Source organism: Chelon labrosus, assembly GCF_963514085.1.
Source record: "Chelon labrosus genome assembly, chromosome: 18".
Taxonomy (NCBI): Eukaryota; Metazoa; Chordata; class Actinopteri; order Mugiliformes; family Mugilidae; genus Chelon; species Chelon labrosus.
The window spans coordinates 20,278,446-20,405,492 of record NC_140351.1 but is presented as its reverse complement, the minus strand read 5'-3'; the positions used below and the strand labels follow the sequence as shown (position 1 = coordinate 20,405,492).

Genomic DNA, 127,047 nt, shown 5'->3' with positions numbered 1-127,047 from the left:
TTACCTAAAAAAAGTTTATTTTCTGACTAATGCACTCATTTACAATTATAAACCCTCGCCGGATGCAAATTTCCTTTTTAGATGGCTGGAATTTCAAACGAATCTGCTAAATCACCTTGCAAAAATGAGTCTGCAAATTAAATCTTCTCCTCAGCTCTTCTGGTGAATTTTTTTTTTTGGTTAACCTTGGCAGTGCAGGGGGACTCTGACTCACTCCAATACTCATCTGCGACTGAAGGAAAAGGACCCTCTCGATTCGCGATTCACCTTCTGGAGAAGGACAGAGAGGCCCTCCAACCACTTTTACCTCCGTTATGGAGTAAATCACAAACATGTCATGGCTTGATCCTCTGGGACTACACATAACCTTTGCTGTCCTATGCTGTGCGACAAACCAGCGCCCTCCTCGCATGGCCAAGGACCCGCTGAGCTCAGAACATCCAACATCTCTTATTCTGAAGGATTATTTTTTCTATCTCTCTTTCTCCTTCCCTCACTCGCTTTTCTCCTCCAGGCATTGACATTTAATCAAACCCAAATCCCATTGTGCCTATTAACATATCAGGCTGATACGAGTTGCTGTAAAAAGCTTGAGCACAGGAACCCGGAGCAGAACATTACCATAACTCTGCCAGTGTGATGTCTATTTTCTCTCCTCCGCCTACATGGAAAAACGCTTACCTGGCAAGCGTAGGGGAGCGTTTCTCTCCCACTCTTCCACTCATTCACCCTCTGCTTATCTTTTTAGAACGTGTTAATTATTTAGCTGTTTGCGCTCGCGATTGTTTGCCAAGTAACACTGAGACACACTAAGCATTTAAGGAGGTTTTAATATTTCACCAGACCATCAAAAGCATCCTTACTTTCCCGTCTCGGCGGTGACTGAATAAACAATTCGGGGTATTATGATTATTTTTTTTTTAGGAGTGCTCAGTGCTTTAATGGATGGTGTTGTTTCTCTGAAAGCAGCTCAGTCTTCCCTCGTATTAATCATCACAGACGCGAAGGGACCCGGGTACGTGATGCGAAACGTGTATGAAAAATGGTGACGATCACCAGGTCAGGATAAGTTGCCATTTTTTATTTATTTTTTCTTTCCAGTCAAGAGTCGTTTTTTCACAGCTCAGCAAATATTGGCCGCGCTGCTCGTGACCTTGGTGAAGGTCTTTCTGCTCTTGAGCGAGCCTCAAAACATCTGACCCCATTGGCAGCCGTTCATGTATGTCAGGGCCATATGTTGGTTCGTGTGGCAGCCGGCACGCTGAGCATGCAGCCTCTCTACCTGAGACCCACACGGGGCCAAACAGGCTGCTGGTCTTGTATCGGGGCAGCCAATTACTTCCCCAAAACGAGGCCAGTCCTTGATAATGAGAGCGCAATATTTAGTGGGATGAAAAGAAATTGTTGCTGTCAGCATTGTTTTCTTAGAGAGAGGATGACACGGCAGCCGGAACGGAACAGGGCCGTGTTGTACAAAGAGGATTATGAAGACAAAACAGCTCTGACAAGTCTGAAATTTGAGGACACATCCGGGGAGATGCGAAGACTATCAAAGTGGAGCTGTTCGGCGGAGGGGTGGCACTTCGCTGTTCGGCGCGCCCTTGTGAACGCGGCGAACGCGACGCAAAATACAGAGTTTTTGCCTCTGGACTCAAAGGCTTGACACTTGACAGAATAGAGCTACTGAAAGTGGCAGCCATGAGTGCAGCGCTGAACAAAGCCTCACCCTCAGCGGAGGATGCTTTCTTGGTGTGATACACGACAAATAAATAAATTAGCAACAGGATAATTGTGCAGACACACAAAAGACAGGCTGCACTGCAACATTTGTGTCCTCATTTAGAAAATGAAATCTGTCCCAGTTTCACTTTTAGTCTGAAAAGGGTTAAACAAAGGAAGTAAAATACATTTTTTATGTATATATATAAAGTTTATATAACTGTGTTACATAAGCTATCTCTCTTCTTCACATGTTAAACAACATAAGTAATTTCAGCCCTTCATATCAATGTACCTGAGCCATCTGCTGTGTAATACCAAGGATTTTACTCTCTGCAATTGCACCACCCGAGCTACGCCTCTTACTACATCCCCGATCAGGATTATAGCTTTGGCAAGGATCAAAATCTGCTTCTGTGCTTTTTATTTTTTATTTTTTTTTGCTTTTTTTTTTTGCGATTGCCAGTCTGTTGCAGTAGGCTTAATACGGTCTGGTTTGTTTACAACGCACTTGATCCTATAATAGAGCACCGGACTATCTGGTTTTATTATTCACCAAATCAAACAACACCAATTTCAGAGCCACCCGAATTGATAATGACTAAACACAGTGGCGGCGCACTGGCAGCCTCACAGTGTATTTGCTTATTAGCGGAGCTGTCTGGTGAAAAATATGGAAATGATATTCACACTCAGACAGGTAATAACCAAAAGGCAAGGGACGAAGTGTGTTTGCCAATTAGTCCGAACACAAGCTCTGTTGTATATTTGCATATTTTCTTTGAACATATTGTTGAAGGGCTCCAGCCTGGAGTTACAGGCTCCAGTCCTGTAACAGGACAAGTAGTTACAGAAGATGAATGAATGAATGAATATTGTTGAAGTAGGGGTTAAGGTTATTTTAAAAGTTAGATCAGAATTCACTGAACAAGTAGTCCTACTAATTATATTATTATCAATGTAATCATCAAGGAGAGCATCTTGACCAATGTAGTGTTTAAAATAATGAATGAATGAACCAAACTTAACTAAACTAAACTTCTTATTAAGATCAAGAACACAGAAACAGTCGAAACCTAACATAAACAATACAATAAAACACAAATCTTTTCATTTTTAGTATTAGTCTGCAGATCTTTTTTTTTTTTTTTTTTTGCAATTAATCAACCAAACTCCAGGAAAATGCTGCTTTAGTGTGATCAGCTGCTCAAAACTCAGGTGAGAGGATGGACCTCATAGAAGCTAGTAGCAGCAATACTTGATGATAATACCCTGAATATTAATTGATTATTAAGTTAGGTGCAACTGTTATTTTTTTGTCATTCCACTAATCTTTTAACAAAGTTTCAGATTTAGAGAAATGATAGAGAGAAATAAAACAGAACATTAGATAAGATAATCCTTATCCCACAGTGGGGAGATTTGCAGTGCTGCAGCAGAAGGACAGTGCACGCAAGAGATAGAAAAGTAGAGAACATGAAAACTACTACTAAGATTAAAAACTACAATAATGCATTCTGGCAGATTTTCTTGTCTATCACGCCTGTATTTCCTGTATCCCGGTTTTGATGTACCTTTAAAGTGCTTCCTTTGGATCCAGGGTTGCTGGGTTATGAAGACTGTTGGCAGGGAAAGGGTACTGATATGACTCGAAAGCTCACATTTCTGTGAGCTGTTCTTCATTCATTCATTCATTCATTTTCCATCCGCTTATCCGAGGTCAGATCTGTTGCGGTGGCAACGGGCTGAGTAAGGAACTCCAGGCGTCCCTGTCCCCAGCAACACATTCCAGCTTGGAGGTGCTGATGGTCATTGCAGCCAAGTTCCCACCCACCGTCCCAATGCATGCTGGAGGTCACGGCTTGATGCAGGCAACAGAACCACATCATCTGCAAAAAGCAGGGATGCAATTCTGAGGCTCCCATACCGGACCCCCTGCTCACCCTGGCTGCGCCTTCAGATCCTGTCCATGAATACCATGAACAGGACTGGGGACAAGGGACAGCCTTGGCGGAGTCTAAAACCACTGGAAACGACTTTATGCCAAGGATACGGACACAGCTCTCTCTTTGGTTATACAGAGACCGGATGGCTCATAACACCCCATACTCCCTCACTACCCCCCACAAAGTTCTGTGGGGAACACGGTCGTAGGCCTTCTCCAAGTCCACAAAACACATGTAGACTGGATTGTCAAACTCCCATGACCTCCTAAGCAGCTCTGCAAGGGTAACGAGCTGGTCAATTGTTCCACGACCAGGACAGAATCACATTGCTCCTCCTGAATCCAAAGTTCAACTATTGGTCGGACTCTCCTTTCCCCGATAGGTGAAGCACACCCTCCGGTTCCCTTTTTTAAAAATGGGTACCACCACACCTGTCTGACACTCCACAGGTACTGTCCCAGACCTCCATGCAACATTGAATAGGCGGATCAACCAAGACAGCCCAACAATATCCAGCGCCTTTAGCATCTCAGGGCGAATCTCGTCTGGCGTTCCGGTGTGACCAGCACCTCCTCAGCACAGATGGGGAACTTCTTAACTACCGTCTTAACTACCTCAGTGACCTCTGCCAAGGATATGGATAAGACTTTGTCCGAGTTCTCGGACTCTGCCTCGTTCGAGTTGAGCTAGTTGTTCCCAGTTCACTCTCACTACCCGTTTGGGTTTCCCAGGTCTGACCGGCAGCCTTCCCCACCACATGATCCAGGTGGTGATCAGGTGGTAGCTCTGGTACCAAGTACACTTGTGAGCCACCTTATGCTCAAGCATGTTATGGACAATCCGTGACCGGCCCAGACGTCCAACAAAAAATCACCGCTTGTGTTAAGATCAGGAAGGCCGTTCCTCCCAATCACTCTCCTCCAAGTTACTCCATCATTGCCCACATGGGCGTTGAAATCTCCCAGAAGAACTACCAGCGTAGTGAAGTTCCACGTGCTTAGAACCAATCTGCGTCACCAGGTCACCTGCCCAGCTCACATCGTACCCGATCCCGATGCCTCTGGCAACAGATTGTTTACTTCTGTCTTTTGCGTGACTGCCCAGATCAGATCTTAATGCAAGGTCTGAACGGGACACACACTACACATTTGATTGGCTGCACATTTGATTAATACACTACAAAACATGCACTTTATTTAAGAAATGTAAGTGTGGTCTCCACATTTTGCCCCTCCTTGCTCCCTCTTTTCCACTTGTTCTCTGGAGGATTGTAGTTGTCACTGCAGCTCCATAGCTCTTTGTAGAAATGTAACGATGGCAAATAATAATAAAAAAAAAGAAAGAAAATGGAGGAATAAGAAATAAGTCCGAATACATTTTTTGAATGAAGTGGTGGGTTCTGATTTGAAAACAAAATAAAAAGTGGCGCCCTCCACCTCCACCTCCTCCCCGTCAGATATCCCCCACCCCTCCTCTGTGGCGGGGATGGTGTGGTCCAGGAAGCGCGCCTCCGCTCCCTCCGCTCTCCTCTCCGGCAGGAGGAGTGAATCAGCTGACGAATGGTATCTCCCTCCTCTCCCGGATGGATCGCGCCGCTGAAGCCGGCCAGCCTGAGCGCTAGCTGACACCGGAGCAGGCTGTGCGCACCGCTCGCTCTCCTCCTGCGGGACGAACCGAGCCTCGAGTGAAAGCCACCCGGGAAGAGCCTACTTTATTTCATCTCCCCCTCCATTTATTCCGGACTGGAAGCCGCCCGCTTCCCCTCAGCATGGCTTCCAACTTCAACGACATAGTCAAGCAGGGATACGTGAGGATACGGAGTAAGAAACTGGGGGTGAGTACTGTTGCACTTGCTGCCTGTCGTCGGCGGCGGAGGAGGAGGAGGAGGAGGAGAAGCGGAAAGAGGAGGTGGCGGTGTAGGAGGATGAGGAAGATGATGATGATCGGGAGGAGGGGTGGAGGGGTTCCAGTTGTTTGCATTGAAGGGCAGCTGGATTAAGAAAGAGGCTTTAATTGCTCCATAGGCAGCCGTCCTGCTGCGAGCGTTTCAAGAGGAAAAAACAGATTAGAGCAGCACCAGCAGCGGCCAAGTTCCACTCTGCTTGGTGCTCAAAGACTTCTGAGATGTTGTGGAAGTCTGGATGACTGACAACTGCTGTCATGTGCTTGTAAATCATAGCCTGCCTTTGTTTCCAGTCTCTGCGGCATGAAACTCTTTGAGAAAGTTTGGATGTAAATCCAAAATATACGTTGCAGATTTCATTCCATAACTGTATTTTTAAAAGAGAAAAGAAGGCAAACTACCTTCAAGAGATAGAGGTCTTACGCTAAAACCACCGATCATCTGTTAAAGTATTAGGACAAACGTTACTGAGCCTTTTGTCATGGTGCAAATTCACACTGACTGTCATTCATTCAACCCAGCCTCACTGTACCTCAGCTCTGTTTCAGCCTCAATCAATTATCACCAGTTTCCTCACCTACGTCCAGCTGATCCGGTGTGGCCAGCACCTCCTCAGCACCTTGATAATGACTATTCACTGAGATACAGCAGCGAGAAAAAGAAAAAAAAAAGAAAAACGCCCAGACTGCTTAAACTAAATCAGTGATATATGTTCAATTATGAGCGTCTTATTGTCTGACTCATAAAGCCATCTGCTTTTGTTCATACTTCCAGCTCATTACGCGAGCAGAGCGGGCACACTCCCTCTCCTCTGATGAAGGGTGATGACGGGGGCTAATGATGTCTGCCTCCTCACATCATCACCTGGCTTCATCAGCAGTGTTCCTCCATTGTTCCGCTATCGAGGATATCTGTCGTTACACCTCGAGAGTAGCGGTTTACGACCTGTAAAGGACTAGAACAAATCAAAGTGCAGGACAAAGGCAAGTTAGCTTGATCGTATGTGGTTTATTTACTCCTCGCATATGCTGGGAGCTTCAAAGAATGTGTGAATCCTGTGACTTTGCAAAGCAAGCGAGGACGCACGCTGCGTTGGCTGAGGTATGGATGCCCTATCGCTGCCAGCTCCGCGTCTCATCCTGCTGTTTGTGGAGAAAAAACTGTTTGTGTCCTGATCGCCCACTCCCTCAGCCCTCCACCGCTCGCTGCTGTTTCATCATAGAAAAGTCCTGCTGTGATAGCCTTGGAGGACTCCAGTGTGGGTAGAGAGCGCATATTTATCCGTCCATGCCATGGTTAGTTTTTTCCAGGACATTTCTTATTCTGAATTAGGCAGAGCAGAACAACAAGGCTGAGCAGGATCAGGCGTATGTGTGCCCGATTCAACAGGAACTGATACATCTCTGTGATTCTTCTTCTTTTTTTTTCTGAGCTGGAAATCATCATTAGTGTTGAATGGCTTCATTTCAAGTGTGTGACAGGCGAAAACACACTTACGCGTAGGCAGAGTGGAAAGACACACATCTGGGTGGCGGAGTGATTCACAGTAATCGAAACAAGTGTTATTTTGCAGCCCATTTGCACCACGGACGCAAACATCTCGTCAGCCTCTTTTTATTTCCGTGCTAATTTCTTCCTCTTATCGATGACTCAACAGCTCAGTGGTGTTTACGGCTGCGAAGCGAGACTTGGGGCATCATTATCCTCTGTGATTCAGACGAGAAGAGTAACTGAATACACTCATATTCGGTGACATAGGCGGGGAGATGGACTCCTTGGCTTCTTAGGATTCCAGATCAATAAACTGTAGGTAAAACTGCAACACAAACGTCCTTCCGGTGACCCATCCCGTCGCTGTGGTCCCATTTGAAACGTTTCGACATATCTGAAATGCAACCTGAGTTAAATTTCTTACATTAAAAATCCATTTCTCTGTACCTTCCTTTGATTATTCTCATAGTTTTTCTTAAAATCCATATTTTACTCTCAGATTCTTCCCTGATCTATCGAAAAATAGAAAACAAATGTCCATATCCAGTTCCCAGACTTTAATATCCTTATTTTATTTGAACAAAATTGCCCAAACTCACAGTTAAACAGCTTATTATCATAAAAGCTATAGGAAAACTGCAGTCTTCACTTTGGAAATCAAAAGTGGTGCAGATACATTCTTAATCTCATCATATGTAAATTCAAGTTTTTGAGAAGTAAATGCAAACAGAGGTTTGACAGTGTTGCTGAAATCAAAGACCGTATCGAGAACTTTTCGATTAAAGAATGAAGAAATAAGACCACAAAACTGACCGGAGGCTTGATGCAAGTTTCTGACAGCTTTTCATGCTCTTTGCTCCAGATAGATTTTGCTCTCGTCTGAAAGAGTGTGGAGGTCTGATGCCTGTCACAGCAGCTGAATTCCGTGTGAACTATCTCCGCTCAGCTGGAGTTTTAGGCCAGAAGGGTCTTGGCGTTTTTTCTTCCTCGTGTGATGCCTGTTTAAAATATATATTTGTCTAAAGGTCTCTCAAATATCACGTATCAAGACTTTGCATCACAGTTGACCTTCTAATGCTCCCCCATTGGTCTCTATTGTGATGCTGTGCCATTTAAAAAGTCCCATTATTTTTATTAGAAAGTGGTACAGTCCAACGGTTCTCCTTATTCGATATGTATTAAAGTGGCCGTGGCAAACAGCTCCGGCTGAACTCATCAGCATCACTCACTATGAATGGCTCATTTCCAAACCCCGTCATGTGTGAAGGTTGAGGCCACGAGGTCAGTCTTCAGAGTGATCAAAATTACCGGCCGGGGCACTTTCTCCTGTTTTTTTTTTTTTTCTTTTTTGGGAGGTGGGGGGGGCGTTTGTTTTTCCTACCAACTATTTCCCACATTAGCCATGCTCTCTGTCTTCGTGCTAGCCGAGGAGACGACGGCGGTGGCGCGCTGTTGAATGCGCAAGAAGTCTCTCCTTTCTTGTTTCACATTCGCCAACTCTTCCTCACCTCTAAACCCATTCTCTCACCTCTCGTCCCCCAGCAACTCACCTCTGCTCCCCGCACGTAACAGCGCCGCTCTCATCTCCTCTCCCCTGTTTTATCTCCCTTCCTCGTCTCTTCCCCTTTATCTGCCGATCTCCCTCACCTTACCTCCCCCTCTTCTCTCTCACCTTTCTCTCCTTCGCTGGTTTGTAGACAGCTGCGGGACCGAGCACAAAAGCATCCTATTCATCACCCCACGCTGCACCCTCCATAACCCCAACAGGCTATTCCCCCTGACACAGTGGAAAGGCACACACACACACAAATTGGCTTGGTTCAGCATTGAAGAATTGGCACACACATGCGCCGACAAACAAGTAAACAATCTGCTGCCAGAGAACAGTGTGTGGATTCTCAATTAATTTTAATCCCGTGGCTTTGTACCATACAGTATTTTTTTTTTGTTGCGACATGAAGACAAACTAAAGAGCCAAAGACAAAAGAAGTGTCTCTGAGCAAGGAAAACAGCGGCAGCAACGCAGGTTCTTTGTAGCCTTTCACCAAAAATGACTGATGCTATCAGAGGGATGGACTCCCCTTGAAAGGCTGAATAACATGACCTTTGAGAATTTTGTGTGTCAGTCTCAGCCCAGGTACATGTTTCCCAGGTTTAGGTTCGCCGTGGTAAATAGAAAAGGTCAGCTGCTGAATATTTTCTCTACGCCTGTCCAACTTTTCTTGGAGCCCTAGCAAAAAAAAAAAAAAAAAAAGGTCAATTTAGGTTTGTTGCAGGACAGGACGTGTGCCATTTTCTCTATTCGCCAACGTATTTTGACACTTCAGAGGAGCTGTAGATCAGATATTGTCTCACAGGTGGGTTTGTAATATTTTAAGAAGACACACACCTCTTCACACATAGACTTCCCACATGAATAGGCTCTTGTTAAAATAGAATTTCTCACCACAGAAGCAGTGGAATATTTTTACATTAACAAAAACACATCGCAATTTTACTTACAAACTACCGCTGCAACGATGTGACAATTACCTCAGTTACGTCAATTTGTGTGACGGCTTGTGTGGCGGCTTGTGTGGCGGCTTGTGTGGCGGCTTGTGTTACGGCGGCTCCTGCTGCCCCGCGTTCTGGAAAGTGACAGAAAAGGCCCAAACCCAATCATCAGATGTCTGGGAGTACTTTGAACAGAGACTCAATGAGATGCACGCTTTGTAAAAAGTGAACCTACCACAGCAGCACAATCACTGTGTGTGACCATGCCAACAGAGAAGATCTGCTAGCAGATTAATGGTAGATGGTTAATGGTTGTCATTCGGTGGTAAGTCAAACTACAGAATAATGGACTACTCAGAAAATAATCAATACATTAGTCAATTGAAAAAGTAATCCTGTGCAGCATCCCTATGTAAACTTAAAGCGAGAGATGGTTTCCCATGCTTAAAGTTCATCAGCATCAGATAAATCCCTCCATATTTTGCAGCAATGACTAGCAATGATTGCAGGTAGAGAGGGAGGAAATTGTTGCGAAGAAGATAGAGAACGGTACAAGAGCTGGGAGAATGAGGGAGCCTATTATGGAGAAATGAGGGTTACAATTGTAACCATGGTTCTATGAATTTACTGTCTCTGGTGTTCAGCAAGGTGTGGCCAAGAAATGTTTCTGAGAGTCCAGATAAACAAAAAAAAAATCTGCGCTCAGAGGAAGGGTTGCAGTCCAAAAAAGGAAGTGAGGACAAACACAAATGAGTCTGCTGTCAGTGCTGCTTTGTGTTGTGTAGTTACTCTCACTTCCAGAAGGGGACGACTGTGGATGAAGATGTGTGTAGTTATTTTATCTACATTTTAGATGAAAAACAGCTGCCTGCTATAGAAAAAATAAAATAAAATAGAATAATAAACAGTGATGGGAGCAAATCAAGTATGACATTTGTCATAATTCAGTGTGGATACGACATGAATTGATTCTTTTCACATTAAACACATTTATTTGATCTGTTGTTAATTGTACAAAAAATTATGGTTGCAGCTTCAGAAATTTGATCTTAGGCACATTTGAGGTTAAGACCACAGTCGCTTGGATGATCCCTCATAGTCAAGTTCACCTTTCTCCTTGCTGTTGATATTTTTTGAATTGTTCTTTTTTTCAAAATGTCAATCAGTGGGATGAAGGCACTATCGGATATCTTAAATTTCAGGGAGTGCCCTTACTACCGGTCTACCTTTTTTCTTTAAATTCAAGCTCAAATAAATTAAAACCAGCACACTAACTTGGATCTTAAAAATATACAAATTATATATTCCATATAATTTACTCCTAATGTGAGTCGCAAGAATAAAAATTGGGAGGGACAACTCTATTGCCGTCCAAGTGCGTTTTTGAGAACTCTGTGGTAAAACCATGACATTAAATGTCAAAGCAGAAAACACATTAAAAATGCATTACGTCCGGTCCGGAATGAGGAGGAGTGAAAATACAATCTGCCAAAAGTCTGGATGTAAACAAATAATCAGTAAACCAATAATCGGGGCTGCAAGTTATTCATCATCCTAACACAAGGATATGATTTGCAAGAATATGAGTACAGCCCTGTTTACGGAGGCGCAGAAGTGATTTGAGGTCCTAAAATTACTTTTTTATGAGTGAACTATTTTGCAGTCTTGTGTATGCACAATTTGTTTTGTTCCAAATGGCTCTTTGCAATAGAAGGACTTTAGAAAAAAAAAAAAAACAGCTAGTGTAGCTTAATGATTGTTTGGAGTGTGTATTAGTGAGTTTTAATGTTAGACAGAAAAAGTACAAGATGAGAAGTGCCCCATGCAATGATTGGGCCGAAAGTGACAGTAAGTAATAATTTTGTGGAACACTTCAAATTACATGGAGTAATATGTCTATCAACCAGACTGGCTCAGTGGGCAGATACTAATCATGAATATTTACTCATGAGATCAATGTAAGCTGCATGAATCCATCCATCTCTGTGCTATTGGTGAAGAAATGAAAGATAAAGAACTATTCCAGCTTCATTGATTAGTCATTCGACTGAAAAATAATAACCTGACTTGTCATTTTTCTTCAGATAACATGAAAAACGTTCTTTGGTCCGTAGTTCCGTAACATGAAATAACACAGTATCTCTGCATTTTGGACTATTGATGTCTTTTTTTTTCTTCTTTTAATGTTTCACAAAAAGATGAATTGATTATTTGAGACAAAAATCTCAGTTCAACTTTTCATGTGTCTGCGATAAAGGTGCGTTCACCTGTTTTTGCACAAGTTTTTGACGCGGTCCTCGATTACACAAAGAAATGTGAACACCTTCTGCTCTAACTTTAATGCATATTCACGGCCCGTTTCAAGCAATGCGGGCCATGTCCAAGTCATCTAATTTATTCATTAAATGCAATCCACCGCTGAACAAAAGAAATCCCTTTTCACAACAATCTACAGTCTTGAGGGAAATATATACACATTTACAGTAGGTTGCGTATCATTACCTACCGTTACATTCTTTGATGACCTTGCATCTTTAGAAAGCGATAATAAAGACTTCAAAAAGTAGCTTATGGAGACCTTTACTATCTGGGTCGGACACTTAGCTTGCAGCTTACACTGCATTAAGTTATTAACGGTGCAAATAAAGCAGGTTTTAAATAGAAAAGAGTCAAGAGTTATTACTCTTTAAGTACTTTTCTGGAACCAGTTCGCCTTTCTACCTGTGTATATTTGCAGTTACCAACAGTTTTATCCCTCTTTTGTCTCTCTCAGCTGTTCTAGGCTTACAAGTGGGCATTTGTGTCCGGCAACCAGTGGCCTTTACATGGACAGCATGTATTGTGATGGTGTGTGGGTACGTTCCCCCTTGTTGGCGCACAGGCAAGCACCAAAGCACAGGCAGAGGAGCGCAGAACAATGTGTCTATTGTCCAAGATGGCACGGCCATTTAAGATAGGATTTTGCCACTTCCATGCACTCACTATTAACAATGACAGGCTGTCCACAACGGTGGACGTCAGGAGATTTTTCATCCCAGGAACTGAACTTGTCAGTGGAGCGTAGAAAACACACAGTCAGCTGTGTTAGGCTTTTAGCCACTGAGACTTTCAAACAACATGGAAAAATGTGTTGTGCAGATTAAATCAGTTAGCAAATCATTAGTGTTCTCCATCCAGTGGCTGAAAAATTCCTCCTCGTCTTTAGTACTGGAGCAGATGGAGAGTTTTAATATGCCTGGTTTTGTTTATGGTTTATTTGTGGCTTGTGGCTGCGTGTAGCCTACACATAACTCCTCTTCATGTGATGAATGCTTTAGGACTCAGTGCATTAATTCACAGATATGCAGAACCGTACGTTGCGTGGTCATTTCCTCCGGTTTTCATCAGCTTCCTCCATCAGACAAAGACTTGAAGACAAATCACCAGCCCTTATTGGCCCTGATGAATTGCATCCCGTGCAGGATATGGGAACAACAGCCCAACCGTCGTTATTCAAGGTGAAAAATGTGCTTCTATTATATAGTCACTTTCATAAATAAATCTCTTCCAGGACTTCACTTGAACATTTCATGTCATTGATTCACGTCGCTCTTAATTATCAAAAGAGCTTTCAGTCGTAGACCTGGACAAGTCATGTTGTTAGTAGTTAGTAATGCCTAAAAGTCAATTGATTGAGTAATGCACCATGAAAGGCTTGCGGCTTATAATTCCCAATTGCATCAACACTCTCTTTTATTGACACTTGTAGTTTTTCAGTCCCATTAGCGTGGGGGAGTCCATTTTGTTGCTTCATACTCTATATGCAACTCTATATCTACTAGGGGTTGCATGAGTTCAGATTTTTTAAAGTCGACCTAAATACATATGCTGAGAACAGACAGCTCATGCGCTATATACAGTGAGCTGCAGATATGTATAGCCTGTATAAAAACAGGCAGCAACTCAGCACCATCAATAGCATTTAACAGTACACAGCGTGTAAGATAGGATGGTGTAGCTAAAGGGCTAATAACTTTGACAATGAAATTCACCAGTAATTTGTTGATGTGCAGCCTCCTTCTCTCTGTTACCTCAAGGTGTTTGGTGAAATTGTTAATTGACTTCCGTTGAGAGGATTTGGTTCCTCTACTACGTTAGTGAATGCCTTTTCAGATGAGTGTGCATTGCAGTAGTTTTTACTTACATATTTTGCATGTCACTGTAGTACGGGCTTCATCTTTAGTGAAGTGTTTCCACACACTTGATGAACCGCTGCTAGTTCACTGCAATGACCCACTGGACTCCTCACCTGTCTTCTTGGAGGCATCCGTGTTGTTATTGTCACGTGATCAGTGACTAGTCGACATGATGCTTAAAGCGTCATGGCACAGCAGTTGACAAACTGACTAGTCGACTAGTCTGTACAATCCCTAACCTCGAAAGCTATCCCCAACCTCCTTGCTAAGTATGCTAATAACCTTACTGTGAATATTATAAACATTGTATCTAAGGTGCCTTCAAATGGGGTTGTGTTTACCGTGTTCACAAGAAGAGTCCATGCAAGCGCACTCCTTTTGTGGTATCCACAACCTTGAAAGTGGACATTTCTGAAAGCTCTGAGTTCATGAGTTATCACATCTTGAGTTTTCTTCATTTCATTACATGTCTGACAGGGCTGGGTTTAAAAAAAACAACATGTTTTTCCGTTCAAATCAATCTTGATTTGAAAGATCTGACATCAATTCATAAAATGCTTGGACCTATCTTTTGGATATGTGCCATTTCCTGCATGAACAAATGGGATGTTCCAGCAGAGTCACTCAGAATCAGGAAGTCTCAGCAGTGTTTTTCAAGATTTTTTTTTTATCTTATGGCTGAAAATAGACCGGTAGTATTCTAAAAACGTTCTGTCAGAGTTTAATTAATTCCTTTAGTAATGAAAGTACTTTGCTCCACATTCACGTCCCTCTGATCCACATGTTTCGACTGGGTCTGGAGCTTCACAGTCCTCTGTAGCGCTGTATTGCTACATTGTGCAGATACACTGGAGACTCACCTAAAAAACAACAGGCCGAGAAGAATCTATCATAGTTCCATTAACACTTCTGCTTCATCCTCCTCTCCTTGCCTTCCTCCCTTCATTAATCAACAGACCAGCCCTCGGGACTGTGCAGCTAAACTCACTTTCAGTTTGTGTGTCCGTGTGCATACACTTACACATGTGTACGCGCGCGGGTGATTTTTATGCGTCTGTGTACGTCTTCTTCCTGCGTGCCTTTTAATTCTGCTCTTTGTCAGAGTACAAATCTGATCAAAAAACCCGAGCTTCCCTTAAAAGACGCCTGTCACCCCCGCCAAAGCGTTGCCAAATTCAATTCAGAAATTTCATCAAATCCCGTCTTCTGAGGCGAGTTGTCATCCTTAAAAGTCACATTTGTGCGTGCTGCTTCAAAGGGAAAACCGGATGAAGTTACTCTCGGAAAAAAAAAAGCTTTTATGTTTGAATCACAATCTATAATGAGTTTGTCTCCTGCAGTTACCTCTCATCGGCCCGCTTGCCAGGCACATTCAGTACAGTGCGCAGCCAAAGATAGCCTCAGCTGTGCGTGCGTGTGTACATGTGTTAAGGGGCTTGTCTTTGTGTCTGTGCATAGGTAAACATTATAATGGCCCTTGCTTGACAAATAATTAAATATTACGCCTGATGTGCTTTAAATGCAGGCAAATAGCCTAGTTGAATAATGTAAGTGCGTCCAAGCTTTGTTTTTTCTCTTTTTAATGCGGCGCTAATTGTTAAGTGCTCTATTATTAATGCGTTGTTAAGAAAGCTTTGACCTCAGAGTGTTGTGTAAGCGGAAAGAGAACGCAAGCGCTCCGTGTCACCTGTCAGAGTCGGGGCTCTGTTTGTTTCTGTTTGTTTGTGGCTGAGTTCGTTCACTCCACTCTCCTTCCCTCCCTCTTTATTTCTCAGGGGAGTTCTTTTAATAGTAAGGAGGTGACAGTTTTCCTCTCGCTGAGCACTGTTGTGACAGTTTTGGTACCTGCCCAGCTCGGCATGAAGCTGACTCGCTCACGTTGCCCTCAAAAGCTTTTTTCTTCTTTTCTTCTCCTTTCTAAATTCTCCCTTCTAATGAGCCAAAATGACCTCAAGTGTAGGCCAAGGCAATCTGATCCCCTTTCTATTAAACAGCTTTTAATATTTCCCCAAGAATTATTATTCGGGGAATGAATTTTGGATAAGGTCTGCCAAGGGAAATGGAGCACATGATAGTAGCCTTGGCAGTGGCACTTTGAGCAGATCATTTAAAGGTCATAATGTGGAAAATAATGGCTCTTAAGTGTCATAAAACAATAGAAAACACGAGGTTATTGGACAAAGTTTCAGAGTCAAAGAGAAGTTAATGTGATGAACTTTTGACCCACCATGAATTGCCAGCAGATTAAGACTTAGCTAATTTAACAAGAGGAAGTTCGGAGAAGGCACTGGGGTCAACATTAACTGCTGTTACCTCCCCTTCCCACTCGTACACATAACTCCCCCTCTCACTCCCCTCCTATGTTCCCAATTGTTCGCTCTCATTTCAGAGAAATGTCTGTTGGGCAAAGTGATAATTGCATTCCTCAATGATTTCATGCTGAGACACAGAGTGACACTGAATCACAGCCCACTTATTCCAAGGGAGTGTGTTCTTTGGGGGGAAATGAGACAAAAACAATATGACAAACTCCATCGGACCCCGTTCCTTGACATAAAACTCCGCGTTTCCCTCCCTCGCGCGGGCACACGCGTGTTTACTCCCCCAGCGCCCCCTTTGATTTGCACACTGAACGCGGCTGAGTTAAGTTAGTTCCAGCGAGCACAAACCTCCGCTCTCTGGTTGCGAGGGACACAGAGCCCGCCGCTTTCCCAGCTAACCGTATCAGAGAAGCAGCCTGAACATCAGTGAGCGAGTACCTCTTTAGAATTAATCCTCGGGGGGGCTGCACCAGTGCGGGAGGATTACTGCTTTTAGGGCTTCAGATGAAATTTGAACAACAAACGCTTGTGTCCTGGAAAACACTTTCGTAATATCCTGCGAAACATGCAAATATTTGCTGGAACACTGCACAATGTTCTGTGCTTCTTTCAATTTCACAGTCCTTATTGATATGATAATCAAGTGGTCATCTAATGGTAATTAAGTTCATCTATTGGAGGAGTTACATCATGGTTGTGAGCTAAAGCTCCTTTCATCCTCTTGCTTTATATTCTCTTCCCACAGAGGCTAGCCGGCTACTTCTGAGGAGCTGTATTGGGTTTCCATGAAACAGCCCCTCACCTGTTGGCCTAGATGCTAATTTTGCAGGTCTGGAAGCTGCTGGTGACACAACATATTAAATTGAAAAATAAAACTTTGCCTAGACTATAGCTGGACCTAAATAGAGTTTTTTTTGTGCATTCGCACAGTTCTCTCCTTCATTTATGGATTTAGTTAACATTCAGGCTGGCTGGAGGATACACAGTAGTGAACAACTCATTCCAGTCCTATAAAGAAAACAACACTGCACCGTATTGTTGCCCTCTTTCTATGGTGGTCTCCTTGTCAGTGAGGGCATTCTGCCGTAGTCAAATGCTCCTTTGTCTGTGTGTTATTGTCTGTGAAAGCTCCAGCCTTGTGCATGGATTAAATGGAAATTGCAGTGTGTACGGGTGTGTGTGTGCAGGGGATTGCTGACTGAAGCTGTAATACATGAAGAGGTTTGAATGAGGGATGGTTTAAAGAGCAGGTAATTGTCATAATGACGACTTAAACCAAAATTGTCTGAGCGCCAGTCCACAGCGGCCTCGCCTCGCTCGCTGTAGCCGGCCGAGCCTGCCAACCTCAGTGTCACTGGAATCGATAGTGGCTAAAATATACGATAGAATAACTTAACCACAGCGAAGTAAGCAACTTTATGAAGCTGCGCTGGTAGATTATTGGATTATGATTACGGTGTGATCCTTTGTCCTCTCCTTTCCCATGTTTCCTCCACTTGTCTCCATGTCCAGCACCCCAGGGTAAAAGCTGACGACATAAGCAGTGTGCAGTTTACTTGTCTTCAATCCCTCATACCTGAGAAAGAAACTTCAATATTGACCCACATCTTCAGAATAATTTGGCTGCTATTTCTGTGCCTTGCTTAAAGAATGACTTGCTACTGCGGCTGTGATGGCTGGATACACACAGTGTGTGACATTTTAACTAATGTTTTTTCTGCTCAAGGCTGCGCTGCTCAGCGTGGGTCAAACATCTCCCTTGTCTCCCCCGCAGTAATAAGAAACAACATTCTTTTCCCTGCACTCAACTGTGTTATTTGCATGAGAACTGAACGTGGTTTTATCAGGTTGTTTGAGAACGGTCGGCTTGTCGCTTTCCAGGATTTGGAAAACGTTAGCGTGTGCTGTGTATTGTTCCGTGGGAAACTTGGCAATTCCTTTGAACTAGATTGCAAAAAGGTAGTCATCACAATGCATTCTCAATGCTTTGACCAAGGGATGCAGAGGCAGTTTTAGGTATGGGCAACATGGGCAGGCACCTGATCCCGTCAGTTTGATATGATTTCACTTTGTGAGTTGATGTGGGTGCAACTTTCTGATGAGTAGGCAGACTTCTGCTTGGGCAGAAGATCTCAGTCACAGAAGTAGTGGGAGATGAGGATAAGGGCAGGCTGATTTCAAGTGGGGGAAGCGGGGATCTATCAAATGGTGGACCTCTGCTGTAGACTGCTATGTATCTAAAATGACACCACGAAATGAATTCATTCTACTGCTAATATCTACCCATCATGTCACGGACAGAATGTTCTGGTTTGTGTTAAATAATGAAGTGAATACTAAAGCAGCATATACACCATCAAGGTGAATTGGTTTAGTGGTGGGCTGCATTACGGAAGTTCACCCAGGGCATTCAACAAGCCACAACCGCCATCTGACAAATAACTCCCTATTAATTGGTGGATGTGTGTGCACCTCTCTTAATCCTGCTTTTGTTGAAAGATCTTTGTTTAAGCAATAGCACACATAACTACAGCCTGTAGTTTACTCTACTTCAGTTAAAGCTAACAAATCACCTTGAGATCTTTGATAATCCGTAAATTGCAAAGGCTGACTCAAAACCTCAGATGAAGGATGCCCAAACACAGTACTACAATAAACCAACCTGAAACAAAAGCATCCAGTGGAATGGGAGAAATATGCGTCTCTGCAAGGTACTCCAAAACCACAGCTAAAAAGCAACACATTTTTAGCTGCCTCATTTTCCTGCGCCAGTGCATGATAAGATAGGGCAAATTACAGAAGAGCTGGTGCTACATCAATAAAAACGTGGTTCTCATTTACACAATCCGAAAGCCTGGGTTTGTGAAGATGCTGAAAACAACCGACCCACCATCGAGCCTTAAATATTTAGCGCATCAAAACACAAGAGAAGATTGGGGCGCAGGTTGGAGGAGAGGATGTTTGACTCGACAACAACAAACTTCCGGACCAACAGAACCACGCAGACGTGAACCTATTGATTTGACTGACTGTAACTGATACCTACAGTCCTCATGTTGTTATTCTTCTACTCAGCAGCTACACTTTATTATGGAAGAAGAAGGATCACTTGAAGTGTTGCAGGGCAACATAACAACACTCTGTGGTGAAAGAGAGACTAGTGGAGACCTTTGCTGATCAAAATTTTAAAATACTGGCAAATAAATTAACAAATAATGCGCAATAATCACTTGCGTAAGTGCTGTATATTTGTTACTCTTGTGTGACATATAGTTTTACTACAGAAAACCATTTTAGTTTATGTACACTGAAGAATAAATGAATTGCCTATAACCTTGAGATTCATAAGACTGATTTTTTTTGCCTTATATATACACTATATACACAATTAAATTACCTAGCTGCACAACCGCTCATACAGTTTTTGTAAATCAGAGCAAGAACTATGTGCATCATATGGCCCAACTCCAGCTACCAGTTCCTGTCAGTGCACTTTTAGTTTTATACTCTACAGGTTAATTACTTACCTAGATGAATTCTCAAAGAGGCAGCCCATTAAATTAGCAACATAAAATTACAAAAAAACTCACAAAAAAAAAAAGAAATCCACCAGCAATGGACTCATCCAATCGTTGATAGCCAATACATTGGCAGAACCCTTCTCTGACCACAACTTCTATTTAAAAGCCTAATTTATCATGAATCCTAACGGAGGACTGCAGCCAGTTTCCTCTGTGGCTCTGGCTTGTCCTCTTAGAGCTGTTACTCTCAACACTTCAAGACGGAAACTTCTCAGTAATTTCTCTTAACAAACATGCTTCTTCTTCTCCTTGGCCTTCGCCCATTTTCTCCAGTGCCCTTTTTTGTCACGTTACATGTTCATTTAACGTCACCTGCCCTAGCTGTCTTCGTGAGATTGGGTAGACGGATCTGTTGCTTTTGGCTAGGAATCAGCTGGAACTTGTTGTCCATCGTACACTGCCTGGCCAAAAAAAAAAAGTCGCCACCAAAAAAAAAAAAGGTCACCCACTCTAATATTGCGTTGGACCGCCTTTAGCTTTGATTACAGCACACATTCGCTGTGGCATTGTTTTGATATTCTTCTGCAATGTCACAAGATTTATTTCCATCAAGTGTTGCGTTCATTTTTCACCAAGATCTTGTATTGATGATGGGAGAGTCTGACCACTGCGCAAAGCCTTCTCCAGCACATCCCAAAGATTCTCAATGGGGTTAAGGTCTGGACTCTGTGGTGGCCAATCCATTTGTGAAAATGATGTCTCATGCTCCCTGAACCACTCTTTCACAATTTGAGCCCCATGAATCCTGGCATTGTCGTCTTGGAATATGCCCGTGCCATCAGGGAAGAAAAAATCAATTGATGGAATAACCTGGTCATTCAGTATATTCAGGTAGTCAGCTGACCTAGCACATAATGTTGCTGAACCTAAGGCACTAAGGGTGATGGGTGCATCACTTCATCTTCTTATCCAGATGCACTGGTTCCCCACTATCCTTCCAGTTTTAAATAATGTGTTGAACAGTTCTTAACCCAGTTTTAGTAGTTTCTACAATCTCCTTAGATGTTTTCTCTGCTTGATGCTTGATGATTTGACCCTTCTCCAACAGACTAACATCTTTTCCACAACCACAGGATGTGTCTTTCAACATGGTTGTTTAAGAAATGACAAGCTACTCATTGCATCAGTTGGGGTTAAATAACTTGTTGCCAGCTGAAAGATAATCACCCATGCAGTAATTATCCAATAGGAGGCTCGTACCTATTTGCTTAGTTAAATCCAGGTGGCGACTTTTTTTTTTTTTTTTTGCCCAGGCAGTGTATTTCACGCCACATTGTGACTGGGATCCAGCTTTCAGCTATGAATACACTACTATGAATACTGCATGCAATGCCCCACAGTCACAGCCAAGGCCTTAACAAATGAAATAAAGGCTGCTAATGCTATGATATTACATTTTGGGACCAGTTTGGCTCATGAATGTTTGATGAGAATGTCCAATCATGCATAGACAGAAGAAAGGGATGAGGCATGGGAGAGGAGAAATTTAGAAGGGAGAGAAGACCAAGAGACAAATCAGGGTTGGGGATAAAGTGAGGAGGGGGAGTGTGTGTGTGTGTGTTTGGGATGAACTCTGTGTGTGGGGGGGAAGGAGGGGGGGGGGGGCTGCTGAGGTAGCACTGCATTACACATGAGGATTTGGAATGGCCCAGATAAAGTAATCTATGATTAACTGGGGCGCGGCTGGCTTGCCACCCCGCCAACAGCTGTAGTCAGGGGCGAATTACAAAATTATGGGATGTCCAAACATTTTAAATGCGACGGGGAATATATATCAGTGCAAGGAGGGAGGGGTATGGTGGACGCGTGGGATGGGAGTTATGTATGAAGTCAAAGGTGACAGCCGGCGGCTAGGGAAGAGAGTGACAGAGGGAGCGGCGGTGCAATTAAGACAAACTTTTTGTAGTCGTTGCATTTGGCGAGAATTGTTGAAATGGTGGAAGAGTCCTGGGAGGACTTGGGGAGGGGAGCCGCAGGCCGGGGTCGGGGTTGGAGGAGTGATCGCTGCAATGATTGCTGTAACAACTGTCCGACGGGATAACAAATCAAATTATAAAGATGGACACCCCAGCACAGACCCTGCCGCCGTCTGAAATTGATTGCTAGCACCAGAAGCTGATATTGCGAGGTCTGGTCTGTCATAGTCCATCAGGCGTCATTATCACCGGGGGAGCACTAAACCTTATGCAGAGCTGAATGAGGAGGAAGAGTTCATCCACACTACAGTTTGACGGAGAAGCACAACACCGATAGAACCGTGCTTTTCAGATGAGTCTAAATTGTTGTTTCAAGGTTAAAAAATAAAATAAAAATAGCTAAATGACCTACATCTTCATCGCTACCTGAATCCGGTCGGTTTCCATCCTGTCTGAGGGTTGCAGGACTACCTTGATTGAAGTGCTCTCATGTCTTGTATTGCCAGTAAGTACAGCAGCAATCATCGTTAAATCATAGTTTGTAGAACATGAATCATCGAGAGGTTACAAACCCTTCCCACATTTGCCCCTTCTTTTATCAAATATCTGAGGAATAATGAATGCACTTGCGCCTCAGAGGTATTACGATTGTGTTTCAATATTCACTAGTTCTCCCATTCTTGCAGACAGCTATTTTTATTCTGCCGTGTGATTAGTCATTTAGCTGAAGCGAGCTGTCATTGGAAATCATTTTCATGTCTTTAGACAGTTCCTCAGTTCATCCAAATGATGAGTGATTTTGCCTGTGAGGGGAATAGGGTCCATATTTTATTGAGAGGCCAGACAGTTCCTCAATAATGCCAGAAGTCTGATAATGTTCTGCAAAGTGAATGGACTTTGTGTTCGAGGCCACTTACAGAAAATGACTGTGGCTTCAAAGATGGCTCAACTACTTTGTTCCATGAGGTGTCTAAGCTCCCAGATTCTCTACCTAGACCTTTCAGTCATCATTTTATACACAAGTAGGACTTTGAGGTATTTACTGTCACATTAAATGTCACTGCATTATGATGAAAGTTTATTTCACGTGTAGACAGATCTGTTCTCAGCCTTCCTTTGAACCTTATATAAAAGCCCATTGAACAGTCTGCCTCTATTTGTCTGTCCGTGATTACACTTCTGAACATACTTGATTCTAATCCTTCTTCTGGTCTCGTACTCAAGCTGGTGTTAATTAACTCACTGCACCTTGCCAAGTACCTGCTGAAATGTTTTCCTTGCCACAGGTAGACCTCCCCAAATGTGAAGGGATTGCCCTTGAAATGTTCGATCCAGCTTGTTGCTCTTGCTGCTGCTTGTTTTACACGCCGAATTGCTCCACTACCTGGCTAAGTACTCATCGGTTTGATAGTTTAAAGATCCATAGAGTGAAAGTGTTGTCGCTTTCTATACCCAGTGTAGCACTTTGAGAGATTTATTACATATTTCGACTTTTCTCAATTTTTTGCAGTTTGAACTGTCCACCTAAAATGCCCCAAGGTCAATAAAAAAAAAAAGTTGTTGTTAGTGAAGAGTATTTTTCAAGCACTTCTGTAATTTCAGCGGAATTCATTTTAGGCTGAGCCACTGTGCAGCCCTTTCATTATTGATTTCGCCGTTTGCTGAGGGCCGTCCTAATCAAAGATCTTGAGCACTCTGAGGCAGGCCCTCATCAACAGTTAGCCTGATATGACTCAATTTATTCATTCTTGTGCAAAAGGAAAGACACGACTGATGTTGGCGCTGCCATTCTTCATGGAAGAAAGCCTACATGCATTAGGAGCTTAGTTTTCCTCTAGATACAGAGCATTGTAAGTGAGGAGTTTGGTCTTTTTTGTCATCTGACTTCACATTGCATCACATTGCCTTTGTTGGCATGCAGCATGATTCTGACTAGCGCTGCACTCACTGTTATTACCACCTGTTTCTAAGTTGGTCTACCACCAGCTTAGAAAAACAGGGCAAGGTCATTACTGATTAGTTGTTCTATTTGGCGGGACAAATACACATGGTAAAGTGTTAAAGTTTTAATATTTTTAAGTGGGTTCTAACGTCAAATCCATATGTCTGATAAATACACCGATCAGCCACAACATTAAAACCACTTGCAGGAGAATTAAATAACATTGACCATCTTGTGACAATTCAATGTTCTGCTGGGAACCTTTTGGACCTGGCATTCATGTGGATGTTACTTAGACATGTACCATCCACCTAGACCAGACCAGGCACCCCCACCCCACAGCCATCCCCAGCAGGATGCAGCCTGACACACACACACACACACACACACACACCCCAAAAAAGATTTGGGAACAACTCAAAAAACATGAAGAACAGCATAAGGTGTTGACCTGGCCTTCAAATTCACAAGATCCCAAACTGATCAAGTATCTGTGGGATGATTTACAGAGACCACTCTTCATAGGACCCAAAGGCCCACACTGACAACATCCTGTTGCCAGACATCACAGGACACCCTTAGAAGGGCCATGTCCATTCTCTGATGAGTCACAACTGTTTTGGAGGGAGACCTACACAATACTAGGATGGTGATCATAATGTTATGCCTGGTGTATATAGATTGTTGACTTATTTGTGTATCATAAAATTACCACCTGCCCTGATTTGTGATGGTTGATTAGGCTTGATTCAGTGGGATCATGGTAACCAAATGTTATCCATCATTTTAACCAGTTGCACCAAAGGCAACGTGAATTTGCAAAGCCCCTTTGGATGTACAGTGAATAAAAGTGAGATAATTTCTTTAAATGACCCTGAACTCTGGCTAAGTGTATATCACCTGTAGAACTCTTTTTGTAGTTGGTGGTGAGGGTGTAAATGAATTAGCTTTATTATATTATTGTTTATAATATTTTATCTTTGTTATCATATGCATGACCTTGGTATCTCGCTAGCTTCAGCCATGAGAGAGGCAATGAATATTGCTAATCCATTGTCGCAGAAGCTGAATGTCTGATATGTAATTGTGTTGGCAATGATAAACCAGATAAAAAAAGGATTGGTGTGCTAGAAGATGAAGCACAGGAAAGTAATACACAACCTATGCAATAAATATGAATCATCAACCCTTCATCATTTTTTTTCTATTGACAGCACAAATACATTTTATATGCCTTGACTCTTCACTCCTGAGACAGGTCAAAGCTCACACACATTTCAAGTAAATTCAGTGTTCTAATATTTAGTTGATCTGTTAAGTTTGTCATAGTTAACACAGAGTATGTTGTATTGTTTAGATTAGTGCATTACATTATTTAACATACAAATACACGTACACAAACCCATAAAAAAGTCGTCAAATCATTTTTATCCATGGTTTTGTTTGCTTAATGTGTGTTTTTAATGAACAGGGCACGTGCACTCATAAATTTTGCAAAATTGCGTCCAATGTGTGTCTACAAAATTCTTGTATAAATCGTTGTAAGATTGAGTTAGTGAAGTGTTGAATTTTAATAGCTTGTTCTTCTGGATCCCAGTGGCCTTGTGGGTTCATCTCATCTCTCAGGATTTAAATTAATACACAATAAAACCACTGCTTTAAATCTTCATGTAAGTCTTAATTTTTGCCTGACTTTAGCGACCTGCTGGATTTTGCCATTCACTGAAAACACTGTTTTGACCAGTGGATCATACAAATGATGAATAAATGACTTGATGATAAGAGACTTGAAGATCATGGCTATATTTGACCTGTCTATATTTCTCTAATTACCTTTTAATGACAGGCCCCTCGCTCATTAATCAGACTTTAAGACCGAGACCTCCCAGTCAGGTCATCTGAGTTCAGATGTTTAGTTTAGTCTTCATGGAAAAGTAGAAGAGGTGTGTGATGAACTGACCTGCTGGTATATGTAAGGATGGTACATTCTCTGAATACAAGACAAAACTTAGTAGTAGTTTCACCACGACTTGATCAAATGCTGCTTTGAAAACTGCTGTTAATTCAAATAGTCAAATATTTTCAAATAACAGAGATGAGCCTCAGAGAAGTTCCTCAAGAACATATTTTGGGACATTTCAGTCTGAAGACTTTCACTTTACCAGGAGGCATGGCGCCACTCTCCATATGCTGATAACACACTTCTTTATGTGGCAGTCCTCTTCAGGCCTATTGATGCTATTTATGCATGTATTTAGTGTACTTACTAAGGGTCTGGATCTAGAATGACTCTCAGGTTTACAGAATAAAGTAAATCAAGGCTTAGGATTCTTGCTGCAGTTCTTTTCTGATTATCCAGAGCAAATTGACAAAGCAGAGAAGTTTATAGTTTAAGAAGTTTAACTCTTGTAAGGCTTCCCTGACAGTGGATTCAGTTTATCTGAGTGACGAGGTAAAGCCAGTCTTTGCATGAAATAATTCATTGTTCATGCTCAGTTGTGGTGTTTTTCCCGATTTAAGTCAAATTTGAGGCTCAAAGGACCTTAAAGGAGAACAAACAACTAATCATGTGACTGGTATTCTGTGAGTTTCCACAGAGATCAGAATTACTGAGGCTGTGGACCAAAGGTCAACTGGCCAGCCTTTTGGATACAGCAGTGCTCAGAGTCCCTGCTTTTTGATCACAAGCTTGCTATTTTGCCAAAAATCTGTGTAACAAAAGTTTTGTCCATTTTGTGCAATTAACCACAGGTATACCACAGAGTGTGTGAATGTGGCACTGTTTTCACATTATAGTGATCAAAGTAAAACCGTGGATGATTTATTTTCACCAGAACCTTTCTCTTCATCATTGTGTTGCTGTTGTTTTTTTTCCTGGAACTGGTGGATTGGTTTTCTAGTGCCAGTGTATTCAGTGTTCTGGCATTAAATGAGTCACACCAAACCATGGGAGAGTCTCATTCACGTCTGTGTAATTACAATCAGTGTAAGAGTGTCTCTGAATAAGACCCACCAGCGGCCCGAGAATCGGAGTGCCTTGACAAAGCGTTGACAACTGTGGAACAGGCAAAATTAAGCCCTCTCCATTCATACCCCCTAGTTCTTATTATGCAGAAGCTATCTCACTGAGCTTGCTTTTGTGCTGGTATAATTACTTAATCTGAGCACTCCTAGGGTGAATTACTTTGTGTGCAGCAAGCAAGCAGGCAGCATTGCTTTGACTGGCGCTCCCAAAGGGGAATTGAGGCTTGCTTTAATTGTCCTGTTTTAAAGTTGCAAACGTCTCAACGGCCTTTGTCAAAAGGGATCCACATCTATGTGCGTGTTTCCGTCAAAGCTGCATTTACAATGGAAATAAATACAGTGTGTTCAATTTGGAGTAAAATGTTATCACCCGTTTGTTTCCGTACTTCCTTAAAGCGCTTTATGGACGGTGTAGAGAATGATCCACGGCGCATTAGAGAGTGTGTAGTGCACTTTTTTTTCCTGTTGTTTGCTGCTTATAATGGGCCTGTGCAACACTTAACTAGAATGGAGGCCCATCAAGGCAGACCGATAAGGACCTAGGGATCCACTCTAGTCAATTATCGCAAAGTGCCAAGTTCAACTCAGTGGGCCTTTTATGAAGTACACCAGCTGAGTAAACAAATTAATTGTACAGCCGTGGTTCCCCGACGCGACCGCGCGGCTCAGGGCAATCATACGTCAGACAGAGTAATAGCATGTCTCCACCAGGAAATAGAAGGGACCTACCATTAAAGATAGGCAACCACAAAGGAGTCATCGGCTCTTGGCCATCAAACTCATTCTGCCTCTTACTGTGCTGTTTTGCCTCTATTAGCCTTTCACACCCTGACGTTGGGTTATATTTTAAAATTCTTTTCCGTTATAAAACACCTCTCAAGTATAAAATGAAGCCAGTAGCTTGATCAACTAAACATGTCACTGAGTCCATAAAGATAGAATAAGAATGAAGTTGAGAGCTTTGTATTGATTATTCAAAAGAGACAGAGTGATAATAGATTCATGACTTGAAGCAGGTGTATGCCTGCGCTGTGCGTTATGTCTACAATCAAAAAGGGAAAGACAGTTGCACAGATAGGTCTCATGCATCCAATGTAATAGTTCAGTATGCACCAGCCTGCACTAGTGTCATCATCATCTGGTTGATGGGCTGGGCCAGGTCCAGTAATCACCTTAATGTACAGCAATCTGCATGTGTGTGTCTGTGTGCACATCGTGTCAGAAGAGAGAGAGACGGCGTTTGTTCCGCGGCGTCTAAATATGGAATCGCATTACTCTCGGTTCAAACTGAGTTATAAAGTTGATGAGCCCGCGCGGCTCTCAGGAAAGCACGTTATTTGTTGATTTTGAAATGGTCTGAATTTAGGTCTAATTTCAGTCCCCTGGAACGATGTTTGTTTGTGCGCGCACAAAGTCTGAAATGCAGTTTTAATGCTGGCAGTTTCAGGCCATATTCGCCTTAGTCGCGATGAATAAATAAACGCTGCACTGTGCCACAGGGGAAGCTACATTGAATAAATACATAATTGAATTAAGTTAGAAGATATGCAGAATTTGGGATATGAATTAATAACTAAAAGAAATCTGTAAATAAATCAGAAGGGTTTTTTTTATTTGCCTGATTTCCTTTCTAGCAAAATATTTTGATTTTGAATTTTTTAAATATATATTTCCCTGATGTACTATTCCCTTTAGCTTATGCTGTGTGACATATATTGTTGGCCATGAGTTTAAGATTTAAAATCCAAAACACACACTTCTGGTGAAGATTTACACTTTCAGGGATTTATTCAAATTATTACACAATAATATTTACTTGTGTAGAAGCAAGCTTCTGCTTTCTTTGGATTCACTTTAAGGAACAATGGCTGGCTTGACGCAATTGATGTATCCTACAGTGAGAAATGTATTTGCCCCACTGTCAAATATAAAAGCTGTATAAAAATGCAGTAACAAAAAGTGGACAAAAAAGACTTGACTATCTTGCAACAATTACAGCAACCTTAACCCCGATTAAAGACGAGTAGAGTTGGAACTTTTATTTCACATGAGTGATTCCTATCTGTTCTGTTTTTTGTATGTTCTTTTATCACAGTGTTGACAAGGTATTTGCACAGCCGGGAGAAGGTTATGTCACATCCGTGCACTGAGCAGGATTTAGCAATGTTTTAATCTCAATCTGATGACAGCTGGGGGTTGTTGTCTTCCGCTGGCAGCCATCAGCAATTACATTTGATTAAAACCACACCTTCACAATCCCGCTGAAGCAGGTTAGCTGGGGTTTGCAGTGCTTAAATGGAGACTCTAAACGCACTCCTTTTCCTTTAATACTTACGCAACAAATAACACCTTATCTTAATTAAACAGACTGAAGGGATTGGATGCTACAGCCTTACTTATTCTGGTATTAACAGCAGCTAGAGGTGGCTAATGTTGAAATCTTGACGTTTACCATTATCTCATAATTGTCAGAATTTAGTTCCATAGACTTGCTCTAAGTCAAAATTCTGTAGATGATACGCATTGACTGTGCTGTATGTAAAAATGTTTTTTGAGGCTCAAAGTGGGCAGCTCCGGTTGCCGCCATCTTGGCAGTGGCTAACTCCCCCCAACTCCTGGCTAGTTCAAAAAGAGGCAAAAAGGTGGAGCACAAGAATTTAATGTTAATGTTATTACAGTTCTCTTGGTAAAAAGTGCTTTAGAACTCAGTCTTCCACTTTTGAAATCCTTAAAATAAAATACTAAATATATGAAAATATGTAAATTGTTGTGTATTTGTTTGTCAAAAAAGAATCAGGTGAGTTAGATTTTCTTAAAGCAAAATCTGCTTTGGAAAATACTTGATCATGGCCATGAAATTTGATTATGCCTGTAATTTTGTAAATCCATACAGGCAGATCTGTTAGTGTCTGTCTGTAATAGCCTACTTTTTGCACTAGCATATTAAGTCATTCAAAATATTCATGCCAGAACTCTAATTTTAGCATTAACACTGAATCAGTTGGATGTTTCCTAACGCTGCACCTCATCAAAGTAATTTGTTAGAGGACTGAGAATAACAGGTTCTTTAATGTTGCAGGTGCGCTTTCTGAATGTGCTCGGAGCCCGTGAAACGTTAGAATTACAAATCCCATACCTGCGATCAAAGGAAGAGTAATTGGATTTACTGCTGGCCTAAATGAAAGCTCAATTTACTTCAGCTCTAATAATGCACAGCAGCTATCATATTATCTAAATTTGCGAGTGGTGAGATTTGAACGAGATGTGTTGGTTTTAATTTCCTTCCCCAGGTCTTGTGTTTGCTCCCGCATAAAATGATGTTCCCTAGAAATCAGTTCAAGTGTTCAGTCAGTGTTAGAATCAGCGTCATCAGCTTTATGCCAGGGCTTTCCAATAATAAACTACATGAATGAGCCCTGAGGCCAATCAATATCCTGATCAATCTAAATGCACACAAAGCTGCCTTAATGCGTTTGTTTGCTTTGACGTTTGGAAGGTGGATTTAGGTGGTTAATGGTATGCTTGGATTCTAGAGCTCTTGCGTAGCAAAGTATGTATATTGGTTATATATTGTATAGCTACGGAGGTTAAACTCTCTGGACGGTCTGTTTGTGTTTTGCCATAGTTTATATCTCCGGTTACCTTTGTGTATTTCTCCACTCCAAGGGAGTTTCTCTAACGGGACTGCCATCCTTCTCTGTTGTCAGATCTTCCGGAGGTGTTGGCTGGTGTTCAAGAAGGCCTCCAGTAAAGGACCCCGACGGTTAGAGAAGTACCCAGACGAGAAGGCAGCTTACTTCAGGAGCTTCCACAAGGTAAATATATTCATCAGTATCTTCATTATTTTTCCGTCTGCTGTTTAATTTCTTTACTGATGAATTTGCCTATTACTTTTCAGGTGGATAATTTTGACCAATCTATATAACCTATAGGTATATATTATTATATCATAGTATACATGATATATCTGTATAATATACACCGATCAGGCACAACATTATGACCATCCTAATATTGTGTAGGTCTCCCTTGTGCCTCCAAAACAGTTGTGACTCAGCAGAGAATGGACATGGATCTCACAGATACTAGATCAGTTTGGGATCTAGTGAATAAGGAGGCCAGGTCAACACCTTGTGCTGTTCCTCATGTTTTTGAGTTAAACCGTTTTTGTGTGTTTGTCTGTGTCAGGCTGCATCCTTCTGGGGATGGCTGCTGCCATCAAGGAGTGTCATTGCTATGGGGTGGGGGTGCCTGGTCTGGTCTAGGTGGGTGCTACATGTCTAAGTAACATCCACATGAATGCCAGGTCTAAAAGATTCCCAGCAGAACATTGAATTGTCACAAGATGGTCAATGTTATTTACTTCTACTGTCAGTGGTTATAATGTTATGCCTGATCGGTGTATCTTATAATTCTATCTACAGTATATGCCTATAGAATTTTTCAGAAGTAGAGGTAATGTCTTAACTGTGTTGTGACAGCTATGTGGAATGTGTGGAAGACTAACACTAAGTTCACACTATGAGTGGCAAAGTTACCAAACAGCGTGTCAGCTACATTTTAAAGTGTTGTTCAAACTCTTTTAGATGAAGCTATATCATCAGCCATTTAAAAATAAATTGGTCAAACAAACTAGTCTGTTGTAGGCAGACTCAATTCTTACCAGAAATTGGTAATGTTATGGGATGTGATGTCTGTATCTGATACAGAAACAAAACAAAACTCTGCATGCATTCGGACAGTCATTCAACCAAGAAGAGCCATTTAGTTGTAAATGAATTTAACTCCACAGTGCTGAGATCACATATATGATTGTCTATTAAAGGATTAAGCCCATCCAAACTATCTAATTGGTCTGGCAGACTCATAATACTGGAGCTTCTAATCTCCAACTTTCTGCCACAAACATTTTGTGGCTCTGGGAAGTTGGGCTGGCTTCCAGGCTAGAATAAGACATGGGATTGGCTGTACTATTGGCGTGTCACACAGTAACAAGTGTCATGCATCAGTTTTATGCTTCATATTGTCATTTTCCATCAAAGAGTACTTGACGCCTGTTGCTTTTGTATGTGAACACAGCACAATGTGCCACATGTGCACAGGTTTTGGTGTGTCGTCCACACTCAAAGTTTTAGGGCTTTCAGAACGCGACACAGAGGTCGCTGCTTTATAACCCAACACTAAACTAGGCTAGAGAACTAGTGAACGTTCACTTTTAAGATGCCATGCGCCGTGACTTTCTAATCACAAATAATCCATTTCTTTGGCTGTGAGGATTGATTACTTTTCCTATCGTTCATGCTCATATTGTTGACCTTTGAACTGCTGGCTATACCTGGCTTGAGGCACATGTGATTGTGTGATTAATCAGTCACATTATTAGTCACAGTAAGTACAGGTACACAGTGCTGTACTGTAACAGAAAATGAAAACACAAGATGTATGAAGATTGTAGATCTTGTATGTCTTTAATTATTGTGTTCTGTACAAGCCATGCGTCAGTAAGCCAGGTGTGTATGTGAACATTTTTGTCGTGAGTACAAAAATACAAGGAAGCCAATATCGGTCAGTCTATTGATCAATCAGGATAATGCAGCATGTGGTGACCACATTGCCATGAAATTAAGAATCAATATTCATGAACTCCAAAACATAATTCCTAATGATTTGGTAACACTTTGACCTTTTGTCAAGCATCACTGTCAGACAACCATTTCTCGAGTCTACAATGTGACCAGTGTGTACAGTAAATCCCTGATGTGTTATCTTGTACATAGTCGTGGTTCTAAAAGGAACTTTAATCTTAAAGTCTGTACAATCTCTGTCTTTGGATAACAAAAGGAGATTAAACCCTCTGCGTCACTCTCCAGGGAGTAGCCTCTGGCCGAGTCTATCGACATGCACAGCACAATCACCAGGCAAGAGTTTTATTTTGCAATTTGGCCAACTGGTGGAATTAATTAGCTTCAGATGATAAAATCTGACGCCAGTGGTCGCCCACTAAAAACAAAAAGCCAAGACTTTGGCCTGAAATGTTTTCTTTTCAAAATACAGAAACAAATATATATGGAATATTTGTGATATTGATTATAAAAAAGTAGAAAGTATGCTTTCTTAAAAGCTTTGACTTAAGGTTTAAGATTCAGTTCCGCATGGGGTGTTTTTCACACTACATTAAAAAGGAGAGAGCATTAAACCTATGGGATAAATGACACCATTGAGCTCTAAGCTGTTTTAAACGCATGATAAGAACCTTGTTTTCATCTTCAAGTAATAGGTTCTGTGCATTGGCCACAGATGATGGAGTTAAAGATCTATTAAGACACATTTTGCAACTTTATCTTGTCCTCCAGGGCCTTTTTCTCCCTTTTGAAAGTAATAATCCAGAGTATAATATCTCTCTCCCCGCCTCTTAAGCCCTTTGAAATACCCCAATTATGGCTCATTATCATGGTGAGTGGAGATGATGTTAAAGGAGTAGCACCATGAACAATGTTTTATCTTAATGAGAGGAGATAACTGCAGATAATAGGGGACTGTGACATCAGGTTTCTTACGTGTCTGGAGCTTGAGAGACAATTTAATACTATCTCTACTACCTGGTGATTATGGGTCAGGTTGGGAATTTCTCCTTTCGGGTGGAACTGTATAATTTCTTTCTAGTTTTTTCCATAATCTATCAACACAAGCTGAGCAGATGTTTTGATCCACTTTGTTAGCATCCCTTGTCGCTACAGTATCAGCCATGCATTGTGAATGAAGCGCCTCTCGGGCCACTACATCATGCTGTCACGCAGTCCTATGTGGCTGTAGCCCCCTCCCAGAGGCGTATCATACGCCTGGCGCAGGAGTGAGCGATGAGTGCACATATGCACCAGTGCACCTGGTAATGCATCGCCACAAAGATCAAGAAAGGTCCCGTCTGAGGGCTTCATTCAACGCTGCAGTGCTTTGGGGGGGAAATAGGCTGCACTGGTGGCTGATTTACACAATCAACACAAAAGGGATTGGGTTTTTTTTGCCTTACGTTTTTTTTTTTTCCTTCTCTCTCCAGTTCCTCTTTCTCTCCCTCTTTCTCCTTGTTCAGTTTTCCATGTCTGCGGAACAGTGGTCCACACTGTAAAGCTGTGCCTGAATATTTTTAGCATTGTTGCTCTCGGAAAACTTGAGCTCTATTGAGCTCCTGAGACAGGCAGCCAACGTAGAAAGACAAAACTTTATTTAAATGCCCAAATGCAGTTTGTGCAAACGGAAGTGGAAATGAATTGTAATGGAGGAAGAATGACTAGTTGGAGCCACGCTAGTTCACTTTGATCTGTAGTGAAATGTACACTGATCAGGTATGACCACCTTTCTAATATTGTGTAGGTCACCCTTGTGATTCCAAAACAATTGTGACTCATCAGAAAGTGGACATGGGCCTTCTGAGGGTGTCCTGTGGTGTCTGGCAACACAATGTTATTAGTGGGGGCCTTTTGGTCCTATGGGTTTAGGGTAGGGGCCTCTGTAGATCATCCCACAGATATTTAAAAGTTTGGGATCTAGTGAATTTGGAGGCCAGGTCAACACCTTGTGCTGTTCTTCATGTTGTTTTTAGTTGTTCCTAAAGCGTTTTTGTGTTTGTGCCTGTGTCAGGCTGCATCCTGCTGGGGATGGCTGCTGCCATCAAGGAGTGTCATTGCTATGGGGTGGGGGTGCCTGGTCTGGTCTAGGTGGGTGGTACATGTCTAAGTAACATCCACATGAATGCCAGGTCCAAAAGTTTCCCAGCAGAACACTGGATTGTCACAAGGTGGTCAATGTTATTTACTCCTGTCAATGATCATAATGTTGTGGCTGATCAGTGTATAATGCCCCTAGAGGATAAAGCCAACTGAACATTAGTGATGTCCTCAGTTTTCATCCAGCACGCCATGATTTTGACATTTAGTGGCATGTCAACAACTACTAGAGGACGTTTTGTAAATTTTTTTCTCCAGTACCTACAAAACGAATTAATTATCATCAGCCTTCGTCACACTTTGTTTTCAGTCAATATGTAGATTTGTTGTAGCAGCAATAGAAAACGGGGGCTGCTCTGGATCCTAAACTGTTCTATTTTTGTTTCTTAGCCCAGCCTTCTTTTATTTCCACTGCACCGGAGACCGTGTGTTCGTGTCTAGCATTGCTTGACAGAGTGACAGCACCGAAATCATCTTACAAACATGATAAGCTAAGTGACCTTGGCTTGCTGGCCTAGGTCTGGGCCTCCATGTCCGGGTGTCACCTGTTTTCTTTGTCTGGGGTAGGGGACATTGTAAGTGGTGTGAGAGGAAGCAGAAGTGCAGAAGTGCAGCAGATATAGTCCATACTTGGCTAGAAACTAGCCCTAGCCTGCTGACTCTCACATCCATTCTGCTCTTTAAACATTGCTTACAAGGAGCTTCAGCTGTTAACTGTTTTATTCACTGATGGCCAGCCCTTTAACATAATTGACAAGAGCGATGACAAGACAACTATTAATGACTGTAGCAAGCTTGTTAGCTTGCTAACATTAGTAGATATCCTTGCAATAGAATAGACAAATGTTTAATCTAACATCATAGCTATTATTTCTTCACATTCATATGAGAAATTACTTTTAGAAAATATGTTTTGCCCTTACAAATTTCCCCTTTAACCTTTACATTTTTGAAAAAATTGAGAAAGACTAGGAGAGGAGTTGTGGAGTAAGTCTCATCACAAATGATTCCCTTTGTTCAGACTCTAGCGCCTTAGGCTGGAAATGCACCAAAATCACTCCCTTCACACACACACCACACGTATAAAGATTAAAACATGCACAGTTTCACACTAAACACAAACACAGAAAGAGGATGAAAGGCTGCCGGAATCCACGGCTCAGAAAATCCCACTGCTGGCGTTCACTTTGTGTCACTTATATGTATGAATCACCTGCCTGAGGACAAATACATGTCTCATATGAAATATGTAAATGCAGTCTTTGAGGGGGATAATAAATGAAAAGTATCTGATATCACTTTTAACCTTTTTTTTTTTTATTTCCTTGGATCGTCATTGAAACGCTTTTAAAAGTCTACTGAGCTTGGACACGAAACAGAGGCTATTTGACAGTAAAGGGGGAATTCATTACATGTTATGTAATCGAGCCAAGGAATCTGTAGTCCACATATGATGTGTGTGTTATAAGGTCTGGTCTTTTAACCTTTAACAGTCAAGCTTTACTATACGGGCAGTGAGCCCAGCTAATTCATTCCCAACAGCTCTGGCAGAGGGCCCACAGTTAGCACACAATGGACTACAATAATGTAATGGGCCTTATCTACTAGGCAGAGCACAAAGAGAAGACTGCTGAACAAAATGGCCTGTAAATGCAGGTGATATTCAATTAAATGTAATCTTCTCTTTTTTTCATTCACAATCAATCCCCTGGTAAAGTGATTTAGATGCTTACGATCGCACTGCTACCTACTGACTGGAGATTTCAGGGAGATGCACTTAAACAATGGATGTATAGCTTACACAGAAAGAGTGTCAGGTCATATTTATTTATAAGGGTGTTTTTAAAATAAATCACATGACATTATTAGACATCACACTGCAGCAGGCTTCACACCGCAACAAGGCTGTGATTTCTTACTGTTTCAAACTTCTTTTTCATCATCCGGAATATAAACCTTAACATCACCCCCGCATCTGCCTTACTTTGCTTTTCTTTATATGCTAAGCCTCTAACTGCTATTGCACTTTCAGCAAAGCCGTGCAAAGATGGCAATTAAGCCTTACTGCTGCTGCAGCGTTGGATGTGTTCATTCAGGGTAATGTGCTGCTGCAACTCTCTCCTTGCTCTTTAGATCACAGAGCTCCATAACATCAGGAACATTACCCGGATGCCACGGGAGACAAAAAAGCATGCTGTGGCGATCATCTTCTGTGACGACACGTCCAAGACATTTGCCTGTGAATCAGGTGAGTTCTTTTCCCTCCATTACAAGAGACTAATAGCAGCAGCAATAGTGCAGTGGAGCAGATTGGAAGAAAGCAAGTCTGTTGGAAACTGTTGGATGGACCGTATTTTTTTAAAAGTTTGGACAGAACCAGAGGAAGAATGAAAAGTGAGGTGCCAAATAAGAAGAAGAAATAGACAGATAGGGTGAAGGACTGCAGTGGAGAACTGGAGTTTAGCCAAGTGATGCTCATTTGCCGCTATATTAAGAAGTGGGAGGATCTGTTCCGAAATATTGATTTTCATAGAGCAGGTATGAAAACCAATATTGGGCATAATTTGCAGTGTGTTTCAACCCAATTATAGACTGTAACAATAAAGATTGCTTCTAATACGTGGATGGGAAGCCAAAGAGGCGAGGTGCAAGTGTCTTTAAGTGGAGATACAAGTGGAGGTGGATGCACATTAGTGTGCTACTGCGCTTAAAGTGGTAAACTCTCTGTTGCTTTTACTCTGTTTCCTATGATCGCTCTCATTCCCACCACACCTAAAAGTTGCTGGAAACTCCTCTCATATTCAGCCTTAAGCCTCATCTTCATATAAAGCGATTTGGTCGTAACCCATCTTTCTTCCAGAAGTTGATCGCTTCTGGACGTTCCAAGCATTGCCTGCAACCCTCTTGTATTTTTCAAAACCCAAATGTGAGTGAAACAAACAGCCTATAAAGCATTGTTCTTCTTGCCGTCACTGCTCTGTATTTGAAAAGAAAATACGGCCGGTGCCAAAGACGCTCCATCTGGATTCACCCGACGCCAAGCCCGCTATCGGCCTGGTGAATATGTTGCTAGAAACCAAAGTCATGGATATTGTTTCGTTGCGGTAATCCTTAGAGAAAAACTGGCCATCCCCCTGCATTGCCTTAAAGCTGAGATTAGTTTAGCACATCCTCTCCATCAGTTTATTTTTTTGCCTGCAATTGCCACAACTCACTGGTCGCTTCTTGTGTGTATACATACTAATATCTCATGTGGACATTGACATGATGGCCACACTATAAAGATTTTTAAATTATTATTTTTTTTTTCTCATTTCAGTTTTTTAGAATCCAAGAAGGAATCAAAAACATATATTTTTTCTGCTTTTTAAGGGATTATAGTAAAAAAAGTAAAAGTGCTTATGTTGCCAGCTGGGTCAGGTAGCATTAAAACTCTCTTACACTGTATCTAATTCTAATCTGGCATGCAGCCTTTCCACTACGGAGCAATATCAATGGGAACTGTAAAGCAAACTGCATGCTTATTTGAAGTCATTTATACTGAGAGAAATCTGAAATTGAAGTTGACTGTTTTTGGAGCAAGAAAGAAAAAGGTAATTAGGCCTCATGAAGATCTCGTATTTTATTTTTAAAAATAACATTTTGATGCCTCCGCCCAAGAAGTGCCGTGAAGTGTGCTGTCAGTGGAACAAGGGGTGGAACAAACGGAAAATAATCTTACGTTTCTGACAGATTTGGGTGCGTCTGACAAACACGCACATAAAGGGAGACGAGAGCGTGAACTGAAGATTTGTATGAGATACTATCATGTGTATAAATTCCTTGGATTCTACAGTTGAATTGGGTCAGAGAAAATGTAAATACATGGTTTGCATTTGTTTGTTTAATGACACACAGCGCTGAAAAGACAATGGATGTGCTTCATCTTTTTTTTTTTCTTGCATCCTCACACACTCTTTGCCAACACAAAACAGTACTCCATCCTTTTCCATCACACACACATGCACAGACATCGTCCTGCCACATCTCATCATGCATGGCACACGGAGTAGCCAGGCTGCCTCTGTGCTGATGAAGTGTTTGTTTAGCCGATTTTCCACTCAGTGGCCTTAAAAAGTGTGGGAGTTTAGAGGCTCTTAAAGGCCAGAGTAACTCCAAACGAGAAAAGCTGAATCCGGGGAGGCATGAGGAAAGAGCTAAAGTGCAGAGCTGCTGCTGCTGCTGCCTATAAATGTGTGTGTGTGTGTGTGTGTGTGTGTGTGTGTGTGTTTTTTGAATTTTCTCCTGTGGGTGAATGAAGTGCTTCAGGCAGCAGCAGACCTTTCCTTCACCCTGCAAAGTAGTGTAGATCTGTCCCATCTACAATGTTTGTCAGAGGTTGTTTTACTGTGCCAGCGATTACACAAGATGGTTTAAAATGAGAATACCTCTCCAGACACATAAAACACAAGCAATGGTATTTTTTTTAGACAGAGACACGGTGGCATCCCCACACTGTGGACGAGTGGCCATAGTCGCTTATCTTAGAAGTCTACAGCGCCAGGAAGCTTCACAAAGCTAAACAACTCTGGAGTTTACTTCATTTCGCACTTCAGTGACTTTCACAAAAAGCTCACATAAGACAATTGGAAATCTTCTGCATTGTAAACACAATTTTTTCCTGACTTAACAGGAAGGAAACTATCACAAATATCAGACTGCCAAACAGATTTGCAGATTTAATTCATGAAATAATTAGCCACCAATTTTAAAAATCTGTCTCAGAATGAATTCTCTCCTTTCTTTAAATGATACACAGAGACCATGCTGCCTTCAAACTTGAGTTTATGATTACGCTATGGAGAGTCATTTAAGTTCATGTTTCATTTGAGTTGTGAGACCACCTCTGCTAGACAACAGTCGGCACACACTTTATGCTAAAGGTTAACACTTTAGCTAGCTAACCAGCAGGTAGTGCAATGCAGGAAATGCAAAGACATAATTGTCCTGATTTAGTCCAGAATTTCTCGATTTTACTACTTTTTAAAAGAGTATACTTTATAGCTGGGACTTCTGTGAGAATAGCCTATGTACTTTAAATATGAAACAACAGCTAACAGCTAGTTACCCTAGCAGGAATTGTTCTTTTTATTTAACTTTAAGCTAGCTTTTTCTTAGCCAAGCAGCTGCTAGCTGTAGAAAACTAAACTGATGCTTTCAATAAATGTTTAAAGGATTGTATTTACTTTCTAGCTAAGACTTTAGTGAGAATACCCCTTGCTTGTGTGAACTTTAAATATGAAGCCACAGCTTACAGCTGGTTACCATAGCTGTTTCTAGTTATAGCTGTTTCTAGTATTTGTTCAAAACTTAGCCAACCAGCTGTGAACTGTAGCTGTAGTAAACTAAAATTATGATATCACCTTTTTAAATACCCCTCTTGCGTGTGTACTTCAGATATTAAGCAGCTGCTGGCTTGTTTGTTACATACGACACTAAATGTGACACTACCGCCAGTACATAGATAGCTTAGCTTAGCATGAAGACTGCAAGTAGGGGGAAACATCCTGGCTCTGTCCAAAGGTTATAAAAAAAAAAAACTATTCAGTGTAAAGTTCAATTAAATACATTATAAATAAATGAGAGAAACAAAATAAATAATAAATGTTTTTAAGTTTGGGGTTAGCTGTTTCCAGTCTTTGATCTAAACTTAGCCAACTAGCTCCAGCTGCAAATTTAGCTAAGAGAGCATTATTAGCAAGAAAACAAACAAAAAAAAAACCCTATTATTTGGACTGGCCATTATTATTTAGCTTCATGCATCCATTTCCTTTCTAATTAACAAGCTAACACCCATCTTCAATTTAGAAAATAGCTTATTGATTGTCTGAATAGATGATCCTTGTTTCAGATGTGACTCTGGGCATATTGTTCTAGGAAAGCAACTCATATTGTACAGCCTTTCATCTGAGTATTGGCAAAGGAGGGAGGAGAGGCCCAGCCTTCATCTGTCGCTGGCTGTTGCTGAGCCGACTGCCTTTTTTAATCTGCACCAAATCGATCAGATGGATTTTTCTCCCCCCTGGTTACTGTTAGCTGTATTCATGTCCTGTACACGCAACATTTTATCTTGAAATTCCTTGGGTGATTTATGTGCATATGTATTTGTAAACATACCATTGGCAGCGCCCTTTAGGTAGTATAATCTGGACAGTATGTTTAATTATGTATGCAGTGTTGGGTATAAGGAGGTGGTGTGTGTGTGTTTGTTGGTGGACATGGTGTAACGCTGTGCCGCTGTGTGGCTGTGTGCAGAGCTGGATGCAGAGGAATGGTGTAAGCTGCTGTGCGTGGAGTGCCTCGGCAGCCGTCTCAACGACATCAGCCTGGGAGAGCCAGACCTGTTAGCAGCGGGGGTGCAGCGGGAGCAGAACGGTGAGTGCCCAATTAGTCCCTGCTAACACAGCCAGCCATTCAGGGTCAATCTCTCTCACTCAGCCCACCACCAAGCAGTTAGCAGTTGCAGTCTGTACCCATATGTGTTAAAGCAGCTGAGACCTAGAAGGGTTAGGGGAGTGGAACAGACACTGTCCAATTAGGCCTGGCTAATAAGGGCCATTTATTGTCAATATCTGATCCGAAGTCCCCAGCTGAAGTCTTTAGATACATTAGCACGTGATGTTCAACTTCAGAAGTATGTTTGGAGGAAACCTGTGTGTGTGTGAGCACAGGTCACAGGCTGTGGCTGGGGCTGTGTTCCAGGCCTAATGAGAAGTGCTGTGCATCACTGGCTTCCCTCATAATGAAGCTTGTCATAGAGATGGATGAGATTATGGCTCCTAAAGCCATGTGAAATAAATGTGCCTCCCCACATATTCTACTCACAGGAAATGGAAAAGGAAAAGAGAGGAGACAACGGGTCCCTGCTCTCACGGTGAAGCTCATTCTCTGTGTAATTTGTAAACTCGCGGAGGAAATCGAAAAGGCAACAGGCAAAAAAGAAGAAGCAGTTTAAAATTGTAAAAGGGCGAATAATTGAAAAGAATCTGCCGTCTTTCCAACCCTTTTCATTTTACTGCCACCGTGAAGTGCCACCCTCAACGTAACTTGGCCTCATTTATTTAAGATGTAAATATCCGAGTTTTTGACTGTGCTGGGGTGAACCAATTGAACTGTAGCAACACAATCCCTCTCCCTTCTGTCGAGGCTGAAATCCTGCTGTTCGGCAGTGTGCAGTGGAGACGAATGTGTACCTCTCCGCTGCGTCTTTGAGTGGATGAAAAAAAATTTCTTCTTCCTGTGATTTCAATTAGAGTCTCCCTCCCTAAACGGCAGGGCCCGATAATTAGATCAGAGTTCATTTTCACTATCCCTAAAAATACGCTGCACCGTGACATTGCCATTTTCTATCCACTGCAGACACAAGGCTTATTTTGAATCATTAAGCGTAATTAGTAAGAACTAATTTAGATTATGGAGAACCCTCTCTCTCTCTTTCTCTCTCCGTCTGTCTGCCTCAGAGAGATAGTTAAATGTGAACAGGCAGATTTGGCTTCTTGATCCCAGTCCAACTCACCGGTCGGCTAGTTAGACTCATTATAGTTGAAGACAGGTAAAGTACTATTCTAAATAACATTTGCACGGGTTGTTGTGTTTAATTAAAAGTGAGTTAAGTACAGCAGCTACAAAAAAAGGTGACACATTGTAGTAAGAATATGTTTCGTTCTCTAGAGTTTGGCAGCGTGTTGATATTTTACAACCAGCCATTGCTGGTGTTTGTAAGGCTTGCTTTGTGGTATTTCTGTCCACCGTAAAAACAGCATTAATATTTCTTGTTTATAGATTTTCATTTAAACAGTATCCTTTATTGTGAGCGGCTGCAGCCTTGGCATTGTTGCGTAAATTTTTATAGGAAAAAATATTTATTCTGCTCCGTTTAATTTTGTCTGCACCTTATCCCCTGGCGTTCGCATATCTAAATGTGAAAGTTACCGAAACACTCCACTCAACGGATCAGTTGAACGTAATAAATCTCCATGCAATAAGGTATAAAGACAACGACACTATTTGAAAAAGAGTCTGATGGCCTCATACGAAGTTTGCAGGCTCTAAATTAACAAACAGGTGGGGATAACTTATGCTACTGCGTGATAAGGGTGCACAACCGCACATACTATATTCAGCATAGTTGTCTTTAATCCCTGAGAGAGAAATCAGTACAAGAACGTGCATCAGTTGGCCCAACACCAACTGCCAGTTCCTGTTAGTGCACAGATACAAATAACCAAACATAAATCAACCAGCAATCGACTCCCCCGTGCTCCGAGCCGCAAAAGCAAAATCCAACCTCTCTTACAGCCAATTGTTATTAACACGGCAGTGAGTGAGAAATAAGTGCAGTGCATTTTCAGATATAAACAAAACTAGACCAAAACATGTTCACTTTATGTGGCTAACTCTTTATCTGCCTCTTTACTTTGCTGCAAATATGAATGAAAGGTCTGGAGAACAATTCGTAAAGCTGTTGTGAAAATTTGCAGCTGGAAGTGCAGGAACTGTCTGCATGAATGCATTTGTTATAAATCCAGGGTGCTAAAAGAAGTCTGTGCTGAGTCTTAATGGTATTCTTGACTGTGAGTGTACATTGAATCCTTCCAGAACGTTTCAACGTGTACCTAATGCCCACCCCTAACCTGGACATCTACGGGGAGTGCACCATGCAGATCACCCATGAAAACATCTACCTGTGGGACATTCACAACGCCCGCCTCAAACTCATCATGTGGCCTCTCAGCTCCCTGCGCAGATACGGAAGAGACTCCACCTGGTTCACCTTTGAGTCCGGCAGGTGGGCGTGCGTGCAGATTTTGAGCTCTTTGTGTTGTCTTGTGAGATTGAAGTCTTAGCAGTGGGAGGGGGAGGAAGTTAGTTTTGGAAATGCTATAAAAACTTTTCACAAAGCAACTTCGGATTTCCAAAAGATCCCAGGATATCAACATTTACCACAGAGTCCTTCAGGCGATGATGTGACAGGTGCGAATGCGCGTCTTTGTTTGCGTTCTGTATCTCCTTCCCGCATCTGTGTGTTTGACTTCGGCGGGCTATTATAGCAACGTGCCTCTCCCCTAACTGAACATTCAAGCATGCATATTTGTAAAGCAGCGATCCAAGAGTGAGCGCGATCAAAGTGTGTCTCTGTGTGTGTGTTCCTGGCGCAGGATGTGTGACACAGGAGAGGGTTTGTTCACGTTCCAGACGCGGGAGGGGGAGATGATCTACCAGCGGGTCCACTCGGCCACGCTGGCCATTGCCCAGCAGCATGAGAGGATGATGGAGGAGATGGAGAAGAGCTCCCAGGTACGTTTGTACATTTTTTTTTTTTTTTGGTTGTTTATCTCCTCTCCACAGCCGCACTTGATAAACTTCCACCAGTACAAACAGCTAAAAGAGATGAGTGTATGTGTCAACATGGCATCGTTTTAGGAATATGTCCTTAATACTCTCATTGTGCTGCATTCACAGGATTGCTAAAATATCCTAATGCCGGAAGACACACTGAGAAATATTTGCAAAAACTCCACAAATAGCAGTTTAATTTCAATCCCCTTGTTTTTCAATGGCTTCTTCCCTGCCTGTTTGATTTAAGCTGATCAAACAAGCAATTCATTGAGGCTGTTGGCAGAATTATTTTTAGAAACCAGAGAACACAAAGGCAATAAATCATGATTTTCACACAAGATGTCCAAACACACATTACTCTCAGGGTATTTGCTGCTTGGTCTTTCCCTCTGAAGCACTGCTTTGGCCCAGGAGCCCTCAGACACCCCACCGTCTTGGCCTCCGTTCCCTCCTTCCATCACAACAGCCATCCATCCCTTCCTTCCTTCCTTCCTCTCCTCCTCCCCGCTATCATCTGTATTTTTTATTTATGTAGGCCTGCCTAGTGTTTGATGAGCCTTGACCATATGGCCAATGCTCCTGGACCCCACCACTTGGGAACGTTTCCAAATGCTGCTACCCTCAGCTCTTTAAATTGCATGAATGGCTCCACAAAATGGTCAAGCAGAATGTTTCCTACAGAGGAAATACATATATTTTCCACTTTCTGCTAATGTATTGATATATTTCACATATTTCAAGCTGTTTTCTGGCTTTACATCTGAAGCACAAGTGGCAGAACAACATCAAGATCCCAAATGAATCCTCATCTCACCCATCAAACAGCCTCTCAGAGTGGAAACAACCTGCAGTACGCCGTACTGTTCGCGCTATTTGTTTACTGACATAAGCGCAGACATTTCCCCTGTTGTGAGAGAGCGACTGAGAGTGACAGAGAAGTGAGAGACACTAGAAGCTGCCTTTGTCTCTTTCAGATCCACTCCAGAGAGACGTTAACCAAGTCCATCTCCCTGCCACGCAGCGCCTACTGGCAGCACATCACGCGTCAGACCAGCGTGGGGGATCTCTACAGTTACCAAGGTACAAAACGTACTAATTACCATATGCACCATGTTGCTATTGCTTTCTGTTGTCAAGGAAAAACACCAGTTGACCAGCACATTTCAACACCATGCATGGACTTATTTTCCATTGCTAACTCCATTGCTAATTTATACATTTATTGTCCTCATTAAAACAGACATACTTATATATTTCTTTCATTAGCAAGTAATATGAAAGATATCTTAATCTCCAGCTAATAGTTGCAATTTTTGCATGTTAACATACATTTCTTGTGTACAAATGTAGACTCCAACCATAACAGACAAGCACAGATTATTGTTGAGTTTACACCATAGACTGTATATAAATATGTCCCCACTTCCTTGCATTGGCCAAACTGACGCTATTTTCCTGGGGATAAGGGCCATGCCATCTTGCGAGTTTGGAGCCACGGATGACCCGCCACTCGCTTGCACTAGACACCCTTGCATTTCCGATTGATTAATACTGCGTCTGCTCTACCTTCACCAGCTACAAAGAAATGTTGGAGTATTGGAGTATACACAGTATTTCCCCTACTCTCATGGTCTTACAGGACCACTTTACGGAGCGGTTGACATGGTAACTGGTAGTCGCCATGAGGTCGTATCCTGTTTCAATAGCTAAAACGAAACTTTGACTCTTGAGTATGCATCAGTATTACATTAACTACTTAAAATGAGATAAACTATCCTCGGAAAATAGTGTATTTTAGTGTTTTAGTTTGGCCTTTTAGTTTGGGGCTTCCTCTAAGTTACAGTTATGAATAAACTGGGTGTATTTTTAGTAACGATGAATCACCGTATTCCTCTTGCTCTTGTTTTTTTGTTGGCGTACCCCGAGGCTAATGGCATCAACAAAAGCTAATTGGAGTCTAGAGTATGAAAATCTGGAGTTCAGTCAATTTAACATGATCAGAGGTGGATTAAAGCTGTCACAGACTAAGAATCGAGAATAGTTGATCTGCATGAAGCTGAAATTCAAAGTTATCTACAAGAGTTCAGATATTCATCAGTCCAAAAACAGACTGAGTATAAATGGAAACACATTAGTTTAGCAACCTTTCTCTTTAGTGGTTTCATTGTTTCAGAATAACACATAGCTAAATGTGTGGCATGTAAAAAGGCACCGGAACGTAAAAAGATCAACTCAAAGGTAAAGTACGGTGGAGGCAGCATCATGGGCAACATCATGATTTGGGGCTGCCTAGCTTCCAGGATATTGTAAGGGTGGTTGTCCAGCTGAGGCTCGGGAGAAGCCGTGTGATGCAGCAGGGCAACAACCATAAACATCCAAGAAAATCTACTACAGGTTAGCAAACAACAAAAACCTGCCACCCAGCCAGAATCCAGACCAAACTCAAGAGATGACCTGAAAATGCCTGAATCCATTACCTGAAGACATTTTTTCTTTGATAAGCAAAGGCAGAGACAAACACAGACAGACCTATAAGCTAAATTAGCTTATATAATTGAAAATGGTCTGTAGCATCCGAGCTTTACACAATCTGTCCTTTCCGTGCACTTAATGTACACGCAAGAAATAGGAAGTGTGTGTTAATGTCTAGATGAGGACCAGAGGCAGAAAGGTGATTAGTGAGCTGATGCGATTATGCTCCGTCCATGGTATTAGTTGATTAGTAGACTTATCTCAGGATTATGGGCCTTTTGGCTTTCACTGATAGAGCAAAACAGAAAGCCAGGCAAAGATGAAAGGCGCTCCGACGTCACAACTTTCTTTTGAAAAGCTAAGGCTGTTTTCTTTTTTTTTTCATTATCATTTAATTGTCTCCTGATAAGCTTAAAAGCAAAATGCAAGTCTTCCATTCCAAACATCAACACGTTTTTTTTTTTTTTTCTTACTCATATACATTAAACGGAGAAGCTCCCACCTCGAGGTCATTACTTATAAGCCCGGCCTCTGTGAAGTCTCCTTTTTAAACTCTTGCTCTCCAAACTCTGGTGAGCAGAGGAGCTTCTCTCTCATCCATCACCTTGGCATCTCCACTGGTCCTCCCACACATCCTCTGTGTGCCTGTCCGGTTCAGAACCACCCTCCACCTTCTTCTGCTCATGCACTTTCAGCCCTGCCATTATCTCCCCTCCTTTTCCCATGAATAAATTGAACGCGTCAGTGTGTTTGAGGACACGGCGATAGGTCTCGTCAAACAAGGGGGACGACGAGATGATACCGGGGAGTGACGGAAGTCCTGTTGCGACACGAGATGTTTGGACTGTGAAAGGCATGTCAGGGCCTGGTGCTGCTTTCAACGTGGCAGGCCATTGTTGTTGATGAGCACAGCCATATTCAGTAATTGCATTGATTCCTTATTGGCAGAAGGTCTCCACCTCTCTAGAGATATAATTTATGTGCAGAGACCTTCAGCTCTGTATTTTTCAGCCTTTGTTTGGTGGAGTACACTTTCATCAACCCACCTAGACAAATGGGTTAAGTCAATTTAAACCTAAAACCAGTGATAAGTTACAGGATTGTCGATATTGTTTCAATGTTTGTTCAGTCAGTTTTATATAACACGCATTACTTTTGCTAACTTTATTTTGAGTAATCTATTTTCAACCATTTATCCATTAGCTGAAAGGGTTAGGGTTAGTTAGATGAGTTTTAGTCATTGTCTGTCACAAAGGGTATCGGGGAACGGGAGTTCGGACCCAAATGCAGGACTTCAAGAGGCAGGAGTAGGCGAAAAAGATATTTAATTAACAAAAAAAATAAATAAATTACAAAAACCAAGGACGCTGCTGATAAGGCAGGAAATCCAAAAAGACAAAAATCAAAAACACTATCAAAACTATGGCATGAAAATACTATGGCATGGAAACCCTTGACATGAAATACATGGCGTGGAAAACGTGAAAAAACTGACATGGAACGTGGCTGACAAACAGTATGACGCGGCAGGGAACAAAGGGGAAGGCAGGGCTATATATACACACATGAGGAACAGAGGGGTGACGAGACACAGGTGAAACAAATCAAGAATTAACGCAAGGTGAAACCAATGACCTAATCAAAAGGAAAACACAGAAGTGACACAAACAGGAAATCAAGAACATAACAAAATAAAACAGGAAACAGGAAACAGAAAACTGAAAAACTAAACACTAAACCATGACTATGGAAAAATGCAAGAACTTAAAATACAATAAACAGAAAACCCAAGAAACTAAACCCTGACAGAAAACGTGACAGACAACATGACAGACAACATGACATGGAACAACACAAACAGGAAAACCAGAACTTAGCAAAATAAAACAGGAAACAGAAAACTGAAAAACTAAACACTAAACCATGACTATGGAAAAATGCAAGAACTTAAAATACAATAAACAGAAACACAAGAAACTAAACCATGACGGAAAACATGACATTGTCTATCGCTGGCTGAGGTAACACAATAGTATAATATTTATGTATTTGCGTTATTATGAGCTGGATGTTCGTGGCAACGTTCCCAGAAAAAATGCGCATGTGACATTACTGCAGCTGTAATCTCATAAACAGATACCTTGATGCGAACACAGAAATAATAAACCATCATCAGACAATAGCTGATCGGTTCCGAGATTTCTGCTTATACAGAGAGGCATTACAAGGCAAAACACAAGATGACTCTTATTATGAAGTAATCACAGTAAATTTTATAATTTCATCAGATGGCTTGGCACATCCTTCATATCGTTGAACGAAAACAAGACAACTGCCACAGTGATCTGGCAGATGAAGAGCTGCACACCTCCAGCTCCTTTCACTATGCCTTGCTGTTCACAGACTCGTGCCGTGTAAAGCATAAAATCAGATCAGAACTAATTATGGAAAACAGGCCGATTAATGCCAGCCCACTTTATTAAAAGGACAACAGTTTGTTCTGCTGCTCCCTGAATTCTGTTCCCATCAGTAACTACTCGTGTCACCAAATCAGCCGAAAAAGAAATGTCAGTGATCGCCAGTTTAAGTTTTTAAATTAGATGAGCTATTCTACAATCTTTCCCAGTGAACTCTGGGATTTCTACAAGTAGCTCTCACTGGGTAGCACTTGGAAAACCGTGAAATCCGTCTTTAGATTAATGTGCTTATTTAGACGCACATTCAGCTGATATAGCTGCAAATTAGTTGTTAAAAAAAAATGTTTTAGTAATAGTGATACTTTTATTTCCTGGAATAATAATTTGGATCCAAACTGAGGTAAGGAATAGTGTTTTTGGAGCGAGCTTTTTGGCTGCCTGTGTTTGCTCCCTGGCTGTATCGCTGTGTGCATGATGAATATCCAATCAGCACAGTCAATTTGCTGAGTCATGCTCGGGTTGCTTTCAAATACCCTGCGGGTTGGGGGGAATAATTAAGGAACATAGTTTCTTCTCCCTATAGAGATTTATTCACCTATTTGTTTAGGTTTTTTTTTTTTGTTTTGGGACCTGACAGTGAAGTAGCATAACTCTTTTAATTCAGTATGTTTCACATCTGCTTTGTATTTAAGCTGGTAAAGTCTCCACTATACCTCCCAGAAGCGTGGCTTTCTTGGAGGGGAAAATGATAATTGTCGTTATGTTTAAAAGAAAGTAGATGTGGCATAAAAAGAAAAACTGAATATATAGTGTGTATTAGACAAAATTCAGCCAACCGAGAATGTGTTTTTTTTGTTTTTTTTAAAGAAACCCAAGATAGATGTTTTAATCTCCAGAAACCACGGCATACACTAAAACAATGTCTCTACTCTCCACTATCTTCCACCTCTATTCTTAATGTTATTCACTTCTTTTGCATTTCAGAGAAACTGCTGTGTTCTCAGAGGTTGCTGAGGCATAGAAATAAGTGCACTTTAAAGTTTTGAAAAAGGTCAGAGAAGGTTCAATTACCGACTCTAATATTGGAATGGAAAAAAAGGACGAGAACGCTGGTATTTTTCTGCATTTTTATATTTTTTTTTCACACGCACACTCTGTCTTGCATCACCCTGCGTTTTATTGTGCTCCGCAGTTTAGTGCCGTGGCATTAGCAATTCTAATGAAACAGCGCTGTTCTTAGTTTGATCGGCTGGAGTGATACGGGGTGTGGGGGGTTACTGAGAGGCAGCGGGTATCAAAGGCACGGGGACAAGATGATAGAAGAGCAGGATGATAGCGCTATCTTATCTGCAACAGGCGACATGGAAGACTGTAGATGGGGAAACAGGAGCACATGAAAAATTCATCACAGCCAGGTGGAAGTGTTCGGCTGGGAAAGTTTTCTGATTTCAGTCATCACTTATTATTTGAATCCAAATTGGAATGAACTGACCCCGGTGCACTGGATTGATGTTTTATTACTTAGCGTCTGTGGCTTCACAACAGTCTTTTCGCAGTACATTCAACCTCTGTTCCTGTGGTTACAGCTGTTACTAGGATGCCATCTGGGTCGTGGCACTTTGAAAGGTGCAGACAGGTGTGTGTGTGTGTGTGTGTGTGTGTGCGCGTCAACATGCATGCATGAATAGCTGCCTGTGTGTCCGGGCCCTGTGTTCTCCCTGTCAGTGTATGCTAGTGCCCTCCCTGCCTGTCCCGTGTGCTCCAGCCCAGCAGCTGCCACCCCGGGCCAGATAGGATGACATGACCTTCCCTGGTAATGAAAAGGCACTGACAAATCACTGTCTGCTTCTCATAGGGATAGAAGGAGGAGGAGGGCTGCTGACACCATCATCTCTCTCTCTCTCTCTGTGTTTGTATTTATTTTTATATTTTTGTATTTGTGCAAGCGCTACTGCGTTTGCGTCCAAGAGCGCGGCTCCCGCCATGGGCTCTGGCACCGCGCGACGAACGCCGCAGTTTATGCCCGAGGAGATGATGAGATCCGCTTCGCCCTCTGTGTCTGCACTCGGCTCCCTGCCTCCTTCTGTTTTTACTTCTCCCCCAGCCTAAATTGGCCTTGGTTGAGGAAAGGGATTGTCTTGGCAAAGATGTGAAAAGGATATGCCTGGTTGCGCACCAGTGGTTTCAGCAATCTATTAAGCACAACGCAGAGGGAGGAAGAGAAAGAATCCCTGTTTTTATAACCTGCAGTGATTTTATTATTTTTTTTTTTTGTTCTAGGACTTAGGCTCAGCTGCATTTAAATCCTTAAACTACAGCCTCATGTTCCGTTTTGTTTTAATTTCAGGGAGTGGTGGAAAGGAAAGAGTAGCGGACAGAGGTGTGTATGCATGACTCACCTGTTATGGCTGATGCTGTTATGGTCTCATCCTCACACCCACGCCGGCCCCACTCCGCTTCTTCCGGCAAGCTGTTCCCTCAACTCACATGGCAAAATGCCTTTTCTATGTTTTTCTTTCTCAGTGTCTTTCCTTACATCATCCCTCTTCACACCTTTTTTTTTTTTTTCAAGTAGTCTTCTCCCTCTGTGGCTCTGACACGCACTCACCCAGCCACTTGACATTGATTGCCAGGCTGACTGGGTCATGTTTTATATTTCACGTCGTGGTGAGTTGGCAGCGCGTCTCGCGGCCCGATTCCCTTTGGTGGCATCATGACTGACGCCGCGCGCGCACACACACAACCTCTGCTCTGCGTGTGTGTTTGCTGTGTGTGTCGTGAACTCTTGCACAGCTTAAAAACATGCTCGCTAATGGGCATTTCAGCTCCAACACTACTCAAGAAAATGATGCCTTTGTCAATTTTGCCTGCGTGGCCTTGGAAAAAAAGAGAATTTTAATTTGTTAATCAAATTTCAATTAACCTCTGCAGCTGAATTGATCTGAGGCGTCCATATACATATCGACGTGCAGCAACCTGCACCCAGCCAGCGATATAAGCAGGGCCCCGTGCGTGCTGTAGGTTAGAGTTGATTACAGTGTTGTGCTAGGTTTTGCACCCCCTGAAATATTGATCACTGGCCACTTCCTCCTAGTTTGGTGCATGATCAGCAGCTTGCCAGCCACTTTATCCAGAGCCCACCTCCACGCGCCCCTCCTAATGTATTATTAATGGTACGAGAACCGCCCTCCGGCCCCAAGCATCTATTGCTCCCTCTCGGTGCATTTAACCAACATGAACTGCAGGACAAATTGGTCCAATTAATTTGAATTAAGGTGGATAGGGAAGGAGCAGGGGAAAAAAAAATAGAAGACGAGAGTGGAATTAAGTTGTTTATCTGAAATGAAAGGCTGCTTGTTGCCCTTGTTACCATTTATATTTTTGTATTACACATATGTAAGAGGGCTTAAAAATATATTTTACCTAAATGAAGCAGGCCAGATTTATTCTTGTCATCATCAATTCTGCTAGTTACTGGCCAGTAACTAAGCAACAGTTGTGCCGTGCACATTGTCTAAGAAACAATGCTGAATAGTTTGAGTGTCAAGTTCAGTCAAATCATTATTTTATTCCCCTAAAAATGTCTCTTTCTCCATTTTTCTTCCCCCCAGGAACCGGCCTGGCGATGACGTTCATCCCTCGAGCACAGACTTTCCCCAGCTTTCTGTCTGATGAGCCTGAACAGGGGGACAGCCAGCGCCAGGAAGAGGCACCGTCGCCCTCTAGTGGCTGTGAATCTAGTTGCAGCCTGAGACCCCTCCAATGACAGAGAGCTGCTCAAGCAACACTGGACACTTTACCCACCACTGTAGAGAGGATGTAGAAATATGTATAGCGACATGTGTAATATATAATTTCCGGGTTATACTTTACAGACAATAGTGTGAACTGTAGAGGGACGTGAAAAGGATCCTGAGGAGGGTTGTATCCTTTCTTGTATGAAGTATGACAGCAGAAGTAGCTTCAAAGATTGCACCAAAAAATCATTTCAAGTGTAGTTTTATGTTGTCAGTATCCTCTTAAAGCCAGCATGATCCCTATTTTTTATTTTTTTTTTAAAGAAGAAGTCAAAGGCACTAAAGGTTCAGTCTTAAAAAAAAAATAAAAATAAAAAGTTTTGTCCGGGTTCCTTCTGACAATGTGCGGCCTCAGCAACCAATTCAAGAGAAACTTCACCAGTTCTGACAGATATTCCTCCCACTCTAGATTCTTCCTCTCAAAAAAATGTGAAATAGATCAATGCCTCGCGCAGAAAACGAGTTGATGGTGATTACAGGCTTTAAATGGCTGCAGCCGGCAAAGAGGAAAGAAAAGTCATTCAGAAATGTGCTTCAAGGATATGGGAACGGACTGTCATGTCAGAAATGATAAAGTGCAACCTTCTCACAGCCTCTGCTTTAAACTGCCAACCTTTTCTCCAGAGCTATTTGATTTTAATAGCCCCTCTCCAGCCTCATATATACAGTGGCTCATATCTGATAACTGGTTCATTAGCAAAAGGTGGAAGGAGAGTGGTTTGATTAGATGAGTTATGCAAAGTAGAGGTGAATTTGGCAATATGGGCAGATGTGAACTGTTCATATCTTTTCTTCCAGTACAGTTCATGAAGCATTAACATGTGAACACATGCTGAAGAAAACATAAACTCCATAAACTTACGAAATGGGCAGAAACTAATTTAAAAAATGTAACCTTTTGGGGAATCTCTTATCTCTTGCTGAGATAAGGTGATAAGATCGACACCACTCAGTTTTTGTAATAAATATGGGTTACAGCTAGCCTAGCTGTTTATCTGTGTAAATATAACAAAATCTTTAAATTAGCACCTGTAAAACCACAACTTGCCCATTTCCTTAGCATGTTTTTTGTTGTTGTTGTTTTAGCTAAGATGTGACATGTTCATTTCGGAATTTTAGAGGTACCGTTTGTAGACTTTGTTACAAACACTGCCAGGCTAGCTGTTTCTCCCCATTTCCTGCATTTGTTGGCACGAAGCTAGCTAAGCTAGCTGTTAGCGTTGCCTTCATGGTTAGCATACAGATGTGGTATTGACCTACTCTTGACAAGAAAACAAAATAAATTGTAATTTAGCTTTAAAAAAAATAAAAATAAGAATAATAAGAAAACACTTCATTTTTGACCGAGTAAGCCCGAAAAACCTAGCCTGGCAGCTAGCCAGCAGTTCCCCATTTCAGTCTGGAGTTGCTCCATTTGGAAATGTATTTTATTTATTTATTTTTATTAGCAAAGATCTGCCAGGCCCTTCAAAACATTTGGATGGACTTTATGCGCTGATAAAAAGAAAGCAACAGCAACATAGACATACACATGTAATGAGCGCTGTTGAATTGGTTGTATTTATAACAAAATGGCTGCCATCGGTGAACCGAGATGTTTAGATTCTGCTATGGCATCTGTTGTAAAAAATATTGATAGTGATTAAGGCATTTGTCGAGAAGCATTCGTCACATAATGTGTTGACTGGTTGTTGGACTGTTCAATTGCTAGATATTATTCTCTCTGTATCATTCAAAACATGCCCCATACTGAAATCCACATGGTGTGTTAAGGCAGGCTATGGCAAACCTACAAAAACAACTTATTTATAAAAGCATCACATCTATAGTTTTGTTTTGCATCCAGTGGAAATAGTCACTAAAACAGCAAGAGTAAACAAAGAAAACATTTTCATTAGATCCTTTCTGTAGCATGAGTATCTCTGAATATATGATTTGAATGTTTTCTCCATTGTCCTCCTCCAGTAAGAAGTGCCTTTTGACGCAGACCGCGGTGTGAGATCCAATCAAAGCGACGGCTTTGGGCTTTTGAGTTTACCGGTTTGTTGACAGAATAGTTAAAACTGCTTTGGAAAGTCTTATGTTTTCTTAAAATATTGTAGAGCCAGCTGTGAAATGCCATGTGACACCTAAGAATACTGACTATAACACTTGTTGCCTGTCGGTCACCAGATACATCATCATCTCGTTGAATATTTGTGGTATATTTGCAGTAGTTCTTTTTGGATTGTTTTGTTTTAATCCAGAAATTACAGCAACAACAGTGCGATGAAAAGGTATTCCAATGACAATCAGTTTTTAGGCAGCAGTCAATGTTAAACCTAACCCCTTATTTGAATGTGTCTCTGTCTTGTTGTTCCTGATGTTTTGGGTTTCTGTATAGAGCTATGTTAAATACTAGATTTGTGGAGAACTGGAACAGTACAAGCACTTATTTTGTGTTAAGGTCTGCAGTAGTCACTTTATTTTGTGTTCGTTATTTAAAAGAACCCAATCCTCGTATTAATTTGAGCCTCAAAGTGCCCATCCACAGAAGGTTGTTAGTCCACACCAGAGCCCACTGAGATGTCTGTTGACTTATCTAGCCACATTTATGCCCTAGTTGTCTTGAGTCTTAGCTCAAGTGTGGTTAATAAATGTATGTATGATAGTTCCACTACAATGGGAGCAGTACTCACCGAGATGACTGGAGAAAATTCTAGGCAATTGTGTTCATCATTTGCAGGTTTTGTCTTTTTTTTTTTAATTTGATTTATTTTTTTTGTAGCCATTCACTTGTTTGTAGACGTGTCATGAAGATTTCCGTTACTATGAGATTGTGTTTGTGACCACCATGTTTTGTGTTTTGTTAGATGTTAATAGCACTTTGAATACATGAGTGTAGGACTACAGTTTTCACTAAATGTACATATGTAATGATTTTGTTGATTAATAAAATGTAATAAACTGAATGTTCTATCATGTAGCAGCCTTTTTAATTTTAATGTACAACTGGAATTATTATTAAATAACTGACACAGGCCCACAGCTAAGTGGTTAGCTTAGCTTTAGCACAAAGCTTGGAGAAGGAAGTAAATACAGATGATACAGTACATACAGTCAGGCAAGATTATTATTTTTTTTGTTTGTGGTCCAAGAATGAATGACCATGTTTGAGCAGACGCTGGTAGCATGCAGGTAAAGAAACAGGCAGAATACCTTGCTGTACGCGTTAGTTAGCAAGCTAACACATTACGTTTGTCACGCGTATATCTCAAACAAAACCTCTATATTGGTTTTGACTGTTTACATAGTGTGAACTCTCTGGCCATAGGCTTTATCTTTCAATTTTAATTCTTTTTGCATCTCAAATTGCTTATGGTATCATCAACATGAAGCCTTGACCTCGATATTAGCTTGATTTTGTCCCCACAGGCTAAGTCAACAGACAATTACCTATGGGTGATAAAGTTATGCAAACACCTGGGGAAAAGAAGTTTGGAAATGAGTTCGAAACGCAAAAACAAAGGCAACTGGACCTGGTCTGGACTCAAGAAGCCACTAATATGACCTGGATAATTGAGAAACTTCTCAGACTTATGGCAGGTAATGTGCATGACTTATTGTTGGTCCTGCAAAGCAACCTCCTTTTTTTTGTTTTTTTTACATGAATGCTACACAATGTCAGATCGATTACAGAAGTTAAGAAGGCACAAGGTCCTCTAAAACCACACATGGTCATTTTTAGTCCCCAGTGTTTGGTTGACACCATCTTTCCATCTGTGGCCACGCGATTCTACTGTATATAAGCAGTGCATTGTATTATACTGCATACAGCAAGAGGCGTACACATGGGCAAGGACTGTAGTCAAAGAAGCTCTAAAACCCAGAGACAGCAAATTTGGTCAAAACTTTTTAAATTTTTCAGTCCAGACCATACTTATGGACCGTTGTTACTGTGTATTTATAGTAAGTAAGTAGAGTGGTTGACTCAGAAGTCAGAATGTGGAGTCACTCTCTCTAGAACCTCTTGAAGTTTCCTTGTCCCCAGTCTTAATGCTAAGGTAACTGACTGTTGGAAAATGTAACTCCTACTCCTCACAGAATTTAATAGGTTACTCAAAGGATTTCCAGGGAATTAAAATTTTCAGTAAATTGACTGGTTTCGTAGAGATTGCATTCACTCTGTAGCGATCATTTCCATTTAACATCCTCTTACCCCCCCCCCACCCCCATCACAACCACAGGAAATTCAACAAGATAGAGGCTATGACACTGTGTTTTATTTATCATTAACAACCACATGAATCAGTTTCAGTATTACTATTTCGCACAGCATCACAAGTGTCATCACAGTCAAATGTACAAGTCTTCCACCAGAAGAGCAGGGTGGGAAAAAAACAGAAGGCCAAAGCTTGTGTCTCCAAACTATATTGTCCCTTTACGTTCCACATTTCTACCATGTCCACATTTGCCTTGTTTCCTAGCGGAATAGCCCGCATATCCATTACTGCCTCTGCCACTGCCTCCATTTCTATGGAGATAAATGAATTAGATTACACAAACAGCACATGGCTTGATGGCACCATTAACCTTAAATATAGATTCACAAAAAGAAGCTCAGAGAAAAACGTAATAAATAATACAACATGTAAAACTTTAGACAACTTTTCACAAAAATCACTTTCTTTTTCACATCTTATAAAGAAAAAGGAAGACAGATCTTCATTAATAAACAGCAGGCAGACGGGGTAAGGAGGTATAAACTAGAGCACAGATTAGCTAATTAGAGTTTAGCTTTCATACTAACTAGAATGCAACCATCCTAGACAGAAAGCCCGCGGGGTAAAGCAGCGGTCTCAAGTGATGGTACAGTGCTGAGTGACTGCTTTTCCATTCTGTTAGTTGATTAGACAGCATTGTCAAGCTCTGAATGGAAACCAGGAGGGATGAAAGTAAAAGGGGGGCAATTACACGGGCTTTTGTCAGTCGTTTTACTCGGGGGTTAGAGGAGTGAAAAGAATGATTATGCAGGCTTTTGTCTGTTCTTCTGCGTGGCGGTTACTGTCAAATATTGTTTTGCCTGAAACAAATATTTCCTCAACAATAATTATGCATTACATTTAATTAGTGGCAGCAAGACCGGACCCAAACAAACCCTGACGGCTTTCTGACTCTTAAACGAGCACCAGTGACTCATTTCAAACCACACACGCACGAATCAGTGTCGGCATGATCGCTGAATCTAATTAGAAAATTCAAATAAATAAGTGTAATCTGCCACTGTGTGTTTTTGTGAAAAAAGGCGACTGGGGCACGCCGACAGATGAAAAGTTAACGTATTTAAATCGTTAATGACGAGGCAGACGATTAGCAGTGGGCGGTCTGACAGTCTGTAGGTTGGCATAGACCGGACAGGTTTTTATCTGCCTGGACTTCTTGGAAATCCTGGGACACACAGGCATGTTCTCATAGAAGTTTGGCTGTGAGGATGAGGTATACGTTAGTCGTGTTAAAGCTGTTAGACAAACACCAACATAGCAGCAACTTGACAAAACATAATAGTAAAGCTATCAGAGGGGGGTAAAATAATCTAACACTACATGATTATGTGCACAGCTGTTATTACATCATAAAATTTGTAAAAAAATACCCGCAGTATAATTAAAGTGATCTAAATTTGCTATGAATCAGTTATATTGCCTTAATTTATTTTTAATATTCAAATGATTTCTGTAATTCCAATCATGAATAATATCATACATATTATAACACATCTGACATCTGATACTTGCTTTCTGTATTATCTACATCACTGTCAGTTATTGTGAAGCAGCATTCGTTAGTCAGCATGCACAGATTATGTATCAGGTTACCCGTGGATGGGACGTGATGTATCAAGCGGGATTAACAGTAAAGTGCAACGGCGTTGTAATTAAGCGCATGTCTGAGGAGGAGGTAAGGGAGCGCTGTAAAAGTATCCAAGGTAAAGACAAGAGTGGATATAATCAATGACGCAACGCGTACCTGTCTCTGAGACGGGTGCAGTTTGACTCTGTACTCCTCTCTCTTGTTCTTCCTTCTGTGGAGATGATCAGACAAAAGGTTTTATAGAACCAGCGATAGATACTGATACACATCCAGTACATATAACTGCTCGTCCTACTGTCTCTCCTACCCAGGCAGAGAGGCAGTGATTAAGAAATCCCACACACCAAGCACATCCCACACAGAGAGGCCCTCAGCAGATCAGAACCTAGTTGATTCCTGTTGTGTGTCACCGGTGCCAACCACTGCACCAACATCCCACCTTTGAAACCACCAGTTTTCAGTGAAGAGGGTCTGGGTTGTTACCCTTACATTTGGTTTGTGGTTTTACCAGTGGAAATTCTGATCAGTTTGCTACATTTGTCTGTTCGTCTAAACCGCGTTCCAAATTATTATGCAAATTGTATTTAACTGTCATAAAGATACACTTTTTTTGTTTTTCAATTAAACTCATGGATGTTATTGTGTCTCAGGACTCTTTGACACCTGTGATAATTAGTTTGGCAGGTGAGCCCAAATAAAGGAAAAGCCACTTGAAGAAGGACGTTCCACATTATTAAGCGGACCACCATGTTCAAGCAATATGAGAAAGAAAAAGGATGACGCTGCTGCCAAAAAGCTTGAAATAGTTGAATGCCTTGGACAAGGTATGAAAACTTTAAGTATTTCATGAAAACTTAAGCGTGATCATCGTACTGTTAAGAGATCTGTGGCTAATTCAGAGCACACATGGGTTCGTGCAGATAAAGGCACAGTGAGGAAGGTTTCTGCCAGACAAATATATCAGATTAAGAGAGCAGCTGCTAAAATGCCATTACAAAGCAGAAAACAGGTATTTGAAGCTGCTGGTGCCTCTGGAGTCATGCGAACATCAAGGTGTAGGATCCTCCAGAGGCTTGCAGTTACGCATAAGCCTTCTATTCGGCCACCCCTAACCAATGCTCACGAGCAGAAACCTGCAAAGAAATTCAAGCAGAAACTCTCCAAAAACTCACAAGTTCAACTGAATTGTGAAGCTGTTATTAAATAAGGGATCCTATGTTAAAATGTAACTTGACCTGTTGAGATGTTTTTGATTGAAATAGCTTTTGATTTCAGTAAATATGACCTCCTAATGCTGCAAATTCAAAAATGAGCATTTTCAGTTCTTTACAATCTATAAAATGTTTTGAAACTCTGTTGTGCGTAATAATTTGGAACAGTGCATTTTAAGTTTTTTATTTTTGAAAAAAATACTGTTATCATTGGAAGGTTTGTTCAATAACCTTCAAGTTATACTCGTTACGTTTGATGACTTGAAAATGATGCTGTCATATGCATTGACTATTTAGGAAAATCAGAGAAAAATATCATTTGCATAATAATTTGGAACGCAGTGTAAGTATGAAATAGATTTATTGTGAAAGTTTGTCGAGATACTAACTGACATTAATTCTGCCTCATCTTGGTTTGCAGATGTTACCGTGCAGCCAAAGTGGGGCAACTGGCGTCATCAGTGACTGCGCAGGTCTATGTTTGACAGTGAGGTTGAGCGGTTTGCTGAAATCTTACCTGCGCCTCATTGCCAGTATGATGATGGCAGTGAGTAGTGCGACTCCAGCAGCTCCAGCTCCGATGTAAATATACATCATGTATAAAGAGAGGCTGATTCCACCTGGTTATAGAGAAAAACAAGGAGACAGGGACCATTCAGTTTAGCAGTGGTTCAGTGTGGTTTTAGCAACGTGACTGACTCACAGCTCGCTTGGAAGAGAATTCAGAAAACTAACACAGGAACTTGTGGTTATAGCACTTCTAAGCCTTGAAGATGATATCTTAAGCATTGTCTTGTTACTGAGTATTAATTGTGTGACATACACTGTGAGGCATGTTTGCAATATTTTGAGAAACTGTTCATTATTTAGTCAACTACTACAGGATTTCTGTTTCAGTACCTGACTCACTAACAGTGAGCTGCACAGTGGTGGTCTGCACCCCTGCATCTGTGTTAAAGGTACAGCGGTAGAAACCCCCGTCTTCCTGTGTCACGTCCGTGAGAAGCAGGCTGATATCCAGGCTGTCTGCGCAGCTGACCCTGCCCCTGATGCTGTAGTCCTCGCTCACCAGGCCCGCTTCCACCTTCTTGCACACTCCGATAATACTCCAAGGCTCGTCGCGCAGCATCCGCTCCAGAATGACCTGGTGAACGGTGACATTGTCCTGACGGTTACACGTGATGGTTAGGTTGTTGCTCTCCTCCGCCACCAACTCAGAGTCTGCTACGATCTCCTCCTGGGGCGGGAGCTCTGTGATGTCATCTTCTTCAGGCGGCACGTCTGTAAGCAAATATATAAACAAAATAATGCTGCTCAGTTAAGTTTCATTCCCAAAATCAGTTCACTCAAGTGCCTTTTTTTTTTTTTTTTTACTGCTGTGATATTTACCTAAATCCTCCACCTGAATGTTCCTGGTCCAGGGTCCCTGAGGGAAGGTCTGAACAGAGCAGTGATAAAGCCCGATATCCTGATGAGTGACGTTTCTTATGGAAATGCTTCCATCCATAGGCGAGGTCCTCAAAAACTCTACCCTCTCCTTGTATTGGCGAGAAAATGACACTCCTAACTCTGGATGGAAAACAGCCACAGGAGTCTTGTCTGGCACTTTGGTCCAGGACACCATGCTGAGGTTCCCATCCCAGGGGCACAAGCAGTGGAGGACCATCCCCTCCTCTAGTCGAACTACAATAGCCTCTTTCTGCTGGGCAGCAACTGGACGGAAGAATTTTAGCAGTTAACGTCATAACTCAACAATTTGAACAATTTGAAATGAGAAACATTACATCATTCATTATATTTTAATAGTTATCTACACAGCATTTAGGTGTAATTGTGTTTTCGCAATACCACTGTGGCAAGTTTTCCCCCTAAATCTCCCCTACTCAAAGACTACCACAGCCATTCACAGCTTTCAGGCCGTCCCTTGGGTAATGGTAATTAGGCTAATTTGAGCCAAAACACATAAACACAATAGACAATCGCCTGTGATCAAGCTTCCAAGCTTTCACGGGCTTTTATCTGAGCTGAATGACAACTGATTTCAAGTCCAGTGAGGCGCTGGGAAGCGGATCAGAACAATGAAGTTTTGCAAAATCACAACGAGCATCAAGTTTAACTAAAAGGGATGTTCGTTTTAATTACTGATTGAGAGTAAAACCTCACAAAGCTAAACGGAGTAAATTGATTTAGGCGAATCACTGTGCTCACAATACCCTGAGACAGTAAACATCACTTTCAAAACTGTCGCTGAAAGTGTAGCCACAGGAAACAATGCCATTTATGAAAAAACTTTTAAAATATTAAAAAAAACATAACTAATTTCCGTACCTTTAAGAAAAGGGAGAAAGATGAGTACCACGAAGTACCAGTAGTCCTTTTGTACTGCTTCCATCTTGCCCCACTGAGGGAGAATGAAAGCTGCATTGATAGGAGAGGAGTGGAGAGGCACCCGAGCAGCACTTCCTGCTAGCTCTCTGGGTACAGAGAGAAACACTTGAGCGACTGGTGCACACTTCAAGGTAGCCCACAGCTCACACATGCGGGTGCTTCATCACCACGGCGAGAAATGCGACCTACAGCGACCTAATTACTTAATACGTGATGTTGGGTTTTATAATGACGCTTTCTAAATGTGAACTGAAAACTGAGATATATTAGAAGTTGATCATCTGAAAACAGTATAAAGTCACACTTTAAAAAACTGAATTGTGAGCTTACTAAAAGCTGATAGAGAACACAAAAATGTCAAGATAAGAACAAAAAATAAATAAATAAATGGAAAAGAACAGAAGGTAAATCATCTCAGAGCTTATTAGACTAACTGGTGACAGATAAGAAACATAGATCATCAGAGATCCATGCATCTATAACCTTTGCATGGAAGTTAAATGTCTATCCAAAAAAGGTTTAAAAAAGGCAACTGGACTTGTAGAGTTTCTTGAGAATTTTCCACTTCTCCATCTGAGTAGCTTCTTCAGTTCTAGGGGACAAAAAGGGTTTAAAAAAGGGAACTGGACTTGTAGAGTTTCTTGAGAATTTACCACTTCTCCATCTGAGTAGCTTCTTCAGTTCTAGGGGACTGGTGGGAAGTTTGAGGTTTAAATAGGAAACTCCTACCGACACTCGCAACAAGAAACTGGTGCAGTTAAAAGTCTTTCATGCAAAGAATAAAACATAAAAACCATAAACTCTGGCCACGAGTTCAGTTAGTGAAAAACGGTCCTGAATCAAAACTATATTGTATTTAACAAAATAATGCTGCTCAGTTAAGTTTCATTCCCAAAATCAGTTCACTCAAGTGCCTTTTTTTTTTTTTTTTTACTGCTGTGATATTTACCTAAATCCTCCACCTGAATGTTCCTGGTCCAGGGTCCCTGAGGGAAGGTCTGAACAGAGCAGTGATAAAGCCCGATATCCTGATGAGTGACGTTTCTTATGGAAATGCTTCCATCCATAGGCGAGGTCCTCAAAAACTCTACCCTCTCCTTGTATTGGCGAGAAAATGACACTCCTAACTCTGGATGGAAAACAGCCACAGGAGTCTTGTCTGGCACTTTGGTCCAGGACACCATGCTGAGGTTCCCATCCCAGGGGCACAAGCAGTGGAGGACCATCCCCTCCTCTAGTCGAACTACAATAGCCTCTTTCTGCTGGGCAGCAACTGGACGGAAGAATTTTAGCAGTTAACGTCATAACTCAACAATTTGACAAAAGGGTTTAAAAAAGGGAACTGGACTTGTAGAGTTTCTTGAGAATTTACCACTTCTCCATCTGAGTAGCTTCTTCAGTTCTAGGGGACTGGTGGGAAGTTTGAGGTTTAAATAGGAAACTCCTACCGACACTCGCAACAAGAAACTGGTGCAGTTAAAAGTCTTTCATGCAAAGAATAAAACATAAAAACCATAAACTCTGGCCACGAGTTCAGTTAGTGAAAAACGGTCCTGAATCAAAACTATATTGTATTTAGAGAAAGCATGGACGCTGCTTCCTCCAGTCTTAAGGTTTTGGAGCTACATGGGGGGACAATGCCAAACCACGTTCTGCACGTATTACAACAGCAGGGCCCTGCGTAGTGAAAGAGACCTGCCTACAGTCCAGACCTACAGCCCAACGGAGACACTCGGTGCAATATGAAACAAAAAAATACAACAAAACAGGCCCCGAACTGTTGAGCTCCTCAAGTCTTTTCTCAAGCCACAGCAGGATTCAGTTTAGCTTTAAAACTAAAGGCAGTTTGTGTTTTGTGAAAAGAAGAGGTGACGCAACACGGTGGTAAACATGCTTCCGTCCTTTTAGAAACACAACGCTGGAATCAAATTCAAAATGTGTGTTCTCTCTGTACATAAAGGGTTGTGTGTTATTGTATTCTGTTTTGATTTGCATTTAAGAAACAGGGCTGTAAAAAACCCACTGTGGAAACAAAATCAAACTATTCACTGTGATGAGAAGGTTTATTTCCTGTTAATGCAGCGCTCTCACTCTGCGCGAGGGTCGAAATGACCCTGTGGTTTTCCGGCAACAAGCCAAATATGCCGTGTTGTAGCTTAAGACCACCATCACCGCAACAGCTGTGTTGAAAGCCACAACAGGCAAAGTCGTGAAAGATAACACTGATCAATACAAAACAATCTAAATAATGCTACATTTAGCTATTTAACAGCTGGGAAAGGTTTTCGAGGCACTTCAGCAGGTAGGTGTTGGTAGGTTCCTGCTTCTTCTCTGCGTCTGTGTTGTAGACAAAAACAAACGTTAAGGGCGTGAGAATGGAAAAACCGTCCGATCAGATTTAACACCAGGATGGATGCTGATGTGTTTTTTTTTTTTATTCAGGGAATGAATGCATACCCTTCTTAGAGACGGTTTGCGCCTCCTCAACTCTCAGTCGAACAGAGGGACACTTCAAAGTAGTCTTTGCCTTTGAGAGGAAGTCAGACACACAGATAAGAAAGACAAGATAAGAGAGACACTGGTTGTCTGTGCTGTGTGTGAGACCAAAGCAGGGAGATTGAAGACACCGAGGATTTTATTTGACATGTATCACCCAATAAACTAGTCAATAAAAAAAGCACAGCCACTAAAATAAAGGTTTTAGTGTGTGTGTGTGTGTGTGTGTGTGTGTGTGTACCCTTTGATTGTTATGGAGCAAAGCCCAAAGTGCAGAAGCTCCCATACAGCGGGTTTCCATCTCTTTGTTTTCCAAGCAGCCCAGCAAAACCTTAACGGCTTTGTCTGTAAGAAAGACAAAGAGATAATCATTTGATCATCAGTCGTTAGGAAAAAAAGTAAACAAGAGTAATATATACTTCTTGAAATTCAAAATGTCACAAGCAAAAGACTATAAAAGGTCGTCATACTGATTAAATATGTGCTTTTACAACAAAAAGGTAATAAATTAGTGTAAAATGTGCACATGAACGCAACACGATTATATTTTTAGGTGCAAATGAACTGAACATGTTTCATCATCATCCTGGTTCATATTCTAATCTCACAGAGACAGTTTTGCAATGGGACTTAACCTTTCTAACACTGGATAAGGCACTGAGCACTGAGGTTACGGCACACATTTCTTGTAAGCTGATTGATTATCTGAAATTATACTGTATGCACCACATACACAGGAAATGTGATCTTTCCACAGGAAACTGAAATGCTTTTCACACACCTGGTCTACAACTCCCACCTGCAGCTTGCAGTGCACAGGGGTACGCAAACGGTCTCGGAGTCTCAGTGGCTTCCTCTACTTTCTTCTTCTTCTTCTACACATCTGAGAGTCATACTTACCTGCAGCCTTTGTCCAACAATACAACTGCACTCTGAATTATGTGAAATCTCTTAGTCAATCTGGACTTTCCATTTCCTGTTCTGAAACTGAATGCTCCTCCATCAGATAGGAAAAACATACTACTACGCGCATATGACGTGGAATATTCACAATTTCCTCGCTCTTTGCCGCAACAAAATAAATCTGTAACTCCTAGATTCGATAAGCACCGATAGGCAAATAGCCTGCTGTGGCTCCAGGTCAACTAAACTGTGGAAATGACCGCCTGCAGTTTTATATGGGAGGCTAGATGAGAACCACTGGGAGGGAACCACACAATATGTTTATGAACAACAGATTCAAAACTGATTCAGATTCATAAAAAATGGTTGAAAGCTCTGGCTGTTGTTTTTCCAGTGGACTGGTGCTACTGGGGCAGGATTACTTTGATATTTTGGTAAATAAATTTATTAGAATAATGTCCAAGATTTACAGTAGAGAAAAGAGATGGATAAAACTTATGAAATTTAGGCCACACTAGGAATAATCACTTCCTGGTTTAAGATCCAAAGTCAAAGCACACACATAAGATCAATACTGATCTTCTCATTTAACTCAGAGCAAATGTTTTATCTCATTTTTCACTTGTTTAATTTTTCTCCTTAACTAACTGTTAAAATAACATTTACAAAAGATGAAATTGCCAACTAGATATAAGGCTTGTTTCTGACACTACACTGTCCTCCTACTGTCCTCCAGCGTTCTGTGAGTTCATCAAAAGCAAAGGCCTAAATATTCAGTGGGAAAACTTTGCTGCACAGAATCTCACCCTAATTACTGGTTTACGCTGTACACACAGGAAGCGCTTTCCTTCTTTTGTACTCTGCGGTCTTGACATTTTCATATCCTAGAGTGAGATTATTGAATGTAACCCCTGCTCCCCTTCCGTACCACTGGCAATGATGTGTGACTTGTTGGCGGGACAGAAGCAGAGGTTGTGAAGGGTGTGCAGCGCGTGTCGTCGATGTGGTGCCAAGTCTGCCAGCAGTTCCAGGACTCCGGTCACCCTGAGGATACTCTGCTGGCCGTCCTCCGCCAACGACAGACTGACCAGCAATCTCAGCCACAGGCCCAGTAGACTCGCTCCACCTCCCACAGACGTAGTTTTAACACTGGCCACCTTGGACATTGGCACTGACACGAAGGCCTGAAGAAAATTATTCTGAGAATCACAGGAAATGAATCAGACAGAACAGCAAAAGTTTTATCAGCCACTGCTCATTAGGTGCTGCGTCTGAGTTACCACAGTGTAGGTGTGAAGGGAGATTTTGCTTCTGTCATTTATAGCTGCGCATCTCTGACACCTTGTTTCTCACAAAGATTATTTTTACTTGACTTGTGAATTAGCTCTTCACAGCCAGTTAAATCTAAAATATCACTTTTACTGGTTATTAATATCCTACAGAAGAAAAACAAACAAAAAAAAAACAATTCCAACACCACGCTACACACGACTGCTTTTATCCAAGTTTTGTCATCGTGTACCTTCTGCAAGAGGCATCTGCAGTCGCGGGACATGGCCAGGTTAGCCAAGAGAGAGAAAGCCACTTTCTGGATGGGGCTGTTTTCGGCAGCGAGCCCTGACGTCAGCTTCATGACAGAGTGCATCAGAGAGCTACTTGAGGAGCCTTTAGATCCTGGTACCACACCAGGGCCACTGCCACAAAGAGAACTGCATGCTGGGAAACAAACGAACAAAAAAAAAAAAACTGTCAAATTTTGATTAACCTGTTCTGTACATTAGATAACAGAGGGTTCAGTGATTTCACCCCCGCCCCCATACCAAATATATAGTCATACACACAGCATCACCCTAAAATATAAGTGTTAATCTCAGAACTATAAACAGTGCAGCAGATCATGGTTAAACTTCTATTTTAAACCAATATGCTATTGTTTTCCATCTTTTCACTTGTATATTTAAAGGTGTACCAGTTTTTACCATTAGTCTATTTTTATTCATAGTTATATTAAGCCTTTTGTGGTTCTGGGGAGGCTATGATGTTACGTTGGGGGCTGAAGAATATGAAATGTGAAACTGACAACATCTGGGGGTTGAACCAAAGTCGCCAGACTTCTGCAACTCACTCTTCATCTCTACTTGAGGCCAGCAGATGCTAAATGAGCTGTTACCATAGACTGTAAATAAAGAAGAATGAACACACCATGTCGTCCTTTACAGGAATCCTGGGGAGCGGTTCCGAAGCTCAGCTAAGCAAAAGTCAGCAAAGCTTGACACTACCTAACGGCAGCCTATTCAAAAATGTGCACAGCAATTCACCTCCACTATATACCTTGTACCAGTAAACAAAAATCCTTATAGTTTATGTGATAGTTAAAGTATGTAGTGTATTGTCCTCTTAAATAATCGTAGACACTTTTGGCATTAAAAAAGTCACAAAACAAAAAACTGTGAAACACTATTTTGCTTGTTGGAACTGTTTGCCTCTGTGTTTATCTTAGCATTGGCTAGCTTACCAACCAGCACCACCACTAGCTGCAAAAATAAAGACTGACCCGTTGGGCTGCACGGCTGTCTGCCCACTGCGCCAAAACATCTCTGCAGGGCAGCCTGCGGAGCATGTTTTGATGTAAAACTGTCTACCCAAATGACCACGACGATGAAGAGAAGTGGAACTCTTGTATAAAGACAGAATATATACTGTATTTTTGGTGGTACAATTCAGACTTAACTTCTGAAGGGGGACAAGCTAATTGCAAAAAAAAAGTGTTCGCAAAGAATGCAAAGTTTATTAGCCAGAAAAATCCAAGAGCTTTAAAGTAAGGAAAGTTTTTCATCTTTCAACTGTCTTTTAGTTTTATTCACGGAGAAAGGACTCTGACTGATGATGACAACCGTCTGAATCTGAGAGGGAGGGATGGGAATTATTTAGCCTTAGGCTGTGGCTACAAATTATTCTACTACAAGGCCCTTCACAAACATAAACACTAATACATATCACAAAAATAAATAGAAGCAAATAAAACATCTCTGGCGCAGCACTCCCACCAGTATAACTGACATGACTAATTGCAGATTACATACAAAACACAGAAATGAACAAGCTTAAGTCAGAGAGCACTGACACAACATAGCCTGACACTGATTGATGTTACTTACTGGAGAGCATGACAGCTTGTTGGTTATGCTAATCCTAAAATGGTAACATGCAGCAACAGGCGTATGCTGATTTTAGCCTGAGGTTATCTCAATACCTGTCAAGAAACCTGGTGTATCATGAAATTGACTAGGGAGGCCTGTCTGCTTCATAATGGATCCATTTCACTGACATGAATAAAAACGTCCCGCCTGCCGCCTCAGATCTGATTATTTCGCACCATCTTACATACAGCGCCAATCATTGCATATGCTATGTGTAGAAAAAATAAATAAATAAAGATTTTGATTTGCTTTACTTTTGATTTATTTTACTTTCTGTGAGTCTGCATGAACAAGGGCTGGGGCTGCTAACAAAAATATCAGTGTGAAAATATGTGTGGCACAGATGAAATCAACAATCTGACTAACAGTGCTAACAAAGACTCGGATGATGGAGGTAGACTGGAGATGAAAGATGCAGGAGAAATGTAGCAGTCTCAGGAGACTTAATGATAGCCCGAGGCTGGATGGTGTAATACTAAGCCTGGCTGCATGCAGCCCGAACACAACCTGCTGTTCAGTTAACCTTTAGGGAAATACTGTGCCCGCCTTCACTGATTTCTGGTGCTTCACAGCTTGAGCTTATGGGGGGGGTCTAAAGCGAGTGAGTTTAGATCAGAGTGTGCACACGCACCCACCGAGGAACCGGTGCCAATCAAATCAGATACACACATGCACAGAAACGTTGCACACAAAACTTGCTTTCCTGGACTGATGAAACTGATTTCAATTGCACAAATACACCAGTCTGACAGATCAAAGGGACCATGAGTTGTTTATCAAAGTAAAATTTCCCCACTGTTTCCTCCACACGAATCTTGCCCTCTGTCTTCTTAGAAACATTTATTTTGAACCAATTTCCACATAGATGCGTCCTACATTTGCATGATGAAATACCAATATCTCAGGCAACACAGTGTTGCTCTGTTTATTCCCCGCATCGTCTCCCACTGGACTGAAATTGGTTGTCATACATACAGTGAGGCAGCCACGCAGCCTGATCTGTGGATCCTGACACTGTGCCCATTGTGGCTGGAAAGGCAAGCAGGCACTGGTCTTATACAGTAAGTCACAATGTTGTTCAGTGGTGATTGGAGAGGACAAAGGGACTCTTAGTGAGAAGTGTGTGTGACTCAGTCAGATTGCTAACCGCAGACAGAGGCGAAGGGCAGGCACGGGCCAGGCACAATGCCTGCACAAACACATACTGCCTGACAAGAAGGACACACACATACAGACCTGTTGTGCACTCGGCTGTGTAGACACACAGAAGCTCCAGCACCGCCTCCATGGTGGGGTCGTCCAATAGGAGCCATGGCCAAAGAGCAGAGAGTGCTGGTGTTAGGCGAGCATCTGTGGCCACCGCCTACACAGAGACATACAAATCGTACACACACAGCTCATGCACTTGCAAAGGAAAAGAGACAAATGCAGCCAAGTACAGGATTACAACTGCAGGCTTGGTAATATACCATAGATATGACCTGATTTATGCAACAGCACCAACACAGATGGCAGTAATCAACATAAAATGCCTAAATATTTTCCTAAGAGGGAAGGAAAAACACACCGGGAGGAGAATAATGGCAGAGTAAACGCTGCAGTACAGCCTTCCTGGCTGTTTAGTCCGAGGTAACCACCGGTGACTGAAAGGCCACTTAGAAAATGAAAACCAGCTAATATACTCCATAAGTAATGCCATTACAAGGTTTAAGAAGCTAAACTTGCTGAGATGTAAGCGCACATTTAGGTGAATCTCATTTACAGGCACAGCACAGCTACTCTGAGGCTCCATTAAAAATCAATTAGCAGTGGGAAATTAAAAAGCAGGCACTGAGGCTCACTTTGCATTCATCGTTGCGGTAAAGAGCGCTCCGCAGGATCTCCACAGTCATCTTGACTTCCTTTAAATAGGTCTCTTCCTGACAACACAGAAAAACAAAACAAAGATCAGCATGTTTAATTGTCCCGAAGTCAAAACAATCTTTACTGCACTCACTAAAGACTTGAAGAAACAGTTACACTAACACATCGTCAAAATATTTATCCCAAAACTCATTCATGTTGAATTCAGTTTGTTATTCTATTCAATGGGAAAAACGCAGCCAAGAAAAAATGATGAGATTGGAATTTTCCAGCCTGTCTCGGCTCACCTTTTTGCGGCGAGAAGCCTTGCCGGGTCGGACTGACTCCAGGTGGAGCTGGGAATAGGTTTGCTTCATTTGCTCCACACAGCTGTCAATTAAACCAGCTGGAACATAAAAGACAGACAGAGGGATTATTCAATACACTGGCAGAAACTGCCTTCAATAGTGTAGTTTGTTTGAAAGAGAATAAGTTATTTTGCAAAACAGATACAACGTGGTCCATATGGAGGTCTGTAGATGCCATAATTAAAAATAAGTAAAGAAAAAAAATAAGAAATGATTTAATAAATTAAAATGTAGTTATAATTTTAAATTCAAATACAGAAAAATATAAATAAACAAATAAATGTAAAAATTTAGCAGTTAAGCAGATAATAAAATGGTAAAATAACTTAAAAAAGGGGAATTAAAACTACATTAAAAAAATACAGAAGCTAATTATTAACAGAAATATCAAATTGCATTATTATTCTTCAATATTACGTTTGGTGTTTTGGACGGCGTAAATTTTTTTTTCGGAAGTTACGGTCCTCCATACCACAGGGTTTGAAAAGTTCAGTAGGTTAACCCAAAGAAACCACTACAAATGGCAAGAGCACCGTCTAACTAATCCCCTAAGTTTGGGGAATTACCTTTGGCAGCGTAGTTTTGAGCTATGGGACTGCAGGCGAGGAGTGTCATCAGAGCTCTGGCTGTGAGCTTCTTTAAAGGGTCCTGAAGGGTCCTCTTCTCAAAACTCTGATATTAATAATCAAAGAAGTAGATAGTGATTGCTCCATTTACACTCTCAAAAGAGACTTGATAAGCATTTAATTATGTTTTGACATTAGCAATTCTCACTAAGTAGCAGCGATTCAGGGGTAAACAACATGACTTTGGAAAGACTTTCATTTAATTTGTAACCGCCCCCACCTACCTGCAGTAAAAGTTCACAAAGCTGGCTGGCTGAGGGACTGTTTAGGATGTCTGACAGAGAGGTGGCATGTTTAAAGTTTGAGATTGAATCCTCTTCACGCCGACTCTTTGTCTCCTCTGTGAAAATGGTGGAGAGAAACTGCAGAGCGGCCGTGTGAAGAAGAGCATTTGAAGACTTCTCATTGACACACACGGATAACGTTCCTGCAGACATAAACAGAAAATAAAAGAGCGATTTGACAGGGGAATAACAGATTTTTAAAGAATGACACTGAAATACATGCTGAATCACGGCAAGACAAAATGGCAAATCCATAGTTTAAACTTCTTGACAGCCAGACATTTGTCCATGCACTGGTGGAGAACACACTATTCATCTGAAAGCATCCAGACACCAAGATGCCATAAACTTGCACTCGCAGATGAAAATATACACACAAAGGCTCAGCATTCATCTTTTACTGGACTCATCAGACTTCCCTGCTGCGTCATTAATCACAGAGGAAGATGAGTAGGAGGAGTAGAGGTAGCATAAGGACAGCATGCAATTATCTTATCCTAGCATCTGCTCAGGAAAGTTAACACAAATTGTAATTTTCTGTTCCAGAATTAAGGATGCACAATTACGTGGCCTAAAATCCTGATTATTTCGTCAACAATCAGCATAGTTACCCTATTATGATTATCTGTCTTCTATAATGTATTGCCTTATTTCAGCAAGTAAAGTCTCCCAAACCTCAGTGTGCGATAAGATAAAATATTATCCTGAACAGGCAGAAGCGTTCCATAATAGATGATTAAACAACTAATTCTGCCATCCAAACAACAATGATCACTTTTGTCACTTTTACTCCCTCACAGAGGAGAGTATCCGTGTACCTGCAAAAGTCCGCCAGCGTCTCCCCAGCGCAGCAGAGACAGATGGGTGCGCTGCTGAGCTGTCCCTCTTCAACAGAGTAGCCAGGAGCATAAACACGTCTGCCCAGCACACGCATACCACATCCTGGGTACCTGCATCTGAGGAGGGGAAAGAGTGAGTCACCAGTTTTATGACATGAAGGCACACACAGATCACACTGTAGGGCATACTCCAGAGAGAGTAGCACAGATGTCTAAACCACATAAGTTAGAATGACAAACCCACATAGAGTATGTTAATTGTAACATTATTCAGATACTGTTTACAAAATGTACTTTTATCACCATTTGAATTCATGGTGCATATCTGACCTAATCCTTTGGTATCCAGCATGAGCACAGACACCAGAGTGGACAACAGCTGCTTCAAGAAGTCCATCTGGCCAATCAGCTCATGGCTCGCTGTGACACATGCCTGCAGCAGTTTGGAGAAGCCGGACAGGAACTGAAGTAAGGTCATAAGCTGGAAACAAACACATACACACTGATATAACCACAATACAGGAGGAACGATTGATTTATTGAGCGGTGAAGGAAAATATGCAAAAAACTATGGTATGCTTTAGTATATGATAGTTGAGTATTCCACCCACACTGAAATGTGGGGGCGCCCTGAAGTAATTCAGCGCTGCGCAGAAACTGAAACTGGCACTGTACTGTACCAGCCCACGTTTTATGTGCTTAGTCACAATAACAAGTTGATGTGCTCTTCAGAAATGTCTGTTACAGTGTTCCACACCTGACTCTTGATGTCTTCTCTCTCTGCCAGAAGCGTGTCAGGAGTCTTCAGCTGAGTCAGACATTTTTCGATCGGCCCAATATCCACAAGACTGAGGAAAGAAGAAAACGATGGGAAAAATTGTCTGATTGCAAGATAACAGCTGGACAGGATTAGGATTCAAATCTAATTCTCTACACATTTATTTATACTTATTATAGATCTTTCACTTTTATAAAAACGAGTGACAAACGTATTGGCGCAGTGGCTCAAAGTGTTGATTGACGATTGTGTGTTCACACTGACAGAAACTACAGCGATTAATTGGTAATCAGGTCTACGAATAATTACTATTTGCAACTGAGTTTTATTCATGATAACACATTAAAAGGGGAGGTGGTGGTGTGGTGTTCGTGTGGACTGAACACGTGGTCTACTACCTGGCAAAGACCTGTAAGAGCTGGTTATTTTGGACGGCAGTGAGGGTGAAATCTGGCAGGATGGCCAGCAGGTTGGTCAGCAGGCCACAGTGGGCCGTCAGGAGGTCAGGAGTTACCATGACGACGGGTTCCACGGCCGAAGGTTCGCCCTGTCGGGAGTCCTGCGAGGTAGCCGAGTTGCTTGTGTCTGTATCACTCTGGCCTGAGAGAGACATCAATAGAGAGCTAATAGAGTTGCCTCCCCAATGGTTCACACAGCCAGTAAATCACATCTCTGTGACTAGTGATACTCTGACCACATAATCAAAAGCATCAGACTGAGGGAAAAAAGAAAGGGTTGTATATTATAGGATACTAATGCAAATGGTTTTAGAATGGTTTAGTTTAGTCACTGATCACACAGACGTTGACTCTTTCTATAGTAAAATAATGTGAGATCTGATGTGGTGTGAACGAGCAAACAAGCCCTGTTACTCTGATTGTGAATGCACATGTGCACACAGACATTCCTCTCTGAAGTACCTTGAGCCATCAGTCTGCTGGCAGGGGTATCTTCTGCAACGCTCAGAGGGGAGGGAGCCTTGGGGGTGTGAAGCCCTGAACCTCTTATCTATAATGGACACCATGAAGAGGGGAAGAATCCATTTAACTTAATGCAGTGTTTATTTGCTGGGGTGCATATCAGAATATGCAAAACCACTGGCACTGACCACAGTGCTAGAGGTGGAGAGGGAGCTGGAAGGCCTGCTGGAGCCGACGGTGGATGCTGGTGGCTCACATCTCCACCACAGAGAACTCTCAGAATCTAGACAGAAAGATTAAACATAAAGAACACAATAGCATGACATATGAGCGGCAAAATATGATGAAAAATTCAGAATACAACTCACTGTGGATATGTACCACATTAAAATTTCACATTATGAAAGCTATAATGGATGTCTCTTTCTGTACCATGGTCATGGTTAATTAAACATAGATGAAAGACTATGAGTGCTTACCCACTGAAGTGCTCTCCTGAGGACAGGGGCCACTGCTAACACCAGCATGAGGTTGGAGGTGGAAAGTGTACCTGCCACGATAACAACTGGAGGCAGAGAGAGCCACGTGCTGGAAATACTGACAGTGGTAGAGCAGCGCCTGCAGTGCTGGAAGACCCACCAAAGACACACCAGACGCCTCATCATGGACACATGGATGCTGGGAGAGGAGAGGGTAAATGGAGGACAGCTACGGACAGATGTTTAAACATCACATTTGTATTTTTCCCAAACTGATAAAAATCAAGCGAAGGGAGATGAAAATAGGACAAACGAGAAAAAGGTTAAGGGTATTAGTTAAGTCGCTGCAGCGATATAAGATTCATTCATTTCACAAATGTCACTTCATATCTAAGGGATGACATTTTGTGTCCTAGTTTTTTTTTTTTTTCCTTTTCAAAATAGCCTCCGCAAATAAACATTTTTTTTTAAACTTCTTTGTCTGTATCACATTTAGTCAACAACAAGCCCTGCTTTCATAAGATAAGAACAAACTGTTGTGACCTTGTTCCACTTCTAATAAACAGCTGCATTCACAAGTAACGTCGTCTTAAATCAAGATGCTTTTAGTGCCTTGACAAAGATTTAAACTTAATTATTTTGGACATGACTGCTAGCGACACCCCCGGCCTGAACCCTGCAGGGCTCAACAAGAGAGACGAGGATGGTTAGGAATGGAAAAGAGGTAGTATAAACAAAGACGAAACAGCGAGAGAGGGAGAGAGAAAACAGTTTGTGGTCTATAAAAGCTTTTTAACTAGCTGGCAGATCTGCTGACCTGCCAGTGGGAGTCCTTGGCCTCTTCTGCATTGGCAGGCATGGGCATCACCAGCAAGTTCTGCAGGATAAATGCAGCCTGGACACGCAAACCAAAATAATATGAGACAAAAGCACACACACCGGGCCAAGACTACATCAGCAACAGTGCCATCTGCCTGTCTGTGGCAGGTACTACAGTGCAAGTCATAATTTACTGTCCACCGATTATGTGAATGTAAGATCAAAGTAAAAGATAAACAGTCTAAGGTAAGTTACTTATTTCCTGTGTAATAATAAGATAAATAATTAAACATATTTCTGGGTTTTAAGAGACAATTCTACAGCAGAGTCGCAGTTGTGACATCGCACCTCTCTGCGGACCATGCTGCTCTCCTGCTGATCCAGGAGGATGTTGAGCAAGGTGCCCCACAGACCCCCGCTGATGTTCTGACAGCTGGCACACAGAGCCTGGCACCCGCTGGGCATCGAGGAAAGAGCCGCACCTAAACCCAAACTGGCAAATCTCACCTGACACGAGGGAGACAAACAATGTTGGAAAAGAGAGAGAAATTAAATGACAAAGACAAAGGAGATTTTTCTCCAAGATGTGCAGTATTAGCATATGCAGGCTTTATGTCAAAGGAGCCTCTCAGACTGACTTGTGTAAGAAGCTATTTTTGGAAACAGACAGAGAATTTGGTATGAGTAACTGTCATGTTCTTTTTTTTTTTTTTGTCTGTGCGTTTTTGTGCAGCTGTTGTGGGTTTAATTTAGTCCCAAAGGCCAAACATATAAAACTTCATCTTATGAAGGAAAGAGTTTTTGAAGTGAAGCTGCAGAAGGAACAGAAAACTCCCAAATATCCAGGACTGTATTGTCTCATGCTGTGTCTATACCATGAAGTCTGAGTACTAATTCACAAATTCAAGGAAATTAGAAGCTTGTGGTTTTCTGTACCTCTTGATCTCGATCCACCCACAGCGGGATGAGCCAGGCCAAACACAGTTGCGAGGCACTTGCCTCCTCAGCTGCTGCCTCATTCCCCAAGGACCACTGGGAAATCAAATCCTGGTGCAGGAAAAACATGTTTGTGGTTTAATTGCAAAATGTTTAATACTGTGAAATACTGTGCTGACTTTCTATCAAAACAGTGGACTCTGAATATTGGAACATATTGACTTCTATATTGTTTCTGCGTACATTCTGTAGATTTCGTGCCCCCAAATCTGCAAAAGCATGATTACACTTGCCTTGTCCTTGTTTTCAGACATCATCTCATGGGACAGGTGGAGCAAGCAGATGACAGCATTCTTTGTCACACCTTTCCCCATGAAAGACAACGAGTGTCCTCCCCACTCAACATAAAATGATGAGATCACCTGTGTAAAGGACATAGGATGTATTGGAAATGTTGCATTACAGAATACTGCAGTTACTGTACTCAGCTGTATCAGGATGTATTCAATTAGGATTTTTCTGCTTGTTATTTGGTAAGTAGATGTTATCCCATGTCGATCTAGATTTCTGTGCTTTTGTCGACTGAACAGCAAAGACAGTTGACTGAACAAAGAGTGTTTGTTTCTGAGTTAATGCTAACTGCATGCTTGTCATGTAGCACACTGCATCCAAATGGAAGTTAAATACAGCAGAGACTAATTATCTAGCTTTGTTGTGCCATCACAATATGAGACTGCACAGAGGAGCAGATGAAGAGAGAGGAGCCCAAGGCCTGCTGAGCTTCAGAGCACTACATTGCCAAGAGTATCAGGTGAGAGGTGGGTCATACGGTTTAAAAGGCTCAGGTGAAAGAGTCAGGTATCAGATGGTTACCAATAGATGCAAGTAGCCACCAGAAACCCTGACTGAAAGGGAAATTAACCTTCAATTTTTATTATTATTTTTATTATATTCAGGTCAATGAAAGCTGCCCAATACAACGGACAAAATGAACCGATATGTGTTGTGTAAACACAACAGCCTATTCCACAGGGTTCTTCAGTTTGGACACCTCTGTGCAGAGGACTGCTGTGCAAGCTGGTCTACACTGTGTTACGCTATTGTTTTATGGACTGTTGAACATCCGAACAGATGGAAAAGGCAAGGTTGATTAATCTCATCAGCATCTTCACAGTGTGGCATATCCAATCAATGAGATTGTTACCCATTGCCATTCATGTCCTGCAACCATATTTTGGTTCATTTTAATTAATTCCTCAGAAACTACTCAGTTTTTTCTTTTATCCGTTTCTGTAGGCATTCTCATATCTGAGGAGAGGGTAGGAGGCTTGTATGTGTCCGTGTAAAACATGAACATATGCACACATACTGTGCAGACACAGAATGCACACACATGCCAGATACAAACATAGGCTGACGCACAAACACACCTCTAATAACCCACTGAGATACTTGGAGCAGAGGGAGCTGGGCTCCAGGTCAGGGCAGTGGGAGCTCCAGCCAGGCTGGGCAGTCAGAAAGACCATGCCCTGCAGTGTCCTCTCAAGGCTGGGAAGGCCATAGAAACGCGGGGCATCAGACACCCGCAGGCTCTGAAGCAAGCGGACTGCCAGCTGGCTCTTGAAGGGACCCGCTAATGCCAAACATAGCCTGGACAGACAGGAAAGGAGAGAGCAGAGAGAGCAGGAAGGGCCGAGAAACAAGCAAATCAGACAGACAGAAGGCAACAAGAAAAAAAAAAAAAAGAGAGAAGGAAAAACAAGAAGATTAAGAACTGATATTAATCAATTTTCTAACCCTCAGGCAGGCTGTGAAGCAATACGAGAGTGTACATTGTCCCACATGTCCCATACATTAACAAGTAATAATCACAGTAGTTCTTTCATTTATTTTTCATGCCACAAAAATTATTCATTAGATGTGTAGAAAGAATTTTATCACACTGCTTGTAGAAGAGGTCCTGGAGGACAAATCTTAACTCTGTGGCCCTGAGTTATAGTCAAGTATTTATTTTAGAGAAGCAGATAAGACAAAATTCTTAACCGTTAAGTCTTAAGAACATTTAAGATAAAATAAAAACATGCTACCTGTCAGTGGTGTGTGTTAGACGGAGTAGTAAGGTGTTAAAGAAGCTGATGAGCTCTTTCTGCAGTCTCTGGCTCACATGGTTCTTCAGTTCCTCTGGCTCAGCTGGGCTGTGAGTTGAGGTCTGGGTCTCCACACCGAGAAGCAAACTAAGGAGAGACACCGTCTCCTGGAAGATTGATGGATAAATGGTTACCAGTGATTTCCTGAATATGTCACTACTTTAGATTTATTGTTTCCAATGCTTCCTTTCTTTTTACACAAGTTACGTACTTGATCATCAGTTCAAATACACCCTTTTGTTCAAATTGTTTATTAACGTTAATGATAGGATTATACGGTTAAAGATGGAGTAGAAGCTCAGTAATTTATCTGCAAAACCTTTCTAAATTTAAACAAGCTGACCCCAGGAGTTAAGATGCAGAGAAGGGAGAGAAGTGTGTGTGAGCAAGCACCACCATCTCTCCCTGAGAAACTCTGCCCAAAGACAAGCAGCAGAATTTATTACCGAGCAGTGCGCATACAGTGGGTAGTAAATGCAACTGTATGAAGCGACAGATGTTCCAGAAACAGCTCAGTAATTACAGAGATTTTGGAGCAGAGCAGCGCTGTTCACCCCTACCAGGCTTTCAGTCTGAGTCTACTTTAGCTGCCAGGGGAAGACTTATTGTTTACACACACATTAATGAGAAAGCCAAGGTGAGACTGATTAAATCCTAAAAGCAGTCCTCCCTGCTAAAACAGTATGGTGATTCTTCTCCTCGGGCAAAGAAATATGAATCCAACTTTGTTTTAAGAGCTCAGGAAATAATCTCTGCCACAAGTCTGAGGTGGAAAGCAGTGATACTATTTTTCTGCTGTCATGACAGAGTAATATTTTCAGCTTGTCTGACAGCTTATGTGATTTATTCACGCTTTGATTCTAGGTATATAAGTCTCTGTGTTGGAGAGGAGAGCGCCTAACCAGATTACTAGTTAATGGAGATGCATATACACATTCCACTGCTGCGAACACACATAAATGACAAGGCACAGCTGTGCACATTTATGAGAGAACTATAGTAATTACTGATAACAAGGCCACTAGCGTGCTGCTTAACCAGTATGTAACACAAAAGTATCAAAGACTACTGCTCTGACGCGCTGGGGATTTACTTGCATGCATGTCTAGAAAGTGTAAGTGATGTGTACCTGGTTGAGAAGCAGCTCCAGTATCCAGCGTAGGTCCTTGTCCTCTGGGTCAGACACAGACTCTGTGTACGTCTGTTTGAAGTAGGCATTCAAAAATGCAACAATGCCCACCAGCAACCTTTCATCCTCAACAGAGGCTGGACGCACCTGGAGAAACCTGCAGGGAGGAAGAGACAGAGGCAGTGTCAACATAACGAGGAGAATACGTCTGAGAAGAACAACATATTCTAAGAATCAACATGCGACTAAATAGGGAAGATGAGAGGAGTTTTTTTTTTTAATAATAATTATTCTTTGATTCAAAAAACTAAGAAAATCTTTATCCGAAAACGATCATCAAAGTCTGGGAATTCTAAAAAAAAAAAACTGGGACCTTATCCCAATCGCTAAGCATGTATGTGAGCATCCCAACAGAAAACATCCTCTGGTTCTCAGACCACCAAAAAACAGTGGAATCACTTTTTGGACTACTACAGTGAGTTTTGTGTGACTGACTGCGAGTCATTCATCCATTATTTTTCATATCACCATACTCTATAGACCAGATGCTAGATGCTAGCATGGCAGTGCGGCTTGCCAGTGCATTTGCAAGCTGTAAGCAGTTTATTTCCTCACATACGAACCTATAAAACTAAACACTGATTTACATTACACTCCAAGTCATTCCAAGCAACCATTAGCCGATTAATAATACATATTCAATTACAATTACAATGAGCACAAGTCATCATACTCAACACTATCTTTGAACATTTCCAGTGAATAAAGCAAAGAACAGTTTCCTCTACACTGCATCAAGTTGTTTGATTAATAGTATCATTAGGGGAGGCACAGTGGTGCAGCACTGGGTTCTCTGCAAACTCTGCACCTTTGTGCAGAGCATGTTCTCCCTCTGACTGCCCCGGCTTCCTCCTACATTCCAAAGACGGTGTCGGTTAGGTTTTTTTCTTTTTTTGGCGATTCAGACTCGGCTGTAGGTGCGCTCTCTGTCTCTCTCTACGTTAGCCCTGTCATAAACTGGCAGCCTGTCCAGGGTGTACCCGACCTCTCGCCCAGTGCCAGCTGGGATAGGCTCCAGACACTGTAGAGGATAAGCCATAATAGGTGATGGCTTGATAGTATCGTTAAATCAAAGTCAAAGTTAAAGGTGAAAGTTAAAGTTTGAAATGGATTCGTAGATTTTATGTTTAATATATATATTAATAGTGCTTGGGAAAAAAGGTTGAAAGACTAAAGGTACAAGTTGTGTTATGGTATTTAGTATTCATTCATTCATTCATTCATTCATTCATCTTCTGTAACCGCTTAGTCCTGTTAAGGATCGCTGGGTCTGCTGGAGCCAATCCCAGCTGTCATCGGGCGAGAGGCGGGGTACATCCTGGACAGGTCTCCAGTCTATCGCAGGGCTAACACAGAGAGACAGACAACAATTCACACTCACACTCACACCTACGGCCAATTTAGAATCACCAATTAACCAAACCAGCATGTCTTTGGATGGTGGGAGGAAGCCGGAGTACCCGGAGAGAACCCACGCGGACACAGGGAGAACATGCAAACTCCACACAGAAAGGCCCAGTCGGCCCATGGATTCGAACCCGGGACCCTTAAACAATACAATACAATTAGAGACCCCCTAACGAAACAACTACTATTTGAACCTGAAGAAATAGAAAGGGTTTTTAAATATTACTATGAAAACTTATATACCCAACCCACAGCAAAAGGAGAGTGTGAAATGAAGCAACAAAATAGAAAACTAATTTCCAGTATCACTAAAAAGGAATTAGATGCCACAATTAGTAGATTAAAATCAAACAAAAGACCAGGTAGTGACGGATTGCCCAGCAAGTGGTATAAAACATTTGGGGAGGAATTAACCCCGCTACTCCTGAATTCTTTCAGTCTGACTCTGACTCTTTAAAACTGCCCCCCTCATGGAAAGAGGCTATAATTTCAGTTATACCAAAGGAAGAAAAAAAAAATAAGAAATCTGTGAATCCTACAGACCCATTTCAAATCTAAATGTGGACTTTTAGATCTTTACTTCAATAATATCCAACAGATTTGAAAATTTTATGTCTGACTTGATAGATGAAGATCAGTCAGGTTTTATAACAGGCAGGCAGACTCAGGATAACATTAGATGTATCCTTCACATAATAGATCAAATCCAAAGGCAGGGCCTGAGAGCAGTACCAGTGAGCCTTGATGCAGAAAAGGCTTTTGATTGTGTCAACTGGAGATTTCTGTATTGGATTTTGTGGAAACTAGGGATTCAAGGGCAGTTAATACAATGTATCCAAGGCCTCTACCAAGAACTTAGAGCGAGGATAAAAATGAATGGACATCTAACTAATAGATTTATCTTATAGCGAGGAACTCATCAAGGATGTTGTCTTAGCCCTACCTTGTTTGCTGTATTTATTGAACCGCTGGCACAAATGATCAAGCAAAGTAACAACCTAAAAGAAATCCATATAGAAAAGCAGGAGCATCTCATAGGACTCTTTGCAGATGATGTTATTGTGGCTCTCCAAGACCCAGACAGGACCTTTCCTAATCTGTTGTCGATATTAGAAGACTATGGTAAATACTCAGGCTATAAATTAAACGTAGCAAAAACACAAATGCTTACACAATTATTTCCTAGGCCAAGAAATTAGAGAAAAATATGACGTCAAATGGAATTCCAAGGTAATTAAATGTCTGGGGGTGGTACTGGCAAAAGATCTCACCAAAACATTTGAAATAAATTATAATAACATTAATAATAATAATATTCAAACGGATATCGGGCAGTGGTCAGCCTTTAACATGGACTTTGAGACACAAATTCAGGTAATAAAAATGAATGTGTTACACAGACTGTTATACCTTTTCCAATCCATCCCACAGATGATTCCAGAAACACAATTCAGACACTGGACAAACTTAAATCTATATTCGTCTGGGCCGGAAAGAGGCCAAGGTCAGGTATAGGACACTTCAACTACAAAAAGAAGAGGGAGGGTTGTTCTTGCCTAATCTGAAATAATACTTTTACGCAGCTCAAGTAAAGTTCCTGGTTCCTACATGTTGCCCTTTATATCAGGCAAGACAGAAAGACATAGAGGCCAAGATGGAAACTTTCCAGATTCATGCAACATTAGGGGACATAGGAAATAAATTGACCCAACAAAGCAAAAATGAAATTATTACACAAACACTGACTATCTGGAGCAAGATGGTAAAAGAATACGATATCCCAGAGTTGAACCAGGAATCAGTGATGCTGCATTCAGACAATGGTGAGACAGGGGCATTAGAAAATAAAGACTTCTTCTGATACCAGCAAATAACCCGTGGTAAAAGAATCATCCCAACTGAAGCCTATAAAAAGAAGAATAGAAAAATAATTTCTAAAATCCGTGTCAGTGCTGGATGTATGACTCTGGGAATGATTCTGGGATACGCAATTCCTAACAATGTGACGGTCCTTTATTTTTGTGTCTTAAACGAGAATGTGATTATTAAAAAAGACTGGTATCTATGTAAAATACTGTTGATCGCTTGTAAAAACTAGCTATAACAAAGTGCTGGTATAGAACTGAATCTCCAAGCCTTAACCAATGGATGGGCAGAGCGAAGGAAATGTCTTCCCTTAAACTGAAAATACTAAATAAAAAGAAACACACTGTAAACTGCCATGGGGGAAAAAAAAATACGGCAAGTGCTGTTGTTCACTGAGATGTAGCAGAAGTAAAAGTAATGGCCATATGCTGAGTTCAACTCAATTTGCGTAATTCATAAACCTAAGAAGACACATTTACTGCAGTACACGTCTCATTCCTAAATATGTTTGCAGTATACCTGGTCACTGCTGCCTGCCAACTGAGGGAGTCAAGGGTGTTTCTGTAGCTGTGGGTGGGAACGTGAGGGAGAACCAGTCTGTCAATCAACAAGTAGAGTCTGAGCCTGGAGAGGGCAGAGGCCACAGAACTGTGTCCCGCCGCAGTGACGATGGTCTGGATGCAGTCCTGCAGCGCAGTGGGGAGGTGAACTGCCTGCAGCGACAGAACCTGGGCTTCTGACAGCTTTAAGTCAGGATGAAATCTGTGGGGGGGGGGACAGAATGTAAGTGCCTAAAAAAACTGTATTCGAAACCACATTACATGATTATTGATGCGCTGTCAACAAGTGTGTTGCATAAGCAGCTCCCTCAGGAGCACACTAATGACTGCATTTACAAACATATTTGATCACCAGCCCAGAGGGATGAGACATTTATGAGTCATCAGAAGAGAGAAGTTTTCTGAGAATTTCTTGCAATTCAATCAACTCAATCGAGCAGAGACAGCAACAGTCATACCAGCCACAATCAATGGCAATGTTAAAGGGAAAAAAAATGAATTATGTCATGACAATAGGTAATGAAAGAGACAGCTGTGTAGTGAGAAAACAATATTTGCATAAATGCTAAGTACAAAGAAGATACCCTTCAATTTTCATTGACTAATCCATCTTAAACAAGTACTCTTCTCCCAATCAAAGCACTGTACGAAATTTAGTTTCAGATGGATTGATCCATCCCATGGTGTGCTTCAAACGTCTTTGGTGTAATCAAGCTGGTTAAAACTGTGAGAGACATTCTCATTTGTTTGAATTAGGGCACATTAGAAGTAAATGAAGACAGATGAAACACAAGATGCCAAGACTCTGAATCTAATCCTTCACTACAACTTCCCACTATAGAGAACGTTGTAAAAAGAGTGATATGTAGCTGGCTTTGTGAAAGCGAAAAAAATCTGCCACAGAATAATCATTCTGGACAGTTTCATCTGACATGAAATCAAACCAATATATTGCACAGTAAACTACACATAATGCCAACTACTAAAGTGTTGAAACTTTAATAGATCAATAGTTTGCTTCAGCAAATTGTCAGCAATGCTAACATCATAAGTTCATAACAGTAAAGCCTGGTTTATATCCCTGCAAGGGATCTATACAGAGTCAATACTGTAACATCATTCTGCAGTTACACTGGTAAAGTGCTACTCAGATGCTTGTTACCCATGTTGACTTTCTACATGTGCTTCAAACAATGGAATGAGCTGGAGTTGAAATTAATAAATGCTGCACAGAAGAGACAAGATGTCCAAGTAGATGTTGTGTAGAAGAAAGAAGGAGGGAAAATTTCTGTGCTTGTCTGGCCACTGAGAGACGTGAAGAAGGAAATGCATTCTGAGCTGGTCACATGTTTGCAGTTTCCGTCAGGCGCAGGTCAGGCTACAGCGTACAGTACGGACATACGCCACAGATGTGACGAGCAACCCTGAGTCACACTAAAGAAACTCACTCGACAGCATCACTGGCAGCGCCACGCAGCGTCTCAAGGAGGTTATCGATCCCAGAATGCCATGCAGTGTTCCAGGCCACCTGCAGAGCTTGGCGGGCAGGGTTAAATGTCTGCAGGTCGGAACAAGGAGCCAAGACGCAGCAGTACGGGCTGACGGCGTGATGAGTCGCTGCTTGCAATGGAAGATTGAACCTTAAAGAGACATTAGATCAAAAATCTAGGGGAAAGGAAAAACGTGTAACAAAATAACTGGTCTTAATAACTTTATGGATGGCCTTACCTGCGTATTACTGTCAGTGGTAGGGAGAAGGGTGTGGCGGTGACGGTGTTGGATTTGTCCGACCTGATGACAAAAAAAAACAAGCGGAATGTTGATTGGATGAACGTTGATAATACAGTCATGGAGAGAAGGGAAAGATAAACTCACCATATCTCAATGCTGGCGATCTCATCAAACAACAGTAAACTCATCAGGACAGCAATCTCACTTCCATTGCATTTGTTCTCCTTTAGTATCAAGGATGCTGTAATAAGGACACAACAGAGACAATTTACATAATATCCTCAACTTTACTGGAAAGTGAAATTCCATTAGAGTGACAAACACTTAAAAGCTCATTTCAAACCTTACATTTGTAACGTAATGTCTAAATCACATAAATAACAAATATATACAAATACACAATAGCATTTAAAGCCTCCTAATTTAAAACGTGTCACTGCAAATCTAGCTACAAATTATGCAACAAATAGTGGAGTTGTTGTATATATTGCAACCAAAGATAAAGCTCTTCGCAGCGCACTGGTGCTGAGCTGAGCTCCACGGCAACAAGTTGCATCACACTAACATGCCATTTATTACAGTATGACAACATGGTTAAAAGCAGCATTTGCAGCAGTGGCTGACTTGAGAATGCGGCCCCCGGGCTGCACAACACAACGTGTATAGCTGTTACTTAATGAGTTGTCTTGTGAACGTACCCCTGAGCAGAGTGAGGAGCAGGAGGTTGCGCTGCGCCAGGCTGTGCCTCAGAGATGGATCAGCATACACCAGCTTTCTCAGGATACATACACAGGGCTCCAGCAGACAATCCAAGCTCTGGGGGGAACAACAACATAGTGACTCTGTGTTTAATTGCAGGGAGAACACAAACACACACATTCTCTTTCTGTCTCCTCTTGCTTGGTGACTCATACAGATACACAGATGTCTTTACTGTCAACTCTCAAACCCAAATGTTTTGACTGTGCAGGTTGACGGCAGCGTATAGTTGGGACAAACACGACCTGCAGACATTGCTTTTACAGACACATTTGTAGCCGAGTAAAGTAGCCCTGTTCCTTCACCTCCATGCATCTAAACAAGTTGGGACATTTACCCCTGGCAGTGAGTCTGATTCAAGGCCTGGGAATGATCAGCAGACTGCAATAACTAGAGGGCAAACATCACTGCTGACCAGGGCCTGTCTGACACTATTAACGCAGGCCACTTCATCCTTCTATCATCCACGCCTCAGTGGCTTTCCTCCACAACCACTGGCAACACATGTACTCACATAACCACATGTAAACAAGGGCATTTACACAAACGGGAGCACTCGCAGTTCAATCTACGAAGTTACAGGGTTTGTTTTGTTCACAGCGAATCCTTCAGCACACATCTAAAGCTGATCGTTTTTACCTCGTTGCCATTCACGCTCTCCGTAATGAAAGAAATGACTTTATCCGTTATTCCAAGATTCTTCAGAACTGGGTGCATTGATGTGTCTGAAGCGAAGAGAGGGAACAAGTGAATATACAATGGTAAACATTTGCATAATTGTTGACTATTTTCTTTGTTTGTCGAAAACATATGGTAGTGGGAAGGCACAAGCTCTGCTGCACTTGCTGCAAATTGTAGTTTTCTCCAGTGGAAAACTTAACACACAAACTTTTAAAAGTATTTTTTTTAATTAACTCTGGCTGGGATCAATTAAGGTTCTCAAATGAAATTAAGACACATGTGAACTAAATTCCTCATGTAGATTTCTAGTGGTACTATCCCACTCTTAGATTAGCTTGTTATATCTCATCTATAGCGTGAAAGTATTAGTCCACTCTCAGAAACATATTATGACACCACAACAGATGAGTTCACATTACTGCTCTTGACCATCATTAGCTTTTACAGACAACTCACCTTGAAGCACGACAGACAGCTGTTCAGCAGCTGATCTTCTCAGGGAAATGTCAACAGTGTCTGAGTGCAAGATGCAAAACAGCTTCTCCACCGACTCCACCTAGCCAAAACACACTGTTAATATTTATGTCTGTGGACAAGTATATCGGTTTTCTTCTTTCTGATGTATGTGAGTTGATTTATACCTTTAGGACGGACCTGCTGCTGGTGTCAAGTGAAATGTCTAAAGGGTTTCTGAGGCAGTAGAGGTTGGGGAGTGAGGAAATCATAGGTTGATCCAGAGCCGGTCTGGCTGTGTTTGCCCCCTCACTGCTGGTCAGATGGGGCAGGATTTGTTGCACTGCTGCTATTCTTACACTGTTAATAATGAGTCATGAGAGAAATTAAGCCAAAAATTGTAACTGATAATTACACAAGTTAAAACATTTATCCAGGTTTAAAGCACTGCCACATGGGTGAAAATATTTGTATTTTATGTTTCTTTCTGGGCTTTTTAAACATGTAAATAGCAATTGGTTGTCAAAAAAAATAGCTGGCACTGCAGATAAATCTATTAGCTGCTGCTGAAATCTTCCAGGCCTTCTCTGGTGTTAATTTCCATCTCTATCAATATTCATGGACTGGGACTGGGTGGGAAGCTGCTTTTCACAGGCCTCAAAGAGCATTCAGATGTCTCGATGAGCACATCACCTGACAGCAACATACAATGGAAATATGTCCACCACAAGTGTTATGGAGGTAAATATTCAGGATCGCAGGATTTTGTCTCGTTAACAAAAAAAATTAAATTAAAATTAAATTAAAAAAAACGCCAAACTCATCAAAGTACTTCACGCAAGGAACAAAATGCACACATGTCTAATATGCAAGCACATCTGGGCAGACAAATAATAGCCAAAACAAACCCAGAGGAGCACAATCACAAACACGGACAATACAAAGACCCAGAGCTCAGACTCACGTGGGCTGTTTGGTGAAAAGAAGTCGCAGGGCTGCTTTTAGCTTGGCTGTACTTGGGAACACGTTGTCTCTTGCCACGTCTGACATGTCACTTATCAGCAGGACACAGTTTCCCAGTGACTCTTCAGTGCTGGCGTAACCCTGCCACACACACACAGACACACACACAATTCCCAGACTGTGTTGGCAGACAATGGAGCGAACAACAGGGAATTCCAGCTAAGCAGAGCAACGGTAAATAAAATATGCATCGCTTTGATTACGGGTGGTTTCATTTCGTCTCTTGTTGACATGGTGGGCTCATCTCTGAATGGCCTCCTTGAATTAAATCATACTTGACAGCCTAGTCAAAATCTCATGTATATTCATGAAGAGTTTCCTGGCTTTCTGTTGCCGGAATCTGAACAATTAATAAAAGTTTGTTTTTTCCACCCAGAAAGGAAACCATATTACACAGAATATGAAAATGGGAGAATAACTAAATTTTTTTCCACTGGCAGCTCAATATGCAGTTGTTGTGGACCTAATATTACACTTTTGTTCGTGAATGTTTTGATTGTAGCAAACATTCACCACTTCCTCCACTCCATAAATATAATGTAATAAGTTCCGAACATGATGGCGCTTTATGAGCTCTGCAGTGTAATTACTAAGCAGCCTTTACAGAGAGTACAACACCTGTAATATGGGCATGACCGGGTAAAGTGCCTCGTTGAATCTGTCCCAGGTTGACGCTGTCATCATCAATCGTCCCTTGAGCAGAAATAGCAGGACATCCTTGGCAGGAGCGTTCACCTATAGATCACAGGTAAATTGCTGAATTCACAAAGGCAGTGCTGACAAAACATCTACAAGCAAGTACTCTGACAGATTTTTAAACATCTAAATTATAAGACAGTTTAGCCTGATTTAGAGTAATGTAGAATAAAAAAAAACACAAAGAAATGCCTGTGATTTTAAGTCTCATGAGTACCTGTGTGTGACTGTAGTTATTCCTTGTAACACTGAACTGACAAGTAAAAGAAATGGCCAGAAAGACTTCCTAACAAGCCTTATTTCCACTTCTTGTTATAGTTCGACTCTGTTCTATATCCATTACAGACAGTACCTGGTATTTATTTTGGTTTGCTGATACTAAAAGGTGACTTGACAACACTGCAGCCCACTAACTGGCTGGACAGAACCAAGAGGGTTGCTATGGCAAACCAACCAAGTAGAGAAAAGTACTAAGAAAACCTAAAAGGGTATACATACAGGAAGGGACTAGAAGCAATGTGGTGACAAACGACAATGGAGTTTGAATAATATTCAGTGAGTTGTAGCGATGTTAGGTTAAAAAAAACCTTTGGCAACACAAAACGGGTGGGTTGGAATAATTTTAACTTTGAGGACATTCACTAATGAAAGTGACCAATAGTTGACATATAACGCAAACACAGAGCTGCTCAAACGTTTACAGTTCTAGTTCACTATCAAGAAAGAGGGCTTGGAGTATCAGGTAAACCCAGATGGAGTGCTGCTCCTACAAGGAGAGCTAGTTCTTGACATTGAATAATGTACAAAAACACTGTATAAGCCCAAATGTTTTGTTTGTATCTGCCTAAACACTTGGGCTGGGAAATATACAAGAGAACCAGAACCTGGAACGTCCACTAGCCACCAACTGGGAGGCGATGGGTCATGATATATTGTATACATATTGTATAGTACATAAAGTCAAGCGGCATTGGAACTGAGGTCTATTACATCTATTTATACTGTATAAGTGCAAGACGTACACCAAGTGCATCTACCTTTTCTGAAGAGTCTTGGAGACCAAAAGTAATTATTTCATAGAGCACTCGGTGGTGGAGAAGGAAGTTGACTCCAGCGCACGCTGCTGGATCCTGTCGTGACACATTCTGGATGCCAAGGCAGTCCTAGGGGTATATGTAATCACACCAGAGAACACCATAAATTATTGCTATCGTCTCACTTGTACTTTCAATCCACTTTAAATGTAGCTCTGCACTCTAGACAGTGATTGGTAAAATGAAAAGAATGACTGATCTCAAATGTCAAGTGGGGATTTCACAGCACACCGTCAAAGAGCTCTGACTCATCCATCTTGATCCTACTTATTTACATATGGATGCCCCACCAAACAGACCCACATTACGGCTGCATGTGACTGGTATTTATATGACCCTTTACACTCAGTTAAACAATGACTGTCCGTATAAGATATCTTGCTATGACCTTGACCAGGTTTAAAGTGCATTTATATGTTTCCGTCTTGACAGGCAGTGAAGGATGGGACAGCAGCTTGAGGAAGAGTTTTTGGCTTTCAGTCTGGAGGAGGGGACTGGGCTGATCAAACTTCCACCTGATCAGGAACAAATAATTATTCATATTTAAATGCAGCAGAATGTGCGAATGCTTTTATACTGCAATAAACTGATCAGAGTTTTATCTCACAGGTAAGAGCAAATGTGGACACATTCTTTAACGACAGGCAAGTGCTGATGAAACGGAAGTCCGTCTATGGCTTGGTCTGCCAGCTCCAGTAGCTCCAACCAGTTCTTTTCACCCTTGAGAGAGGAAGACATCAGTGAATGAAAAATACGGTTTGAATGCATATCTTTCTAAGATGACTGCTGTCTCTATTTTAGCTGTGACCTGCAGCTTATACCTCAGCTTGGGCATCTTTGAGAAAATTACAAGTGGATTCCATCCAGAGGGCAGCACGGGTCACCCTCCTGTAGAGCTCATGGCTGTCTGGGTTCACCTGCTCCAAATACGCCACTGCTGTCTCTTGCATGCTGGGCAATAAGCTTCCCAATGATGTGTCCAAGCATAAGTGGAAAATAGCTGTTGCTGTGTTTTCTGGGAGGTTGTCACTAGCCTGTGTGAGAATTATAGGAACATTAACTTTCAAATGGGAAAAATAATAATAAATTTATGCTATTTGGCCACACAGGCACACACACACACACCTTCTCTGGAGGGAGGATGGTTTGTAGGAGTTTAATGGTGAATATGGCAGTGCCAGCGTAGGCCATTCTGTGGTGAGCCTGGGAACTGTGGGGAATATCTGCTGAACAGCTCTGATGATAGCTCAGGATATCTCCCAGTAGTTCCATGCAGGCTTGCAGCTTCTCCTTCTAAAACACACGCAGACAGAAATATAAACAAAGGCACACATGCCAGACACACACACCAGCACAAGCACAAGTTCTCACACTGCGTGCATGTTCACACACTCTGACACAGCTGCTGGCTGGGCGCCAAGAGAAAAATTGTTCGTTCCAGGGGTTAGGAATGGAACGTAATCAGATTTCAGGGTTATTTTGGGACGAGATACAGATCCACCCCATCTCACTGTGAATAAATTGGAACAATCTATTCTGAGCCACTTTGTTCTGGGTGTAGGAACTGAACAATAGGAGACGAACACCAGCAGGGGGCAGTGCATGCCTTGTGCATTGCTGGAGCTGGCGTGAACAGTTCGGCCCATTCCCATAGGAAAAACCTAGAGGTCTGGCACACAAAAGCTGCTCTCCACATAAAGATGACAAAATAGTTCTCAGGCTGCAAGGATATGGGCATGTATTAAACAGCAGAGGGCCACAGGGGCCTGGGCTTGACAAGTGTGTAAATCCCCCTGCAGAGGAACATACTCTTTAAACAGCCAGGGTGGATAACAAATGATTCTGCGTGGTAAAAAAAGCACACCTGTTTAACACAATCTATTGTGTGGACTTAATACACATAATAAATGAAGACATATACTAACCCAGCAATTCAGTGCTTGGAAAAACCCAGGGGTAGAAACGAAGGGTGTTTGCATGTATGTGCAAGAAGCTCTTTGTAACCAACAGAAAGCCTTTGTAACCTTATATAATTCATTTCACTCAATCACATGCTCGCAGTTCTCCTTGACAGGTGAGCACCGCATGCCTGCGTATTTGTGGCAAATTGTCTTGTGGCCAACCCAGTTCCCCTTTTCAGTGAAGTGTATCCATTCATCTACATAAGAGGCTGTCATGAGTTGTGTTGACTTGCCAGCTCCATCCCCACCAGGCTGCGCTCGTCCCAGACCAGCTCACAAACGCTGTCCCCAAGCAGGAGGACGGCGTCGCACAGCAGCTCCAGAACACGATGGAACACATGCAGACCTTCTGAGAAGCGGGAGAGCGAGAGAGAAACAGAACAAGAGTGGGAGAGATTTTTTTTTAACAAGATCAAAAAAAACAACAACTGACAGATTCTAGTAAATAAAAGGAAACAGGTGAGGAGGCATTTACAATATCCTTTCACAAAAGAAAAAAAGGAACAGAAACAGACTGAAATAACTGATTTAGTATTTAAAAACACCGACTGACTCCTACCTGTTTTAAGCAGGGGTATGGCATGCTCCATGGTGGCAACAGTAAACTGAGCCACAGTCAGCTGCCGTAACTGCATCTCCAGGACATCTTCTACGCCCAGGTCAGGGAGATCCACGGGGGCCACATCTGCAGGTGATTGCAGCGTCTGTGTGGGGGCCTGGTCTGCTGCTCCACCTCTGTGTGAGCTTCCACTGGAAGCATTACAGACAAGATAGGAGCACAACTGTAAATTCAAGATCGGACCATTCAAACACAAGGAGTGACGCATCAGCTGTATAGGGATGCATCATAAAACTGAATATGCCATCACAGGAATCAAAACTGCCTTTTAAACAGTGCAGACCAGCCGCTAGAGGGCTCCTGGTGTTGTTCATATTTAACAAGAAAATCCCTCAGTCTTCCTTTCTTTACACCGTTTTATCCTCTTGTGTGGGTTGCTGGTGTCACTAGCAATTTTATCATTATCAAAGCCACAGAAAGCCCTACTGTGCACAAATTCACAAAAAGCCAAAAGGACTCACTTTTCAGGTCAGATGAACAGAACTGACTACAACGCTGAGTCATATCACAATGTTACTTCTACAAGCAAGGTAGACAGACATAACATAATACCACGTAAGTCTCAGGAGTGTGAGAGATGCCAAACTGAGAGAATCTCTGCTCTCATCGCCAAAATAAATACAACCTCATCCAAGGAAATAATACATAGACACTACACCAGATAGACAAAGAAGAAGATGCCTTTTTTTTTTTTTTTTTAATATAATCTCCTTCTGTCTTTATTTAAAATCTACTGTTATGAAAATTTGCCTACATTCACACACCTGTTAGAAGCTGCATCTCCGTCCTGGCCGTCTCCCCTGGGCCTCTGGCCGGTGCGTCCCACCACGGAAGGTCGGGGAGAGCACTCTGCCCCAGGAGAGGAGGCCTGAGAACGCTGGTTCCCCAGAACCTCGTGGGTGTAAGAGAAGGACGAGTTCTGGGACACTGGATCTACACGGACACAAAACACGAATGAAAAATGACATACTCGCATATTTGTTGCACGCCGCCCTAATTACTTCCTTTGAAAGTAATCAGCCAGTACGATTAGACATACATAGTTAAATTTCTTGTGTCAGAGTGAATTACAAGAAAAACATAGCTAAAGATTTAGATTTAGTGACAGACATGAAATGGTAACAGGGGACCACAAATGAGACACGCATGAAAAAATACTTTCTGCTTTTAAAAGTCTGTAAAACAGTTGATGAATGAGGCCAACAGACGAGGCATGCTACCTTGTTTTGCAGAGTAGAAGCTTGGATCTTGATGAAAGCGCAGTCTCTTCCTTAACCCCACACAAAGCTGCTGCAGGCAGGAAAGAGCCGGCAAGTGGAGGTAGCTGGCCTCACCTTTACCCAAACCCAGTCTCAACAGGGACAGCAGGTTCTGGAGGCAGAAGCGGATATCGGAGGTGTTATTTTGCTTTGAAGCTGCGTTACGGATGAACAACTATTCAATTAGGATTTTATTGCAAGTGGGCAAATACCTAAATTGGCCAATATACAGAGGTAAACTGAGGCAAACAATCTACAAAGACTGCTTTTAAACAGGACTTCATTGCAGACAGTGACAGAAAAGTCGTAATAAAGTCTGCAAAATAAAAAAGGCCCAGAGGAATTGAATTATTGAAACAGCAATTTGTTCCAAGTTCAGATGACCTACCCTCTGTGGTTAATGTCATGTCTTTAAATTCAAGTCTTTTATTCATTCATTCACTCTTTTAACATTGCTTAACAGCTCTTGTAACTCAAAGGAGGAACAAGTAAAGCCACACTACACTGGAAGAAAAGAACTTACCCACAATGATTTCTTTTTGAGTGACACTATGCTAATGCTACCCTGAGACAGATGTAATTTAATACACCAATTTATTAACCAAATAGTAATGTTCTCAGTGGCTCAGCAGGGCAAAATGATGTCTCCTCCAACACCCTTGTCTACGCCAGTAAAATCACAACATCATATCACACATGCACTTTCTTGCTGGCAGATGCATAATAACGTGTAGCTCACTTCTACAGAGATGGATGGCGGGCATGCATATCTGTTGAATATATGAAATGCGTTGGCTGTTGACATTCCTCAAAAGCCAGCAAGACAAGGTTAATGTTTTTACAAAGCCTGTGGATGACTGTGTCCAGTTATAAAGAAACTGTGAAAGGAGGCCTTAGAGGAAAGAGGCAAAACGCACCACCAAGGACTTTCACGCCATGCAAGAGCTACATCATGACTGAACTCTATCCTCACTGCGATCTAGAACCTGCTCAAGCAAAGTAAGCCTCCACGGGCTTCCACAACCTCCTGCAAGATCAGGGACACAGAATTATAAATTGATGTTTTGTCCAAGGCCACTGTTTTGACAGGTTATTATTTTGACAGTGGTTTGAGTGACCATCCTGTAAATCCATTATGAGCTGGCCATGCCAGCAACTCAAAACAGTACACTGAATAAAGAATATTCAAGAAATGAGGAAAAAAAATAAACAAGCCTTCAACAATTTTCTTACCAGTCAGTGACTGCTAGGGCATTGTGACTGCATCAAGCATTTTTAAGTCAAGACATTTCAGATTTTCCATTAAATACAGGGATTTGTCTGGAACATTAGCACCACATTTGATGGCAGTAGCAGAAATGTAGACTGATAAAAAAAATCAGAGAGCCTTTGAATGTAAAAATGAAAGCACTGACTAATACCCTGTTTCAAGATGCTGAAAAACACATATCTGCGATCAGTATTGTCTCAGAGTTACAAAAACATTCAGAAGAAACCTGAAAATTATTACAAATATAGGAGTCGTTCTATTACCTGTTGTAACATAATAATGGAAACCGCTACCACTTCTGAACCCTTTCTGTCTGGTGGAATGGTGTATGCACATTTACAATATTACCACTGCCTGTGCAAGAACACAATAACGTAACGGTACCTTTACAATGCTTGGCCTCTGCAGAAAGATCTCAGCAGGAAAGTCTTGCATAATTACATCGCACAGAAGTTCACACGTCGTCCGCACCAAGTTGGGATTGCTGCTGCCTAGAGAGCTGGTTCAAGAGTATTAAAGAGTTTAATGGTCAGTAATTTAACATCAAACACTCTTGTGAAGTTGATTAAAACCAAAAGGTTTAGTGAAAAATCAGATAATATCAGGTAAATAGGACTGGCTATCAAACCACAACATTTGTTTTAACTAAGAAACTGTTGAGTGCCAAGCGTTGAATCATAATTTTGTTTTACTCCTAATTTAACAAGGCATATAATATTATTTACAGGCATTCTTACTTCTCATTCGATAAAAGTATGTGTCTGTCTGTATTTGTCAAAGTCAGCCACGGAAACACAGAAAACTTCAGACATCTCACAGAATTGTGTACTGCAAAACAAAGATAAAATGTGTAAACCACAAGATATTTATAAGCAACAAAAATATCATCCATATCCTTAAGGCAAACGTTAGGTGGGGCACCTGCTATCTTCTGAGGCACTACGTCTGCACCGCTTGGCGTGCTCTTGTGGAAATAACCCATCTTAGGCAAACTCTCTTCAGGTGAAACAACTGTTGGATCTGCAGCAAAAACACTAGTAAGAAGGCAACACACGGCATTGCATCACGAACATTTTTTTTTTAAGAGACTCTAAACAGAAACAAATATTTGGCTTAACACCTGTTGGAGTTGTCTGATGTAGTCCATGTGAATAGACAACTGCATGACTAGGGAGTAGCTCAGGTAGCTGGAACAGCTGGTCCAGGGTCCCATCAATGACAGCTCGCAGTCTGGGCTCCACATTAGGAGATAGTTGGGTGAGAAAGTCTACCGCGTTGACGTCTCTCAGCATCTGTGCTGCGCTAGGATGCTTTGAGGACAGCATTACAAAAGACAAAAAAGAAAAAGGAAAAGTTTGGTATAATGTCTGCACCACTGTGTTTGTGAGATGAAGGAAACCTAAAATGAAACAAATGTTGATCCTACCATTTGATTAAAGTGGATTCTCAGTGGAATGCTCATTTGGGGGACTGCTCTTCTCTAGCCACTGTGATCTACATCTGATCACCTAATATTGTATGTACTGTCTGCATGCTGTATATTTACCTTTGATAGAGTTAAAAGAAGTTCAAGGACCTCCTCCTTCATTGGCACGTCGGGGAAATTGAACCACTCCAGAAGATACACAAACAGCATCTTTTCTTGGACAATGTCACAGACGGATATCAGGGAATGGTCCAGCTTACACAAGATGCTCTTCAATGCACGAACTCTTATCTCGACCAAAGAGTGACCTAAGATTTGTAAAAGACAAAGTATTAACACTATAACAGACATTACAACAGACTTAGCTAAGTATTGTTTTAGCTAATAAACAGCTAGCTAATGAAGTAGAAGTTAGCTACGTTTATTGTCTTCGGTTCGTAAGCTAAAGTTAGCCACTTTAGTCAGCCTTAATAACGTTACTTGGAATAAAAACAACTATAAATATAAGTGATTTAATTCAACTTAGAGAGAGTTACTGCTGTTAGCTACTGTGTAAGCGGCTAATGAGTCCAAGTAAACTCAACTTCCTTCGTTACATTTGCATAGCTAACAGTTCAGCTCACCTATTTTCCTTATAATGGAAGATAACTCCATGTCCAGCAAATATTTTAGAAACTTTCCTCTGTGTAAAAGCGAAGTAATACAAGCTTAACAATGGACCGAGGCGGCTCCTCAGTCTGCTGAGTGGTTGTCTGCCAGTGTCATGCCAACACAACGTCTGCTCGGGTTTGTTTTCAACAACCGCGCCAGCGTCACACCACTTCCGGTACAGGTCCTAACCAGGGTGCGTTCAAGAAGACCACCTCTGTAGGAAAATTGAGACATCATTGAGTCAACATAGTATTTAAACTATGACATTCAGTAGTCTACGACGTATGCAATGCCATAAACACCTGAATTAAAATGATTATTATGTAAATGTATTTTAAAATAATATAGGATCAAAACGATCAGCTGTTAAAAACTGTGCTATGCAACAATACATTTTAAAACATACCACACATTATCTGTGCCTGAATGCATCTGTTTATGTGGACATAAGACCAAACCAAAAGTCACACAGAAGTCTAAACTGCAGCAAAATGGATTGTCACAATTGATGGTCAGCAACTGGCATTCATCAGTTCCTTTGTAGCAATGCAAGATAAAACCTCCCACATCTACCCCTTGTCCTTAAGGACCCTCTAATACAATATGTTCAGTAAATCACAGCTGCTTAGACTATGTCCCATGAAATCATGTCACTAGCTGATGTTTCTCTCAACAGTGTTAGTCAAATGACCCAGAAGACATACCATTTTGCTGCATACCACTCCAGGCTGATTTTCGGAATGAAAATGAAGCAACTTTTCTTTCCAGTATCATCAGTCTTTCAAGGCATGTTTCAAAATCGCTGAAAGCCTCGGCATTGCTGACATATTGAATAAGGTTCTGACAGCAGCCACATTAAACTCTCATTATTAATCTTTTCAAACATTGATGTTCTCAAAAATCAAAGTCGATGTGCCTTGCCTCTTAACACGACTTCCATGCTCTATGTGTAATTTAATCCAGTTGCACGAGAGGTGCTGCGCTGAGGTGTGACATGGATGTGATGGGCAGACAGGGTGATAATTAACAAACTTTGCAAATGATAATTTGATATCCTAATAATATAACCAAACAGCTTTTGAGAATTCCAGAGGGATTTAAGCCGGTAATTAATTTGGCCACATACTACTGTATATTCTCTACTGTCACCTTGATGCTTAAAGAGGTTGAGGTGGTGGAAAGAAAATTACGATTTGCTCACATAATCCTTGACTGCAGGTACATTTTACCTGAATTTCTCTCCAGGTTCTCCTAAGTGACTCCAAATTTAGATGTAACATTTTGTTTATAATCATGCTCATGTTCCAGAGCTTTATACAAAGCCAGATATTCAAATCCAAGTTGCTGTATTTTTATTACTGCTCCAGTACAAAATCATTCTTTACACACATCCCTTCAATTTTGTAGGACCTGTTTGTTGTTTTGGGAGAAACTTTGCATCTTGACTGGAATTTAGAACAAAGGTTCGTGGGCTGGAACAGAGCTTGTCTGCACAACATGAGTCTTATTGATGGACCTGCCAGAGGGTCCATTGACCTGTGGAGGTTAAAAATTTTATTCCAGTTCTCTCTGCCTCTGATTCACTGCATAGGACAGAGCTTCTGTGAATCTTCTTGGCATTCTACAGACGCACAGTGAGAATACAGAGGGAGATTTCTTACATCCAAACAGCTGAGGAGGTCTTCTTTACTTGGGAGGAAAAATACACCGCCCTGGGTTAGACTGAGTTGTCTGTAGCTGCTGAGTTTACTCCTAGTAGTGCATCACATCGCTGTTTGGCAACCGCTGTGTGTCCTGGATTATTTGTTAGCACTGGGTGCAGACAGGAAGCAAAACTTTAAATTGATGAAAACATGCAGTCAGGTGTATGTTGTTCAAATCTGTGTATACATATATCCTATTTATGTTAATTCCTTTCCTCTTCTAAAAAACACAGGTTGCAGAAATTTTGCGACTATTTGCTACGTAAGTACACATTTGGTTTGAAGGTATACTTTGTGTTTTGTCCTTACAGCCTTTAATAAACATTTTTTTCACAATTTTAATATTGTAAACCCACATACACTGTATTGCCAAAAATACTGGCTCATCTGCCTTTACCTGCATGTGAACTTAAGTGACATCCCATTCTTAATCCATAGGGTTTAATATGATGTCGGCCCACCCTTTGCAGCTTAACAGCTTCAACTCTTCTGGACTTTCCACAAGGTTTAGGAGTGTGTTTATGGGAATTTTTGACCATTCATCCAGAAGTGCATTTGTGAGATCAGACACTGATGTTGGACAAGAAGGCCTGGCTCTCAGTCTTTGCTCCAATTCATCCCAAAGGTTTTCTGTCGGGTTGAGGTCAGGATTTTATGGACCTTACTTTGTGCTCTGGAGCGCAGTCATGTTGGAACAGGAAGAGGCCATCCCCAAACTGTTCCCACAAAGTTAGGAGCATGGAATTGTCCAAAATCTCTTTGTATGCTGAAGCATTCAAAGTTCCTTTCCCTGGAACTAAGGGGCCAAGCCCAGCTCCTGAAAAACACAATGCAGTCAGACAAGTACCGTTTTCCTGGAAACTGCCAAACCCAGATTCGTCCATCAGATTGCCAGATGGAGAAGCATGACTCCAGAGAACATGTCTCCACAGCAGTGTGCTTTACATCACTGCATCCAATGCTTTGCATTGCACTTGGTGATGTATGACTTGGATGCTGCTGCTCGGCCATGGAAATCCATTCCATGAAGCTCTCTACGCACTGTTGTTGAGCTAAACTGAAGGCCACATTAAGTTTGGAGATCTGTAGCAATTGACTCAGCATCTGTTGACCCCACTCTGTCATTTTACGTGGCCTGACACTTCATGGCTGAGTTGCTGTCATTCCCAATCGCTTCCACTTTGTTATAATACCACTGACAGTTGACTGTGGAATATTTAGTGGCAAGGAAATGTCACCACTGGACTTGTTGCACAGGTGGCATCCTATCACAGTACCACGCTGGAATTCACTGAGCTTCTGAGAGCGACCCATTCTTTCACAAATGTTAGTAGAAGCAGTCTGCATGCCTAGGTGCTTGATTTTATACACCTGTGGCCATGGAAGTGATTGGAACACCTGAATTCAATTATTTGGATGGGTGAGTGAATACTTTTGGCAATATAGTGTACTTGTCAGTTATTTCACATCAGGCTAAATTACTCATATTCCAAAAAACACCTCAGGCTGTCCATGAATGTAAGCCTGATCTCTGCCAATTTAAATACTTTGAAGCCAGATTTACTCTCAGAGCATCTCAGTGCTTGGACCGGTTAAAGCCCAGCATGAGTCATTATCATGTGCCTGACCACCACACTGGCCAACACGGACAGCTGAAGTCCAGTTCATTTTTAGGATAACTTGCATTCTGTGTAGATCTGTGAAAAGTACCTGTAAAGATGATATAAATATATAAAAACTGTCTTAAATCAAAACACATTATGGGGCTGCAGGCTTTTGGTGTGAGGAGGAGGTGGTTGAATCTTATATTTCCCTTGGTAAATAAGCAAGATACACCACTGCATATATATATAATATTTTATTTGGATGTTTTCCCTGACTTAAAATTGAACATCCTCCCAATATCTCAAATACAGTAGTTATTTCAATAATAAAACATTAAAAGAAGCTTAAAGAATACGTGGTAAAACACCATCACATATTAACGGAATCAGTTTTACAATAGCTAAAATGAACTATTTGCTAATATAAGGCAACCAAAATACAAGTATTACTCCAGCTACTCTCTATTTTAGAAGAAATATATATGCAATTAAATGCTAAACTTAAATTACAATAAACTGGCCAACTTTATCCCATATATAGCATTTTAAACTCTCTTTTATAATGCTGGAGGAAGGTGATTATGGGTAGAGATAATGTTTAATCCCTAATATCTGTACAGATCCACATGTATTTAAGGTTTCTTATGATGGACACAGACTGTAAATGGAAAATTAAGCCACTAAAAAGTCAAGGAATTTTTCTCCTCTCACAGACAAAGGCTGAAATATAAGTTTAGGCTGCTCAAAAAATATTCAAACCACCCCTTTAGCCAGAGGAAAAAGAAATAACCATCCCGTTTTGTAACCTCCCGTCTGCCCCTGATCATTTGCGACGAAGCTGAAATGCAATGAAATGTGTAAATGCATCTCCAAATGTTTCATATGAGCATGCTTGGCAATGCAAAAACATTGCCATTATAGGCTTCCATGCATAAAACAAGGTCAGCTCAGCTAATTATCCATATCATTGTTATAATTGTCCAAAATTCAGCACCCCATATGGCCACATAACGAAAAGAGAATTAGGAATGTAAATTCATGGGTGAAGTTATAACAGCATGGACACTATATTTATGGTTTGTTTCGTTTTTTACCAGGCAGTTATTTAGAATGAGCTCTATGGATGAGTCATTACACTGTATATGAACACAGCTGGTAGAACAGTAATTAAGACACATCTTTGACGATCTCTTAAAACCTCTAAGTTGGAAAAGTGGAAATAATAGACTCATTTAGCTGTAGCAAAGGTAGAAAAAAAGAAATGTCTTTAAATCACAGTAAGACACCAAAATAATGAGGCTGGGCTGTGGACATCACCCGCACCATAAACGTTCACATCGTATTTTGAGGCAACAACTTCCTGTGTTATTCCACTCCTGAACCAAAACCCAAGTGGTCCCACTGGTCCTGCCACGGTTTGACATGCCTGCTGTACCCGTCTTCCGCTCCGCTGCAAGTGTTGAGGATATGAAGGTGGGCACCGAGGGGGCCCTAAGACAATCCCCCGACGGCAAAGGAGTCAAGTCTAAGGTCTGAGTCGAACTGAAGCGAGCGAGTGCAGACGTATTGTGCAAATAATTTATGGCTGATACAGCGTTCATTTGAAATTAAGATGAAACAGCTTCCCCACATGTAAGGGTACCTCATTAAACAGCGCGGCCTACTCCATGTGTACAACGTTCCATCCCGCCTCAGTGTTTTGAGTTGTGCTTATACATAAATTGAATTTCTTTTGGAGAGAATCTTCAGTTCGATATCATCTTGCAGATATTCTCATCCAACTAAAGAGCAAGGATTCTTCTCATTCTAAACAGCTTGCTATTAGTAACTATTTGATCTGTCTATCTGTGACAAAACAGACTGGGTTATTCCCACAGCTTAGAATTTACTTGTTTTTGCTGTCTGGCTACAAACATCAACCACGCTAAAGTTTGTTTGTCAGGTCTAATTTAGCTTGTAGAAACACTGCAACCTTACTTCCCTGCGTCCTTGGCGTTATACCTAAGAGCTGGCACCCCTCCTTCCTCCCCCTCCAATAGCCCTCCCCTCCTGTGCCAGCACATCAAGTGAAGGCAGCCTGATCAACCCTAATAGGGCCTGGTAATTAGAGTCTTTGCATACAGCCTGTCTGCACGCAGCTGCCCTAAGCAGGTTGGGGAAGGACTGCCATACACTTGACAGTGTGGAAAAAACAATGTAATGTTCAGTATATGGACCAAATTAGTCTGGCAGTGGTAAACACAATCCACTTTAAAACAATACTGACACTAATTAGGCAACCAATGTATCATTTCAGAGTTCAAGTTTTACTTGCTGTTATCAAACACTCAAAAGTACTTTTGAGAGCCAACTTGATGTTCCACGAATACAAATTAGAAAGACCTTCCTGCATAAAGGCTAAGCACAGAGGGCTTTAGGGAAAGAAAGAGTAGCGCCTGGTATTTGTGCTTGAGTGGAGAGGGGAATCTAGATCATTGCATGGGAGGATACTGTATATACTGTACGATATAACTCATGTAAACCAGCAAGAAACCCTTAAAAAGAAGAATGTAAATGTTTTGCTTCTCCCTACATTAGAAGATGCTGTATCTTAATTAGTAGCTGCCTTCTATGCCCACACACCGTTAATGCAATCACAGTCATATTTCCAGTTTCTCCACAAGACAAGACAACGCTTTAGCTGAAAGATTGGACTACATTTTGACTTAAGAAAAAAAACATTTTTTTTTTCATTATGGATGCAGCCCTTGTCACAGTTTATTTTCCCATGCTCTTATTGTGAAAATCCCAAAAGCCTGGTTCATGCATTTTAAAACCACCATCTGAGGGAGTGTAGTGACCATAATCTTCTGCCATTTGTTAAAGTGCAATAGCTAATCATTTCAAAGCTGGTTTATGTACCTGCTATTACGAGTGAGCTGAATAGGCAACCACTCCCTAATCACAGTTGTGCAAATCCTCCAGTATGACAGTTCAACGTTTATTTTTACCTTACCATTTTGGATCGAGTGTTTCTTTGAATGCTGGCATCATGTGAAATGCAAAGAAATTCCTTTAGATTGATCTAATGTTAGTGGATAATTTGCTACAATATCGATAAAGACATCCTTACCATATCTTTATTATATCTAAAGTATTTTTATTGAGGCATTTAGTACCTCCTTGTATGTGTGATTGAACATATCTGACTATAATAAAAGAGGGCCATGTTCTTTAGAGCAGTTAAATATTAATCCAGAAATCATTCAGCATTCGGTTATTTACGGAAACCAAAAGTTTGTTTTTTGTTTAAATTATATTAATTCCTCAGAAGTCAATAATGTCCATGATTTATCATTTTTGAAAAAAAAAAATAGGCTATTAGAAATATATTTATTTTCCTGGGGACTCATAATTTACAAGAAATAGGTCAAATTGTTTTGAATCCTTTGTTAATCAATTAATCAATTATTTTTTTGTCTCTTTTTGGTCTAATTATGAACATGATTGCAGGGTGAGGGGTTAGTGTCAGGGTCGCGGTCTGCCTCTGGGATGTAGAAACTTGCTGCTGGAGCCCTGTGTCCGATCCGCTGCATCTGAATGCACTGAATCTGCTCCCACAATTCAACAGGCAACAAAGGAAGAAAGGAAGAGGCCGTGAGCTACAAAGTGTTAGCCAACCTAGGCAGGGAGATGTCACCTTATTGCGTTATTCTCGCCTCTAATTTAAACCCGCACGTTTAGAGAAGTGCCAGCTCCGGCCATATAAACGCGTTATACGCTCGTCTAGGTGCAGAAGGCGACTAAAGGAAGAGAAAGGGTAATGTTTTCGACAGAAAACGCTAACAAAGCTAGCTGACTGGCTCAGGTAGTAAGCTAGCATTAGCCAGGCTAGCATTAGCCAACAATCGTCAAGGAGCGACTCTTTCATTAACGTGTTGTACAAGACAGCGTCTCTCGGCTATTTTGCGAAGTAAAACCAGAAGAAGTGACCAGGTAAGAGGCGACACATGCACATTTTTAATAATCTTTACAGATTACAGTTTTACTTTTAAAGTAAATATGCTAACAGACTGACTGGTTGCTAGTAGAATCATATTAGCATACAATCAAACTAACAGTCTCTTAAATTGGCAAGCCGCATCGCATTTTTTATTTCTTATTCGTGTAACATTTAAATTGTATCAACGACATGTTAGCTGCAGCGTTGCGTTTTACATGTTGCATTTAAAGTGAATTAAAGTGAAACGCTAACAAGCAAAGCTAAGCTAAAGGCATGATGTTGTGTCCGCAGGCCCAGGACAAACCTGGCTAAGTTTTTTTTTTAAATTTATTTACACATCGTTTTAAGTAATTATATAAGTGCGTGCTATGTATTTTTTCCACTCTAAAGTCACGTTTTAACCAGAAGTGTACAGCTTTTCAAACGAGCTTGCTTTGTTTTTCACAGCATCAAATGAAAGGTGGTGGAGGTGGAACTTGACCCAACCAACTGAGTCACCATTTTCCTGCACATAATGGTGAGTAATCAGATTGCAGCTGTCTTGATCATCAAGCAGCTTTATTTAGGTTTTACTTGAAGTGGCACATGTCTCTAGATACTGACATCTTGATTTACCAGAAGTGCCATAGCTTTAAATGTCAGACAATGCTAGTTATTCATTTCCTAAAATCACAACTGTCATAGCATGTGGTTACTGTATATCTGAACAGCGTTTGTTTGGCTTGGTGGGCACAATTTAAAATGAAAGCATAAGTGCTTGATTTTAAGGTGCTCCCATCCACACTCACTGGCCAGTTCATTAGGTACACTGGTGGAAACAAATGCATTCCAATTAACAGTCCTGCAGTAGAGCTTTTCTTTATAAAGATAATGAGCTGTTGAGCTGGTATTTTGTGGTGCTATGGAATTGTATTACGTGGCATCGACACGTTTCTATTATTCTGACAAACACATTTCAGTCAGTGGGCTAGGCTAAATAACAGAAACACTTTTAATTCAATGCACCACAAACTACATCCTCCAAAACGATCACACTGTGGAATTAACACCTACAGTGTTTCAACAATGAGTGAAGATTTTGGCGAAGATTATATGCAGAGCAGGGGTGTAATATTGGAATGCATTAATTTTCACTAGTGTACCTAATGAACTAGCAAGTGAGTGCATATTGTGGCAGCAGTGTTGGAGCTATTCCTTCAATATCGTGGAGTTTTACGAGCCAATCTGTGCTGAAATTAGTAAATAATTGTGAAGAGTTTGCCAAGAGGGGTTAAAACTACTTTTATCTCTCTAATGCATCTCATAGGATCTGTACTCTTAAGAATAGGGACTGATTGTAAAGGGCTACAAGTCGTATTGGTACTCATCAGTTAACATGTAACGCTTGGTGTACAACTTCTTACTTTTATTAAGCAAAAATGCCAAACATGTGACAAACATATCCATATACACAAGCACTTAGCTGTCATGTAGCGTGCTGTTAATAGATTAAATCTTTTCAGTGTACTGTTTATGTGTGTGTTACTGTCTTTGTAACAAGTGTTTTGTGACCAAGTAAAGAATACCTTGTGTCATTTTCTTTCTGCAGGGTCTGATGGCTACACTGTATGCATGACTTGTTTCGTGTGGCCTGATGGGAGGACACTGTGGATAGTACTTTCATCGGGATACCAGGAGGGCCATCCCATGCCCCCACTTCGGAGGGCCTGTCAGAATGAAGAAGATAAGCCTTAAGACCATCCGCAAGTCCCTCAGCATAAAGGGCAAAGAGGAGGGTGACTTTGTCATGCTCCAGCAGCCCTCGGTGACTACAGAGTTTTCAAAGGAAGAGTCACTTTTTGGGGGCTGCTACACCAAAGAGCTTTCTGGCTGTGACCTCGGTGGTGAAGAGGAGAAAGCGAGCCAGAACAAGGGCCGCTCAAAGACTGAGAGCCTGATGGGATCACTAAAGAGAAGGCTGTCTGCCAAGCAGAAGGCAAAAGGGAAAGGTGGTTCTTCCGCCATTGGCTCAGTGGATGATGATGACACCTTTTCATCCTCTTCTGTGCCTATCAGCTTCAATGAGGTGAAAGCCCAGAGACCTCTTAGATCTGCATCCTTACGGAGTCACCATTATAGCCCGTCACCGTGGCCGTTGCGGTCAGTCAACTCTGATGATGCGTGTATAAAGATGGAGGTAAAAGTTAAAGCCATGGTTCACTCTCCAAGCCCAAGTCCCAACTTAAATGGTGTCCGTAAAGAATTTCACGATTACCCGATGGAAGGGCTCTTTCAGGACCAAGCCGAGTCCTTAAAGAATCTCCAGCAACCTCAAAATGGTGAGCTGCATCTAAATATTGATGAAAATGACGTGCCTGTGGTGCTAGGGTTGACGCCCCAGGACTACATTCAATATACAATGCCTTTAGATGAGGGAATGTACCCGGAAGGGTCCCACTCCTTCTGCCTGGACAGCTCCTCTCCTATGGAGGTGGTGACGGAGGCAGACAGTAGGTCTCTCCACACAGACCAGGGACAGGAGGAGCATGATCTGGTTAGTGGATTGCCTCCAGATCTGTTCATGGAAACCTCAGTTAATAGTATTCTTCTCGGTTCTGCTAGTATGATGCTCCAAAGCTCCAGAGTAGAGGTCCCGCCTCCGCTCTCTCCACTCCTGCCACCCATGACAAATAATGGGCATATCCCCAGGACTTTTTCGGGATTCAGCTCTTCAGACAGCCAGGTAGCTGAGAGGGTGAGACACCACCTCAACTTTGACCCCAATTCAGCCCCAGGCGTCAGTCGGGTATACGACTCAGTCCAGAGCAGCGGGCCCATGGTCGTGACCAGCCTGACAGAGGAGCTGAAGAAGCTTGCCAGGCAGGGTTGGTACTGGGGCCCCATCACACGCTGGGAAGCAGAGGAAAAGCTGGTCAACTTGGCTGATGGTTCATTTCTGGTCAGAGACAGCTCAGATGACAGGTACCTGCTCAGCCTGAGTTTCAGGTCACAGAGCAAAACTCTCCACACTCGCATTGAACACTCTAATGGACGCTTCAGCTTCTATGAGCAGCCTGATGTGGAGGGACACACATCAATTGTTGACTTAATCGAACACTCTATCAAAGACTCGGAGAACGGAGCTTTTTGCTATTCCAGGTCTCGCTTACCAGGGTCTGCAACCTACCCTGTCCGACTAACCAACCCAGTATCTCGGTTTATGCAAGTGCGCTCTCTGCAGTACCTTTGCCGCTTTGTCATTAGGCAATACACAAGGATAGACCTGATCCAAAAACTGCCCTTACCTAACAAGATGAAAGATTATCTGCAGGAGAAGCACTACTGAAGACACAGAGACAGGACAGTGGTAGCAATTTGCACTTTTGTGTTCAGTTGAGAGATTTAAACAAGGTTTACAGACAACCACAGTTTTGAGATGATTGGTTCTGGTGGCTCTTGATTTGTGTCCAGGTGACCCTGTCACTGTTTAGTCCTCCATTCCACTGTTCTGGGGTTTTTCGCTGGTTCTCTGTGGCTCAACTTCCAGAAATATCAACCAGCACATAATCTATTGCAAAATATAGCAGAGGTATACAGCCAAGTAACATTATTCGAATACATTAAGTGCACACATTAGGCACTGAAATGTATGAATATGTGTAATATCCAGCTGTGCAAGTAGAGCAGATTTTCATGAATTTACTGTTAAAGTTGGGGGCAGTAGGAAAAATATAATTCCACTCTGAATTTGAGAAGTCATTGAATTTTTATCCACAAAATTGTACATTTTAACGATGATTTCTAGATGGAAAGCTCACATCAGATTTTTAAGGGCTCTGCAGACTGGCAAATTTTGATCATCTTTTGCATTTTAATTTTTAGACGTTCATACTTTTCAGCATGAGCAGACTGCAAATTAGAAGGTATTCTGCATTCATACCTTGCTATCAGTCAATTGGGAAGGTAAGGCTTTGTTGTGTAGGTGAGGGTGCCTGATCTATAATTCTAATGCCAAGCAGTTTATAAATATAACTTTCTTGGCCTTTGATAGCTGTCAAATAGTTTTATGCTTTGGTATTAAAACGGTACTGGCTTTGGTTTTGAATTTGTCATGGACATGAAAAACACTAACCGAAACACCATGTCACAACGTTAAGAACATTGTGTTGCAAGAGCCATGCAACATTTGCCAGTCTGCCTGAGGCTTTAAATTTTTTAGTTTAGAGGTAGCTTTAAAATTGTATGGCTGCATGTAGCCATTATACATTGTGCAAGCCTAAAGGTACTGATAATGCTGGATTTTAATGTTCATCAATTTAATGTATAAACCTTTTTGAAATATGTTAACATTGAAAGTGAAATCTTTCTGCATTAGGAATGTTACAAAAACTGCACCGCAGCTCAGGCCTAACAACTTTGTCACTATCTGTAATGCTTGTATCTGCATGTAGTAAAGGCTTTAAGACTGTCAATTAAAGGCACTGTAGAGTTACTCTAAATGTGAGAAAATATCACGGTGGGAGGGTGAGAGGTTTGGGCTGTTGTTAAAGTGCAACTCGAGTAAAAGGATGTTAAATGCACAGTTTCCTTTACCTTAGGCTGGTAATATGTAAAGAAAAGTGCCCTCAATTACCCTTGAACTGACATACAGATCTCCAGTCAATTGAGCTGAAGCCGTACGTAGGGATGGCTGGTTCTTAGTCTCTTAATGCCAGCGCTGAGCTGGACCCATATCAAAGGAAACCCAAAAGAAGGTGTGAGCTTAGGTAAACAGATTTGGGAAAGCCAGGGTTAAATCCTCCGTGCTACCTTGGAGTAATGCCAGGGTTTCTGCGTATGACAAAAGTTCTATCACAACTGCATGGCATCATTAGTGTTAGATGGGATTTTACGGACATCTTTGGACAGTTTGCCCATTCACATTGTCCTCACAGAGCTGCACTACCCCACAGATTATCTCTCTACCGGGCTGTTTGTGCCAGAGTAAAGGGAAGAGCACACAGTATGCTACGCAAGTGCTTTATATGGATACTTGACAGGGAATTGTGTTTTCACATCATGAATGATTATCTTTTTTGACATCCGCGTCCTTAAAAGTATTTGGAAAATGGTCTCTCAGACAACCCTGTTAGGTTGTTAGCGCATAGTTCTAGTTTTAGTTAGCTGGAAGTGTTGGTGTCTGAGGAAGTAACCAGGAATCTAGCACAGCAGAAATTCGATAGGAACTCTGGATGGTGTTGCATGTTTAAAGACTTAGCATTTTAAAGCTTTGAGTTGTATAGGAATGAAGGATTTAGGTTGCGTGTTTTGGCTGTGTGTGTAGAGAGATGTTTTCGTTTTCTGTCACAAACATTGGCTGGACATTCTGTGTACAAGAAATGTATTTTTCTTTTAAGAATTCTTGAGTATTTTTGTTTGTTTTTGTGACATTCGCCATCTGGGGGACTGGGCTGTACAAAAGGAATGTACGCTTGTTTGAGGCGTCCATTTTATCCGCCTGCAGACCAGTTTCAGAAAGCATGGCAAACACAAGAACCACGTCGACACATTATTTTGCACTTGAACATTCTCCGTTGAGATCCTCTCCTGCCTAGCGTTGTCCCTCAGATGGCGTTTTTTTTTTTTTGTTGTTTTTAAAGAAGTCGCGCATTTGTCCTGATGTGTTCATATAACTGTTACTGTCATATCTGTGGGATACAAAGGGTAAGGCACCAGCATCATTTCAAAGCTAACACTCATTGGCCGTCAAGGAATGGGATCATGGCAAGGTTGTGGATGTAAATTTGATTTCACTATTCCTTTTTGTGTGTGCGTGTGTTTCAGTTAAAATGTGAAAGTATCTTTTTTATTTTTATTTTTCAAAATACAATGTTTTAATTGCATTTCCATTTTAATTTGTTATCAGATTTCGACAAGCAGGAGCCAGTCTCATGGTATGCTGCTGTGATTTCTCTAAATACTAGTTTATTATTGAGCATTATTGCCTTCAATGTTTGATTCCAGAGGTTGACGCTTGTTCGGGCTGCTAAAGCATTTTGATTTAATAACAGCTGTTTAGCACTTAACAAGCTCCAACTCTTTCTTGTGCATCTCGGTGAGTGAAGGTAATTGTTTACAGCATTATGTTTGGACTTGCCCCTCCCTCTTTGTTTACCCTCTCTCACACGGACATCTTGGTACAGTTTGAAAAACTCTTTTCTTTTAATGTGTTATACACATTTGTGCTGCTTATGGATATGATTGCCTTTTCTTGTATTTAACAATGGGGGAAATAGAATGTCACCAATGTAGATGTATGTACACATAATGACTTTGGTTATCAACTTGGGAGAGCAAAGCAGATTTGCAATTTGTTAACAACTGTAGTCGGTTAAATGAGAATTAGTAGCGATTAGTAAACCCTCTGTAGAATTACCAGTTCACTCCAGTTTACATTGGTTTGTCAACTTTCCAAAGTAGATGGTCTTTTTGTATTTTTCTTTTGGGAAAAAAAAAATCATCAGTGATTTATTGCACATTTTGGATACAGTTCAAGAGTTTTTTGTATCTGCCAATTATAAATTATAAATAAAACTATATTCTAAAAAAAAAAGTGTTTTTGAGAATTGCCTGTGTATGCAGTATTCTCGAATGAAATGAATTAAGCGTGACTCATGGCTTAATCATCCTTTGCCGTATATGGATCCAGTGATGCACTTGATAAGAGCCAGCTCATCCTTGCAGCTGTGTTAATAGGTAAAAAAAATAAAAACTAAAAAATCATGAAGGCCTTAAGGAAATTTTTTCCACAGTGGGTACAAATTGGCAGCTAATCCCAGTGCTCCGTTGCCTAATTTACAAAGACAATCTGGGCAATCTTTAAATACAACTGAGTGAAGCAGAGACTCTGGGGAAAGATTAGAGGCAACGCTTCCCTCCCCGCTTTAACTTCACTTAAAGTAAACTCTGGAGAGAGTGAGTTCTCGTGTCGAAGAGGGGGAGGAGAAGCTGGGAGCGGGGTAATGGTGTCAGGTTTGGACTAGGATCTGCTGAAACATGGCCTGAATGATGATGAGGGGGGTAGGCTTTGTTAACTGCTGCGTCTGACAGGCCTCTCCAGGCATTTGAGGTGAAGATACACAACTGTTTGCTCTCTCTGCCCTGTTCTGGATGATTTATTCATTGCACACTCTGGTGGTCCTGTGTCATGGAGATGCCTCCATCATAAAAGGACTCATCTCTGCTTTCCACTGTTACTTCTCCTTTTTTTTTTCTAATTTGCAGCTGTTTGAATTCAGAATTTATCGTGGGAGGGTTTTACTTGAGTGGAAGAGTGCAGCTTTGTCACATGACGTGACACAGCATTTCAGCAGAGTTTGTCTTCAAATGCGATATTTGACCTGCTCACCTTGCCTCCACGTAACCAGGATGTTTCTGCTTACAAAGAGCGCTTAACTTTGGCAAGCTGTCACTTTTCATCTGGTGCTGTTTCAGCAAATATTTAAATGATACAAGTGACACATAAACGGAGATTTTAGTGTGGAGGACTTAGTGGTAAGGCTTCACAAATTGAATACACCTCCCTTACCAAGCCTGTAGGAGAACACACAATGGCTGCCATGCACTGAAACAAATATATATATAAAAGGCCCTATCTAGAAACTGTGTTTGGTTTATTCATTCTGAGCAATATAAAGAAATGTAGCAGCAACCGTGGAAGATAAATCTGCTCCCTATGTAGGTAGGGCTTATTATAAGCTAACATATAACACAACTAAATAATAATAATAATAATAATAAAATGCTTCTTTTTAACAATTAATCTGCATGGATGTTTAATATACACATTTTGATCTAGTATAATCTTTGTGGCACTATCTAATAGTCATATAGCTTACATATGTCCATTAACAAGTAGCCTTGAGTTCATTTGTCAGTCAAATATTTAAAGTGCATCAGATTTGTACAGGGATGCAGAAAGAATGATTGAATAGTTTAGGAAGTAAACAGGCTTTGTAGATGTGGATGAGAGGATTGAAATGACTATATGGCAGACAATCAACTACCACTATCAGATATTGTCTTAGCTTAGCCAAAATACAGGAAGAGTGGGGAAACCACTAGCTTGACTGTGTCAAAATTTAATCAGCACCTCTACAGTAAAATCCAGCTAGAAGTTGTGTATTAAGAAGAGTTTAATATACAACATTCTTTGAATAAGAATTCATAAATACATCCACCAGGAGCTATCTGAGTAGCTAAATTAACATATAGCTACCATAAGCTACAAATATAAAAATTTGCCAAAGAAGTGCATCAGAGTAGTACACTGAGACATATTCTTTTTCTAAAAAATGGAAAGACAAATTATAAATGATGTTTTAAAAGGTACCAATAAATGCCAAATGTGTCTGTTGGTAATGCTGCTAATGTTAGCTAATGTTTGCTAATACACAGCTAAGAAAACATTATCAGAACGAAGTATATTTTGTTTAGTGTTTGGTCACCTGAATAAAAAAGAATATAAATACACCAATGCCAGTATAAGTTTATATATTTGGATATTTAGGATATTTGCTGTTTTATCTCCCCCTCAAGGAAGGCCTTTTTAACAGAGAACTGACGCTTTTGGTAAATCTAACAGACTCCATTGACAAAAATGGAAAAATGTTACGCTCTGTGTCCCAGGCATTTTAACTCCCATAACTGCTAATTTTGATCCAAACTATCACTGAACATGTAAATTAATTCTGTGAAAATACATTCACTTGCTAGTTCATTAGGTGCACAGTCCTTCACTATGTCTTGTCTTCATGAAGGGTACGGTATTCAGCATTAAAACTACTGAGTGAGCTGAACAAACTGGGTTTTCAGTTTGGAGGCTGTGGTTTGTGGTACTATTGAACTGTGCTGTGTTATACTGACATATATACACCGATCAGCCTCAATATTAAAACCACTAACATTGACCATCTTGTGAAAATTCAGTGTCCTGCAGGGAAACTTTTGGACCGGGCATTCATGTGGATGTTACTTAGACATGTACCACCCACATAGACCAGACCAGGCACCCCCACCCCATAGCAATGACACTCCTTGATGACAGGAGCCATCCCCAGAACACGCCTGATCCACAGAGGCCCCTCCCCTCAATCCATAGAACCCAAAGGCCCCCATTAACTACATTCACCACAGGACACCCTCAGAAGGTCCATGTCCATTCTCTGATGAGCCACAACTGTTTCAGAGGCACAAGGGAGACCTACACAATATTAGGAAGGTGGTCATAATTTTTTTTTATTTTATTTTTATTTTTAATTTTTACGGTTCTGTGGGGCTCAAGGAAAGGAGCCATTATAAGAACATAGTAATTTCTCCATATATTTTTCTCCAGTTCTGGAGAAAGAATGTGGAGTGACAACTATGACCAAGCCTGGCTTTTTTCAGCTGGGTAAGGAAATATCTGTGACAACACACGCAATTATTGCACACAATAAAATAAAAATAATTGTGGCCAACAGATTTAAACAGGGCTCAATTTTAGCTGCTGACAGCCATTTTATTGTGATGAAAAAGTAAGCTAAAACTAAACCAGCTTGTGTCCATTTGAAAGCAGCCCCCAGGGAGCAGCAGTCAGCACCAATCTTTTGATCCAGCCAGAATTCCAAGTGCTTTTTGAATTTGAAAAGCTCTTTTAATGTTATGCGATTGTTGTAGGATGCTTTTAAAAATCATGGGCAGTGGTTAGCAACAAACCAGATTTTGACATCAAAGAGAAATATTTTGATTTTCTACATATATTTTAAATTGCAGCAAATGGAGGCAGGCAGAGTAAAGAGAGATAGGGAGAGATTACACGTCAAGTAGCGGTATGATTCAAATATCTTTGCAAAATTCATCTGGTTTGTGTGCCTTTTTATATATTTATTGCGTTCTTTTTAACAGATTGAGTACATTAAAGGGACAGCTCATGTGAGATGGTTCAGAGATGTAGTTAAAGAGGCCAGGTTGAGATGGTTTGGACACGTTCAGAGGAGGGATAGAGAATATATTGGTTGAAGGATGGTGAGGTTAGAGCTGCCAGGCAGGATGTCTAGAGGAAGACCTCAGAGGAGGTTTATGGATGTAGTGGAGGAGGACATGAAGGTCAGAGGATAGGGCGAGATGGAAGCAGATGATCTGAAGGGAACAGGCGAAAAAGTGTTCTTTTTAACAGACACATACTGGTGAAATATTTAGGTATGAAGTATTTTGGCTTTAGCTACAACCTTTATATCAACACATATTTGATGAGAGTAATAGTTATCTCCATTAATTCCCTTTACTCTCTCTCCCTGGTGCAGGATTGGGAGATTCACCAGTATTTTGCTCCAGAATTAATAAAATAGGCTTGTAAGACTGAGTTCGATTACAAAAGGTTGCACAACAATAGTTTGTTTGAAGCCTATCGATTGACATTCACTCTAGTGCTAAGACATATGATAGGCCAATACTGGTCATGTTATTAATTGTGCAAGTGTATTGTGAAGCAGCAATTGACTCTTAGGGAAGAAGTTTTCCAAATTCATGCTTGCATGTGTTTAATTTTACTTACTGAGCAGGTGTAAGAATATAAATGTACTCTCGAGACATTTGAGTTCGTTGCTGGGTGCTGTAGAAAAAAAGTATTTCTGGTGCGACTTCATCTGCTACTAAGGTGCATGGAGGAGGGAAAGAAATTGCAGAAAGGTCGAGACTCCCGCAACACTTGTAGCGTATGGAACAGCTTTATTAGACTGACGCATTAGAATGTCACGTTTTTGGCTCATGGCCTTCATCAGGATCACAAGCCGATGAAGGCCACAAGCCAAAACGTGACACAAAGTCTTAGACCTAACTAACTCCCATAAGTTTCTTGTAGGTGTACTTCTTGGTTTTGACTGAGCTAGGCTAACCCTTAGCATAGACTTTGTGGTAAGCTAGGAAAAAACAAGTTGCTCTTACTACTTTGGTTTTTGCTAATTCTAATTAATTTAACTGTTCGGATAGTTTTGACTAAAACATATTTTCTTGTCTGGGATACACTAATAGTATACAGTAGAACACTCAGGAGATTAGTAGTATTCTAAAATATGTAAACTTGGACAGAATTAATTCTATTCCATCACAGAAATCAATATTCTACATTTACCTAAAGGCAGATTGTTAGTGCGAGATCTCAAGTGTGATTGACAGAGGTTTGTTTCACAGACGTGCTGCACATTTTTCTGTAGGTTTTGTGTTTTTAATGTGACTTTATGAACTGAATAATTGGTTCAGAATTTGATGGAGTTTTGTACATGCTTTCTGGGAATGATGTGAATCAGCCATGAAGACACTTCATTATCTATTTCAGTATTTGTTCTGGACAGACTTTCAGGACACGTGGTAAATGTAGATGAGAAACTCTCCAGCTCTCAGAAGAGTTGAGGAAATACATTTATATGTTCCTGGGAGAAAGCAATTTCCTCAAATATACAATATAAGCTGAATAACAATCAAGATGTTAGCTAAAAATGTTCACTTTGAGGCAGAGGTTCACTGTGAGGCAGCTGCTTCTTGAGTGGTTTACAGTTTCATTATGTTGTTTCTGTGAATCCAAACCTTTATGCTGGTAAAGTTAATATCAGATAGAGTCATTTATTTTAACTACTGAAGTGTGACAGCCATGCCACGCTCAAGTTCCACCACCAACAACAAGATGAAAGAGCAAATCTAACAACAGAATCATCTGTGTGTGGTTGTCTCTCTGCAGACGACTGAGTGAGATCAGGGATGACCACTCCTCAATAAATTTAAAAGCTTAAATCCGTGTCCTCTACAAGTCCCGTGCTCCATTAAGGAGGCATTCTCTGTTCAGGCTCCTGTAAGTTTGAGGCCAATCAGCATAAAGTGAGTGGCTGGCTCTATGTTCTTGTTGTTGCACCTCCTCCTCATAGCTTGCGCTCTGTTTCTAAACTCCTCTGTGTGTTTCTTTTTAATCAGAAGCATTTGGTACCTGACTGCGTCTTGATTCAGAGGGAGCTGGTGGCGTCGCTGCTTAGCAGACAACAAACAGAAGCATTTGGATGATAGGAGAGTGAAAGCGTGGACTGTGTGCGCCGCTGTTTTGTGTGTTTTTCAATCTATCTCTCATTATCTTCTTCTCAGGTTGGAGGCTCCTACAGTCTGGTCAGCACCATCAGCCAAGAAAATCATTTTGGTTGGTTTTGGTTACAAGCACTCTTTGCCAGTAAATTCCCTCTAACGCTTTATAAGCATGAGATTTATTTTTACAGCCACTTATATAGAAAAACATGTTGCTGCGTTGATTTCACCGTCATTCATTCATTCATTCATCTTCTGTAACCGCTTATTCCTGTTAAGGGTCGCGGGGTCTGCTGGAGCCTATCCCAGCTGTCATCGGGCGAGAGGCGGGGTACATCCTGGACAGGCCTCCAGTCTATCGCAGGGCTAACACAGAGAGACAGACAACCATTCACACTCAGATACACACCTATGGCCAATTTAGAATCACCAAACAAACCAATCACCTAACAAGAATGTCTTTGGATAGCGGGAGGAAGCCCGAGTACCCGGAGAGAACCCACACAGACACAGGGAGAACATGCAAACAACACACAGAAAGGCCCAGTAGGCCCATGGATTCAAACCTGGGACCTTCTCGATGTGAGGCATTTTACCATCATTTGTTGGAAAAACCTTTTATCAGTGACCTAACCTGTGTGTCTGCAGACTTGTGACCTCTGTTTTCTCTTTTTTCTTGAAACATTTTACCTTTGTAACTTGGCCTAATATTTTTTAAATATGAGCAATGATCTTTCCCCTGTTAGGACACTGCAAGATGTAGTGGCTGCCTCACATTCATTGATTCATAAGTCTCTGAAACACCCAGCTCATTTGTTCGTGAACAGTGGCTGAAGTCACCCTAGATCCTTTTTTACAAGAGACAGGTAAGTATATCTACATAGCAACACATTTAAATAACGACAGGAACCGTGTAAAGCTACAACAAGACGTGAACTTATCAAATATTGTTTGTAGGAAATGAGCTCTACTCTGTGAAGACACTTCTTTACTGAAGACACTGGCAAAGTCCAGAAATCACAAAGAACAGATCAAAAGCACACTAGGAACAGCCTGGTACGTTCTTGACACAAAGAACAACGTTGAACTGGCATTTCAGGAAGGGAACACAGAAACTAAATACAAGGGGGACACCACTTGTGTCTTGGGTCGTCCGTTTGAGTCCTCCTCAACCTGTGCCTTGTTTCAGTATACATGTTGATCACACGTGCTAACTGTTTCACGTTGTCAAATTGTTGTAGCAATAAACAACACTTATAGCTACTCTAAGGCCTTGTTACAGTTGATCTGGTATTCCTTGTCCTAGTTTTGGTCTATGTAATCAGTTTTGATTTTAGGCAGTGAAACTTCCAAGTTTCAATTTTCCGTCCAGTACTTGAATGCATTTGCATTTCTTTTAGTGCATAATGTCGAGACTGAAGTGCTCGTTTGTGAGCAAATTTCCCCTCAGTGTGGCTCTTAGTTTGAAACTGTTTACTCTGGAGAATCCATCCATCACACGTCTGCCGTCTCAGATTGATGATACATTCCTGCCATCTGGTGCGCTGCGTGGCGCTCCCATTTTTCACCTACAAACAGGGATGATGTTGACAGCTTGAATTAGCCAGCAAACATATATATCGCTTTAAATTGTCGTGCCAGGAAAACATCGGTGGGTCTAGCTAGTAATGATAAAGCTGAGGTTACCTGCTGGCAACAGATGTCTTTCAGCCTAGAGTGAAAGGTTCAGCTCTATTAATGCTTGTGATCTCATGCCAGCAGTGCCGTACACCACTGAGACCCTCTCCTTCTCCATCTATCATACATTAGATGCCTCTGAACCTCAATTAGCCCTGTTAGAGACGGGACTGCCTTCATCATTAGCAGGTCCCCACCGCAACAACAGCTCGTTGAGGTATCCGGAGTGATCATTCTTCACTGTTTCCTATGTATTCGTGGAGAGTATGTTTGTTGAAGTTCAGCTTGGTAGCTACCACTTTGTGTGTCTCACACCGTTGTGCTGAATACCTCCAGATCAAAACGCCTTTCATCACGGCCTATTTACAAAAGCGGCATCGCTCCCACACCAAGCGTCGAAGATCGAATTTCACAAACAGAGTGATTCAAGTGATTCAAAGTGTGCTACCAGTTTCAGTTACTCTTTCAGGATTCATGCTATCAAGATTCCTGAGAAGTGAGCATGGTTAATGACCAGAAAATGGCTTTTCCAGATGGCCCCAGCTCCGGGGTGTCTGCAAAGATGAAGCTGGCCACTTTGATATTTGATTGATAATCTGTCAAGGAAGTCATTCCCATTGTGAGGACATTTCATGCTTTACAAAATTAAAATATGATTTACTTTCAACTGTTTTGCTGGTCTTTGTGATATCATTTGGCAGCTGGAGGAAATGTAAATTAGCTACCTGATCTACCTGTAAACTATCTTTCAGAAAGACGCCTTTATAATTACAAATGGCACAGGACTGAAGGCGGTGAATAATAATGATATGCAGGAGCTATGTGTGTTTATGTGCAATGTGCTCACCTTCTAGCACAGACTGAAGGCCAAGGGGAGTCATAAGACGGTCATAATTATGCCATTAAAAAGAGTGACATCTGGAACTTGGGGGCCATTGAGAAACACTGAGTACCCACCTCCTTCAGTCCTCTGCCCCCTGTGACACTGGCAATCTACACTCTTTCCCTCCAACAATCTGCCCATTCTTCACACAGTACGGAGGTGTGTGTATGTGTACGTGGCATGGCGGTAGGGATGGGGGTGGGGTAGGGATTCTGGCGGGGGATGGGGGGTGAACAGGTGGCAGCCATCAGGAAATGGATGGGGAATGTTTTGAATGGGAAACTTGCCTCCATTCCTCACGGAGTACCTGGGTGTCTGCCCTTCACCGGTGGACCAAGAGGCACGGCGAGGATGGGCGAGATGAAATGAGAACAGGTGGTGGTTTGTCGTTTAACGAGGAATGGAGTTCCCCTGTAGGTCTGCGAAAGCACAGCCAACAGAGCAGTATGGACTACAGCTGCACAACGGGATCCCTGCGCCGACTGCTCGAGGGTCTCGGTGGGCTGTGTCCAAAACAAGAACGCTTCGCGGATAAATCTCGACGTGCAACAATGCTAAATGAGCTTGGCAGTCGCAAACAGAAAATTTACCTGCGACAAAAAGTGCAGGCGAAAATGAACAATGTGTAATTAATGACATACCTGCCTCCAATCTGTTTTTGGTCAAGGGCCAGGCTCCTACCATTTTGTACTTTGATTGAATCGCAGTCACTCTCTCCACTCTTTGAACTGCCGCCATCCCACTGGTGCTTCGTGCACAGTTCAACTGAGATGTTGCATGGCAATTAGCAGCTCCCCCACCTCCGAGTGTGTATTACTCAGCAGGGCCCCACCCTCCTCTGCAGCCATACCCTGCTAATATTCTGCCTCCATCTTTTCCCTTACAGCCCTGATGTGCTGTCTACAGTAGCTCAGGGCCTTTTGAACCTCTATGATGAGCTCACTCTCTCTCTCTCCCCACCTCTGGTACATATGGGAGCATCTGTTTTGCAACTTTCAAACTGAGCCACGGTAGCTGTGAGACAAGCATCCCAATTCTCTTTACATATCCAGCCATTAGTCCTTTGTTTGACAACAGCTACCATTCAATTAAGCCAGAGCTGTAATTTCTCTCGATATATGTGATATTTTCCTCATCATTTTTACTCGACGTGACTGAGAGGCTCAAATGTTTCATCTCCACAGTCACTGCTCCAAGGCGGCTGATGTGATCTAATCACTGAGATGTATGCTAATTGTGCTGTTTGACATCACTGGCTGAGATTCATTAAAATAGATTCCAGCTAGAGAAAAAACACGGGTGTGTTTTTGTTGGTTCCAAAAACTATTTTTTTAAAATCAATATCTGTTCATTAGAGCACCCTAATGACAGTGCCAGTAACGTTTTATGCGCTCTGTTAATGTTTTGACAGTAAGTCTATATTTTTCCATCCGTCATAGTTTGATGCTCTCCCATCCTGCTGACATTGCCAACCCTACAGGTTTGAAATTTTGACAAGCTTGTTTGCCTTAAACTTTGATTACATTATGTTTGGTGCCATTCCCAGCAACACAGGAGTACATTAAAGCAAATGAATCAGGTGAGAAACTGATTTGTTGTGGCAGCCTCTGCTCCCTCTTCACTTCTCGGATCTATTGAAGTACAAAGGTTTTTTCCCCCAAAATGTTTGGAACCACTGCTGGTGATTCGCAGTTTCCCACAGGACCTTCTAGGTGTACTAAGATTGGTTTTTAGAAAACACAAGACAGACATGGAAACTTGCATGATGCACATGTACAAGGGATTAACCTGCTTCTTTTTTACTACTTCACATATTTCTTCCAACAGCAACTGGGAAACCTTTGGACCTGGCATTCATGTGGATGTTACTTTGACATGTAGCTATCACCTAGACCAGACCAGGCACCCCCACCCCATAGCAATGACACTCCTTGATGGCAGCAGCCATCCCCAGCAGGATGCAACCTGACACAGGCACACATGCAAAAATGGTTTAGGAACAATTAAAAAAACAGTTGTGGGATGATCCACAGAGGCCCCTCCCCTCAACCCATAGGACCCAAAGGCCCCCATTAACAACATTCTGTTATATATAGATATTTCCAAGGGCCTTGTCTTGTCATCATAGTTTTGCATTTCTCACATGAAGTTACCCTGTCCTTAACATCGGTGGCTTCTAAATACCAACAATTGCCTAGCAACTGTAAATTTGTGGTTGATGTCACCACTTTAATGCCAAGCGTTTTGTGTGCACAGCTTCCCATGTCGCAACGACAAGCTCTCGAGATTCATTTCAATTCAGCGAGACATTCGTGGTCTGCAGAGGATGAATCTTACAGACTTCAGGATTCCCTCAACTTTTCCCTTGAGCACCACCAATCATGACTGAGGAGATGAGAGGGACGGGCACCATCTCTAAGATTGAATTCCATTCCCCTCAACTGTATCGTGATGGCGTCAGAAAACATCAGTCGATGCCTCTAGAAATGTAATCTACCGCCTGCATGACGAGGAGTGAGATGTGGGTGCAACAGCCCTTTAAAATCCAGTGTTTATCTTCGGTGTACACAGTCTCTTGGCTCTGACGGAGAAGATCAGAGGAACAGGCAGTATCTCTAACACTGATGTAAATCTGAACCAGCACACAGGAGTAGCAGGCTTTAAAGTGAACCTGGAGGGAAGTCTTTTAAAATTAGATCCAAACTGAAGGAATTGTGAGGAATATTTGCCCACCGCTCATAGATACACAGCATGAGTGTAGTTCTCGCTTATTTACTGTACATTTCAGGGTTACTTATTAAACCAGTGCAGGAGAACGGTGTAATGATTTTTAAAGGGCTGGCGTGTGGTTTTGGTTTACAACATCAAGCTTGTTTATGACATGAATGCTAACCATGACTCAGGTCATTTAAGTAGGGCTCAGTCCCTCAATCCTCTCCGGTTATATCAGCTAATCTTACTGACGTTGTCTCCAGAGTCCATATCACTGTCAGTCTGTCCATCCCTTCTTCTCTGAGATCCTTGCAGTCATGTAGGCTCTGCATGAAATCCTTCAATCCCATTAGGTTTTGTAAGTAAGTCTTCGCCCAATGTCTGCCCAGAGCGAGACAAATAGAGAATTGTTGTCCTGAATCTGTCTTCTTTTCTTCTCCCAGAGACGAAACAGCAGCCCGAGAGAAGGACAAATCCTTTAAATACACTCTCACGGTCTCCATGTAAAGATGCTTAATGTAACATGGCATAGTAAATGAAATACTCATACATAATTCAGGTTTGGGTGTTTTAATGGTCGACTCCCAGTCCTGTTGTACATCGCTCCCTCAACTGTTTCCAGTTTGTAAATAATGTAATGCAGTCTTGATGAGTAAAAGTGGCCGTGGGCCATGCAATAGTAATGAAGAGGGAGCGGGCTCAAGCAGAACTCAAATAATTCTGTTTGAGGAGGACTGTTAAATATCCACAGCTGTCATTAGTCAGATCTATGGGGAGGTGCTCGGATAAAAGAACCGGTTCCTTTATTTATTCATCTCACAAACTGTCAAGTGCTCCGAAAGGTTTTGGTAGTTTGTTTAACGTCAGGGTGCAAGCGGAGAGGAGAAAATGCTCTGAGTGAAGTCTGAAAGGAGGCATCATTTGCTAATGGCAGGCGTGCAGAGAGCTTTAAGTCTACGTGCATAATTGTGCGAAAAGAGAAAATGGGGAGTTTTTGCCGTGACTCAGCACTTCTCAACCCTCTCTATAAAAACTACAATTTCCACACATCCACCACTGTATTAAAAAACAATATTTATTTCCATTACGCGAAAGCAAATAGTTGTTATTTCATACTTCTATATAATGGCCTCAAAGGTCAAAGCAGCCACTTGAATCAAAATCAAAACCACTACATGCACTGATTGAGCATGATGAGGTAAAATGAGTGCTCCTGAAAAGGGCGCCTCACTGTTTCCTGTTTGAGTGAGAGCCTTTAGAGACATCAAGTGGTCTTTGTGCCGTGTGAGGAAATTTATGACGCGAAAAAGGGTGGAAAAAAAACAACACACACACACAACAACACATTCACAGCTGATTCTGGTGTGTTCTGTGATACATCCCTGAATAAACAATCACTTTCATGCCGCGTTTGTGCCTCTTAATTCCATGAGAGACATCAAAAAAACATTCCCTTTTTTCACTTCAGTGTGTCATTGTGACTAAGTAGCTTTAGCCCATGCATGTCCGCTCCTCCTACTGAAGTGTGCCATTCAGTTTTAAGTAGAAAAATCCTTCCAAATCCCCTCGAGAAAAACAGCAGCTTAAGTAAGGTTAATGTTCGCTACCCTTGCTTCTCCTCCACTCCATGTAAGATTATATTGGAGGACATGAATCTGTTTTATATTACAAGCTGTGAGCTGTAAGGACGTGACCAGAAGATACCTATAAGGTAGTGACCTATATACAGCCATGGAAAATGATCATTTTCTGTGTAGCTTGTATTCTGAAAGAATTGGTAATACATATCTGATTTTTTTTATCCTTTATTAGACTACAATAAACAGGTTATTAACATGTTATATTCATGTCAGGAATATATATGTTATTTTGAGTTGTAATTATTAAAAGAAACATATGGTAGAATTATGTTGCATTTTTTCCAATGTAATTTGTCAACTATGACAGAGGTGGGATCAGCCTGTCATGAATGTGCATTTTCATATATGACCTATAGGTGTCCTTGTTTAGCAAGTGATTCTGCTCAACGCTGTCCTAAAAATAGGTTTCTTTAATAGAGAATAAACTGACATAATATCACACGTTTATCTGAAATACAGTCTTTGAGTCATGTGTCTCTTCTCTTCTCTCTCTCCAAAGCAGTGTTGCAAACATAGACTGTATATAAATATGGACAACGCATCCCCACTTCCTTGCATTGGCTAACCTGACACTATTTTCCTGGGGATACGGGCAGCGCCGCCTTGCGAGTTTGGAGCCAGAGTCTGCACAGTACGATCTGAGATTATCAGTGTCCCGTCTACACTTCTGCCAGGCTCACTCGCGTTTTTGTTTCATTAATACTACGCTCTGCTCTACTTCAAGCAGTTACAAAGAAATGTTGGATTATACATTGTACTTATTATATTTTTTTTCCAACTCTCATGGCCCTACAGAACTACTTCATGGAGGGGTTGGCATGGCAACATGTAGTTATCATGATGTCACATCCTGTTTCTTATCTTCATAAGAAAAATAGACGCTTGAATATGCATCCGCATTGTATTAACTACCTAAAATGACAAAACTATCCTTGAAAAAAAATTTTTTTTTAAGTGTATTTGAATATTTGATTTGGCCAAATCAAAACACTCATATACATAAGCTCCACCTCCTCCATGTTAGTGGAGGAGGTGGAGCTTATGACCTATACTGCAGCCAGACACCAGGGGGAGCTCTACTTGCTTTGGCTTCACTTTTGAGGAGCTGTTCCATGTCCATCTTTATACAGTCTATGGTTGCAAAAGGGAAACATTTTGGAAGCTGCGGTGCAGACTTCTCTACAGAGGTTTCTGTCATTCAGCATATGAGACCCAAGTTGATCCAAGAAAGCACAGGAGGCAACGTCTCACTCTGATTCACACATTATTAAAACAAACAACAACAAAAAAAACATAATTACATGGTGTTTTAGATGAATCAACCCAGATGGCTTTTATCAAATTTATTTCACAGGTAGTGATCTTGATTATTAATTATATCTACAACAGCTCAGCACCTTTTTAATATAAAACAGTTTCAAAATAAGTTTGGAATCTGTCACGTCACAACAAAATGATTGTTTCACAAGCCTCTGTTGTTTTTTAATTGCCCAAAGCTATCATAAAAAGCCCAAAAATGTCATCTAACTGCAGAGCCAAACAGACATGAACATTTGGAACTGATCACAACCTGTGGCACAGTTTTTTTTTTTTTGTCAGTGCAGGTGTGTTTTGCCGTATTTCATTTTCATTTTTCACCCTCAAATGTGCAGGTTATATATATGTATGAATCCTCTGCCAGGCCTTAAAAAATGTCTATAAAGCCACATTTAGAGGAGTAAATATGCAGTATGGCTTTTGGATCTGTGAATCACAAAGGTAAAAAGACTGTCAGCTCCGGTGCCGCGGTGCCTAGATCTTAACGAGTGCGGAGACAAGAGGAATGTGGAGCAGACGTGGGTGGTATTCAAAACTACATATAAATAAATAAGAGGTGAAAATAAATAAATAAACCCTACCTACATCAGTGAGCTGATAGCTATCTCTTGCGAGATGAATTCAAATGGAGCAAACGGAGGACAAGCTGCTTAATTTTCTCAGTTTAGCCTTGAATCTTTATATATGCTCCTGCTCCGCGCCAATGCATTTTTATTCCACCTGTGAACGTATTTTTAACCTCGTAGAATTATCACTACATTACTCTGATTACACCTGTAACTCATATATGACTCGTGTGTTTACCTGTGTCTGACTCACGCTAAAGAAGAAGCATCTCCTTCACAGACATTTTCTTTCCCTTTTAGAGAATGGATGCTATGAATGGCGAAACCACAAAAGAGCACTTTTCAGCTTATTATTCAAATTGAGCTTTCAAAAAAAAAAAAATATATAAAAGGATCCCATAAGTGTGGAGTTTTTCAGAGTTGCTATTGCCTCTCACGAGAACAGGAAAGAGCCGTTTTCATTGTTCATTTTTCAGGAGTCTTTCTTCCACAGAAGTGGATAACATAAGCTAGTATTCACCTGTACGGTTCAGATGAATGTGCCGTACTGAAAGGCGGTAGTTACAGCAGCCGGTGAAAGAATGCCGCCGCGAACAAGTGGCAAATTAGCTCCATACAAAGCAACAATAAGGATCATACAGTCCAAATGGGCCAATGATTTGTGACTGCACAGTGTGCAGTGTGGAGGTGATGACTGGGGAGATGTGCAGAAAGGGTTAAAGATATTTAGGTGGGTCTGATTTTTTTCACCTGCTCCTCTTTTAGGCTTACACCGGGCCATGATGGACAGAGAGGAGCAGTGTCCGGCCTCAGGTTCTTAGATTTCCTTTCATCCGCCACCCCTCCATCTTTTTTTTAACAATCCACTCAGCAGACATTGTGCCTCCGAATTTCACCCACATTCTTCACCGAGTCTCCAATAAATCTTTTACCTCACTGGACACGGTGCGGTTTCACAGAGAAGCAGAAATGGAAGGGGAAAAAACGGAAGGGACTGTAGCATGCTGGCATCCATTACCCAGCCTGTACAGTAATGTACAAAAAGCTTTGAATGAGTGTATTTAGCGGAAAATTATTGTGCACAACTTATAGCCAGAGAAAAAATGAGTTTGTGTAATTCTGACACCTGCAAATCTCGTCACACTTGAATAAATAACAAATGCGGGCACAGTTATATCATGTAACACCAACCTGTAACGCAAAAAAACATAATTATGCCTAACTTTACCTGGGAAAATTTGCTATAGAGATCAAAAACGTGCTTATTTCTGCTGTAATGCCTGGCATTTTGACATGTAGGTCTAAGGGGATCAACTCACTTGGGAAACCAGCTTCGAGTGGCCATCTGAGGAACTCCTGTTTTTCCCATTTCTGTGTTTGCTGAATTATTATTATTATTATTTTTATCCCAGGGTGGTTCCTGCTTGGATGTAGCCTGTTCAGCATCTACATGTGAATGAATTAAACACATAAGTTGTCAGCTAAAGGAGAGACATTTCGGGAAAGGTGCTTAAACTGACAGAGACAATCTGAGAGTAATATAGCATGTGATCAAACCAGTTCCAATGCGCAATCCAATATTTCATTGTAAAAGTGAAAAACAAGAACCAATAGACTCATTATAAATACCATGAGAGACAAACTAATCAGCTAGCTGGTTTGTGTAGTGGCAATCAGCTGAAGAGCTAGATAGTTCCTTTAGTGCTTGGTGGTGACCAAAGACAGAGCTAAAACAGGGCCTGTTCAGATACAAGTGTTCAGACCTGGCCTTAACATGCGTCTCCAGATCCGATCTCAGTTTGGCACTCAGTATGCAAATAATCCCAGACATCATCTGGGGCGCGGTAGAATATTTTAACAGCGCCTGTTTGGC

General features: G+C 41.5%; 4 protein-coding genes across 8 annotated transcripts; 2 read left to right on the top strand and 2 right to left on the bottom strand.

Moving 5' to 3' along the window:
- Positions 1 to 5,418: 5,418 nt before the first annotated feature.
- On the top strand, positions 5,419 to 52,423 carry dok6 (docking protein 6). The gene is made up of 9 exons (XM_084566382.1): positions 5,419 to 5,499; positions 30,219 to 30,326; positions 36,366 to 36,480; positions 40,527 to 40,646; positions 42,870 to 43,059; positions 43,430 to 43,568; positions 44,585 to 44,690; positions 50,847 to 50,879; positions 52,111 to 52,423. The coding sequence occupies exons 1-9, from the start codon at positions 5,434 to 5,436 to the stop codon at positions 52,263 to 52,265; spliced, it is 1,032 nt and encodes a 343-aa protein (XP_084422508.1). The 5' UTR covers positions 5,419 to 5,433; the 3' UTR covers positions 52,266 to 52,423.
- A 4,113-nt stretch (positions 52,424 to 56,536) lies between these two features.
- On the bottom strand, positions 56,537 to 62,556 carry cd226 (CD226 molecule). 3 transcript variants are annotated; one of them, XM_084565972.1, is made up of 6 exons: positions 61,686 to 62,556; positions 60,747 to 61,070; positions 60,258 to 60,638; positions 59,875 to 59,977; positions 58,303 to 58,357; positions 56,537 to 56,809 (listed from the first exon to the last, which is right to left on the bottom strand). In XM_084565972.1, exons 1-6 carry the CDS (start codon positions 61,894 to 61,896, stop codon positions 56,783 to 56,785), a joined length of 1,101 nt encoding a protein of 366 aa, XP_084422098.1. In that variant the 5' UTR covers positions 61,897 to 62,556; the 3' UTR covers positions 56,537 to 56,782. The 3 variants fall into 3 exon arrangements, with proteins under 3 accessions (XP_084422098.1, XP_084422099.1, XP_084422097.1); XM_084565973.1 differs by having other exon boundaries at positions 56,537 to 57,758; positions 61,686 to 61,764; XM_084565971.1 differs by lacking the exon at positions 56,537 to 56,809 and having other exon boundaries at positions 58,127 to 58,357.
- Positions 62,557 to 63,131: 575 nt separating this feature from the next.
- rttn (rotatin) lies at positions 63,132 to 97,334 on the bottom strand. Of its 3 annotated transcripts, XM_084566429.1 has the most exons (49): positions 97,000 to 97,334; positions 96,497 to 96,684; positions 96,071 to 96,260; positions 95,872 to 95,970; positions 95,688 to 95,778; positions 95,335 to 95,449; positions 93,642 to 93,792; positions 93,186 to 93,354; positions 92,362 to 92,552; positions 92,036 to 92,151; positions 90,967 to 91,134; positions 90,663 to 90,875; positions 90,449 to 90,561; positions 90,230 to 90,356; positions 89,785 to 89,910; positions 88,670 to 88,786; positions 87,993 to 88,132; positions 87,217 to 87,388; positions 87,032 to 87,131; positions 86,534 to 86,619; positions 85,834 to 85,951; positions 85,280 to 85,376; positions 85,133 to 85,195; positions 84,853 to 85,044; positions 83,364 to 83,606; positions 79,512 to 79,668; positions 78,323 to 78,489; positions 77,666 to 77,885; positions 76,529 to 76,657; positions 76,236 to 76,346; positions 75,648 to 75,806; positions 75,298 to 75,375; positions 74,481 to 74,679; positions 74,190 to 74,284; positions 74,002 to 74,089; positions 73,480 to 73,681; positions 73,061 to 73,151; positions 72,634 to 72,784; positions 72,283 to 72,420; positions 71,405 to 71,607; positions 71,121 to 71,226; positions 70,495 to 70,592; positions 70,186 to 70,263; positions 69,581 to 69,707; positions 66,667 to 66,860; positions 66,073 to 66,343; positions 64,483 to 64,586; positions 64,203 to 64,272; positions 63,132 to 64,082 (listed from the first exon to the last, which is right to left on the bottom strand). In XM_084566429.1, exons 1-49 carry the CDS (start codon positions 97,028 to 97,030, stop codon positions 64,003 to 64,005), a joined length of 6,732 nt encoding a protein of 2,243 aa, XP_084422555.1. In that variant the 5' UTR covers positions 97,031 to 97,334; the 3' UTR covers positions 63,132 to 64,002. The 3 variants fall into 3 exon arrangements, with proteins under 3 accessions (XP_084422555.1, XP_084422553.1, XP_084422554.1); XM_084566427.1 differs by having other exon boundaries at positions 96,497 to 97,334; XM_084566428.1 differs by having other exon boundaries at positions 72,283 to 72,414; positions 96,497 to 97,334.
- A 6,394-nt stretch (positions 97,335 to 103,728) lies between these two features.
- On the top strand, positions 103,729 to 110,873 carry socs6a (suppressor of cytokine signaling 6a). The gene is made up of 3 exons (XM_084565621.1): positions 103,729 to 104,309; positions 104,764 to 104,833; positions 105,905 to 110,873. Exon 3 carries the CDS (start codon positions 106,031 to 106,033, stop codon positions 107,639 to 107,641), a length of 1,611 nt encoding a protein of 536 aa, XP_084421747.1. The 5' UTR covers positions 103,729 to 104,309; positions 104,764 to 104,833; positions 105,905 to 106,030; the 3' UTR covers positions 107,642 to 110,873.
- The last annotated feature ends 16,174 nt before the right edge of the window (positions 110,874 to 127,047 follow it).

Coding starts and splice junctions, on each gene's coding strand:
- dok6 (XM_084566382.1), top strand. CDS start 5,434: ATGGCTTCCAACTTCAACGACATAGTCAAGCAGGGATACGTGAGGATA. Junction 36,481..40,526: donor GACATTTGCCTGTGAATCAG/GTGAGTTCTTTT, acceptor GGCTGTGTGCAG/AGCTGGATGCAGAGGAATGG. Junction 43,569..44,584: donor AGATGGAGAAGAGCTCCCAG/GTACGTTTGTAC, acceptor TGTCTCTTTCAG/ATCCACTCCAGAGAGACGTT.
- cd226 (XM_084565971.1), bottom strand. CDS start 61,896: ATGTGTGAGCTGTGGGCTACCTTGAAGTGTGCACCAGTCGCTCAAGTG. Junction 60,639..60,746: donor CATTCAGGTGGAGGATTTAG/GTAAATATCACA, acceptor ATTTGCTTACAG/ACGTGCCGCCTGAAGAAGAT. Junction 58,358..59,874: donor ATACTGGCAATGAGGCGCAG/GTAAGATTTCAG, acceptor TCATCTCCACAG/AAGGAAGAACAAGAGAGAGG.
- rttn (XM_084566427.1), bottom strand. CDS start 96,727: ATGTCTGTTATAGTGTTAATACTTTGTCTTTTACAAATCTTAGGTCAC. Junction 92,152..92,361: donor CATACCCCTGCTTAAAACAG/GTAGGAGTCAGT, acceptor CCCGCTTCTCAG/AAGGTCTGCATGTGTTCCAT. Junction 77,886..78,322: donor CTAACACACACCACTGACAG/GTAGCATGTTTT, acceptor CTGTCTGTCCAG/GCTATGTTTGGCATTAGCGG.
- socs6a (XM_084565621.1), top strand. CDS start 106,031: ATGAAGAAGATAAGCCTTAAGACCATCCGCAAGTCCCTCAGCATAAAG.